Raw genomic sequence first — 144179 nt, 5'->3', positions numbered from 1 at the left:
AGGGGCTCAGAGTGGCAGAGATGCCAACACAGGGCACAGGATTGGCCAGGCAGGCTCACTGAGGAGACTGAAGGGGTGGGCTCCACAGCCAGCAATGGGAGAAGAGGGATCTTGTAGTCCCTTCTTCTGTGGAGAAGCCAATATGCATGAGGGGGGTGCTGACAACTTGGTGGGGCACAGGGAGGGAAACTGAGAGAGATTCAGACCGATGGACCTGATTTCTCAGTGAATTAGAAGACGAAGCCTCCTGAAAGAGAAAAAAAAGTGGGTGGTGGGATTTGAAAGGAGGGGAGGAGAAAACATCTGAACAACTGTGGGAAAATGGGAGGAAGCTGATTTGGGATATGGAGTAGTGTTGGTCACAGGTTGAGAACAGTGAGCTTGTGGTAGCAGCAATCCCCACAGAGAATAATTTTACTCTTGCAGAACTCAGGACTGGGTAGTAGAGGAGAGAAGGGGGCCAAATGGCTGACCCCAGAATTGAGGTTTTGCTTGGTGGGTGGCACTAGGATGTGAAGGTACTGGCTGAAGGACTTTCCTAGGAGTGATAGCCTGTGAGTCTGCACTTAGAACTTGGAGGGCTGGGTGACAGTGAAGGGCTGGTGTGGTTAATATCTTTAATCCATAAAATACATAAAAAGCTCCTACCCTTTAATTAGAACACTGTGAGTAAACCTTCGCCTTCCCTTAAAACAATAGACATAAGTCATGAACAGGAATTACAAATAACCTAATAAATATATGGAGAATGTCTGACCTCATTAGGGGTCAAAGCAATGAGGATTTAAATACAGAAGTATCATTTTTCACCCACATGGTACAAAAAAAAGCCTACTTCCGAAAAACAAAAATTTACTTCATGCTGATGGATGAAAGGAAAACTATAGGGGTATAAATTAATATAAATCTTTAAGAAGATAATTTGGCAACAATTTCTAGAAGGTTTAAAATTTCTCCCCCTTGAATTAGTCATTTTACTCCCTGTAGTTTATACTAAGAAAATAATACAGATGAAGAAGACTTTTACACAGACTATTTTTTGTAAGTTCACCTGGAAGAATATGTTTTGAAAAAGAATAAGAGGGGGGCCCATGGGTGCCTCAGTCAGTTAAGTGTCCAACTCTTGATTTTGGCTCAGGTCATGATCTCCCTGTTCATGAGACAGAGACCCGCATCAGGCTCCACACTGCCAGTACAGAGCCTGCTTTGGATTCTCTCTCTCTCTCTCTCTCTCTCTCTCTCTCACTCTGTGCCCCCCCACCCCCACCCCCCCACCAAATAAATAAATAAACTTTAAAAAAAGAATAAGAAGAGGAACCTAACTTAATAAATATCAAAACTATAAGCTATGGATACTAAAACTACATGATGCTGGCACAGAAATTTCCACATTGCTCTGGAGAACAAAATCAACCCAGAATAGACCCAGATACACATGGAATAGGTAGATTATAAAGGTAGATTATAAATCAGTAAGGAAAATCCTTGCTTTTTAATAAATGGTGTTGATACAATGGACTATACAATTGGGACCAAAACAAATTGGATTCTTAGTTCACATCATAAACAAAAATAATATATTGATATATGATAATTACAATTGTTTTAAACTTATCATTATTAAAAGAGTATATAGGAGAATATTTTTATTATCCTTAAAGTACAGAAAACCCAACCATTACACAAAATCTAAATAGGATAAAGGTAATAAACTATCGATTTGAATAAAAATTAAAACATCTTTATTAACAAACACACTCTCAAAAAAATTAAAAAATGATTCAACAAGATGTCAAGAAAATTCAATGAAGAAAGAATATTCTTTTTACCAAAAAGTGTTGGGACCACGTGTATATACCCTGTATATCTACATGTAAAAGAAGTATTCAAAAAACAAAATGATTAGTTGATAAATGAAAGAGTTATAAAATTAATATGTGTAGTGTATTTACATTTTTTATTTTTAAAATGTATACAAAGGGATCGAAAAGCTAGAAGGATGTGCAACCTATAAGTGGTAGGATTCCTTTTTATTTTAGTTTTGTTCTTTGTGTTAATTTATAGTTTCCATAATTTCTACAATAAATATATATAGCTCTTACAATCAGAAAAAATGATATAGTTTTAGAACACTCAATGTTAGCTCAGAATATACATGCTTTATATTATTGTAGGAAAAAACATACTAAGTACTAGAGATTCGTGTCATATAACTGCCTCTTGAAAGATTTTTTTCCCAACCTGCTCTGAATCTTCTCAGAGTACCAGCTGAGTGGATAGTGGGCCATGTGGTTCCACCCCTTTGACCATAGCTATTCGGACCAGGAGTAAACTTGACCCTGATCAGGCTATGAGATTATCTCCCAGGACTTGTAATTTGGACTCAGAGCCTCTAGTCAATTCTCTCCTGAGTTCTTGGACTAAGAGACCTGGTAGGGATAAGGTAAACATTTTCCACCATATGTATAGAAACAAGGAAGTCAGTCCTCATAGAAAAAAAGATCAATATAGAAGAACAAGCAGCTGGAGAGAACATGAAACATTTAAAGACTGCCAGTATCTTTAGTAAAGGCTACATTGCTTACTAATTCTTTTTTGTGAAAATGAATCTTTCTGGCTGACTTCTATGTCTGAGTTTATGCAAAACACTATGCAGGGAAACTCCAACTGAAGACAGAGGAGACCCTGAGAATACAAATCCCTGAGAATTAGCAAAAATTCCTGAAAGAATTTCAAACTTTTAAAAGTCTTTAAGGGGCATCTGGGTGGTTCAATCGGTTAAGCATCTGACTTCAGCTCAGGTCATGATCTCACAGTTTGTGGGTTCAAGCCCCTCATCAGGCTCTGTGCTGACAGCTCAGAGCCTGGAGCCTGCTTCGGATTCTGTGTCTCCATCTCTCTCTGCCCCTCCCCAGCTCGCTCACTCTCTCTCTCTCAAAAATAAAAATAAACAGAGGGGAGCCAAGATGGAGGAAGAACATGGAAGTTTTTTGTGTGTCTTGTGTCCATGAAATACAGCCAGACCAACACTAAACCATCCCACACACCTAGAAAACCGATTGGAAGATTAACACAACAATCTGCACAACCTGAACCACAGAATTCAGCAGGTACGTGACAGGAAGAGCTGAACTCGGGGAGCAAGAAGCCCCAAAAGGTAGGGAACCCCTTTTGTGGGCAGAGAGAGGACGGAGACTGGGGAGGAGGGGAGCATACGGGAAAAGCACCCCTCCCAGAAGCAGCTGGAGAGAAAGTGGAAAATTGGAAACAGCCGCAGGGACTAAACTAAAAAGGGAGAAAGGAGAAAGGAGAGAGTTTAAATCCCATTAAGACTGTAAATAAGGGGAGCGGAAAATAAGTGGAAAACTTTCCTAATCTGGGGAAAGACACAGACATCAAAATCCAGGAAGCACAGAGGACTCCCATTAGATTCAACAAAAAACTACCATAAACAAGGCATATTATAGTCAAATTCACAAAATACTCAGGCAAGGAGAGAATCATGAAAGCAGCAAGGGAAAAAAAGTCCCTAACCTACAAGGGAAGACAGATCAGGTTTGCAGCAGACCTATCCACAGAAACTTGGCAGGCCAGAAACGAGTGGTGGGATATATTCAATGTGCTGAGTCAGAAAAATATGCAGCCAAGAATTCTTTATCCAGCAAGGCTGTCATTCAAAATAGAATGAGAGATAAAAAGTTTCCCAGACAAACAAAAATTAAAGGAGTTTGTGACCACTAATATATATGTAAAATAAATAAATACCAAAAGCAACAAAATATTAGAAAGGACCAGAGAACACCACCAGAAACTCCAACTCTACAAACATCATAATGGCAATAATTTCATATCTTTCAGTACTCACCCTAAACGTCAATGGACTCAATGCTCCAATAAAAAGACATTGGGTAACAGAATGGATAAGAAAACAAGACCCATCTATATGCTGTTTACAAGAGACCCACTTTAGACCTAAAGACACCTACAGATTGAAAATAAGGGGATAGAGAACCATCTATCTTGCTAATGGTCAACAAAAGAAAGCCAGAGTAGCCATACTTATATCAGGCAATCTAGACTTTAAAATAAAAACTGTATCAAGAGATGCAGAAGGGCATTATATCACAATCAAGGGGTCTATAGACCAAGAAGACCTAACAATTGTAAACATTTATGTGCCAAATGTGGCAGCACCCAAATATATAAATCAATTAATCACAAACATCAAGAAACTCATCGATAGTAATACCATAATAATAGGAGACTTCAACACCCACTCACAGCAATGGACAGATGTAATCAAAATATCAACAAGGAAACAATGTCTTTGAATGACACATTGGACCAGATGGACTTAACAGATATATTCAGAACATTTCGTCCTAAAGCAGCAGAATATACATTCTTCTCCAGTGCACATGGGACATTGTCCAGAATAGACCATATACTGGGACACAAATGCCCTAAGTAAGTACAAAAAGATTGAGATCATACCGTGCATATTTTCAGACCACAATGCTATGAAACTCGAAATCAACCACAAGAAAAAATTTGCAAAGGTAACAAATACATGGAGACTGAAGAACATCCTACTAAAGAATGAATGGGCTAACCAAACAGTAAAGAAGAAATTAAAAAGTATATGGAAGTCAATGAAAATGATACCACCACAACCCAAAACCTCTGGGACGCAGCAAAGGTGGTCATAAGAGAAAAGTATATAGGAATCCAGGCCTTCCTAAAGAAGGAAGAAAGATCTCAGATACACAACCTAACCTTACCCCTTAAGGAGCTGGAAAAAGAATAGCAAATAAAACCCCAAACCAGCAGAAGACAGGAAATAATAAGGATTAGAGCAGAAATTAATGCTATCGAAACCAAAAAAACAGTAGAACAGATCAATGAAACCAGAAGCTGGTTCTTTGAAAGAATTAACAAAATTGATAAACCACTAGCCAGTTTGATCAAGAAGAGAAAGGAAAGGACCCAAATAAGTAAAATCAAGAATGAAAGAGGAGAAATCACAACCAACACAACAGAAATAAAAACAATAATAAGAGAATATTATGAACAATTATATGCCAATATTATATGCCAATAAAATGGGCAATCTGGAACAAATGGACAAATTCCTAGAAACATATACACTACCAAAACTGGTGGGAATGCCAACTCATGTAGCCACTCTGGAAAACAGTATGCAGGTTTCTCAAAAAACTAAAAATAGAACTACCCTACGACCCAGCAATTGCACTACTAGGTATTTATCCAAGGGATACAGGTGTGCTGTTTTGAAGGGACACATGCACCCCCATGTTTATAGCAGCACTATCAACAATAGCCAAAGTATGGAAAGAGCCCAAATGTCCATCGATGGATGAATGGATAAAGAAAATGGATAACAATGGAGTATTACTCAGCAATCAAAAAGAATGAAATCTTGCCATTTGCAACTACGTGGATGGAACTGGAGGGTATTATGCTAAGTGAAATTAGTCAGAGAAAGACAAAAATCATAGGACTTCATTCATATGAGGACTTTAAGAGACAAAACAGATGAACATAAGGGAAGGGAAACAAAAATAATATAAAAACAGGGAGGGGGACAAAACAAAAGAGACTCATAAAAATGGAGAACAAACTGAGGGTTGCTGGAGGGGTTGTGGGAGGGGGGGATGGGCTAAATGGGTAAGGGCATTAAGGAATCTACTGAAATCATTGCTTCACTATACACTAACTAATTTGGATGTAAATTTTAAAAAAGAAAAAGTTAAAAAAAAGATTAAAAAAGAATAAAAATAAACATTAAAACAAAAAAAGACTTCAAAGACTGTGGATTTAGTAGAATCCAAGCTGAGCACTCCTAAAGATAAAGGTTGACCCAACTAATATCTTAGTTAAAGGTGGAGCACAGAAATTGCACTAGGATTTTTCTATGATACAGTGAAAGAGGAGAAATGGAAAAAGGAAGACACAGAGTATAGGGGAGAGACTTACTAGGCCAGATGGTAAGAGAAGGGCTGTGGCTTCACCTTCCTTTTTGTCCCCTCTTTCGCCACCTAAGAACTGTGAAGCAGGCCTGGAATTCTAGTCTAGGATGTACATTTGTAGTTGGCAGAGTCAGACAACCACTGTTACCCCATTTTTCTGAGGAGACACAGTGTCATGGCTGAGCTCAAGCCCATCTCTTTATGGAACTGATTCTACCTTCTAGTTTCTGGGGGGTGGGGGGAGGGTGTCTTATTTCTCTTACTCTACTACCTACGAGGAATCAGTCTTTACCAAACTTGAGGAAACCAGAGACATCAATCGGGTAAGGGATCTGTAGGCCCAGCCCCAAGGATTGACTCCTTTTTCCATTTCTTTCCCATTTCTTTCCTGTTTGTCTTCCTTCTTTTTTTTTTTCAATATATGAAATTTATTGTCAAATTGGTTTCCATACAACACCCAGTGCTCATCCCAAAAGGTGCCCTCCTCAATACCCATCACCCACCCTCCCCTCCCTCCCACCCCCATCAACCCTCAGTTTGTTCTCAGTTTTTAAGAGTCTCTTATGCTTTGGCTCTCTTCCACTCTAACCTCTTTTTTTTTTTTTCCTTCCCCTCCCCCATGGGTTTCTGTTAAGTTTCTCAGGATCCACATAAGAGTGAAAACATATGGTATCTGTCTTTCTCTGTATGGCTTATTTCACTTAGCATCACACTCTCCAGTTCCATCCACGTTGCTACAAAGGGCCATATTTCATTCTTTCTCATTGCCACGTAGTACTCCATTGTGTATATAAACCACAATTTCTTTATCCATTCATCAGTTGATGGACATTTAGGCTCTTTCCATAATTTGGCTACTGTTGAGAGTGCTGCTATAAACATTGGGGTACAAGTGCCCCTATGCATCAGTACTCCTGTATCCCTTGGGTAAATTCCTAGCAGTGCTATTGGTGGATCATAGGGTAGGTCTATTTTTAATTTTCTGAGGAACCTCCACACTGTTTTCCAGAGTGACTGCACCAATTTGCATTCCCACCAACAGTGCAAGAGGGTTCCCGTTTCTCCACATCCTCTCCAGCATCTATAGTCTCCTGATTTGCTCATTTTGGCCACTCTGACTGGTGTGAGGTGATATCTGAGTGTGGTTTTGATTTGTATTTCCCTGATGAGGCGCGACGTTGAGTATCTTTTCATGTGCCTGTTGGCCATCCGGATGTCTTATTTAGAGAAGTCTATTCATATTTTCTATTCATGTTTTCTGCCCATTTCTTCACTGGGTTATTTGTTTTTCGGGTGTGGAGTTTGGTGAGCTCTTTATAGATTTTGGATACTAGCCCTTTGTCCGATATGTCATTTGCAAATATCTTTTCCCATTCCGTTGGTTGCCTTTTAGTTTTGTTGGTTGTTTCCTTTGCTGTACAGAAGCTTTTTATCTTCATAAGGTCCCAGTAATTCATTTTTGCTTTTAATTCCCTTGCCTTTGGGGATGTGTCAAGTAAGAGATTGCTACAGCTGAGGTCAGAGAGGTCTTTTCCTGCTTTCTCCTCTAGGGTTTTGATGGTTTCCTGTCTCACATTCAGGTCCTTTATCCATTTTGAGTTTATTTTTGTGAATAGTGTGAGAAAGTGGTCTAGTTTCAACCTTCTGCATGTTGCTGTCCAGTTCTCCCAGCACCATTTGTTAAAGAGACTGTCTTTTTTCCATTGGATGTTCTTTCCTGCTTTGTCAAAGATTAGTTGGCCATACGTTTGTGGATCTAGTTCTGGGGTTTCTATTCTATTCCATTGGTCTATGTGTCTGTTTTTGTGCCATCTCCCTTCTTTACTGTAGAACACCAACTAATAAGCATAGAAGAAATTATGGCATTAGAAAATCGCCATTTTGCAACTATCATAATTCATTCAAGCAAGAATTGTGAATGGATGGTAAAACTAAGGTGAAAATTTGATGAGAATTCAGGTTTGTACATACTCTCAAATGTTTCCCACAAAATACTTATAAATTACAAAGAGAAAAATAGTAAATTTTACAGTTGAGAAAATGGACAGGCAGAATACCAAGTGATCAAAGTTAGTATCACCAATAATAGTATGAATTCACATTGTGTGCTTCCTGATGATGATGCATTAAGAAGAAGGCAGTATCACTTCTGTGGCATTTCTGCCCAAAATGTCTGCGGTGAACCCAATCACAAAGAAGTATTAGGCAAATATAAATTGAGGAATATTCTGCAAAATAAAAGGATTATACTGTCAACAATAGCCAAAGTATGGAAAGAGCCCAAATGTCCATCGATGGATGAATGGATAAAGAAGATGTGGTATATATACACACACACACACACACACACACACACACACACAATGGAGTACTAGTCAGCAATCAAAAAGAATGAAATCTTGCCATTTGCAACTACGTGGATGGAACTAGAGTGTATTATGCTAAGTGAAATTAGTCAGTCAGAGAAAGACAAAAATCATATGACTTCACTCATATGAGGACTTTAAGACACAGAACAGATGAACACAAGGGAAGGGAAGCAAAAATAATATAAAAAACAGGGAGGGGGACAAAACATAAGAGATCTTAAATATGGAGAACAAACAGGGGGTTACTGGAGGGTTTGTGGGAGGGGGGATGGGCTTAATGGGTAAGGGGCACTAAAGAATCTACTCCTGAAATCATTGTTGCACTATATGCTAATTAATTTGGATGTAAATTTTCAAAATTAAATTAAATTAAAAAATAAATAAGTAAAATAAAATAAAAGGCTTATATTCTCCATAACTGAAAGACATAGAAGCTAAAAGACTCAGAAACTATTACAGATTGAAAGAAACCAAAGAGAAATGACCACAAAGTGCAATATGTGATCCTGGATTGGGTCCTGGAGATAAACGCAACACACATACACAGATATGACTTTGTTAGGACAACTGATAATATTTGAAAGGGAAGCTAGACAGTAGTATTGTCTTTATATCAATTTCCTGAATTAGATGGTTTAACTGTAGGCATGTAGAAGGATTCTTTATCCCTGGAAATGTACCCTAAAGTATTTAGGGGTAAAAGGGCATCATTACCCTCAACTTAGCCTCAAACAGTCAGAGAGAGGAAGATAGAGAGAGAATGATAAATACAGTAAAATATTAAGAACTAGAGAATCTGGATAAAGGGGATACGAGTGTTATTTGTACTATTCTTGCATCTTTTCTGTGGGCTTGAAATTGTTTCAAATATTTTCTTTAAAAAGAGAAGTAATCTGGGGTGCCTGGGTGGCTCAGTCAGTTAAGCATCCAACTTCAGCTCAGGTCTTTATCTTGGGGTTCATGAGTTTGACCCCCGCATTGGGCTCTGTGCGGACAGCTCAGAGCCTGGAGCCTGCTTCGGAATCTGTGACTCCCTCTCTCTCTGCCCCTCCACTACTCATGCTCTGTCTTTCTCTCTCAAAATAATAAAAATAAATGTTAAAAAAAATTTTTTTAGGTATTTTTAAAAAATTTTTTTAATGTTTATTTTGAGAGAGACACAGAGAGACAGAGTGCGAGCAGGGGAGGGGCAGAGAGAGAAAGAGGGAGGGAGACACAGAATCCAAAGCAGGCTCCAGGCTCCGAGCTGTCCGCACAGAGCCCAACACGGGGCTCGAACCCACAAACTGTGAGATCACGACCTGAGCTGAAGTCAGAAGCTCAACCAACTGAGCCACCCAGGCGCCCCTAAGAAAAAATTTTTTAAAGAGAAGTAATCACACAATGTACAGCTTCTCTTTTTTTTTTTAATTTTTCTTTTTACATTTATTTATTTTTGAGAGACAGAGTGAGACAAAGTGAGAGTGGGGGAGGGGCAGAGAGAGAGGGAGACACAGGATGGGAAGCAGGCTCCAGGCTCTGAGCTGTCAGCACAGAGCCCCACGCGGGGCTTGAACTCAGGAAGGGCGAGATCATGACCTGAGCCAAAGTCAGATGCTCAACCGACTGAGCCACCCAGGTGCCCCTACAGCTTCTTTTTTTAAGGTTTATTTATTTATTTTGAGAGAGAGTGTGTGAGTGGGGGAGGAGCAGAGTAAGAGGAAGAGAATCTCAAGCAGCCTCCTCACTGTCAGCACAGAACCAGATGTGGGGCTCCAAGTCATGAACCGTGAGATCATGACCTGAGCCAAGATCAAGAGTGGAACGTTTAACCGACTGAGTCACCCAGGCGCCCCTAAATAAATAAACTTAAAAAAAAAAGAAAAGAAAAAAGAAAATGGCAATTTATTGCATGGAAAACTAGACAATTTGACTTCTGTAGACTTCAAGTTGGGGCTCTTTGTGTTGAGCAATTTCTTCCTGCCTACAACATTACCATTCTTTACATAATCACAAATAATCAGCAGCCAAAAAACCCATCATAGTTAAACCAGATAGACCACAAAATGACATTCTGTGGTCAGTATAATCCAGAAGGAATTAGTTTGCATTCCTGTATTTAAATTAGTCCTCAAAGATTGTAAGATTAGGCAGCGTACATGCACCTCCAGTATTACATGATAGGAATTATTTTGATAGCTGTCACAATAATAGCTGGAAAGTAGAACAGATGACACGTTACATTGCAGGCACCTGCGATTTGGGCCTCTAACTGTGGCAAACCCAAATTCTAACTGGGTGAGTTTAGATTTTCCCTCTGTCTTAAGGCAGAGGAGACCCCGGCCATGTGGTTCGACCTGGCCTCCATGGGCCTGTACCTCCTTCTGCTCTGGTACTAGAAGCAGGTGTGACTTCATCACCAGCTGTGACTTGGGCTTTCAGGAACCTCCTGGCCATGCAGCTGGACCTCTGAGTCTGAATGTTAGACTGAGAAGGGGCCAAACAGCCAGATCTCAGGCAGTCTGGAGATGGGGATGCTGGGAATCACCGAGACAGAGAGCCTCACTGTGGCCACCCACTGGATAAAGGAGCACCCGTGGGAGTCTGTCCATTATACAGGCTGCTTAGTCCTCAATGTTTTCAGAATCACCAGATAACATGCCAGGTGAAAAGTCTCAGAGATCAGGATGGAGATATATTGAAGTTATGTTTTGTTTTGCTTTGTTTTGTTTTGTTTGGTTTTTTACATGAGGACTCACAGATACATTAGTATTTATGAAATAAATATTTATACTTGGGACTTCCCTGAAAAGTGGGAGTTGTGTGGAATATATATGCCTCAGGATGGATGATAGAAGGAAGTTAACTGGCAGTGAGGAAGTAGGTTTAACAGGCAAGAATATGTACCTGGAGAAGGGTTCCTGGGTGGCTCAGTCGGTTGAGCGGCCGACTTCAGCTCAGATCATGATCTCACGGCCCGTGAGTTCGAGCCCTGCGTCGGGCTCTGTGCTGACAGCTCAGAGCCTGGAGCCTGTTTCAGATTCTGTGTCTCCCTCTCTCTAACCTTCCCCCGTTCATGCTCTGTCTCTCTCTGTCTCAAAAATAAATAAACGTTAAAAAAAATTAAAAAATAAAGAAAGAAAACGGGGAATTAATATTCTCCCCCAGACACTGCAGTCCTTTCATCTCTGATAGCCCTGGGCCCCAAGCATGACACAAGAAGTGAACATTTTAGCTCGGGGGCTCTATCTGTTTGAGGAAAGTAAAATATCTTCCTTTGAGACTGGGCAGGCAAAGCCTTTTCAAAGCTGTTGACAGGCTGTCCTACAAAAGCCACCTTCTCCTCTGACACCTGCAGGATGGTTCTAGCCTATGACCCTGCTCAAGACCCTTTCATATTCACTCTCTATCAGTTAACACTTTCTGTACTTGTTTAATATGCCCATTATTTCAGGTAAGTTGTAATCTTTCTGAGAGAAGGAATGTTGCCATAAGTGTGTGTGTATTTAATATGCATAAAAAATCTTTTGGTCTTTCTCAGGAGCCCCTAGTGGTGTCGAGTACAGAAGAATCGGCAAATACCTCCTGCTCAGGTTGGTGCTGGCACAGCACCAAGACAAGACCCCTTGTCCTTTCCCATTTGAGCGAAAAAGTCGGTAATAGGTAGGAGGGTAGGGAGAGTGTTGAACCAAAACCATGTATTGTACAAGATGCTACCTTCTTGGCTTATGAATTCTTAACTCTTAAAAAATGAAAATAGGGAGGGGTAGTTCATTTTAAAATCAAAGCAAGTCTGGGGGTGGCAGTCACCTGAGGGCATCCTCAGCCTGAGAACGAGTGACCATCCTGAAGGGGTACAGGATGAGTCATGCCAAAATGCGCCACTTTGGTATAAAGATCATTTCGAGTTAAAAGTAATAAAAACCCAGCAGATACCAGAAAGGCTTTCTGCCTCCCCCATAACTGCCTAAGTTTACATTGGAAAGGAGAGCTTGCAACAGAAAGAGAAGTACTAACCGAGACCCCTTTTTACCAAGGGAACTCGGCTGCACGATAGAACAATCTTGTTTTTCCAAGCATCTCTTCTCACCTTCTGGGCTAATGACTTTCCTCCCCTTTGTGGCCTCAGGCCCTTAGCTTTGTTCTTAGCTCATGTAGGCTTCATGTTGCTCATTATCTTCAGAATTTCATGTCTGTGTGGATTCCCCGTACATACACGCATTAAATTTGATTTTCTCCTGTTAATCTGTCTCATGTCAATTTGATTCTAAGTCCAGTTAGAAGGACCATAGGACAGAGGAAGGTCTCCCTCCCCAACAATCCCCTACCTTGTCAGTCGTAAGGAGGACAGATGTTATGGGCTAATTGAATGTACATGAGGATAAGGATCGTGACTGATCCCCACTTGTCTCCTTCATTTCCTCTTCCTCCTTCTTTGCCTTCTCTTCCTCCTCTTCTACTTGTTCCTTTCTGCTTCATCTACTTCTTCCTCTTTTTCCTCTCTCTTCTTTCTCCTACATCCTTGTGTAAATCCCAAAGTGTTTCCCAAACTCACTGCCCAACTGCTGTGTCACTAACATCCCCACCCTGTTTCCTGGGAGAGTGACCAGTGATGTGCTCTAACAGGGACCTCGGAAAGCACAGTGTGTGTTGCATCCAGTTGCTGGAGTGTCAAGACATTGGTTAATAAAAAGTAGTTATGGTATCACACTTTCACAAAAGACTTGATCTTTGACCTCTTGGCAATTTTCTTCTTGCCCATGGCAGCTGTCATGTTGCACGGAGAGTGGTCAATTCCAGCCACCAGAGCATGGTTTAAGGATGGTCTGAGGTGCCATCATCAACGTTCTTCATGATGACTACTTTGCATCTGGAGTAACTTATGGCCAGGACCAGGACCACCTTCCCAGGTTTCATGAACTTGCCCATCTCAACAGCAGCCACTTGAGCCTACAGCAGAAAGGAAGAAATGACACTGCTGCTTGGACAATCATTTTAATCACTCCCTCATTTATTCTCAACTCACTTGCCTGTCTTCAGGAAAAGCATCCTCACTCAGCCAAACTACAACTCTGGCTGAATCCACCCTGTGCCTGCTCCACGCGTGGAACATGGCTGAAGAACAGCTAAGCTGATGCATATTTAAATTGACAAACTTCCTAAAAACAACAACAACAACAACTTTCAAAAAAGGGGTGCCTGGGTGGCTCAGTCGATTGAGCATCCCACTTCGGTTCAAGTCATGGTCTCGAGGTTCGTAAGTTCGAGCCCCACATCAGGCTTGCTGCTGTCAGCCTGTCAGCACAGAGCACACTCAGATCCTCTGTACCCCTCTCTCTGCCCCTCCCCCACTTATTTTTCCTCTCCCCAAAATAAATATTTAAAAAAAACACTTTAAATTGACAAACTTCTATTGGGCCCTGAATGCTGCCCAACTAGCATATTATCCTTCCCCTAGCCCATTCTGTCCCACACTCTCAGGCAAATACTTTACCCTTTCTTCTCTTTCCTCAAACTTCCAGTGTGTCCCCCAGCTCACCTTGAGGAAGCAGCCTTGCTTCCTACTTTACAGAGAAAATTGAAGCGTTTTGAGAGAACTTCCACCACTCCCAGTACCTCACACTCTCAGTGTCTTTGAGAACACAGGCTGCCTTCTCACCTATCATCAGAGATGAACTCTCCACGTGCATGTCAGCCAATCCTTCCACCTGTGCACCAGGTCCTCCTGCCTATGACACTCACTTCCTTCTCACCAACTCGGGCAGCCTGTCAGCACACAAACACAGTTATTTCTCTCACCTTAAAAACAAACCAAAACAGGGGCGCCTGGGTGGCTCAGTCGGTTAAGCGTCCGACTTCAGTTCAGGTCACGATCTTGCGGTCCGTGAGTTCGAGCCCCGCGTCGGGCTCTGGGCTGACGGCTCAGAGCCTGGAGCCTGCTTCGGATTCTGTGTCTCCCTGTCTCTCTGCCCCTCCCCCCGTTCATGCTCTGTCTCTCTCTGTCTCAAAAATAAATAAACGTTTAAAAAAAATTTAAAAACAAAACAAAAAACAAGCAAGTAAGAAAACTCGTGCCTCTCCCCCACAGGTACCACCCACTTCCTTGTTCTCTTATAATAATCACTCCTCCAAAGAGTACATGCTGTCTCTGGTTTCTCCTTTTCCCATTCTTTCTAAAAACCCATTCCAACCAGGCTTTGCCTCACAATGCCCCTGTAAGTGCTCGTGTCAAAGCCATCAATAACCATGGATAAATCGAATAGCCCTTTATCAGTCTTCATCTTACTTGACCTATCAGCATTTGACACAGCTGATCATGCCCTGCTTAATATGTTTTGTTTCCTGGGATCCAGGATGCCACACTTCACCTGGTTTTCCTCCTTCTTCCCTGGTCTTTACACTGGTGACTCCTGCCCTTCTGCCCAACTCCCAGTGTTGCCATGCTCCAGAACTCAGTCCTTGGACTTCTCTATCTTCACTCACTCCCTTGGTGAATTGATGCACTGACCATATCTTGACAAATCGCAAATTCATATTGTATCTGTGCCCACAGCTCTCTCCCCAACTCTAATCTCAACTATTTCAACTGTCTCCTCGATCTCTCAGATTTTACATTTCCAAAACCCAACTCTTGATATTCCACCTCAGACCTGAATAAAAGCAAATTTTTTTTTAAAAGGACTTGGGGGAAAAAAAGGGACCTGGTGAACAATGACATGCTTATAGACAAATTTCCAATAATATATGTATATAAATTATAAACAAATACACACACATGGGGGTGCTCAAATGTCAACCTGATTAGTGTCTATAACCAAAAGAATTTGGAGGCCAGTATCTTAAGTCATTAATCTTCACTCAAAGTTTTCACGAAGAAAGAAGCATTATTCCAAGTACTTTCTTTACACCTCACAGCAAGTCAGTGTGTTGTGTGACATTCTTCCCATTCATTCTTGTTCCAATGAACAAGAACTTGAGACATGAGAAACTTTTCTGATAGTGGGGTCATGGAGGTAGCTGTTATGTCCATCACAAACACATGCCTCTCTCTACGAAGAAGAGTAAATTGTGCGACCAATTATCCACAGATGGTATGAACTCCTTCCTGAACATTTCTCTCTCAGATTTTCAGGGAAGCTTTTAATTCATTTACTCAATAATAAGCCAAACTTATAACTGACACTATAATAAAAGGCAAATACCTTACACCGCTCTGGCAACAAATGAGCCAAATGGCATTTTGATCAAAAGCATAAATGGAAGTTGATGATCTAAGGCCTTCATGTGGGGAAATTATTTTTCCAGACATTATCCAGTAGTCTAGACAAAATTCAATTTCCCTGAAAAGTAGTCAGTTTATAAGGTGTCGTTAAAACAGTGATGATTAATATTATTGTTTCTAATTGCCAAGTACATTTGTCCATGTTCCAAATACAGATCTCCATGTTCTCCCAGTTCATTCTTACCCTCCCAACCTCCCCTATCTCATTCAAACAAACAAACAAATTTAAAAGGGTTATGACTTTGCTTTTATTATCTAGGTTAGGCAATTGTTCCCCAATTTTCCATTGTTAAAAAACTAAATTCAACCAAGTAAATTTGAAGATCTAATTGGTTTTATTAAGTGATTCATGTATTGGGCAGCATCCCATCTAGCAAATACAGGGGGCTCCAAGGAACTGTACAAAAATGGAAGATTTTTAAAGACAGAGAAGGGGTGTAAAAAAAAGGAATGTATTATTACCAAGGAATGCATTGCTTTAGGCATGTCACCATCCTAAGGGGAATCAAAGGGGTCTACTAGGAAATGACCTACTAGTGTTGACAGTTTGGGTGGTTAAAGCCTACATTCCTGGGGTGAGTATTGAAACTACGGTTAGTTAGGTATTAAGTATTGGTTTAGTGACATGGGGCATTAACATAAGTGACACCATAGGCCATCTGGTTGGCTCAGTTGGTAGAACATGCGATCTTGATCTCAGAGTTGTAAGTCTGAGCCCCACGCTGGGTGTAGATATTACTTAAAAAATAAAATCTTTTGGGGCACCTAGGTGGCTCAGTCAGTTAAGTGTCCAACTCTTGATTTTGGATCAGGTCATGATCTCCTGGTTCATGAGATTGAGCCCCATGTCAGGCTCTGCACTGACAGCCTGGAGCCTGCTTGGGATTCTCTCTCCCTCTCTCTCTCTCTGCCCCTCCCCTGCTTGCTCTCTCTCTCTCTCTCTCTCTCTCTCTCAAAATAAATGAATAAACTTTAAAATCTTAATTTTTCTTTTTTTTTTCAATATATGAAATTTATTGTCAAATTGGTTTCCGTACAACACCCAGTGCTCATCCCAAATTAATTTTTCTTAAAAAACAATAACTGTTACAATTTTAGGCCTTTGGTTTTATTTTTACACCATCAAGTTTTAATTTTGCCAAAGAAACATAATTACAGTCCTTTTAAAATCCCATCCAAAGTAGTCATTTTTCCATCATGAATTTATTAACCACCCAGTCATCTTAAGGGTTAACCAGCACAAAATTCTTTGACTCATTCGTATTTGCATTTAATGAAAGGTCATGCTGTTCAGTCTCTGAATATTGATATGAGCTGGGACCAGGCTTCACTGAAGATCATAGATGGTGGAACTGGTTGGCCCTGAAAGACCTCTGAGCTCCAATGGGAAGGCATATAAAAGCAGGTACAAGACTAACCCAGAAGAACAGCCTGTGCTTCAGAGCAGATGAGTCAATAGATTGGACATTGATGGTTCTGTGCTAAAGTACAATTGCTTTCCCAAGGGAGATTTTCTTCCTCTGACTCTTTCAGATTAGGTCCTAAAGCTTCAAAGAGAATGTAAGATTTAACAGAACAAAATAGGTCAATCACCACCTGGACTCAAAACCACATAGATTCAAGACAGAAAGGACTTGCCCTTGAAAAACCCAAGCAGAAACAACTGAACATCCAAGATGAGTTTGGCTCATCAAGAGGGGAGAGGTAGAGAGAAAGAGCCCGAGCTGACATGAGGCTCCTGAAGACAACACCACCTTGGCCAAGGCAAGGGTAGAAAAATTAGTGGATAAATTTAATATCCAATCTGTGTTTATGTTATGCTTAATCATGTTGAAGCTTTGGAATATTTCTTCCTTTAATCTATTCCTTTTTTTGTTACTTAAATACATTAAACTGGCATTTTGTGAAAACATTAATTCTGAATGTTAACCTGTCCACCCAAGATAAATATTTTATATTAAAGGAGTCTCTTTAATTCAAATGATGACTGTGATATCTCTGCCCAGAGCAATGTGACCCATGACTAATGCTGTCAAAACCATCTATTTCAATTCATTTGTCAATACATCATGTTTGCAAAAAGATGTCAGTGTTATGTGTTATAAAAGTTGAGCTAGATGTTTTCCTGGCTGGATTTATTGAGTTTTGTCAGATAGTTAACATTTCAGGCCAACCTCAAATTATTTTCTCTTTCAAGAAAAAGAAGCAAAGAAATTGGTTTTCATGTACACACACTAAGCTGTTTACAAAAGTGCAGAATTCATATCTATAAAATGAGAATCATGATGCTGGTAAAAAGAAACACCTTTTAATCAAAAAGCATATATTAGGAGCACCTGGGTGGTTCAGTCTGTTGAGCATCTGACTCTTGATTTCGGCTCAGGTCATGATCTCACGGTTCGTGAAATGGAGCCCTGCATTGGGCAGTGTGGAGCCTGCTTAGAATTCTCTCTCTCCCTCCCTCTCTGCCCCTCCCCCCCCTCTGTCTCTCTCTCTTTCTCTCTCTCTCTCAAAATAAGTAAATAAACTTAAGTGTGTGGTAAACACCTGATTGCTCAAGATAATTGTACTTGATCCATTTTAGATCACTGTAATCTTTCTTTACTACTTTATATAACCAGTCACCAAGTCCCACTCATTCTTTCTTTGCAGTGCCTGTAGGATTCATCCTTTCTCTCCATTTCAAAATAAGACAATGGATTTTTAAATATTTTCTATAAACTGGAAAATACTATACAAATGCAAAATATTACTACTATTTCCACTATGGTCTCCTTCCCCAAGCCATTAACATTGTCGTCTCCTCTTTAGATCCCTTTACCCTTCTGATTCCCCTTTCTCCAGTCTTACCCCTTCTTATTCCCACTAATTTCACATTAAAGACCATAACTATCTTGATCACAATAATGTTTCCTCTCTGGGACATAGAAGCTATAGCAAATATGACAAGCAAACACCTAACAGTGTGTCATACAAATGTCCACATATATGGGTAAACAAAAACCATCAAGACCTCATTAGATAAAAGAGCACAGAATTGGGGTGCCTGGGTGGCTCAGTCGGTTAAGCATCTGGCTTCAGCTCAGGTCACGATCTCACGGTTTGTGAGTTCAAGCCCCCCATCGGGCTCTGTGCTGACAGCTCAGAGCCTGGAGCCTACTTCGGATTCTGTGTCTCCCTCTCTCTCTGCCCCTCCCCTGCTCACACTCTGTGTCTGTCTCTCAATAATAAATAAATGTTTAAAAAATTAAAAAAAAAGAGCACAGAATTATGTACTGTGGGACAGAAAAGAAATGGATCTACAGAGACCTCAGTCACCTTTGCTATAATTTAGAGGAGTTTTTCTATCTTCAAACTACCTCTTGTGGAGCCATGAAAATATTTATGCTCCCTGACCTTCTCCCAAAAATATAATATAGTACAAAACACAGATCTAAAGTCCCAGTGATACAGCAGTATTTACAAACACAAATATTTTTAAACAGAAATATCCAATTACTAGAAGTTACATGAATTATGAATTATAATACAAGTCATTAAAATGTATAATACAATGTCATTAAAATGAGCCACCTGGTTGGCTCAGTCAGTTAAGCATCTGATTTCAGCTCAGGTCATGATCTCGCAGTTTGTGGGTTCAAGCCCCATGTCAGGCTCTGTGCTGACAGCTCAGAGCCTAGAACCTGCTTCAGTTTCTGTGTCTCCCTCTCCCTCTGTTGTTCCCTGACTCATGCTCTGCTCTCTGTCTCTCTCTCAAAAATAAGTAAACATTAAAAAAATTAACTGTATAAAGATTATGTAGAGAGACAGTATATTAAGTGAAAAAAGGACATTGTTTTGACACTATAATTAAAATGTTAAAATCATGTCTGCATAGTGAAATGTGGGAAAAAAATCAGTTTGATTTGATAGGGTGACTGAACTCTGGTGAGTTGGATTATTATCTTTCTTTCATTTTCATTTCCATGAATGCTTTTCATGCAGTTTTTAAAATTGTTTTTTAAAGAATCTAGCTATTGATGATTTAAAAACAAAGTTGTTTGATCTTGCATCCTATTATCCCCTCTGTAATATAGGGATAATAATAATACACTCTTAGAGGGATTTTGGGACTTAATATTAGATGATGTTTTTGCCAGCATTTTGGAAACTGCCCCATATTAGGCAAATGCTAAGTCACATAAAAAGCTAGTGAAAGGGGTGCCTGTGTGGCACAGTCAGTTAAGCATCCAACCCTTGACTTCAGCTCAGGTCATGATCTCATGGTTTGTGAGTTCGAGCCCCACATCGGGCTCTGTGCTGACAGAGTGGAGCCTGCTTGGGATTCTGTCTCCCTCTCATTCTGCCCCTCCCCCACTCACTCTCTTTCTCTCTTTCAAAATAAATAAAAATAAGCTTAAAAAAAAACACTAGTGAGATAGATCAAATCACAAGGATGTACACTTTAAATATCTTACTTTTTTTTAAATATGAAATTTATTGTCAAATTGGTTTCCATACAACAGCCAGTGCTCATCCCAAAAGGTGCCCTCCTCAATACCCATCACCCACCCTCCCCTCCCTCCCACCCCCCATCAACCCTCAGTCTGTTCTCAGTTTTTGAGAGTCTCTTATGCTTTGGCTCTCTCCCTCTCTAACCTCTTTTTTTTTTCTTCCCCTCCCCCATGGACTTCTGTTAAGTTTCTCAGGATCCACATAAGAGTGAAATTATATCAATTATAACTCATAATGGGTGCCTGGGTGGCTCAGTCAGTTGGGCGTCTGACTTCGGCTTAGGTCATAATCTCAGAGTTCACGAGTTCAAGCCCCGCATAGGGCTCTGTGCTGACAGCTGACAGCCTGGAGCCTGCTTCAGATTCTGTGTCTCCCTCTCTCTCTGCTCTTTCCCCACTCACACTCTGTTTCTCTTTCTCAGAAATAAACATTAAAAAAAAAAATTATAACTCAATAAAGCTGAAAAAAAGTTAATGGATTATAAAGTGAGAGAATGAAACTAACATTCATTGAACATCTGCCACTGTACTGAGATTTCTTCATCCATGCACATGTGCACACGTGTGTGCATGCACACACACACACGCATACACATGCAATCTCACTTAATCTTCAAGCAGTTCCTGCCCCCTATAGGCCCCACCTTTTCCATCAACCTGATCTCCCACTAGGGTTCCTCAGCATGAACACTCTTTAAGGAGGGTCCTGCCCACACACACCCCTGCAGGAGGCTGCTCATACACTTTGATTCACATTGTCTAATGTAACACATACTTATTGAAGAGCTACCAAGACAAAGGATATAAATGTATAGAAGGTCGAATCCTTTTATATAAAGAGTTACCTATCTCTAAGTTCCTGGCTGGCTCAGTCCATAGAGCACATGACTCTTGATCCCAAAGTCATAAGTTGAAACTTTGTCCTGGGCAGTAGAACCTCCTTAAAAAATAGAAATAAAGAGTTATCCATCTCATTTGAGAAAACAGGTAGACTCCAAGAAACTAGCTACTTAAGAGAGAAAATCTGCCTATAACTTGGAACACATATAATTTATTGTCCAAACCAAGTCATTTTTGAAAGCGTGAAGAGGGGTATTAATAATTATGCTGAGGGGCGCCTGGGTGGCTCGGTCGGTTAAGCATCCGACTTCGGCTCAGGTCATGATCTCACGTCTGTGAGTTCGAGCCCCGCGTCGGGCTCTGTGCTGACAGCTCATATTCTGTGTCTCCCTCTCTCTCTGCCCCTCCCCTGTTCATGCTCTGTCTCTCTCTGTCTCAAAAATAAATAAACGTTAAAAAAAATTTTTTTAATTCAAAAAAATAATAATAATTATGCTGAGACAATACGAGTAAAAGCTGGGCAAACAGGACATATATACCCCATAAGGAGATTAGATCTGGGTAATCCTTTGTTTGCTGAGCACCAAGAGAGACATGGGTTTGCACACCTGGAACAGGAAGTGGGACCAAGTTAAATCAATCTGCATGACAGAGAATTTGATGTTCCTGGGGGACATGCCCAGAGCAACGGGAAGAAGTCAAGAGGCTGGGTACAGGTGGAAAAGCAGCAGGAAGAGAAGGCCCTGTGATAAAGGTCAGCAAGAAGTTTGGGGGATCAAACCAGTAATGGATTTTAAATTGCTTTCTTCAAGGCATGGGATCACCTTCCAGTTCCTCCCCTACAAAATCTTCAGTAAAAGCTACGCTGCACACCACTACTCTTTTGTAAGTGGATTCTTTGGGGGGAAACTGGAGAGATTCTGTGTTCTGCCTTTGCGTTTATGTGGGGCAAAAACAGACATGGCTATCAGAGCTAGAGCACAACAGACCACCATATCTGGGTTAATCAACAGAACCAACTCGTTTTGAGTATATCCTCTATGCTAAACACTAGAGGATTTATATGCATTTTCAGTCATCTTTAAACAGGTTTCAATCCCTGTGCAATGTGAAAGTGTGTGTGGTATAGACCACGAGTCTCCTTGCCTCCATGACCCCACTGCCTGGCTCAAAGGAGCTCATTTGTGTTAAGTGGGTACAGATTTGAAAAATAAAAGCTGAAGGAATATTTTAAAAGTTAGGGGATACCAGGTTTTTGGGGTCTAAACTAAAGAGACCTCAGCTCTGGGTAACTTTGTTATGCAATCACATCAGTTTTTCGTGGCACTGTTTTCTATTCACTTGCCTCTATGCCCTACGTGTTCCACGTAAAACTGCCATCTTATCACCACTTCCACCCACACCAAAAACCTGCAGCATATCTCAGTGAATAACTCTTCATATCTGTGAAGTTCTGAAGTGTCTGTCTCTGCTTTCTCATTCAATGAATACTTATTAAGCAACTATTATGTTCAAGGAACAATGTCTTTGGACGTCCCCCGCAGCCCTCTTAAGACCTGATGTAAGAAATAAACAAAGGCACTATTATAAATGTACACCCAGACGCTGAATAACAACGGGGGGAGGGTACATCCAGCTTTACTTCTGCAACTTGTACTTTCAAAATGATTACATCCTGTACTTCTTGAGTCCCAGCTTTCCCTGTGCCTTTTCAACTTTTATAACTTGGGCTGTCAGTACAATACAAGCCATCTGGAAACAGCATTTAAAAGTCAGGTTTTTAGGGGCGCCTGGGTGGCTCAGTCGGTTAAGCGGCCGACTTCGGCTCAGGTCATGATCTCGCGGTCCGTGAGTTTGAGCCTCGCGTCGGGCTCTGTGCTGACCGCTCAGAGCCTGGAGCCTGTTTCGGATTCTGTGTCTCCCTCTCTCTCTCTGACCCTCCCCCGTTCATGCTCTCTCTCTCTCTCTCTCTCTCTGTCTCAAAAATAAATAAATGTTAAAAAAAAAATTAAGAAAAAAATAAAAGTCAGGTTTTTAAGTTTAGAAAAACTTTATCGTCCGTGGTATGTTCTCATTTCCGCTTCTATGGCTAATGAGAAGTGACTACAATACCTGGGAAATTAAACGTGTCCTTAGACCAGCAGAACTGAAGAACTTGTCTCCTCTGACAAATGGTATCACTCTTCCCTCCTAAAACCAAATTGCACAGACATAGAAGTACAGTTTCCAACTCAATAAGGAAGTTCACAAAGTTGATTCTATGTAAAGAACAGGGCCGGTATGAGGTGGCGGGGAGGGGGGGGCTGGGGACACACAGAGGATGGAGCCCTCCTCAGAGGAGACTTAGGAAGGTGTGTTAAGGAGAAATCTCAAGAGAGAGGGACCAGACAAGAGGCAAATACCATAGCGAGGTCAGTCAATGTCAGAGCTGACTAGCATCCATTAATTTGTTAATCTGGAGGTTACAGGAACTGGCAAAGAAAAGAGCTAACTTGCACTAAATTGAGGAGAGCACAAGGGTAAAGAAGTGGAGAGGGGGAATATAAACTACTCTTTTTGAAGAATTTGAATTCAAAGGGAAGAGCAAGACAGGGCAATATCTAGAAAGAGATGTCAGGGTGCAGAGGGAGTCTTTTCAAGATGACAGATGCAAATGTGTCTCTAGAGTTGGGGAAAGAGCCTGTGGACAGGAGAGGTTGAGGACCCAGACTAGAACATGAGTAACTGTGGGAGTAAGATGCAGGAAGGGACTGGATTCAGATCAGGGGAAGGAATTCGCCTTACAATAAGAGGAGGGACACTTATTCCATAAAACTACAGGGAGGAAAATTATGTTGGTCAGTGGGAAACACGGGAAATGTAGGGTTTCCTCATTTGGTACCTTCAATTTTCAGTATAACTAGTAGATTGTGGGGTTGGAGTATTGAGAATAATGGTGAATATTTAAATGAACTCCTGGGGAAATGGAAGACAGCTAGCTAGGAATATAGACGATGCTACAGTAGCTCAGTGTAAGACCACAAGCTCAGTATTAGAGTAGCAAGAGATTGACTGCTACAATGGATCATGGGTGGGTCCTCTCCTGGGAAAAAAGTGAAGGCAGGAGCGGCAGTTGGTAGATTGGAGGAAGTGAAGGAAAGGGTCAAGGGACCTGCAGTAAATGAGGCCAAAGATCAGGGATTAGGGAGGACAAAACTGAGACACCTGGAAATATCATACTATGTGAAAGAGAGAAAGAAGCTAAGGCTTCAGAGAAAGAATGCCTCTGAGTGTTAAAAGTCCAGATTGAGGTGACGACCTGTGGCTACCTGAAACAGAAATAGCCACTAAAGTTGGGGAGATCAAGAAAGTGTGAAACTAGGATACTGTATCAATGTCATGGGCACTGAAGACACCAGGACTGATGCAGAACTGTGACAAAGAACACTGTAAGTCAGATGAAAAAAACATAATGGATATGGTGGGCATTTGGGTTTTGACCACCCAACTTCTAATTCTTCTTCTTTAAATATAGCACCTTGTGGGGTGCCTGGGTGGCTCAGTTGGTTGGGCGTCCGACTTCAGCTCAGGTCATGATCTCACAGCTTGTGAGTTCAAGCCCCACGTCAGGCTCTGTGCTGACAGCTCAGAACCTGGAGCCTACTTCAGATTCTGTGTCTCCGTCTCTCTGTGCTCCTTCCCCATTTGCGTGTGCTCTCGCTCTCTCTCTCTGTCTCAAAAATAAATAAAGATTTTTTTAAATTTTAAATATAGCACCTTGAGGGGTGCCCAGATGGCTCAGTGGATAAAACACATGACTCTTGATCTCCAGATTGTGAGTTTGAGCTCCATGTTGTATGTAGAGATTACTTAAAAACAAAATCCTTAAATGGGGTGCTTGGGTTAAGCGTCGGACTTCAGCTTAGCTCAGGTCATGATCTCACAGCTCCTGAATTCAAGCCCCGTGTTGGGCTCTAGACTGACTGCTCAGAGCCTGGAGCTTGCTTCAGATTCCATGTCGCCCTCCTTCTCTGCTCCTCCCCCATTCTCTCTCTCTCTCTCTCTCAAAAACAAATATTTTTAAAAATTTAATAAAATCTTTTTTAAAAAGTTAGTTATTATTTTATGAAGACTGTACCCAAAAGCAAAGACTTAACACCTGCAACTTCAGATGACACATTTACATATCACTTGATGAAGAATCACTTTGCATTTTGAACAAATGACAGTTTTGATTCCAAGTTTTCTTGTGCACATGTGATAAATAAAGCCAAAGCTGTTGATGTGTCAACTCATTAGCAGAAGAATTTCACAAATGGCTAATAATGCCACTTTATGTCAGTATTGTCATGTGATTCAAGTAGAAAATGAATTAATTATAATAATGCTTTGATTTTTTTATCCAACTATTAAAATGAAAGTAAAGTTTTCGAAGTTAATTCTGTCAAAGATTAAAACATGCAACATTGTAAATGTAAAAGAAAACTCAACCTCAAAGTTCAACATTGAAGATAAAGTTATCATTTTGGCAGTGATAATTGCAGGTACAAAAGTTGATAGAGTCCAGTGTCATAATGAGAGAACAATGTTTTCAGTAAGTTAAAATTCTGTGCAGGAGAAATGCACTTGGACTTGGTTGTGGTGCATATAGCATTAATGATTGCGTCCAACCAAGCTGTGATCTTCTACCAATCAAAGCAGAAGTTTTATCTGTCAACTCTTACAAATATTTTAATTTATATTCAGAGTAACTGAACTACAGACTTGTTGTGGGAAAACTGACGTTAAAAGTAAATACTTCAGGGGCGTCTGGGTGGTTCAGTAGGTTGAGCATCCAACTCTTGGTTTTGGCTCAGGTCGTGATCTCACAGTTTCATGGGTTTGAGCCCCATGTTAGGCTCCGTGCTGGCAGCCCAGAGCCTGCTTGGAATTCTCTCTTTCTACCTCTCTCTCTGCCCCTCCCCTGCTTGCACTGTCTCTGTCTCTCTCAAAATAAATAAATAAACTTAAAAAAAAAAATTTTAAGTAAATAGTTTGTTCTAGTAATTCCACTACTATTTTGCCCAAAGAATACAAAACGCTAATTCAAAAAGATATTTGCACCCCTATGCTTATTATAGCATTATTCACAACAGCCAAATTATGGAAGCAGCCCAAATGTCCATCAATAGATGAATGGATAAGGAAGTGGTGTATATATATACAATGGAATGTTCCTTGGCCATAAAAAAGAATGAAATCTTGCCATTTGCAACAACATAGATGGAGCCAGAGAGTATAATGCTGAGTGAAATAGAGAAAGACAAATACCATATGTTATCACTCATGTGGAACTTAAAAAATAAAACAAACGAGGGGCACCTGAGTGGCTCAGGGGGTTAAGCATCCGACTTTGGCTCAGGTCAGCTCACAGTTCGTGAGTTGGAGCCCCGCATAGGGCTCTCTCTGTGCTGACAGCTTGGCCCACTTCCTATTCTGTGTCTCCCTCTCTCTCTGCCCCTCCCCTGCTTGCACTCTGTCTCTCTCTCTCTCTCAAAAATAAATAAACGTTAAAGAAAGAAAGAAAGAAAACAAAGAAAAAAAGACAAACTAAGAAACATACTCAACTATAGAGAACAAACTGATAGTGGGGGGGTTGTTAGGATGGGTGAAATAGGTAAAGGGGATTAGGAGTACACTTATCTCAGGGCGCCTGGGTGGCTTGGTCGGTTAGGCGTCTGACTTCGGCTCAGGTCATGATCTCATGGTCCGTGAGTTCGAGCCCCGCGTCGGGCTCCGTGCTGACAGCTCAGAGCCTGGAGCCTGTTTCAGATTCTGTGTCTCCCTCTCTCTCTGCTCCTTCCCTGTTCATGCTCTGTCTCTCTCTGTCTCAAAAATAAATAAACGTTAAAAAAAAAAATTTAATAAGAGTACACTTATCTCAATGAGCACTGAGTAATGTATAGAATTGTTGAATCACTACATTGTACACCTGAAACTAATATAACACTGTATGTTAACTATACTAGAATTAAAATTTTTTTAATAAAATAATTTTTAAAAGAAGATAAATAAATAAATAAATAAATAAATAAATACTTTGTATAAAACTTAACCTTACAGTAGGCCATAAAACAAGTCAAAACAAATATCAAAACCCTCTGCTGATAAAGTTCTCTCACCAAAAGATAGTTATTCTACACATCTATAACCAAATGTTCTACAGGTCTAACAACCAAGTGGTTGTTAGAAAATCCTCGTGAGTTTGAATACACGATAATGACAATGAACAGACTACTTCCACGTACAACACGACAAGCAAATCTGGTAAGCATAATGCTGATCAAGAGAAGCAAGATATGTAAGAATCTAGATAGGTTAAAACAAGACCATATTTTTTAGGAATATAATCACAGATAGCCCTTTAATATCTCACTTGTGTGTGGAATCTTAAAAACAAAAACAAACACAAAAACTGAGCTCATAGAGAGAGAACAGATTGGCGTTTCAGGGGTGGGAGTTGGGGGGGAGAAGGGAGTGGGATTCCTAGGGAAATGGGTGAAGGGAGTCAAAAGGTAGAAACTTAGTTATAAAATGAATAAGTCCTAGGGATGTAATGTACATCATGGTGACTATAGTTAATCATACTGTATTGCATATTTGAAAGTTGCTAAGAGAGATCATAAAAGTTCTCATCACAAGAAAAAAAAATTGTGTAATTATATATGGTGATGGATGTTAACCAGACTTATTGTGGTGATTATTTCACAATATATACAAATATCAAATCATGTTGTACACCTAAAACTAGTATAATGTTATATGTCAATTCTCTCTCTCTCTCTCTTTTTGAGAGAGAGAGAGAGAGAGAGAAAGAGGGAGGGAGAGGAACAGAGAGAGAGAGAGAGAGAATCTCAAGCAGGCTCCACACTCAGTACAGAGCCAACTCCGGGCTCAATCCCATGACCCTGGGATCATGACCTGAGCTGAAATTAAGAGTCAGGTGCTCAACTGACTGAGCCACCTCGGTCCCCCAATTATATCTTAATTTTTAAAAAGGAAAGAAAATTGTAAGTAGTTAAACTAAAAAGAAAACCACAGAAATTATTTTAACAAAAGTCTGGATATTGTTTACCTCTAGATGGTCAAAAGAGGGTAGTATACATTGGGGTGGCAATGTTTCGTATGTTGACCAGAGTGAGAGTTGCAAGGGTATTCACTTTATGGTTACTTATTAATTTGTATATATATATATATATATATATATATATATATATATATATATATAATGTGTGTGTACATATATATGCATTTCTTTGTATGTACATTATATTTCACAGTAAAAAAAATTAAATTAAAGGAAATAAAGAAATAAATACTTTGAATGGGCATGGGGTTTCCTTTTAGGGTGATGAAAGTGTTCTGAAATACTAAGCACCACTAAACTGTACATTTTAAATGAGTGAATTTTACAGTATATGAATTGTATCTCAATAAAATGATTTTAAAAAAACACTTCAGCACGGTGGGACACCCTTCTTGTCTTTACTGCCTGTCATTAATTAGATTTTAGAAATATGAGAGACTTTGAATCTTGTAAATCTACCTGTGCCTTACATTTGTAGCTTTTTGTAAATGAGTCTTCTAAATTTTTATTGCATTTTCTTCAAAATCAGTTAGAAATGTGGATTCAATATTCAACAAATGAAACACCATTGCTGAAATTTTTAGCAAATTGCAATTATTAAAAACAATGTAAATAGCAAGATATTTAAAATCATCTTCTGCAGAAAGCAACAGAGGAATAGAACAAATTAGTAATGAGAACTCAATTGTGTATGTTTGATTTTGAAATTCTGTATTCCATAATTACATTTTGGACTATGTGGGTTTATGACAAGAACTTAATGGAACTTCTATTTTTAATGGTAAACTTATATTCTATATTGGAATGGAGTAAAATTGAGAAGCTCTCTGACTTTGCATATCTAGATTTAGTGAAACCGTAGAAGCAAGTTTTTTTTGTCAAATTTTATTTTTTGAATGTAGATACATATGCTTTTCAATACAAAAAAAAAAATGAAAATAGGCTCCATTTTGTAGAATTTCCTCTGAAGTTACTAGGTACTCAGCACTTGTAGCAAAAGTATTTTCTCATTTAAAAATATTATGGATGGGGTACCTGGATGGCTCAGTCGGTTGATAGCTGACTTTGGCTCAGGTCATGAACTCACAGGTCATAATTCAAGCCGCGAATGGGGCTCTCAGCTGTCAGTGCAGAGCCCACTTCCGATCCTCTGTCCCACTCTCTCTCTACCCCTCCCCCGTTCATTCCCTCTCTCTCTCTCTCTCAAAAATATCTAAACATTAAAAATATATATATTATGGACTACAGGGGCGCCTGGCTGGCTCAGTCAGAAGAGGGTGCAATGCTTGATCTCAAGGTCATGAGTTCAAGCCCCACGTTGGGTGTAAAGGTTACTAAAATAAATAAATAAATAAACAAACAAACTTTTTAAAGTAAATAAATAAATTATGGAGTACAGAAAAGAGTAAGTTGATGTTTGTCAATAATTTCAAACGTATTAATCAATTTATGTAATTTTGGGGTGCCTGGGTGGCTCAGTCGGTTGAGCGTCTGACTTTGGCTCAGGTCTTGATCTCATGGTTCTTGATTTCGAGCCTCATGTTGGGCTCTGTGCTGACACCTCAGAGCCTGGAGCCTGCTTTTGATTCTGTGTCTCCCTCTTTCTCTTCCCCTGCCCTGCTCATACTCTGTCTCTCTCTCAAAAATAAATAAACATAAAAAAATTATATGTAATTTTATGAAAAGGTAAAAATAAGACCACATTGAAAAAAATACATTGTTCAAAAAAAAAGAAATCCTAGTAACTCGGTAGAGTCAGATACAGCTAGTATACTGATTAAAAGACATAAATAAGTACCAACAATAAGAATTCTGGTTAGGCTAGTTAGATGTTTGATTAATCATTATAAATAAGATTTTGTGTTTTAATATTCACAGATCTATGTTACAATTTTTAGAATTTTATTTTTGAAAATAGATTTGAGTAGATCTATTTATTATACGTATTCTAATAAATTAAAAACTAATTTATCTTTTAATAAATATTTCAAAATGTTAGGGAGCATCATTGAAAAGATGTGACCACCAGTTGACCTGAGAGCTGGCCCTGGGTGATCAGAGGATCCTCACCCCCTGCCCTGTGTTTGGTATGTGGGTTCCACTTGCCTTTCCCACTCCCAGAGACTGTTCCAAGGACATAGCCTTGAGATAGTGACGTGGTGCTGAGAACACCTGAACGGTATATGTGACTAAACCCAATTAGGGCATCTTTATAAACTCTTAAGGTGCACTGGGTGGGTGCAGGGATCCACTCGCCTTGCTGCCTCCCTAGTGTGTGAGTTCCCTTTGCTTATTAAAACTGCCACCTCCCAACCTGGAGTGACTGCCTCTTTCTTCCTCTCTCCCTGCCCTCTGAGTATGGAGCCTTTTTTGAGATTTCACACGGGAAGCTCCTGAGAGGGTTTCAAACCAACAAAAAATATATATAATTTTAAGTATTTCAGCACCAACTTTCATTCCCCGGAACGTCCCAGTTTCAACAATAAATTATTTGGTCACCCTATATTTGGAATCATATACATTTTGCATGTGTTTTCTTTTTCCAACGGACATTTTATGTTTAACATTTTCCCATGTTACAAATCTTCAAAACATCCCATGGAGTTTTCCATTTAAGATGGACCTGTCCATCACTCTGCACTTGTCCCTGTCCTTCCTTAACAAGACTTTAAATAAACAACTCATCTTGAAAGTCAAAGACAAAGATCTAATATGCTTTACCATGTTAAGATTTGTTCTTTTCCATTGATGTATTGGTGCTAGAAAATTGTTTCTATCCACCCCTTCCATGAATATTTTTAAAATGTTTATTTCTTTGGGGGGGAGGGGCAGAAAGAGAGAGGGACAGAGGATCTGAAGCGGGCTCTGTGCTGACAGCAGACAGCCCAATGTGGGGCTTGAACCGCAAGATCATGACCTGAGCTGAAGTCGGTCGCTTAACCGACTGAGCCACCCAGGTGCTCCCTTTACTTGATAATATATTTTAGACAGTTTACTATGTAGATAAAAATTTGGCGATTTAGAGATTTTCCTTAAGCAATCCATTAACAGGAAGAGCAATGTTTTGTTTATCCTATCCAGCACATCTATATGAATGTTTAGAGCCTTCCAGTTGTACAAAATAGTGTAGTCCATGGGGAAAATTCCTAAACACACAGAGAGAGTTCTTACTCTTCTGAGTGTGAGTCAGCAATTTAAATTGATTTTTTTCCCCAAAGTTGCTAACTTCTCAGGAAAATCTTTCCCTCAAAGTTTCAGAAAAACAGGCTTTGCACTTCACATAATTTTATATATCCTGTATTTGCTTCATTCAACAAATATTTATTTAATGACTACTAGATGCAAGGTCCTAGAGATTAAAATCTTACTGACACATTTATTGTTTGATTTCCTCCTCAAGGACTAAGTTATTTTGTAATTCTGGTGCCTGCTAAACATTCTACATTTCACTAAATCAGATGACAGGATAAATAGGACTTCTGGTTAATGATCTATTTGAACACATTTTTTAAAACACATTTTAAAACACATTTTATTGTTCGCCATAAAATTTCCAATAATATCTACTAAAATGAGAACATAGAGAAGTAGACTCCAATTATTACTCCCTATTGGAAAAATGTGGTTTGTTTTTTACATTCAACAAATGCTTTTTGACTGTTTACTATATACAAGGTATAGTAATAGGTGTTTAAAGATGTAGTTCTTTTAGGTTAAGATTATACAGATTATGACTTTTTAAAATTTTATTTTTTGTTACGAAATATTTGTGCCCTACAAGACAGAATGAAGAACATTAATTAACACCTACACTTACATATCTAACACCTAGCTTTAAAAATATAACATCACTTGAATTGACATCTCCAATATACCTTTCCTCAATCCCCAAAGGTAACTACCATCAGCAATTTGGTGTTTATCATTCTCACAAACATGTTAGTATTTCTACTATATACATTTATATCCATAAATAATATATATCCCTTTCTGCAAGTTTTAACACTTTATTTTTTTTAATATAATGTATTGTCAAGTTAGCTAACATACAGTGTATACAGTGTGCTCTTGGCTTCAGGAGTAGATTCCCATGATTCATCTCTTACATACAACACACAGTGCTCATCCCAGCAAGTGCCCTCCTCAATGCCCATCACCCATTTTCCCCTCCCCCACACTCCCCCCATCAACCCTCAGTTTGTTTTCTGTATTCAAGAGTCTCTTATGGTTTGCCTCCATCTCCATTTGAAACTATTTTTCCCCTTCCCTTCCCCTATGGTCTTCTGTTAAGTTTCTCAAATTCCACATATGAGTGAAAACATATGATATCTGTCTTTCTCTGACTGACTTATTTCACTTAGCATAATACCCTCCAGTTCCATCCATGTTGTTGCAAATGACAAGATTTCATTCTTTCTCATTGCCCTCTAGTATTCCATTGAACATATAAACCACGTCCTGTTTATCCAATCATCAGTTGATGGACATTTGGACTCTTACCATAATTTGGCTATTGTTGATAGCACTGCTATAAAAATTGGGGTACATGTGCTTCTATGAATCAGCAATCCTGTATCCTTTGCATAAATTCCTAGTAATGCTATTGCTGGGTCGTAGGATAATTCTATTTTTAATTTTTTGAGGAAACTTCACACTGTTTTCCAGAGTGGCTGCACCAGTTTGCATTCCCACTAATAGTGCAAGAGGGTTCCCATTTCTCCACATCCTTGTCAACATCTGTTGTTTCCCAAGTTACTAATTTTAGCCACTCTGACCAGTGTGAGGTGGTATCTCAGTGTGTTTTTGATTTGTATTTCCCTGATGATGAGCAATGTTGAGCATCTTTTCATGTGTCTGTTAGCCATCTGGATGTCTTCTTTGGGAAGGTGTCTATTCATGTCTTCTGCCAATTTCTTCACTAGATTGTTTGTGTTTTTGGGTGTCGAGTTTGGTAAGTTCTTTGTAGATTTTGGATACTAACCCTTTATCTGATATGTTGTTTGCAAATGTCTTCTCCCATTCCATCGGTTGCCTTTTAGTTTTTTTGATTGTTTCCTTTGAACACTTTTTTTTTTTAGTGTTTATTTATTCTGAGAGAGAGAGAGAGAGGGAGAGAGAGAGCAGGGAAGGGGCCAAGAGAGAGGGAGAGATAGAATCCCAAGCAGGTTCCATGCTATCAGCACAGAGTCCCATGCAGGGCTCGATCTCACAAACTGAGATCATGACTTAAGCTGAAATCAGGAGTCAGTTGTGAAAGAAAGAAAGAAAGAAAGAAAGAAAGAAAGAAAGAAAGAAAGAAAGAAAGAAAGAAAGAAAGAAAGAAAGAAAGAAAGAAAAAGAAAAATGGACAGAGGAAATGAAAATCTGAATGGCTAATAACTATACAAAATATACTCATTTTCACCAGTAACCAGAAAAATGCAAAGTAAAACCACAGAGAGGTACAATTCCACATCCGTAATACTGCCAAAAAGCAACTGACTGAGCCACCCAGGCGCCCCAAGTTTTAACACTTTAAACAAAAGATATCCTGCTGCTCATATCTTCTGCAATGTATTTTTCTCACTCATTATGTTCTTAGATTGTACTCACATTGAAATATATTGATATATATAACTTAATCCTCATGAGGATCCATGTTAACCATCAGGTGGATGGATGGGTAGATAGATGATAGATAGATTAAATCAACCATTGTATGAACATACTACAATTTGTCCATTATCCTCTGAATTGACAGATAAGTTGTTTCCAATTTATCATGATTCAAACACTAGAATAATGAAGATTCTTGTAGAGGTCTTCTTGTGTACATGTATGATATTTATGATCTGTATCTGGGAGTGAAATTGTTGAGTTACAGGGCAAATGCACTTCAACTTTATCAGATATTTCCCAAATTGTTCACCAAAATGGCTCTACACATTTAATCTTGCACAGAAGTGTAGGGTCTCCTACTGATCTACTGATTCCCTCTTGGTATTGGCTGACTTTTAATTTTTGGCAGTATTGTGGATGAGGAATTGTACCCTTTCTGTGGCCTTGCATTTCACTGATTACTAGTGAAAACTAGCACATATTGTATTTTTATTAGCCATTCAGATTTTCATTTCCTCTGTCCATTTTTATTTTCTTTTTTTTTTAGAGAGAGAATTAACAATTATATTGAGTATATATACTATAAACACAGTGTATCTCTCTGTTTATATTTAGGCCTTCTTTATTTTTTTTAATTCCAGTATAATTAACAGTGATATATTAGTTTCAGGCATGTAAGATACTGATTCAACAATTCTATATATTACTCAATGCTTATCAAGATAAATGTACTCTTAATCCCCTTCATCTATTTCACCCATCCACCAACCCACCTCCCCTCTGGTAACCAACCACCTGTTTGTTCTCTATAGTTAAGAGTCTGTTTTTTGGTTTTTCTCTCTTTTTTTCCTTTATCCTCTGTCTATTTTTTTTTTCAGATTTATTTATTTTTGAGAGAGAGAGAACACAAGTGGGGAAAGGGCAGAGAGAGAGGGAGACAGAAGATCCAAAGTGGACTCTGTGCTGAGAGCAGCAAGCCTGATGCAGGGCTCGAACTAACAAACCGTGAGATCATGACCTGAGCTGAAGTTGGTCACTCAACCGACTGAGCCATCCCTGTTCCCCATGTCCATTTTTCTATCATTGCTTCCTTTCTTTTTTTCTTTTTTTAAAGTAATCTCTACACCCAATGTGGGGTTCAAGCTCATGACCCTGAGATCAAGAGTTGCATGCTCTACTGACTGAGCCAGCCAGACGCCCCTGTCATTGTTTCTTTTGCTTATAAATTTTGAGTTCTATTTAACAATAAAACTTTGTGATATTTATGGAACCACAGAAGACCCCAAATAGCCAAAGAAACCTTGAGGAAAAGAAGGGAGGCATCACATTTCCTGATTTTGAGCTGTACTATAAAACTATAGTGACTAAAATAGTATGGTACTGACATAAAACTAGTCAACTAGACCAATGGCAAAGAATCGAGAGCCCAGAGACAAACCTAAGCATATACAGTCAACTTATATTTGACAAGGGAGCCAAGAATAAATCAACAGAGAAAAGACAGTCTCTTCAATAAATGGTGCTAGGAAAATAGGATATTCATACATAAAAGAATGAAGCTTTACCTTTATCTAACACCACCCACAAAAACTAACTTGAAATGGATTAGACTTAAATGTAAGACCTGAAACTATGAAGCTCCTAGAACAAAATACAGGAAAAAGCTTCTTGAAATGGGTCTTAGAAATTATTTTTGTGGGGGTGCCTGGGTGGCTCATTCGGTGAAATGTCTGATTCTTGATTTTGGCTCAGTTCATGATCTCACAGTTCGTGGGTTTGAGTTCCACATCAGGCTCTTCACTGACAGCATGGAGCCAGCTTGGCTCCTCTCCCTCGTGCAAGCACACAAGTACATGTGCTCTCTTTCTCTCTCAAAAATAAACAGTTTTTTAAAAAAGAAATAATTTTTTTTTGGAAATCACACCTATAGCATAAGCAACAGAATAAAAAATAAATAAGTGGGATTACATCAAACTAAAAAGCTTCTGCACAGAAAAAAAAAATCAACTAAGTGAAAAGACAACCTATGAATGGGGGAAAAAACCCACATTGGCAAACTATGTATCTGATAAGGGGTTAATATCCAAAATCTATAAAGAACTCATTCAATTCAATAGCAAATAAATAAATAAATAAACCAAATAATCCAATTTTAAATATGGGCAAAGGACCTGAACAGCCATTTTTCCAAAGAAGATACATGAATGGCCAACAGGTACATGAAAAGATACCCAACATCACTAGTCACTAGGGAAATGCAAATTAAAACCACAATGAGATATCACCTCACACCTATTAGAATGTTCATCATCAAAAAGACAAGACACAAATGCTAGCGTGGATATGTTCAATATCACTAGTCATGAGGGAAATGCAAATTAAAACCACACTGAGATATCACCTCACACCCATTAGAATAGCCATCAACAAAAAGACAAGAGATAAATGCTAGCATGGATGTAGAGAAAAGAGAATCCTTGTGACCTCTTGGTAAGAATGTAAGTTGGTACAGACACCATGAAAAACAGCATGAAACAACCAAGACATGGAAACAACCTAAGTGTCCATCAGTGGATGAATAGATCCAGTTGTGGTACATAGATACAATGGAATATTACCCCGCCATTATGAAAACAAAACAAAGCAAGGAAATCCTCGTTTTGACAAAATGGATGAATCTTGAAGGCAATATTCTAAATGAAATAAGTCAGAGAAAGAAAGACAAATACTGTATGATCTTACTTATATGTGGAACTGGGAAAAAAGAATCCATGAAACTCATAGAAAACTGATCAGATTTATGGTTATCAGAGGCAGGGATGAAGGGTGGGGGAATTGGAGGAAGGTTGTCAAAAGGTACAAACTTCCATCACCCCTATGTTTATTGCAGCTTTATTTACAACAACCAAATTTTGGAAGCAGCCCAAGTATCCACTGATAGATGAATGGATAAAGAAGGTGTGGCCTATATACAATGGAATATTATTCACTCATAAAAAAGAACAAAATCTTGCCATTTGCAGCAACATGGATGGAGCTAGAGAGTATAACAATAAGTGAAATAAGTCAGAGAACGACAAGTACTATATGATTTCACTCATGTGGAATTTAAGGAAAAAATGAACAAAGGGAAAAAAACAGACAAACCAAAAAATGGACTTTCAGCTATAGAGAACAAACTGAAGGTTATCAGAGGAGAGGTAGGTGGGGTATGGGTGAAATAGGTGAAGGGGATTAAGAGTATATTTATCCTGATGAGCACTGAGTAATATATAGAATTGTTGAATCATTATATTGTACACCTAAAACTAATTTAATGCTGCATGTTAACTATAATGGAATTATAATAATTAAAATTTTAAAAATCTCTCTTGGATGAAAAAAAGTTACAAACTTTCAGTTATAAGATAAATAAGTACTAGGAATATAATGTACAACATGATTGCTGTATATTATACATTGCTAACATTGCTAACATTGCTGTGTATTATATGGTAGTCATTAAGAGAGAAGATCCTAAGAGATTTAACCACAAGGAAACTTTTTTTATTTTTATTTTATCTACATGAGACGATGTAACTAAACCTATTGTGGTTAATTATTTCACACTACATGTAAATTAAACCTTCATGCTATATACCTTAAACTTATCCAGTCACATTTGTGAACTATTTCTCAAAAAAAAAATGGAAAAAAAAATAATTTTAAATAATTTGTAGTTATCTATGATGCAAATATACCTCCCAATTGGTAGCTCGTCTTCTGGCTTATGTAAGGTGTATCTGATATAGAGAAGCCCTCCTTAATTTTATTGTAGTCAGACTTAATACTCTTCCTGTATGATTGTGTTTTTGTGTTTCTTGTTTAGTCTTCCCTATCCTAAAGACATAAATACGCTCTCAATGTTTTATTTTGGTAGATTGAAAGTTGTGCTTTTCACATTTAGGTATTTATTCCTCTGGAACTTATTTTTGTGTGTGGTATGGGATAAGTATCTAATTTTATTATTTTCCACAGATAATAATATTAATTCTTCAAGAAAAAACTGTTGTCCTATGCTATTGGATTGTTTCTCCACTACCTTGTTATGATACTGTCATGTCAAGTTTCCACATCTCAACTCTCACTCTGCTCTTTAAATCTATTTGTCTATCTTTGATTTGCATCTAACTGCTCATGTTATTAATATTATAGTAAGTAATGCTCAGGGGAGGCAAGTTTCATTCACTTTGTACTTCAAAATTCTCTGGGTTGTGCTGCTCCCTTGCTCTTACAATTAAATTTGAAAAACAGCTCCTCAGTTTGAATAAAATGCTATTGGGATTTTAATTGGATCAAAATCACATTGAATTTATAAATTATTTGAGGGAAATTGGTATGTCTTTTTCTGATATTAAGAATCCCTATTAATAATAAATATTGTATGCTTTTACATTTACTTAGGCTTTAATTTTTTGCAATAAAATTTTACAATTTCCTATATGAAGGTATTGTACATCTTTTGTTAAGATTAGTAGGTACCAGGAGAGGGGCCAAGATGGCAGAGCAGCATGGAAGCTTTTTTGCTTCTCTTATCCCTGAAATGCATCTAGATCAACACCAAACCATCTTGCACACCTAGAAAATCGATCTGAGGATTAACACAACAATCTGCACAACTTAAACCACAGAACTCAACAGGTACGCAGCGCAGAAAGGTGAACTGGGGGAGAGAGAAGCTGCAGAGGATAGGGAGCCATTTTTGCTTGCAGAGAGAGGACAGAGATGGGGGGAGAGTACAGGAAAAGCACTCCCCCCTAAAAGCAGGTGGAGAGAAAGAGAAAGAGTGGAAACACCCATAAGGGACTTAACAAGAAAGAAAGGAAAGAGATGGTCTAAATACCATAAAGACTCTATAAACAGGAGTGCAGAGTCTGAAACTCCACAGCTCAATACCTGGCGGTGCTCTGGTGGGAAGGGTGGATCCTCAGGAACAGACAGCGAGATCCAAGAGGCCCTTGGGCCACCCGGGGAGAGGCAATTCCCCTGCAGAGAGGACATTTGGTAGAGGCTGTGTGGCCTACCCACAGGCAAAGGTCCCAGTGGACTCCAGAGAACAGCCACATTTGCTGGTGTTGGAAAAAAGGATGTTAAGGGGAGGTGAAGCCTAGCACCAGATGTGTGTTGTAATTTACCATAATCCCTAAAACGCTGCTGCTACACGATCACATGAACTTTTTATGGGGCAGGCTGGCATCGGGCTGCAGTCTCTGGGCATTGGCAGCAGTGCTGTCCCACAAATGTTCCTGAGGGTGGACTGGCACCCAGTCATTGCTCGGGCAAGACCCTCCCCCAGAGGGTCTGAGCAGGTCAAAGCCACAGAGCCCTCAAAAGTAAGGAGTTTGGAAACACAACCAATTCTGAGATAAAACTTGGGAGGGAGATGCCACCTGGCAGGCTGACAGCTTGATTGCCAACAGTGTAGAAGCGGGAAGTGGATGGAAGCTGGAGACAAAGGAGAGGTGCTTGACTGCCAGTTGGCAAAAGCAGAGTTCTGATACCAGAGACTGAGTAGCTAGGTGACGTCATATACACCTCTCCCGCACATGCACATATACACATACACATGCCACAGTGATCCACCCCAGTAAGCTAAGCAGCACCATCTAGTGGAGAACAGAGCCATTACACTAAGCCCCACCCAACTGCACCAACCAAGCTCTAGAGGAACACAAGTCTCTCTGTCTGCTTAGTTTATGGATTGTAAAGTGCTTCATAGTTTGACTTCTAGAGGAAACTTGATATAATTTCAATCATTTTTCATTCTGTTCGCTGGTCCATCTATTCAATTCTTTTTCTTCTTTTCTTATTCTTGAATATAGAAAGAGAAAATTTTATTTTTATTTTCCATTTTAATAAAAAATATTTTTCCTTAAATTTTTCTACTATGGTTTATGTTTTTGTAATTTTCTTCTATTCTATTTTACTTTCATCATTTGATTTTATTCTGTTTTATTGTATTCATTTTTTAAATTTTCAAATGTTTTCCTTTTTTTTCTTTTCTCTTCTTTCCCTTTTCTCTCTGTGCTATCAAGCTTCTTTCAACAACCAAACAAAAACACACCTAAGATATAGCATTCCTTATTTTGTGTTGTTTTTAATTTTTTAATTTTTATTTTATTAATTCTTTTTCTTCCTCCAAAATGATAAAACAAAGGAATTCACCCCAAAAGAAAGAACAGGAAGAAATGACAGCCAGGGACTTAATCAACACAGTTACAGACAAGATGTCTGAACCAAAATTTAGAATCATGATAATACTAGCTGGGGTTGAAAAAAGCATAGAATCCATTTCTGCGAAGATAAAATAAGTAAAATCTAGTCAGGATGAAATTAAAAATGTTGTAACTGAGATGCAATCCAAATGGATGCCACGGTGGCAAGGATGGATGAAGTAGAGCAGCGAATCAGTGATACAGAAGACAAACTTATGGAGAATAAGGAAGCAGAAAAAAAAGAGGGAAACTAGGTAAAAGAGCACAATATAAGAATTAGAGAACTCAGTGACTCATTAAAAAGGAATAACATCAGAATCATAGGGGTCCCAGAAAATGAAGAGAGAGGAAAAGGGGCAGATGGTTTATGTGAGCAAATCATAGCAGAAAACTTCCCTAACCTGGGGGAAGACACAGACATCAAAATTCAGGAAGCACAGAGAACTCCCAGTAGACTTAACAAAAATCGAACATCAATAAGGGATACCATAGTCAAATTCACAAAATACACAGAAAAGAAAAGAATCATGAAACAAGCAAGGGGAAAAAAGTCCTTAACCTACAAGGGAAGACAGATCAGGTTCACAGCAGACCTATCCACAGAAACTTGGCAGGCCAGAAACGAGTGGCAGGATATATTCAATATGCTGAAATCAGAAAAATATGCAACCAAGAATTCTTTATCCAGCAAGGCTGTCATTCAAACTAGAAGGAGGGATAAAAAAGTTTCCCAGACAAACAAAAACTAAAGGAGTTCATGACCACTAAACCAGCCCTGCAAGAAATTTTAAGGGGGACTCTCTGAGGGGAGAAAAGACAAAATAAAACAAAAAAGACCAAAAGCAACAAAGACTAGAAAGGACCAGAGAACACTACCAGAAACTCCAACTCTGCAGGCAACACAATGGCAATAAATTCATAACTTTCAGTACTCACTCTAAATGTCAGTAGACTAAACACTCCAATCAAAAGACATAAGGTAACAGAATGGACAAGAAAACAAGATCCATCTATATGTTGTTTACAAGAGACCCATTTGAGACCTAAAGACACCTTCAGATTGAAAGTAAAGGTATGGAAAAGCATCTATCATGCTAATGGTCACCAAAAGAAAGTCAGAGTAGCCATACTTATACCAGACAATCTAGATTTTAAAATAAAGACTGTAACAAGAGATGAAGAAGGGCATTATATCATAATTAAGGGGTCTATCCACCAAGAAGGTCTAACAATTGTAAACATATATGCTCCAAACATGTGAGCAACCAAATATTTAATCAATTAATCACAAACATACAGAAACTCATTGATAAAGTACCATAATAGTAGGGCACTTCAACATCCCACTTACAACAATGGACAGATCATCTAAACAGAAAATCAACAAGGAAACAATGACTTTGAGTGACACACTGGACGGGATGGACTTAACAGATATATTCAGAATATTTCATCCTAAAGCAGCAGAATACATATTCTTCTCAAGTGCACACGGAACATTCTCCAGAACAGATCACATACTGGGATACAAATCAGCCCTCAATAAGTACAAAAAGATCGAGATCATACCATGCATATTTTCAGACCACAATGCTATGAAACTCAAAATCAACCACAAGAAAGAATTTGGAAAGACAACAAATACCTGGAAACTAAAGAACATCCTACTAAAGAATGAATGGGCTAAACAAAAAGTTAAAGAGGAAATTAAAAAGTACAAGGAGCCAATGAAAATGATAACACCACAGCCCAAAACCTCTGGGATGCAAAGGCAATCATAAAAGGGAAGTATATAGCAATCCAGGCTTTCCTAAAGAAGGAATAAAGGTCTCCTTTCACCTTACACCTTAAAGAGCTGGAAAAAGAACAGCAAATAAAACTCAAAACCAGCAGAAGATGGGATATAATAAAGATTAGAGCAGAATTCAATGCTATCTACAAAAACAAAACAAAACAACAGAACACATCAATGAAAACAAAAGCTGCTTCTTTGAAAGAATTAAGAAAATTGATAAACTCCTAGCCAGTTTGACCAAAAAGAAAAAGGAAGGGACCCAAATAAATAAAATCAAGAATGAAAGAGGAGAGATCACAACCAACACGGCAGAAAAACAAACAATGAGAATATTATGAACAATTATATGCCAATAAATTGGGAAATCTGGAAGAAATGGACAAATTCCTAGAAACAGATGAACTACCAAAACTTAAATAAGAAATAGAAAATTTGAACAGACTCATAACCAGTAAAGAAATTGAATTAGTAATCAAAATTCTTCCAAAATACCAAGAGTCCAGGGTCAGATGGCTTTCCAGGGGAATTCTACCAACCATTTAAAGAAGAGTTAACACATATCCTTTTGAAGCTGTTCCAAAAAATAGAAATGGAAGGAAAACGTCCAAACTCATTCTATGAAGCCAGCCTTACCTTGATTCCCAAACCAAAGATCCCACTAAAAAGGAGAACTACAGACCAATTTCCCTGATGAACATGGATGAAAAATCTTCAACAAGATACTAGCCAACCGGATCCAACAATACATTAAAAGAATTATTCACCACGATCAAGTGGTATTTATACCTGGGATGCAGGGCTGATTCAATATCTGTGAATCAACAAATGTGATACATCACATCAATAAAAGAAAGGACAAGAACCACATGATCCTCTCAATAGATGCAAAGAAAGCACTTGACAAAATACAGCATCCTTTCTTGATAAAAGCCCTCAAGAAAGTAGGGATAGAAGGATCACACCTCAAGAACATAAAAACCATATATGAAAGACCCACCACTAATATCATCCTCAATGGGGAAAAACTCAAGCTTTCCCTCTAAGGTCAGGAACACAACAATGTCCACTCTCACCACTGTTATTCAACATAGGATTGGAAGTCCTAACCTCAGCAATCAGACAACACAAAGGAATAAAAGGCATCTAACTTGACAAGGAGGAAGTCAAACTTTCACTATTCATAGACCAAATGATACTCTATGGAAAACCCAAAAGATTCCACAAAAAAACTGCTAGAACTGATCCATAAAGTCAGCAAAGTCACAGGATAAAAAATCAATGCACAAAAACCAGTTGCATTTCTATACCCCAATAATGAAGAAGCAGAAAGAGAAATCAAGTAATCAATCCCATTTATGATTGCACCAAAACCCATAAAATACCTAGAAATAAACCTAACCAAAGAGGTGAAAAATATATACACTGAAAACTACAGAAAACTTATGAAAGAAATTGAAGAAGACACAAAAAAATGGAAAAATATTCCATGTTCATTTGTCAGAATAAATATTGTCAAAATGTCCCCTGCTAGTGCATGCTCTCTCTCTCTCTTTCAAAAATAAACATTTAAAAAAAAACTTACCTGGAATAAATAAATAAATAAATAAATAAATAAATAAATAAATAAATAAAGGATTCCTAGGTATTTTATATTTTTGTTGTTGCTATTGCAACACAAATGATAACATTTTTAAAAATTACAGTTCCTATATAATGTCTGAGATTTACCTCACTATAAGGTTTGACTTCAGAATCATGTTAATGTTTTATGTATTCAAAAAATAAAATCAATGAGCAAGCAAGGGGAGAAAAGATAAATTAAATACTAACAAGAAAAAAATACACCAAACTATATTTCAAATGAATAATAAACACTGAATGGGGGAAAAAATTAATGTTTGGAAGAAGTACTTTGACTACATATGAAACTACAAACTATATAGTTTAAAGACAAAACAACACAAGTAAATAATCAAACTCCCAACCGGTAGATATTTGTTATCGTTGGATGGGTATAGGAATTCTAAAAATATGAAACAATGACAGAAATGGTTTATAACTAACTGAATAAAATAAGAATCCATGAATCCATTTTTATAATAAAAAATAAAGGAGATGGAAATTTCAACTTGTAAATGTAGATGTAATGAGGGAATTTAAAGTCACCATTCATAATCATCAAAGTAATAACTGATTTTTAAAAGAAACATTAATAATTCTAAAATTAGCCGGTAAAAATTTGATGAGGTATAGGACATTTATATAATCTCAAAACACCCTCACAAATTATTTATTAATTACAAAAAAAATTAACTTTATAGTGGAGAAACTTGGCGGGCTCTATTTTAACCAAGGGTTCAAACTTAACTACAGCACCAATAATGAGATAAACTGACATCTTTGCCCACTGATATGATGCATTGAGAGAGACACAATATTACTTCTGTGGCATTTCTGCCAAAATGTATAAAATGGATTTGATCATGAGGACAGAATATACAATGCAAATGGGGGGATGCTTTAGAAAATACCTAGTACTCTTCAAAAAGGTCAGTATCATAAAAGATTTTTTTAATTAAGAAACTATTATAGATTAAATGAGACTACAAAGACATGATGACTAAATCAAAGGGTGATCCTGTATTGAATCAGTTGAAATGGAATGAATAATTCTATAGTTTAACTATCTAAAAACACTACTGATAGAATTCTGACAACTGAGAGAATAAAAAAAATTAAAATAAATTAAAAACCATGTAAGTAAAAAAGCAGGCAATAATTAACTCTAAGAAAAACAAAAAAAATGGTACTATAAAGGAAAAATACTTGAATAAACAATAAGCAATATTCACTTAACAATGCAAACACTATTAATTTGACTGAAAATGAGATAAAATTATATTTAAAATATGGGGGTGGGGAAATGGCCAATCAAGTGGCCTTTATATAATCTAATGGGAAAATCAACAGGATTTTCCTCAATAGAAAATCAATTGAGAATGTCTAAAATTAATAAATCAAGAAATAACAGTATACAAAAACAAAACTGAAGGCATCATGACTCCAGATTTCAAGCTATATTACAAAGTTGTAGTCATCAAGACAGTATGGTACTGGCACAAAAACAGACATATAGATCAATGGAACAGAAAAGAAAACCCAGAAATGGACCCACAACTATATGGTCAACTAATCTTCAACAAAAGCAGGAAAGAATATCCAATGGAAAAAAAGATAGTCTCTTCAACAAATGGTGCTGGGAAAACTGGTCAGCAACATGCAGAAGAATGAAAGTGGGCCACTTTCTTACACCATACACAAAAATAAATTCAAAATGGGTGAAAGACCTAAATGTGAGACAGGAAACCATCAAAATCCTAGAGAACACAGACAACAACCTCTTTGACCCTGGCCACAGCAACTTCTTACTAGACATATCACCGAAGGCAAGAGAAACAAAAGGAACCATGAACTATTGGGACCTCATCAAGATAAAAAGCTTCTGCACAGCAAAGGAAACAATCAAACTAAAAGGAAGCCTATAGAATGGGACAAGATATTTGCAAATAACATATCTGATAAAGCATCAGTATCCAAAATGTATAAAGAATTTATCAAACTCAACACCCAAAAAACAAACAATCCAGTTAAGAAATGGACAGAAGACATGAATAGATACTTTTCCAAGACATCTGTTCCAAATGACATCCAGATGGCTAACAGACACATGAAAAGTTGTTCAACAGTACTCCTCATCAGGGAAATACAAATCAAAACCACAATGGTTTTTGACCCAAGCCAAAGACGCTTAACTGACTGAGCCACCTAGGCGCCCCTGATTTTTAACTTTTTAAATCAAAATAATATACACATACATACTTAAATGTTCAGTTAATACTCAAAAGCTTAAAAATAAAAAACATCAGTTCTTTACCTGTCACACCTCACACCTGTCAGAATGGCTAAAATTAACAAGAAACAACAGGTGTTGGCGAGGATGTGGAGAAAGGGGAACCCTCTTACTGTTGGTGGGAATGCAAACTGGTGCAGCCACTCTGGAGAACTGTATGGAGGTTCCTCAGAAAACTAAAAATAGAACTACCCTATGATCCAGCAATTGCACTATTAGGTATTTACCCAAAGGATATAAAAATACAGGTTTGAAGGGGTACATGCACCCCAATGTTTATAGTAACATTATCAATAATAGCCAAACTATGGAGAGAGACAACATGTCCATCAATTAATGAATGGACAAAGAAGATGTGATTGATATACACACACACACACACACACACACACACACACGCACGCACACTGGAATATTACTCAGCCATCAAGAAGAATGAAATCTTGCCATTTGCAGCAACATGGATGGAGCTAGAATGTATTATGACAAGTGAAATAATCGGAGAAAGACAAACACCATATGATTTCACTCATATGTGGAATTTAAGAAACAAAACAGATGAACATATGGGAAGGGTGGGGGGGGAGAGAGGGAAACAAACTGCAAGAAACTCTTAATGACAGAATACAAACTAAGGGTTGATGGAGGGAGGTAGGTGGGAGATGGGCTCGATGGGTGATGTGTACTAGGGAGAGCACTTGTGATGAGCACTGGGTGTTGTATGTAAGTGATAAGACATTGAATTCTACTCCTGAAACCAATATTGCACTTTATATTAACTAACTAAAATTTAAATTTAAAAAACGGACACTATATTATTTACAAATATAGAGGTTAATAGCAGAAGAAATAGCTAAAAGTTGAAAGCATTGACCTCTGAGGAGCCGCAATGAAGGGTGGGAAACTGATATTTTTTATTTTTAAGCTTTTGAGTATTAACTGAACATTTAAGTATGTATGTGTATATTATTTTGATTTAAAAAATTGAAAATCAGGGGCACCTAGGTGGCTCAGTCAGTTAAACGTCTGACTTTGGCTTGGGTCATGATCTCATGGTTTGTGAGTTTGAGCCATGTCAGGCTCTCTGCTGTCAGCACAAAGCTTGCTTCGGATCTTCTGTCTCCCTCTCTCTGTCCCTCCCCTCCCTTGCTCTTTTCAAAATAAATAAATAAACTTAAAAAAAAAAAAGTATCATAGTACAAATCAATTTCAAGTAAGGATAAACAGGACCATGTATTTCTCAATAGTCCTTGAGCAATAGTGTACCATGGCATAGAACAAGTATTCATTTACATAAAGAAATAACATCAAGACAAGTTGAATTGTTTTCAGTCTACTCTGTTTAATAAGGTAAAGAAGAATGATGCATTTTGGAAATATCCTCATCAAAAAATGCTTAAAGTAATAAAAATTCATCACCTAAAGGAATAAGCTTTGGATATCTAGAATATAAACATGTTAGTTCCTAATAAGGATTACTGAGACACTAATGATCAATTTCAGACTTTGTCTTCTTCATTTCAAGAGCCATCAAACCAGTTTTCTTTAGACTGCCTGGGCTGGTTTGGGCCAAGATCTAGTCAATATGTAGTCTGCCAGTGACGTAGGTAAATAAGACAGAGGAATGAAGAAAAACTGAGAATCCCAGCCAGCTGAATATCGAGTACGGGGATGCACAGATATCAGAGCGTGTTCCATGCAGTCAGTGACCAGGTTCAGGTTTGTGCTACATCTCAACAGCCCTTGTTTGACGCCATTGTGATCTGTATCCAAAAAGAGAAATGGTGGTCAACAATCTTATTCTTTGGATTTTAATGTTAAGCTCCAGTTATATACAGTCACAGAAGTCTAACTACATTTAATTTCTACAAGGATTAGGCTAATCAGACCTACGCTTCCCAGTGGCAGCCAATAGCCAAATGCAGCTGCTGAGCACTTAAAATATAGCTAGTATGACTAAAAACTGAATTTTTAAATTTTCATTTTCATTTTAAACCTCAATTCCACCATTGGAAAACATTTTAGCATTTTTGGAACAACATAGGTATGTGAATCTACTTTTGCAACTGGAAACATTTTAACAGCTTATTGAGTTATAATTCATAAACCATAAAATTCAGCCATTTAAAGTGTACAAGTTGGGGTGTGTGGGTGGCTCAGTTGGGTAAGCGTCAGACTCTTGATTTTGGCTCACAGTTCGTGAGTTCGATCCCCGTGTTGGATTCTGTGCTGTCAGCTTGAGATTCTCTGTCTCCCTCTCTCTATGCCCCTCCCCTGCTCTCTCTCGCTCTTAAAATAAGTAAGTAAACATTAAATAAATAAATAAATAAATAAAGTGTACAAGTCAATGACTTTTAGTATATTCAGAATTGTGCAACCACCCACCCAATCTAAGTTTAGAACATTCTCATCATCCCTAAAAGAAAACTTGTACCTATTAGCAGTCACTACCATTTTCTGCCAACCCAACCAGTCCTAGGCAACCACCAATCTACCTGTTGTCTCTGGGGATTGCTTTTTCTGGACATTTCATATAAATAGAATTATACTTTGTGATCTTTTGGGACTGGCTTCTTTTCACTAAGCAAAATGTTTTCAAACTTCATCCATGCTGTAGCATGTATGAGTATTTCACTCCTTTTTATTGCCAAATAATATTCAATATTCATTATATATATATATATATATATATATATATATATATATATATATATATGACTATATTCATTATATGACTTTATATTCATTATATGACCTTTTGTTTACCCATTCATTAGTTGGTAGACATTTAAGTTGTTTCCACTTTGGGAATATTATGAATAACGCTGCTGGCAACTATAAATTTTATTAATCTACAGATGAAGTGTTTCCTAGGAAAATTTAGCATCCAAATTGAGATATGCTATAAGTATAAAATACATATTGGGGCACCTGGGTGGCTCAGTTGGTTAAGTATCCAACTCTTGGTTTTCGCTCAGGTCATGATCTCATGGTTTATGAGTTCAAGCCCCAAGTCAGGCTCTGGGCAGGCAGTGCCAAGCCTGTTTTGGATTCTGTCTCCCTCTCTCTCTGCCCTGCCCCGTGTCTGTCTGTCTGTCTGTCTCTCTCTCTCTCTCTCTCTCTCTCTCTCTGTCTCTCTCTCTAAGTAAATAAACTTAAAAAAAAATACATACCAAGTTTCAAAGACTAATAAGAAAAAGAATATAAAATACCTTATTAACAACTTTTCATTGATGATAAATAAATGAATGCCAAAATCATAGTATCTTGGATAGGCAGGATTAAATAAACTGTGCTACTAAAATTAATTTCACCAGTTTCCTTTTTTTTTTTTAATGTGGGAACCAGAAAATTTAAGATTACACTTAAGATTACACAGAAGATTACACTTAAGATTACACAGAATATGAACCAGGCTCCAGGCTCTGAGCTGTCAGCACAAAGCCCAACGTGGGGCTCGAACTCAAGAACCACGAGATTGTGACCTAAGCCAAAGTCGGACGCTCAACCGACTAAACTACCCAGGCACCTCTCAACTCCTTTTAAATCATGAAATACATATATCCTTTTATATCCATATATACTTTACATAATGTCACTACAATAAATTCTGTTTTCCTCTTCATTTCTATTGTCAAACTATTATATATCTACAAGAGAAAAAAATTCCCTAATACACAGTTGAAAACCTTAGGTGGGGAAAAGTTTACAACAGTAGCTGGCCCTCTGGCATGTTAGAAACTGTGGTGCCCTGGCCTGCTATGAATTCTGAGAGGCTCAAGCACTGTTTTGTGCAGCTTTTTCTTGACCCAATTCTCTCCTGTGTTAATGGTCACCCTCTTAGGCCAGAAGACAATGCTGTGTTAATGGTCACCCTCTTAGGCCAGAAGACAATGCTGTGTTAATGGTCACCCTCTTAGGCCAGAAGACAGTGCTGTAGGTTGGGAGTCTTCTGTCTGCCTTCTTTTCTCTGGACTACAATATCACTCAAAGCCAGTGACAGGGCTGCTGCTACCCACCCATCGCAGGATCCTTTCATGAAATGGAAAGGAGAGCTGCTGCCTTGGGCCTTGGCAAGCTGCTGACTTCTTTGAAGAAAAAGCATCGCTTTCCCCAGAAGGTGAAACCCCATATTGATGTGCATGACTTACTTCTACTAAGAAGACTGCCTTGCCTTTACCCCCAAACTGCCTCCTCTTCCAGGTCCTAAGGATGACATTCTTACAAGAAATTGAACCATCTCACTCCCATGAAGCTCCTAAGGCCTGCACATGACTTCTAGTCTCTGGACACCGTCAATAGGGCCCTGCAAAGCTGGCTCTCACCCACTGCCCTCTACTTACACACACACACCCTCCTCCCACAGTAAGAATGGAGTTGTAGCTGGGCCCTTTGTTACCAAAAAGACTGTATTTCAGTTGTGCAGACCTCCCACGCCAGCCTTGCCAAACTACAGAGGGGCACCCCTTTCTCGAGACCCAGAAGTTCCATGTCTCTAACCATGTAATACCTCCCTAGTGGTCAGGTGGCCAGGCCTGTAGGTGACAAGGCAGCACAGGCCTTGCCCCTAAGCTGTCAATATAACCTCTTCCTCATCACCAAGCCAACCATGAGAGCCCTGGGACCTTCTCAAATCCCTCTGGTCCCAGGAAGGCTTTGTTTCCTTAAACAGTTCTTAGTTCTCAGTTCTCAGAGCCTGCCAATCATTCCCCACCAACCCTCTTTCCCCTTTCTCATGCAAGGTTATCAATTATCCTATGAAAAGAAAAGCTCACGGGCATCAAAAAACTTCTGTCCATAGGCCTCCTTAATATGCGCAGGGACTTCTTCCCAGGCTTGCTTTATTCTCCCTAAGGACCACGGCAGATCTGTCATTCCAGTTCTGAAGTAGCCAGGTTCAACGATGCTGATTTTCACCCTAAAATGTTGAAGCTCACGCCTGAAAATAAAAACCCTAGAGTTAACTCTTGATTGAGAGACAGCACATTTCAATGCTCTCAGGGAGGAAACAAAACAAAACAAAACAAAACAAAACGGGTTATAAAAACATCTCTACTGAATATTTTAAAGGATAAAGAAATGGAGAGGAAAAAACCAAAATTTTAAATATCCCTAGGTCCAAAAATTGGGACATGATTATATAAACTGCCATAACCATTCAATTCTACAGCCCCTCTTTTCACAGAGTTATTAAGTACCTACCACATGTTAGACAGTCAAGCCATGCAGAATACAAGGAATAATAAAGAAAATTAGCATTTTTAGAGCAGCTACTGTGCTAAGTATTTTACATGCACAGTCTCAGAAAATTAAGGCTCAGTTGCTTGCCTCAAAAAAGCTCACAGTAAGGGAGTCCAACAAGTAAGCAAATAATTATAACACAACTCAAAAGAATTATAAAGCAGAGGTATTCCAGGGGCTACATGAGCAGAGAGCAGGAGGTATACAGATTTTCTGACGGAGTCAGGGAAGGCTTCAATGAGGAAGAATGTTTCAGGTGAGCCTTGAAGGATAAAGAGATTTCCAAGTAAAGAAAGGGGAAGAGCAGAGTAGCAGGTAATAGGAATTGTACTCACAAAAGCATGGGCCTCTGAAAAATGACCATATGTTCTAAGACTCCAAGAGAACATTAACAGAATATGATATGGGCATTAAAATTGCAACTCATTGGTCATTCCAGAATATTCATGTTAGTTCAAAAACAGTTCCAAAATATTGATCAGGGGCTGAGTATGTAGCAGGCACTGTGCTAAGCACTGCCTTCACCAGAAGTAGGATGGCATTGTGCACCACAGGAGAGGTATACTCTAGGTGTTCAGCAGACAGTGATAAGGGGTGTTCCCTAATCTAGAGGTTCAAGTAGCCTCGCTGGAGCAGATGAAGCCCAAGCTATGTCAAGGAGAAATCTTTGAAATAATGGTCCATAAGAATATAGAACACAAAGCATCATGACCCTCTAAAGCAGAGAGTGGTTCTCAAATTGTGCACCCCAGATAAATGGCAACATCAGCGTCTTGGGAGCCTGTTAGAAATGCAAATTACTGGGCTCCAGTCCAGATTTATTAGGTCAGAAAATCTGGGGGTGAATGTGTTTGAATAAGCCTTCCGGGTGGCTCTGAGGCATCCTAAAGGTTAAAAACCACTATTCTAATGGAAGAGCCTACCTTATCAAAGCAAAATCTAAAACCTTCCATGTGAGAAAGATTCTCCAGGTACCTGTGTGTGCTGGGAAAGAGGGAGGGCTATGCAAGCCACCCTAAAATTTCACTTCCCCTTGTAGCTTCCTCACTGTGATTCCCATCACACCACAACATCTACATTCCCTTTAAAACTCCAACTCATATGTGGGACAAAACTTCCTTTCCCTGTTCAGCCTTAGCACAATTAAGGCATGCTGGAATTTTCTAAAGGAATTCATGATTTGAATATTGGATGGACAGGTCTTTGTTCTTGGTCTGGGAATGAGTCAAGGGGTTTGAGAAACCAGTTGTGAGTGGCGGTATATCAGCAGGCAGCAGCCCCAGGGAGATAAACAAAATGTCAGTTAAACTGGAAGCCAGGCAAAGTGCTCATCACATGGTAACAACTCATGTAACTTCCTCAGTTATTTCCCTATTCCCTTCCTAGGCAGATAATACAATATGTATATTATAAGAGATATCTACCAGTCATGGCATGTGGTAGGCTAAATAACAGCCCCCAAAAGTATCAGGTCCTAATCCCTGGAATCTATAAATGTTACCCTGTGTGGCAAAGACTTTGTGATTGAAATTAAGTTAAGGATCTTGAGATAGGGAGACTATGCTGGATAATCTGGGTTTGCACTAAGTGCAATCACAATTATCCTTATAAGACAGAGGCAGATTTGAAGGCCAACAGAGAAAGAGAAGGTAACATGACCATGGAGGCAGAGACTGGAGTGATGCAGTCACAAGCCAAGGAATGCAGAGAGCCAGCAGAAGTGCAAGAAGCAAGGAACAGATTCTCCCCTAGAGCCTTCAGAAGGAGGCTGGCCCTGTCAACAACTTGATTTTGGTCCAGTAATACTGAGTTCAGATTTTGGCCTCCAGAACTGTGAGGGAATAAATATGTGTTGTTTTCAGACACTGTAAATTACAGCAGTCATGGGGTACCTGGCTGCTTCAGTCAATAGAGTGTGAGACTCTTGATCTTGGTGTTGTGAGTTTGAGCCCTATGTGGGGTGTGGACAATACTTAAAAAAATAGAATTCTGGGGTGACCGGGTAGCTCAGCCGGTTAAGTGTCTGACTTCGGCTTGAGTCATGATCTTGTGGTCCGTGAGTTCGAGCCCCACATCAGACTCTGTGCTGATGACTCAGAGCCTGGAGCCTGCTTCGGATTCCATGTCTCCCTCTCTCTCTGCCCCTCCCATGCTTGTGCTGTCTCTCTCTGTCTCAAGAGTAAATAAACATTAAAAAAAAAACAGAATTCTAAACAAAATTCACAGCAGCCATAGAAATCTAATACATGGTGCCTAAAATATTCACAGCTGGGGTGCCTGGGTGGCTCAGTCGGTTGAGCATCCGACTTTGGCCTAGGTCATGATCTTACTGGTTCCAAGTTCAAAGCCTGGAGACTGCTTCAGATTCTGTGTCTCCCTCTCTCTCTCTCTCTGTTCCTCCCCCACTCACACTCTCTTTCTTTTAAAAATAAATAAACATTAAAAAAAAAAAATAGGGGCGCCTGGGTGGCTTAGTTAGTTAAGTGTCTGACTTCGGCTCAGGTCATGATCTCGCAGTTAGTGAGTTCGAGTCCTGAGTTGGGCTCTGTGCTGATGGCTCAGAGCCTAGAGCCTGCTTCGGAATCTGTGTCTCCCTCTCTCTCACACGTGCTCATTTCCACGTGTGAAACTGTTCTAAAGTTAGCCCCGACAAAGGGGAATCTGAGCAGCAATATTTTTTTTAATTAATTTATTTTGAAAGATAGAGAGCAGGGGAGGGGCAGAGAGAGAGGGAGAGAGAGAATCTGCACTCTGCACTGTCGGTGCAGAGACCTATGTGGGGCTCAATCCCATGAGCTGTGAGATCATGACCCGAGCCAAGATCAAGAGCAGGATGCTTAACCGACCAAGCGACCCAGGCGCCCTGTGCAGCAATATTTTGTGCCACATGATTACACCATCATGTCCACAGCTGACTGGACCAGGGAGGGTACTTGATGAGAGGAAAGGCCACTTAGGACTGGAGAGTGGCTCTGCCTATTACTACCTATGTTATGACCATGGGAAATTATTAACCTCTGTGCCTCAGCTTCCTCATACGTACAATAAGGATAAAAATAATACCTTCCTTGGGGCGCCTGGGTGGCTCAGTAGGTTGAGCGTCCGACTTCGGCTCAGGTCATGATCTCACAGTTTGTGAGTTCGAGCCCCGTGTCGGGCTCTGTGCTGACAGCTCAGAGCGTGGAGCCTGCTTCAGATTCTGTGTCTCCCTCTCTCTCTGCCCCTTCCCTGCTCATACCCTGTCTCTGTCTCTCAAAAATGAATAAATGTTAAAAAAAAATTTTAATAATAATAATAATAATAATAATACCTTCCTCATTGGATTTCAAAGAAGATAAATGACTTATTAGATATAAAGTACTTACAACAGTGCCTGACACATAATAAGTGCACGAAAATGTCATGTAATAGGTCACCTGGCACACACAGAAAATGAACACAGCTAATAGTCCTCTCTCTTAGGAACTAAGATGTACAGGGAATATAAAAAGGAACCAGCTGATAGAGAGGGACTAAGGCTGAAACAATGCCTGAAAAAGAGACAGGAGGTAGAGGCAGGGCCATTAGGGGTTGTGGCAAACTGAAGTTCTAAGAGAAGAAGTTCTTAGATAAAGGAAAGATATACAGAGTAAAACAGATGAGCACCCAGAGAAAAAGAGAGTCACCGTGGAGAAACAATGACAGTCTCACTTTGGGGGGGAAAGAAGATAATTATCTTCTCTTCAGAAATGAAATTTTATTGAGGTGCCTGGGTGGCTCAGTCGGTTAAGCGTCCAACTTCAGCTCAGGTCATGATCTCACGGTTTGTGGGTTCAGGCCCCACATCGGGCTCTGTGCTGACAGCTTGGAGCCTGGAGCCTGCTTCAGATTCTGTGTCTCCCTCTCTCTCTGCCCCTCCCTGGATCACACTCTGTCTCTCTCTCTCTCAAAAATAAATAAACACCAAAAAAAAATTTTTTTAAGAAATGAAATTTTATTAAAGAAAAATCTCGAGAATTAAACTATGATGTGGTGGCAGGACACAAAGACCTAGGGTCAAAACACAGTTCTGCCAAGTGCTGGTTGCGGCAGGTGAACTTTAGGAAAGAGACTTGAATCTGAGCCTCAGTTTCCTATATAAGCCAGATTAGTAATAGTATCTACAAATCAAGATTTGGGGAGTAATGAAATAAGATAACGTAGGTAAAAGCAATTATCACAATGCCTAAGACATATTTAAGGTGCTCAACAGTTGCTTTTGTTTTAACTTAAGAACATTACCTCAGGAAAAAAAGAAAAAAGAAAGAAAGAAAAAGAGAATATTACCTCAGAACATCCGAAAAGGCTTCTACACCATACTTGGAGCTACAGTAAACTCCTCCAAAGAAAGCAACTCTTCCCAGAATGCTGGAGACGTTAACAATCCTCCCCTGTGCTTTCCTCACCAAGGGAAGCATGCTCAAGGTCACCTCCATCAAACCAATGAGGTTCACTTTGAGGACATCCACGTAGGTCTCTATCTTCAGCCACTCAGTGCAGCAAAGTGGGTGAAAAATGCCTGCGTTGTTGACCAGGCCCCAGAGTCCTAAAACGAAGTCAAAGCAGGAATTCAGTTTCAGACAAAATTGGCAGAACTATTTACCTTGATCAATCTTCCTGCTGACAACAACAAAAAATGTTAAATAAAATATATTTTTTAATGTTCTGAAATACATCAGTTAACAAGAAAGTAAAATGGGTCAGGCCAAAAGCTAAGAAAAGGCAGGAATCCAGAAAGAGTAAATAGAATATCGATGCCCACTTTTGATTCGAGGGTATTTGCCAACCAGGGTAAATGTGAATTTCAGTATGGTCTCAAAAAACATACACAATAAGATATGAGGTCCAGGACCCACCTAAGGTAGGAATCCTAATAAAAAACACTTTCTTCGTTAAACTGGGACTTTTAATGGTTATGCTATCAGTATCAGAGTGAGACAGAAAGTCCTTCCAGGGACTGAAAGTAAAACTGTCTTGGGGCACCCGGGTGGCTTAGTTGGTTGAGCACCTGACTCTTGGTTTTAGCTCAGGTCCTGATCTCATGGTTTGGAAGTTCAAACCCCACATCAAGCTCTGTGCTGAAAGTGCAGAGCCTGCCTGGGATTCATTCTCTCTCTCTCTCTCTCTCTCTCTCTCTCTCTCTCTCTCTCTCTCTCCCTCTCCCCCGCTCGCTCTCTCTCTATCAAAATAAACAAATAAACTTTAAATTAAAAAACCTGTCTGTCTTGAACTTTGGTGTTGTGGAGAGGGGGGACAAGAATCAACACTGAAGAATCGTAACCACAAGCCACCCCTCATGAGAGTTTGCAGCCAAATTCCCACTACCTGGGTAGTCCAAAACATCAAGCCAAGATTCAATTCAAGATGGTCATGGCTTCTGAGCGTGCCTGACACCTGATAGAAGGAAACATGGATCCTCTCTGGAGGAATCTTCATGTCAGACTACAGAGAATCACCAGAGAGCTACTAAGAAAAATTGCAGTTCACCGTCACAAATCAAAATACACAAAGAAACAAAGCATTATATGCAAGAGCCAGCAAAATGAATAGACAGCAGAAAAAGACTCACAAAGACATTAGATACCAGAATTATAAGACATATAATATAAAATGTGTATGCTAAATATAAGGGGCACCTGGGGTACTCAGTCAGTTAAGTGTGTGACTCTTGGTTTCAGCTCAGGTCATGATCTCATGGTTTATGAGACTGAGCCCCATGGTGGGCTCCTCACTCACAGCGTGGAGCTTGCTTGGGATTCTCTCTCCCTCTCTCTGCCCCTCCCCTGCTTGTACTCTCTCTCTCTCTCTCTCAAAATAAATAAACTTTTAAAATAAATAAATATGTATATTAAATATAATTTTAAAATAAAAGAAAGATTAAAACGATTAATAAAGGTATTATAAAACTGATCAAGCAGATCTGGAAAAGAACCAAAAAGAACTTCCAGAAATAAAAATCTTAACAAACTGTAATTTGGTAGACAGATTTAATAGCAGATAGACATGGCAGAAAACAGGAAGTATAAGCTGGAATGTAGAAAAAGGAAACTATGCAGAATGCAGCACAAAGCAAAAAAAAAAAAAAAAAAGAGAGATGGAAAATGTGAAAGAAAAGAGACATAAGAACACAGTAAGAACTTCTTTTTCTTTTTTTTTTTTTCCAGAGAGCAAGCCAGGAGAGGAGCCCCGTGCGGGGCTGGATCCTATGTCTCTGGGATCATGACCCAAGCAGAAATCAAGAGACTCAACTGAGCCACCCAGGTGCCTCAAAATAAGAAACTTCTAACACGTATCTATCAGAAAAGAAAAAAGAGGGGAAATGGAACAAGGGCAATATCTGAAGTAACAGTGGCCGAGAATTTTCCAAAATTGTTGAAAGACACTAATCCATAGATTCAAGAAGCCAAACAAGTCCCAAGCAGTATAAATAAAGAAATTCACATCTATATAGCCAAAGTAAAGCTTTAGTAAGATCAAAGAAAGAGGGATGCCTGGCAGGCTCTGTCAGAAGAGCATGCAACTCTTTTTTTTTTATTTTTTTTTTAATGTTTATTTATTTTTGAGAGAGAGAGAGAGCACAAGTGGGAGACAAAGAGGGAGACACAGAATTCAAAGAAGGCTCCAGGCTCTGAGCTGTTGGCACAGAGCCTGATGAGGGGCTTGAACCCACAAACTGTGAGATCATGACCTGAGCCAAAGTTGGATGCTTAACTGACTGAGCCACCCACGTGCCCCCAGAGCATGCAATTCCTGATATCAGAGTCTTGAGTTTGAGCCCCAGGTTGGGTGTAGAGACTATTAAAAAAATAAACAAACTTAAAAAAAATTAAAATAAAATGTTTCCAATGTTTAAAAAAAAAAATCAAAGAAATAGAATATCCTTAAATAGTCAGAAATAAAAGAAAAGATTATTTACAATCTTACAAGGTAACAATTAGGCTGACAACTGACAACAGCAACAACAGAAGCCAGAAGACAATGAAACGATATCTTCAATATGCTGAGAGAAAATAACTGTAAACTTAAAAATGCTTACCTAGCAAAAATATCTTTCCAGAATAAGGGCAAAATAAAGACACTTTAAGAAATGTGAAAAAAGAAGGGTGCCTGGTTGGCTCAGTCTATAGAGCATGCAACTCTTGATCTCACAGTTGTGAGTTCAAGTCCTGCCTTGGGTATAGAGATTACCTAAAATAAATAAATAAATAAATAATATAGAAATGTAAAAAAAAGGAAGAAAAGAAAAACAGGGACACCTGGTTAGCTCAGTGGGTTAAGCATCCAACTTTGGCTCAGATCATAATCTCACAATTCGTGAGAATGAGCCCCAAGTGTGCTGACAGTGTGGAGCCTGCTTGCGATTCTCTCTCCCTCTCTCTCTGCCCCTCCCAACTCATGCTTTCTCTCTCTCTCTCTCTCAAAATAAATAAATAAACTTAAAAAAAAAACAACAGATTTTATCCACAACACTTTCTAAATTCTAAAGAATATATTCAGTCTGGAGGAAAGTAGTTTTATTTTATTTTTTTTAAGATTATGTTTTTAAGTAATATCTCTATCCAGTGTGGGGCTTGAACTCAAAACCCCCAGATCAAGAGTCACTCCCTCCACTGACTGAGCCAGCCAGGGGCCCCTGGAGGAAAGTAATTTTAGATGGAAGATTCTAAAAAGAATGATGAGCAAACAAAATGGTAAACAGGAAATAAATCTAAACAAATATATATATTGTAGGGCCAAAAAAAAAAAAAATAGAAATAAAATATATAACAGCAATGCCATCATGTGGGGGGGGGGGCAGGGGATAGACTTCAAGTGTTCTGAGAGCCTTGGATTCATCAGAAGAAGGCAAAGATGTTAATTTTACACTTGAATGATTAAACATGCAGTTAAAAGTCCTAGAGAAACCACTAACGAAACAGAATATATTACTTTTGGGGCACCTGGGTGGCTCAGTCAGTTAAGCGTCTGACTTCGGCTCAGGTCATGATCTCGCGGTTCGTGGGTTTGAGCCCCAAGTCGGCTCTGTGCTGACAGTTCGGAGTCTGGAGCCTGCTTTGGATTCTGTGTCCCCCTTTCTCTCCACCCCACCCCTGCTTGTGCTCTCTCTTTCAAAAATGAATAAACATTAAAAAAAATTAAGAAACAGAATATATTACTTTCAACTTAGTAATGGAAAAGGTGGAATAAAAATTCAATCAATTCAAAAGTGGGAAAAGAAGCAAGAAAAAAATGGGACATATAAAAAGCATAAAAAGAATGTCATAGAAATAAATCCAAACATATGAACAATTAAGTAAGTGTAGATGAGTGAAATGTCCTAGGTAAAAAAAAAAAAAAAAAAAAAAACTGCATTATTTTTTTACATGTAGCTATATGCTATTTACAAGAGATTCATTTAGAACATGGGGATACTAAAATGTTGAAAGTATAAGGAAGGAAAAAGGCTCTGAGGCAACAAGTGTGTGTAACTGCAGGAATAGTGACATAGTACACAGAGAGAAAGACTGAAACAAACAAAACAACAACAACAACCAGATTTGGTGAGGAAGAGGTAAGGTAAAGAGTCTTCCTTTAGGTTTGGTGAGTTTGAGGCACCAGCAGAAATTCCAGATGAGCAGTCCAGCAAGTAGTTTGAAATTCAGGTGTAAGGAACAAGTGATGATTTTAATATCAAGGGCACCAAAGTAACGAATAAAACTATAAGTAAATGAGATCTATTCAACATTTGTTGAGTCCTTAACAGGTACCTGGGAATATGTCAGAAACTGGAAATACAATAATGGGTAAGGGGGGCCCTCAAGGAGCTCACGCTCTAGCAAAGTGTGAAACAATACCAATAACCATACAACAGAAATAAAGTGCTGTGCAAAGCGCAGAGGCTGTAACTATGTATAATTCCTAGCTCTGCCTGGAGTATACCCAAAAACAGGAAATAATATATTGAAATCAATTTCCAAGTCAATTTTCACATGTAAGGCTGACTGAAGGAATGATTATATTTTAAATGGTAGCCAAGGGGAGAAGACTCAATTTCTTAAGAATACCTTGAAAATTCTTCAAACACAAAGAATTGTGGTTTTAAATATTCCATTGGCAAGGTGAGATAACAGCTTCAAATCTACTGGGCTCATTTTTCAAGGTAAACGTTGTTAAGGAAATGAAACACCACATAAGATCACGACTGTCCTTCAAATGGAAAAGTCAGCCTTTTAAACCCTGCTTTTGAGATCTTATACAGAGAGAGAAAACTTTTAACATCTTGATGCCTAAGTAAATGAAAGGAGAAAATACTTCTCTATACCTCTGTCTCCCACACGCTCCTTCACCCACTCGGTGGCCGCAGAGATGCTCTCTGTCTTGGTGACATCCAGGATCACCGTCTCCAGCCTGTCTGACGTCTGGTCTCTCAGCTGCTCTGCCCCCTTCTCTGTCAGACACGCGGCCAGCACCCTCAAGCCTCGCAGGTCCAGCTGCCTGGCCAGCAGGTTCCCGAAGCCCGAGTCACAGCCCGTGATGAAGACGTACTTGTCTCGGAGGTCGCTCACCACCTGCCTCTCCCGGTACCAGCGCAGGAGGTAGTACAGGCCCACGAGGGCCGCCAGGTACAGCCACATGGTGAGGGGATCTCCTTCCCCTTCAAAAGAAAGAGAAGAGCTTTTATTTTAGTCTGTCCTTTTTCCTTTAACCAGTTATCTATGGAGTATATGCTTTGTGCTAGGCATTCCCCCAGGTGCTGGGGACTCCATCTTCAGTAACACTCAAGGAACGACAGTCTAGAAAGGGAACTGGAGGGAACCAAACAAGTGCAATGCATTGTGGGGGGTGCCATACCAATATACACATAGTCTAATGAGGCTGCAAACCACTGCCCACAAAGTTAGAAATGGCTTCAGAGATGCAGTGATGTTGTAACTACTGCCTATATGATAGCTAAGCATTCAAAAAGTAGACCCAGATGAAAGAACATTCTAGGCAGCAACAGTGTGTACATAAATGAAGTGGTGAGCAGCATAACTTCCTAATACCTATAAGCAGTTCAGCACCATGCAGTACAGAACATACAGAGGTAGCGAAGGCTCAGACTATGGGGTTCCTTGTGGGTCACACTAAGGAATCTGGACGTTGTCTTATAGGTATCCAGAGTGTGCTATTATTGGAAGGTATTAAATAGAGGAGTAAGATTAGCAGATTTAATTTTAGAGAGATCTGTCTCACAATGGGAGTGGAAGGTATATTTAAATGGACTGTGATGAAGGCAAAGAGATCAGTTAAGAGACCCAACTGTGCAGCCAAAGCAGCTTGTAAATAAAGACCAATCAGATGCATTGTTGAAATGATTATGCCTACATTTCTTCATGTAGTTCTAGAGAAACAGCCACCATTTTGGCACAATTTAGTGTTGGGTGAACTAACACATGATTCATAAAGACATAAAACACCATCAAAGATGGGTAAGTCCATTAGGACATCATAAGGCCTGCACCCCAATGCCTGTATAAGGTTGGGTCGACGTAATTCAGACTCCTTGGCTTGGCATTCAGGCCTTGCCCATGTTCTGGCCCTTGACCTACTCCTTAGCCTTCTTTTTTACCACATCTCTCTTATACCTTACTCTTTACTCATAACAAGCAGCTTTCAGTACCCCACAGAGTACAGGCCTTTCACGCCACAGTACACAATTCTCTCAACAATTGCTTCTTTCCCAGACATCATCCACTTGGCAAATAACACTCATCTGTTAGTACTCAGCTGAATTAACATTTTCATTCAGCAGACATCAAGTTAACATCTCCTATGAGTCAGACACAATGTTAGGCACTGATACACAACAATAGACACAACAAGTTTCTATTATTCATTGAATTCACTGTCCAAGTGTGAAGGCCAACAAGAAAACAAAGCAACGGAATAGAAATAAGGACAGGATGCTGTTGGAGCACTCTGGGGAGATCTGAGAAGGTTTCTAGAGAGAGTAAAATAGAAGTTGAGATCTAAAGGATAATACAATAATAATAGCTAACAACAATAATAGCATAACACTTGCTGTGTAACAGGTTCTGTTCTAAGCATTTCACATACATTAACTCTGTTCTCACAACAGCACTGTAAGGCAGGCCCTGTCATATCCCTGTGTTAGGTTCAAATGCCAAAACAGACTTAGACATGCAAGTGATTCCCTGGGGAAAACACCATTAGAGGATAAAGGGGAAAGCGTAGGAGTAGGTGATAATGCAGGTCTGATGCCTCCAAAAGAAGAGAGAGAAGGAAGGAGGAGTTGAGAGTAAGCTCCTTAAACTGCAGAACAGCAGCCAAGCCAATTGGGGATCTTTGATTAAATACTGCCCAGGAGAATCCCACACTGGCCAGTACTGGCTGGGCTCTAGTACTGCCACCATACTCAGTCAACTGGTTGGCAGTGCCCAGAAGTGTGCCTCAGTATACACACCATATCAGATCTAAAGGCAACAGCTGGAGGATGTGAGTAACGGCATTCCTCAAAGCAGATTCTCTTGAAAAGACATTTGAGGAACACACCTCCATGACTGCCACATTATTTTATAGATGAGCACTGAGAGATTAGGTATAGCTCTGGGCAAGTGGGGGAAGAGTGGTCCAGGCAGAAGACTTTCCTGATCCCTCTTAACCTGACCCCTGGCCTAACAAATTAGACCACGCCCTCCCTAGCATCCCACGGCAGCCTGCACTCGAGTGTGTATCCTAACGTCCGCTAACTTGTTGCACTGCTTCTCCCCAGTTGTAAACTATAAAGCCTTTGAGAGGCCGGTCTGTGTATTCATCCGCATCCGGCACAGTGAATGGTACATAACTAGTGCTATGTTGTTAGATAAATGCTGTTAGATAAATAAATTAAATGAAACTATCCGGGGCGGGGGAAACAAAGGAGAAGAAAATAACCGGAATAATGAGTCAGAGAAGTAGGAGAAAGAAAGCCAAAGGAAGCCAAGGGAATAGGGGCTTAATGCAGATCAACTCTGCCACGTGGAGGTCCACGAATATAGCAGGTTACTGGTGATCTAAATAAGGCTCTTAGGGAGTTAACAGTAAAGAAGTCAGACTGCAGTGGGCTGATGGATGGACTGGAGGGCAGGAAGCGGAGCCAAAGAGAGATTCTTTTCAAAAGAGTCTGAGGAAAGAAGGCAGTAGCTACCAGGGGATTGAAGGGTTGTGATACTGTGATTTATAATAAGAAATATATATATGGGTGCTAAGCATCTGACTTCAGCTCAGGTCGTAATCTCGCCGTTCATGAGTTTGAGCCCCGTGTTGGGCTCTGCGCTGACAGCTCTGAGCCTGGAGCCTGCTTCCGACTCTGTGTCTCCCTCGCTTTCTGCCCCTCCCCGCCTTGTGCTCTGTCTTTCTGTCTCTCTCTCAAAATAAGTAAGCATTAAAGGGGCGCCTGGGTGGCTCAGTCGTTGAGCGTCCGGCTTCGGCTCAGGCCATGATCTCACAGTTTGTGAGTTCGAGCCCCGCGTCAGGATCTGTGCTGACAGCTCAGAGCCTGGAGCCTGTTTCAGATTCTGTGTCTCCCTCGCTCTCTGCTCCTCCCCTGATCGTGCTCTGTCTCTCTCTCTCAAAAATAAATAAATAAACATTAAAAAGATAAATTAATAAGCATTAAAAATTTTTTTAAATGGGATAGGTACTGAGGAGAGCACCTGTTGGAATGAGCACTGGGTGTTATATGGAAACCAATTTGACAATAAATTTCATATTTAAAAAAAAAATTTTTTTTAATGCCCATACCAAAAAAAAAAAAATTTTTTTTAAATGGCAATGCAAGCTGGTGCAGCCACTCTGGAAAACAGTATGCAGGTTCCTCAAAAAGCTAAAAATAGAACTACCCTAGACCCAGCAATTGCACTACTAGGCATTTATCTGCGAGATACAGGTGTGCTGTTTTGAAAGGGCACAAGCACCCCAATGTTTATAGTAGCACTATCAACAATAGCCAAAGTACGGAAAGAGCCCAAATGTCCATCCATGGATGAATGGATAAGGAAGATGTGGTATATACATACAATGGAGTATTACTCGGCAATCAAAAACAATGAAACCTTGCCATTTGCAATTACGTGGATGGAACTGGAGGGTATTATGCTAAGTGAAATTAGCCAGTCAGAGAAAGATAAAAATCATATGACTTCACTCATGAGGACTTTAAGAGACAAAACAGACGAACATAAGGGAAGGGAAACAAAAATAATATAAAAACAGGGAGGGGGATAAAACATAAGAGACTCATAAATATGGAGAACAAACAGAGGGTTACTGGAGGGTTTGTGGGAGGGGGGATAGGCTAAATGGGCAAGGGGCATTAAGGAATCTACTCCTGAAATCATTGTTGCACTATATGCTAACTAATTTGGATGTAAATTTTAAAAAAATAAAATTAAGTTAAAAAGAATTAAATAAGTAAAATTCTATAATTGTAAAAAAAAAATTTTTTAAGAAATAATATATATGCAGTCTTTGTCCATTTCTGGCACAGTGTTCCTAAAACACTTGGAATTTCCTAAGTGATGTCTTGTTAGGTTACTTTGGGATCACACCTAAGGATGAGGGAACCAACAATGTGGAGGGTTAGAACGAGTTCCACCCACGCCTCCACCTCTGGGAAGGGGAGAGGGGCTGGAGATTGAGTTCAACCACCAATGGTGGATGATTTAAATCAGTCATGCCTATGTAATGAAGCTTCTATTAAAAAACAGAATAAGGTTCAAAGAACTTCTCATGGACGTTAGGGGAGAGCCACACGCTGGGAGAGGGCATGAAAACTGCATCCTTTCCCCATTACTTGCCCTATGCATCTCTTCCGTCTAGCTGTTCCCAAGTAATATCCTTTTATAATAAACCAGTAACCTAGTACGTAAGATATTGTTGTGAGTTCTTTTTTTTTAATTCCAATAGAGTAAACATAGTTATATTCATTTCAGGTGTACAATATAGTGATTTGACAATTCTCTACATTGCTCAGTGCTCATCACTGTAAGTGTGATTTTTAAAAAATTTTTTTAATGTTTGTTTATTTTTGAAGGAGACAGAGTGAGAGTGGGGGAGGGGCAGAGAGAGAGGGAGACACAGAACCCGAAGCAGGCTCCAGGCTTTCAGCTGTCAGTGTAGAGCCCAAAGGCAGGGCTTGCATTCACGGACTTCAAGATCATGACTACTGACAGAGCCACTGAGGCACCCCAGTGTGCTCTTGATTCCCTTCACCTACTTCACTCATCCCCCCCACCCATCTCCCCTCTGGTAACCAGCAGTTTGTTCTTACAGTTAAGTGTTTCTGTGAGTTCTATGAGGTGCTCTAGCAAATTAATACAACCCAGAAAGGGGGCCACTGGAACTTCGAATGTGTAGCCAGTCAGTTGGAAGCACTGGTGATAATCAGTGGCACCTGAAGGCAACTGGCACCTAAAGTGGGGGTTGGGTAGCAGTCTTGCAGGACTGAATTTTTTTTTTTTTTTTAAGATTAGTTTTCGGGGCACCTGGGTGGCTCAGTCGGTTGAGCATCCGACTTTGGCTCAGGTCATGATCTCAGTTTGTGAGTTCGAGCCCCACGTTGGGCTCTGTGCCGACAGCTCAGAGCCTGGAGCCTGCTTCAGATGCTGTGTCTCCCTCTCTCTGCCCCATCCCTGCTCATGCTTTCTCTCTATCTCTCAAAAATGAATAAACGTTAAAAAAAAATTTTTTTAAAGATGTTTTCTACTCTTTTTTTTTTTTTAATGCTTATTTATTTTTGAGAGAGAGAGAGAGAGAGCAAGGGAGGGGCAGAGAGAAAGGGACAGAGGATCTGAAGCGGGCTGTGCGCTGACAACAGAGAGCCCACAATGCAGGGCTCCAACCCACGAACCATGAAATCATGACCTGAGCTGAAGTTAGACGCTTAACCACTTAACCGACTGAGCCACACAGGCGTCCCCAGGACTGAACTTTTAACCTGTGGAATCTGTGGAATCTGATGCTATCTCCTGGTAGAGAGTGTCAGAACTGAGTTGAATTGGAGGACATCCAGCTGGTGTCACAGAGAATTGCTTGTGGGCAGGGAGAAACCTTCCCCCACTTCCCCACCAACACATTTGTAATTGGGTCCAGAACCACCAAGGGTGTAAGGGAGTAAACATGAAGGAGCTAGTGAGGGAGAGAAAATAGTTGACAGAGATATTTAATGCTCCCTCCCTCTTCCCACGTGTTTTCCCCTTCTCCCGCCACCTCCCCATTCTCTCTCCCACCCCAAGCTTTCAGTCTTTCTCCAATCGGAGAGCCTTATGTTCTGTAGTCAACTGCTTCTGTTCTGCCCAACCGGCATTCTCTGGTGCACTGTAGTAACAGGGCTTCCTCCTGCCTGTTAGTTGACTAAAAGAGTAATTTTCTGATGCTAATCAAAGATGAAAACCCATTTCCCCAATTAGAGGGAAGTTTAGGCCGCACAGCCTCCCTGGGTATTACTATTCAACCATGGCATACTTAGCAGCAAGAAGACTGTATTGGGAGAAGAGATTGGCCAGGCCAGACAGAATCTCCAAACATGGGCCAAACCAGAACACCAATCAAATATCTAAAATATCTAAAGATGCCTTGACTACTTCAAATATGGAACCCACAGTAGCCTGCTTGTTTTTACAACCATTCATCTACAAAAGCTGTGCAATCATTTATGTTTCCGCCTTTGACCCAGGAGATGTATATGTTTTTACTGCTCTTTCTTGATTTATCAATGCTAGACGTTTTCAAGTGACTTCCTGTTACGGTAATAAGAACTTAGCTTTCTGACAACATTGTCAGTCTCTTTCCTTCTCATCCACATGCTGCTGCCTGGTTAATTTTCTTTAAGGAGTTTTGAAGTTGAACTCAGAAATACCTTTATAATCACAATGCATAAATTAATATCTACTATTTACTTCAGGCCTGACCACCTCCCCCACCCCCCACCAACTTCATCTTCATTGTTTGAAGATGCTCCCCCACGAAGAGCCTGAAAGTTGAAACAGCTCTGACTACAGCCCCCTCATCTTTAGGGCTTTTCCCCTCCTTCCCTCACTCCTCCCTGTCTCTTTCCTCCCACTGTGCCCTCTCTTTCTTCAGTCTATTATTACAGTCCTCTTATGGCTTCATTTACCACCTTACACAATCTAGGTCCCACGGCCAGCTACTTGAGGGGTGTTTTCCTGGCACCCCCAAAGCCTTTACCATCCACATTCCCTAGTGCCAAGCGGAACTAGAGAAAGGCCAGAAAACAGACTGGTTATTTCTACAACAAATCAATGATACCCCATCTTGGTTGGACTTTCATTTATACAAGATAAATCCTCTATCTGCCTCTATCTGACCCCTGTCCTGTTTTCCCCTGTTTTCCCAATAACACCTGTTCCAAGTCTTTCCCAACCTTCTCAATTTCCCAACCTCATGATCGTCGGGCTCTCCTTCCACAGATGAGCTCACATCTTGCCTCCCTGCCAAAATCCAGATCAGCTCATCCTCCTCACTTCCAAACCAATGGCCTGCACAATCTAATTCATACCCACATTTTGCCTCACGTTTCAGGGTATGCAACGTCCACTGCGGACATCTCTGTTCTAAATGTCTCTATACTGTCTGTCTTCTGGGCTGCTTCTTTTGTCTTTCCTCCTCCATGCTACCCTCCCACCTCCTAGATAACCATCCTCTTACCCCATATGGTCAAAATATTCAAAGAGCGTAAGTATGGGGTCTCTATTGTCTCATGGCCCATGCATTCCCCAAACCCTTGTACTCCATCATCTATTCCCATCACTCCCTGGAAACTCAGAGCTCACCAAGGACCTAGCAGCCAATTCCCAAGGCCTTTTATCTTTCTTCCTTCTCAGATATCACTGCAATAGTTAGCACTTTCTTTTTTCTAGTGATTTTATCTGATTCTCAGATTCCAACTGGGTCTTGGGTGAAGGAAGTGATTGCTTTCAGATCATGCCATGCGTTTGTTGGGGCCTGTCCATGACTCCCATCACCCACAGGGAAAGTCAAAACTCCTCAGCTTGGCACATAGTAATAATAGTGAACAGTCATTTAGAACTTAACTTGTGCCAGGCACTGTTCAAAGCAACACACACACATACAGATCCTCACATAAAAACCTCATGAGGTCTGTGCAATCATTGTGCCCATTTTTCAGATGTGGAAACTGAGGCACGGATTTAGGCAAAAATTAAGTCAATTGTCCGAAGCCAAACAGACGATGAGTAGTAGAGACAGGATCAAATCACTACACCCTACTATCTCTCCCCTGAACACTTTCCATGGTCTGGCTCTGGCCTACTTTTCACACCTAAGCTCCCTCCTCTCACAGTCAGAAGCCATCACCTGCTCCGCCTTGACTACCCAATTCTGGGAACACGTTCCATCCTCGACTTCCTTTTTTTTTTTTTTTTAACGTTTATTTATTTTTGAGACAGAGAGAGACAGAGCATGAACGGGGGAGGGGCAGAGAGAGAGGGAGACATAGAATCGGAAGCAGGCTCCAGGCTCTGAGCCATCAGCCCAGAGCCCGATGCAGGGCTCGAACTCACGGACCGCGAGATGGTGACCTGAGCTGAAGTCGGACGCTTAACCGACTGAGCCACCCAGGCGCCCCTCCATCCTTGACTTTCAAGATACTCCGCTTGCCTGGTTCTCCTGCTTCCATCACAGCATCCCTTTCCTTCCTCCCCCTCGGCTCCTCCTCTCCTTCCTTACACCCTAAATGCAAAGATTCCCCAATGTTCTGTCCCAGAATCCTTCCCTGCCTGCTCCTCACCCCCTCCTTGGCAATCTCATTCCCTCTTAAGGCTTCAACTCTCCCCTCCACACAGCTATCCAGATCTATAAGCCCGACCTGACCATTTTCTGAGGCTCTGTCCTGCATTTCTAATTTCCTTAAATACCCTCCAGCCAGACGTTTAGCCAGATACTCAATATATCCAAGGCAGAACTCATCATCTTCTCTCCTAAAAATGCTTCTCCTCTAGAATTCCCAATTTCTATCTGTATTACATTTTAGTCTCAAGGCTCTGACAGTTCCTCTCCTTGCCAAATGCATCCCTTGAGGAGATGAGGCTGTCAAGGAGCATCTGTCCCCTCCTCTTCATTCCTATGGCCACATCCATTGTTCAAGCCTTCAACGCTCAGTGCCTCTTGCTTGGCCTATCAAGAAGCCTTAAAAAAAAAAAAAAAAAGGAAGTCGAGGATGGAACGTGTTCCCAGAATTGGGTAGTCAAGGCGGAGCAGGTGATGGCTTCTGACTGTGAGAGGAGGGAGCTTAGGTGTGAAAAGTAGGCCAGAGCCAGACCATGGTAAGTGTTCAGGGGAGAGATAGTAGGGTGTAGTGATTTGATCCTGTCTCTACTACTCATCGTCTGTTTGGCTTCGGACAATTGACTTAATTTTTGCCTAAATCCGTGCCTCAGTTTCCACATCTGAAAAATGGGCACAATGATTGCACAGACCTCATGACTCACTACCCCCACTGCGTCAGTCCCTTCCCGTCTCATCCACACAGTGCTCTCTGGTTAAGTTTTCCAAAGCACAGCTCTGCTGATCTTACTGCCTGAAAAGCACTGAACCTACTAAAAATCATCTAAATCTACGTAAAACCTTTTTTGGGTGTACAAGGCCCACTCACACTGCCTATGTTCCACCCAAACCAAAAAGCTTGTTGTTCTCCATTTTTTTGTGCTCTGTTCTTCCCATTCCTTTTCCATAAATGCCCTTGTTGCTCACCTCTGCATGTCAAATAGTATCTTGTCCTGCAAGATTCAGCAGTTCACACTTCCTCCATACAAAGCTTTCTCAACCAGCAGATAGATCGTCAACCAGCAGATAGATCTGCTCTCCCATAACAATCTATTCATACCTCTCCCATGTAACTCAGCTCTCCACCTGGACTGGTATGCCTGGCGCGGTTCTGTGATTGATTCATCTTTATAACGGACACAGCACCTACACCAAGGCTTCAGTCCAGGATGTAACTGAACTGAATAAACAATTAACCACTTCTGGAAGACCCTGTTTGTTTTTAACAAAACCAAAAAGCAATGCCACTGCACCCAACTGATTGACTACGATTATATGTCACTGTTGTATTCCCTGCATAATTTGTCTTTTTCTTGAAAGTAGTAATTATAATACAATACACAGTACATGTCCCTGCAGGCCTTTTCCTTCTCTGTAGATACTTTTTTTATTTTTAAAATGTTTTTTCTATTTATCTTTGAGAAAGAGAGAGTGGGGGAGGGGCTGAGAGAGAGAGGGAGACACAGAATCTGAATGAAGCAGGCTCCATGCTCTGAGCTGTCAGCACAGAGCCCAACGTGGGGCTCGAACTCATGAACCTCGAGATCATGACCTGAGCGGAAGTCAGATGCTTAACCAACTGAGCCACCCAGATGCCCCTCTCTGTAGATATTTAGAAAGTATCTAATTCCACAAACACACATAGAAGCAAGTGTAAGCCAAGACAGCACTACTCAACCTGACCATTCTGCCTAGCACCTGGCTGCAAAGCCTTGCCCAGTCTTTGGCTCCTCCATCTTTCTCACGTTTCACACTCAGTCCCTTTCCAAACCCTACAGATTTCTTTTTTTTTTTTTTTTTTTTGGCCATTTTATACCTTTATTTGACCATCAGTGACTAGTTCTCATATACATTAACTATAGATTTTTGAAAGTGGTGACAGGTACACAGGTAACCAACATATAGAGCTTGTTTGGTGAATCTTCATCCTCATTATGTTTTCTGGACAACCACACACAGATATGGTATGGAACATCCTGTAAGGGTTAAATTGTAGTGTAGGGCTAACCTGTAGCCTTGGGAAATAACAGCTTTGTTTTGACACTGTAGGTTAAGAGATAACAGCCTTGTCCTATCAATCAAGGGAACAAAAGTTCAAGGGAAATCAACTGGATTGGTGTTTGATTGGATAGGGGCAAGGGCATGTCGAGAACTTTGAGAAGGTGGGCCAGAGGCAGGGTCAAGGAGGTCAACTGGCTGCAGCTTAACCGCAGAAGGTCTGAACTGTTTCCACCCCCATCTGGGGACTATTTCTTTGTTCTGTTCCCAGGTGATGATAAGATGATGTGGTCGGCTATAAAAACTCTGCACCCTGGCTGTTTGAGGCCGCACTCTGGTCAAGAGTGTCGGTCCCGATCGGGTTGGCCTTGCCTCTCATTGCAATAAACTTTGTTGTGACTGTCACTGGTGCCCGAAGCATTCTGTTTCAGGAGTCGTGTGGATGCAACAATTCCTTACTCCTTTAGCCCACATTCCTTAGTCCTTTAGCCCAGAGAGCTTTGTTAAGCCTGGTTGTCAACATGCACATCTGGAGCTCCTATCTCCTCATGGCAAATTTCCAGATATCTTTGAGTGCCTGAGGGGCACACTTCGTGCAATCCATTCCGTAAATGCACTTGTGAATGTGAATGGTGTGTTCTCTGGTCACTGCCTCCTTGATGACAGAACAACCCTCCTTCTTCTCACCACCCTTCTTTGTGGGAGCTATTCTGCTGGACCTTGGTTGGAAAGGAAACCAAACCTTACAGATTCTTTAATACTATTTCTCACTCCTCTGCCCTTTCTTACACCCTACCTGGGATTTTACTTTCACTCTTCTCATCTGGCCTAAAGCCTCCTCTTAAATTTTTTTTTTAATCTTTATTTATTTTTGAGAGAGACAGAGCATGAGTGGGGGAGGGGCAGAGAGAGAGGGAGACACAGAATCCAAAGCAGGCTCCAGGCTCCAAGCTGCCAGCACAGAGCCTGACGCGGGGCTCGAATCCACTAACTGTGAGATCATGACCTGAGCTGAAGTCGGACGCTTAACCGACTGAGCCACCCAGGCACCCCTAAAGCCTCCTCTTAATTTGTCTCCTACTTTCCAGTTCATTCTACACACCACTGCTGGGTTAACTTTTCTCAGGCCCAGTCTTAGCCATGTCATTCCCCTTCAGCATTCCCCAGGGGCCCACCAGAGAAAGTATAATCCCTTCACCAGATGATTTTAGGCCCTGCATCTATAATCCAACTCACAAAGGCCAGTTTGCAGTTGTTAAATAGAAAATCACAAGCCCAAAATGGAGTCACTTACATTAATGCCCCACATCAGTAAACCAAGACTTAATACATCACCTGCAGTTTGAACTCCCCCCACCCCTGCCGGAATGTAATCTTTAACCAGCCAAACTGGATTTCTTGGAAGTAATCCTCTGATAGACGCATTCCTCCTCAGAAGGGCAACCTTGCCTAGACAACGCAATGCCCTCTCTCTGCCTTGTAAAACCTTTCCTTTACTGAAGCTCAGTGAAGCTCCCCTCTACTTGCTAGATGGGATGCTGGTTATTTAAAGGCAGAAAACTTAGGACAAAATCTGAATGTAAAAAAAAAAGAAAACGTCGTAGAACTTTTTTTTTTTTTTAATTTTATAAAAAAGGAAGTGAGAAGGAAAGCTGGTAAAAGCAAGACAAAAGGGGCCAGCCAGATGTCCAAGGCCAGATACGCCCCTTACTTGTTTTTGGCTTCTGTAATCTTGCTTTCTTCCTGCATCCACCAACTGCCCTCACAGCACAACTGGTAATTGGCCCTCCCTTTTTTTCTTTTTTTTTTTCTTTCCTCTTGAGCCCCTGCAATCCCACCCACAAAGAGGCTGACGCCAAGGCTCAGGGCTCAGCCTTTGGAGGCGACTCTGCTAGGCTGGCACCTGTGTGAAATAAACAGTCTTTCCTGATTCCCCAAGTGCATGTCGCTTGTCTCTTCCTGGGCATCGAGTATTTGCTATAACAGAAGTTGTAAAAGGTTTGTGGAAAAGGAATCATTGACAAGGAAGTTTAATGTGTGGTCAAGCTGGCTAAGATTAAAAGAATTTGTTTAAGACTGAGTTTTAATGTCAAGAGTATACTGGTGCAAAATTAGGATTTTGGTTTTCCTCTGTTAAAAGGATGGTTTTCTTAGATTATTGGTCTGTCCTTAATAAAACACTGTAAAAAGGGTTTATCTTTACCTTTAATGTAATTTGCCTAGAGAAACAAAGGTTCTATGTTTTATCTTTATCAGATCTTCATTACTCAGAAGAAAAAAAACTGAGTTTTTTTAATGTTAAAAGAGTTAAGGCTTTTTACAACTATTTAACTTTCTGCATTTGTCCACAAAGTCCTAATGTCACTTTAGTTAAATGGATAACTGAGTATTGTTTCACAATGACCTATGATCCTATTTGACCAAGCGTTTTAAAGTCTCTCTGATATCTTTTGACAAACTTTCTAAAATCAAATTCTAAAGAAGTCTTTTGACGGCAAACATTTAAGTTTTCCTAAAGGTCCCTAGAACATTTTAAAAGATTTGTTCTCCTCATAAAAGAGAAATATGAAACCAATTAGGTTTATTTGGTATGTTAGACTTCACGGGAAGTGTTGTAAAATAAGTGATGCTACTTCCTTGATTATATTTATGTAGATACATGTTATGTAAATAAGTGTTCTACAAATTGTATGAAACCTAGAAATTTGATATGTCCTAGAATATGCTATCACTTGTAATTCTAGTTATTATCTTGAAGTGTTGTGTAACCAAAATAACCAAATTTCATTGTCAGTCACATTGTAATGAACTCTAATCAGACCTTTAACCATGACCTTTTTAAGACATTTACACACAGTTACTGTTTTACTCAGTTGTTTTTACAAACGCTTCCTGCAAATGTGTTTTACCTTCAGAGAAGTTCATGAAAAGGAATCTAACAAGTACTCCAGAATATAGATTTCTGGTAACTTTTAGATCATACAACTGAACTGGGTAAGAATTTCCAAAACTAGTGGAAAAACTGTATTCAAACAGAATAGGAATTAATAACACAGGACTAAATGAACTGAGGAAGAGGATTATAATTTTTATGACTCTTGTTTAAAACGGGGACACCTGGGTGGCCAGTCAGATGAGCATCCTACTCTGGCTCAGGTCATGATCTTATAGTTCACCAGTTCGAGCCCTGCATCTGGCTCTGTGCTGACAGCTCAGAACCTGAAGCCTGTTTTAGATTCTGTATCTCCCTCTCTCTCTGCCCCTTTCCTGCTCTCATTTTCTCTCTCTCTCAAAAATAGATTAAGTAAAATAAAATAAAGTAAAATGAAATAAAGTAAAATGAAATGAAAATACAATACAATACAATACAATAAATAAAACATCACTGGTTCTCTAAAATTTTGCTTTTTAAGGGGCGCCTGGTCACCTGGATGGCTCTGTCAGTTAAGCATCCGACTTCAGCTCAAGTCATGATCTCACGATTCATGGGGTGAGCCCTGCATCGGGCTCTGTGCTGACAGCTCAGAGCCTGGAGCCTGCTTTGGATTCTGTGTCTCCTTCTCCCTCTGCGTGCCCTGCCCCCCCCCCTCAAAAATAAATAAACATTAAAAAAATTTTTTTTTAAGGGGCACCTGGGTGGCTTAGTCAGTTAAGCATCCAGCTCTTGATTTCAGCTCGGGTCACGACCTCAAGTTGTGACTTCGAGCCCTCCATCAGACTCTGCACTGGCAACATGGAGCTAGCTTGGGATTCTCTCTCTCTCTCTCTCTCTCTCTCTCTGCCCCTCCCCTGCTCGTGCTCCTCTCTCTCTCTCTCTCTCTCTCAAAATAAATAAATATTTAAAAATTTGTTTTAAATTTTGCTTTTTCATATTTCATATTTAAACTACCAACAATTTGGTGATATATAACTTTGTGAACAAAGATTAAACATTTACTTTCTCTCCCTGCCCAATCCCTCCAAAAACTCTTGAGTATTCTTGTCATGACAAAATAACTAGCTATTTACATAAATTCAGTGAGAATCTGTTCTCCTTTTAACAGGACATAGTTAGAAACATTGGTTATATTACCAAAGCTTTAACTGGAATGTCATATTTTTTTAACATTTTTTTGATTTTATTTTTTAAGAGACAGAGAGAGACAGAGTGCAAGTAGGAAAAGGGCAGAGAGAGAGGGAGACGCAGAATCTAAAGCAGGCTCCAGGCTCTGAGCTGTCAGCACATAGCCCCATATACGGCTCAAAACCACGAATGTGTGATCAGGACCTGAGCCGAAGTCAGACGCTCAACAGACTGAGCCACTCAGATGCTCCCGGAATGTCGTATTTTAAAGAGATGGGCAAGGACTCCAAAATGACTAGACAGTTTGAAGGAACAAAGGGTAACTTTACAGAGTCAATAAAGACCCTTAAACAAAATCAACGTGGCACCTTGCTTACACGTTTCCAGCAAAGCAATTTTACAAAGAGCCTGTATAGTCACTCACTATTCATTCTTGCTGCACTTACATAAATAATCAGGCAAGGTTTAATGCAAACAAATTATTTTTACTATTTAAAAAATGAGGGTAGTTTTGGAGAGAGGAAATTATGTTTACATCTTTGTCTGTAACCAGATTCTAATCTGGTTAATTGTCTTTGAGGTTCTGTTATAAACCTGTAAATTGGACTGGATCCTAAATTCTTCTAGTCTCCTCAAAAATCTGGCTACAACTCTCCAAATTAATGTTTCCAATTTTCTCCCATCCTTCTGGTTTGGAACAGGTAAGAGAAAAGAGAAAAACAGGTAAAAGAAAAAGAAAAGAGAAAAGTTCAAACTGCCTTTGAACCTCCTTAGAAGTGACTACATCACATCCTCTTTGCTACCCAGATGGCAGCCAAACTTCAGGGAATTAAACATTGGACATGTATCTCATAGCTGAATAAGGTCCCACCTGACATCTGGTCCTACCCAGGGGCTGGAGACTTCCAAATCAAAGTGACTAGGAAGAGAAGTAGCTGACATTGAGGTAGACTGCTTCCTGCCAAGATGCCAGATCAAGACTTCATACTTTAAATACAAAACCCTTTCTTCTTCCCTTTCTTTCCTTTACTCTGGCACTCACCTGGAAAGACAACACTATCATCCACATCTCCTGGGCCATGGCTAGGAGTGAAACCTTTGCCTTTCAGACTACTGGATTTGTCATCAAAATCTCCTACTTGTCCATTTACAGTGCCTCCTTAGTGGAATTGGTTTGTGCCTTGTCAGGGTTTGCCTTTGTCCATGGTAGTTATCATTATCCATGGGGCTACAATGCCTAGATAGCTGGCACACAGCTGGGCAATGCCTCTTAGGTTATCTGTGTCCCTAAATTTTCACAAGTGAAACAAGACATCTCATTGGTCAGTTTCCTTGGACTGTCATTACCAAATTAGAAAAAACCTACCCGGAGGCATTCACGTCTTAGGACTCACTTTTTTTGGAGGGCCATACTTTCCTGTTTAGGAGTAAATATAAATGAGAATATGATCAGAAACTTCTCCCTAACTCTTGAAGATATTGCAGAATTTTGCTAAAACAATAGCTGCCCAACAAGGATCCTTAGACTCTCTAGTCAAAGTTGTTCTTCATAATAGGATAGCCCTTGATATGTTAGCTGAACAAGGTGTCTCTGCTGTGGCCAACACCACGTGCTATACCTGGATTAATACTTCTGGGAAGGTTAAAACTCAGTTACATAAGATCACTGAATAAGCCACTTGGCTCAAAAAGGTGACTCCTTCCATTGGGTCTTTGTTTGATTTATTTGATTTTGATTGGTTTGGATCTTGGGGACCATGGCTTCAAAGTACACTTCAAACACTGGGAATTATAATAATCATAATAATCTCCCCGGTGTGTTGTATTCTCTCAAAAGTTTTAAATGCGGGGCACCTGGGTGGCTCAGTCAGTTAAGCACCGACTTCGGCTCAGGTCATGATCTCACAGTTTGTGAGTTTGAGCCCCACATCGGGCTCTGTGCTGACAGCTCAGAGCCTGGAGCCTGTGTCTCCCTCTCTCTCTGCTCTTCCCCTGCTCATGCTCTGCCTTGCTCTCCTTCAAAAATAAACAAACATTAAAAAAAAAAAAGTTTTAAATGTATGTTCACAGCCACTGACCACCAACCAAATGATCTCCTTAAGACTAGACATCAGAAAAAGAACAAAGAGGATAACTGACTCAAAAATTGTGAACCTGAAGTTGTAACTTGTGAATATCTCAGATTAGGCAAAAACACGTCATGACCTTTGAATAACAAAAGATCAACAAAAGCTGTTTTAAAAAGAAAACGGGGGCACCTGGGTGGCTCAGTTGGTTAGGTATCCAGCTCTTGATTTCAGCTTAGGTCATGATCTCATGGTTCGTGAGTTTGAGCCCATAGGGCTACGCGAGGACAGCTTGGAACTTGCTTGGGAATCTCTCCTCTTTCTCTCTGCCCCTCCCCTACTCATGCATGTGCACAAGGCTTTCTTTCTTTCTCAAAACAAAATAAACATTAACAAAAAAAAAAAAAAAAGAAAGAAAGAAAGAAGGAAAAGAAAAGACAAAACCACAAGGACACCTGGGGTGGCTCAGGGGGGCAACCGACTCTTGATCTCAGCTCAGGTCTTGATCACAGGGTCATGAGTTCAAGCTCCACTTTGTTCCTGAGTTCAAGTACCATGCCCAGCATGGAGCCTAATAAATAGACAGACAGACAGACAGACAGAAAGAAAGAAAGAAAGAAAGAAAGAAAGAAAGAAAGAAAGAAAACCACAGGCCCAAAATGGTGTCGCATAGGTCAAGTCCCCAAACCAGGGCTTAATACTTAATTTAATTGTAATTTCATCCTCCCCGAGAAATACAGGCTCAACCAGTGAGTCAGGAATTTTGCAATCAGCACCTATGAGCCTGCCACTTGGGCCTTTTCCATCCCCCAAAGGAAAATGGGGTAATTTGCATGGTAAGATCCTTTATTCTTCCCCCTAAGGGAAAGCAACCTTGCCTAGAACAATCCTTTTCTTTTACTAACAACTTTCTTGCTTTACTCTCCTTCCTATAAAAACCTCCCATTTTGTATAACTCCTCAGAGCTCCCCTCTACTTGCTAAATGGGATGATGCCTGATTCATGAATCATTTAATAAAGTCAATTAGATCTTCAAATTTACTGGGTTGAATTTTGTTTTTTAAAAGCTATGAAAACTACAGAATGGTAGCTGAGAGTGGTGCTAATTCTTTAAATTTTTATCATATCTCAAAAAAAATTTTTTTATCATGTCTCACTTAAACTGAGAGTCTGATCAAGAGGGGGTAATTTTAAAAAGAAAACCATAGGCCCCAAATGGAGTCACTTATGTTAAGGCCCCATGTCTGTGAAAGGGCGGGCCTACGCCGGCGGACTCCATCTTGTTCTGTGTCCTTCACCTTGACCACACCTCCTCCCCTTGAGTAACCCCCCCCCTCACCTGCCTAACAGGATTCGGACCCTTCCCCAGGACCCTTCCCCAGCCAATCGGCTGAGGCCATAGCCATTACCTCACCAACTGCCCCTAGTCCCCAAAAAAACCTTTGTCCTTTTGAAACTCGCCCTCTCTCCCCTGTATCTCACCGCTGCGTCGGTGCAGGTAGGGGATTGAGCTCGAGCTAGCTCGAATAAAGGCTCTTTTGCTTTTACATCGGACGCGGCTCCCTGGCGGTATTTGGGGATCACGAATTCTGGGCATAACATCTGTATACCAAGATTTAATACCTAAGCTAACTACAGTTTCAACCTCCCTGGGAATGTAACTTTAACCAGCCAAAATTGAATTTCCTGGTCAACATTAGGAGATAATCCCCCATAGACTCTTTCCCCTTAGGAGGGCAATCCTGCCTAAATAATACATTCCTTGCTAATAATTTTTTTTTTAAATGCACTCTCACTGCCTTTAGAAATCTTTCTTTTTCCAAGGAAACAGCTCAGTACAGCTCTCCTCTACTTGCTAAATGGGATACTACCCAATTCATGAATCATTTAATAAAATCAATTAGATCCTCAAATTTACTCAGTTGAATTTTGTTTTTTAACAAATCAAGTTAGAAAACTTATTGTTTCTCAAACTTACCAGTGTATTTCTGCCTCTGGGGTATTGCTCTTGCTATTTCCTCTACTTGTTCATTGAAACAGACATTTATTAAATGTGTGCCATGCCCTGGGTAAGCACTGAGGATACACAGATGAGTAGAAGAGTACCAGAGTGCCAATCCTTAAGAAGCTCGCAGAACTAGTAGGGGATGTAGAAATAGAAACAAATTATTTTTTAAATAAACATGAGGTTGTCTTCAAGATGACATGTTTTTTTTTAATGTTTATTCATTTTTGTGAGAGAGAGAGCGCACACACAACAAAAGAGAGAGCATGAGTGGGGGAGGGGCAGAGAGAGGGGAACAGAGAATCAGAAGCAGGCTCTGCTTTGCCAGCAGCAAGCACGATGTAGGGCTCGAATTCACTAACCATGAGATCATGACCTGAGCCAAAGTCGAATGCTCAACCAACTGAGCCACCCAGGTACCCCAAAATAGAAACAAATTATTAAGAAAATGTGGAGAAGACAACAAGAGAAAGCACCTATTTTTGCCAAAGGATTAAGGGAAGACATATTGTTAGAGGTGAACGGAAGCTCAGCACACAAAGCAGAAGGACAAGAAGGATACCCCAGGCAGCAGGAACAGGATGTAAGAAGGCAAAGAGGTTTATAAGGCTAGAGGCCATGGAATAGCAAGAGACAATGCTGGAAAAAAATAGGTAGGGACCTGATCAGGAAAGCTGTTGGATGGCATGCTAAAAAATGTAGATTGTGTCCTACATTTTCTTATCCATACATTCAATAAGCATTTATTGAGCACCCACTATGTGCCAGGCACTGCATTAAGTGCTCACTCCTCATTCACTGCTGGTGAAAACATAAAATGGTGCAGTTGCTTTGGAACCTTGAAAACATTATGCTCAGTGAAAGAAATCAGCTGCAAAAGACTACATATTGTACAATATGATTCAATTTACATGAAATTTCCAGAAGAGGCAAATCTATAGAGACAAAGAGTAGGTGAGTAGCTGCCTAGGGATGAGTTGAAGGAATTTGGAGGAAATGGTGGGTGAATGCTAGAGTAAGGGAATTCCTTTTAGGATGATAAAAATATTCTAAAATTGATTTTGGTGATGATCACACAACCCTGTGAATATATTAAGAGCAACTGAATTGTATACTTTAAATGTATGAACTATATATGTGAATTATATCTTAATAAAGCTTTTAAATAAGTAAAACAGGGGAGCCTCAGTGGCTCAGTTGGTTAAGTGTCTGACTGTTGATTTTAGCTCAGGTCATGATCTCATGGTGGTGAGATGGGGCCCCACGTTGGACTCCACGCTAAGCATGGAGCCAGCTTGGATTCTCTCTCTCCCTCTGCCCCTCCCCTGCTCGTGTGTGTGCACTCACTGTAAGTAAGTGAGTAAGTAAATAAATAAATAAAATAAACGATAGACATAATAAACATGTTAGAAGAGTGTATGCACTTTGGAAAAAATAGGAAGAGCAGAATAAAGGGCATCAAGAGTACTGGAGGAAGGATAGTTTGTAGCATTAAATACAGTGGTCAGAGTAGGCCTCATGGAGAAAGCAACATCTGAAGGAAGACATGCAGATGAAAGAGTTGGCCATGCAGTGGGTTTGAGGAGGAAGGGAGGACTTAGAATATACAAGAGGCAGATGTCCTAGGACCTAGTGATTAGATGGGGGAGTCCTAGGATGACTTCCAGTTTCAAATCCCTGGAATGCAAGGACGGTTCAACATATACAGCAGATCCTAGACTCCACCAAAAAACTGTTGGAACTAATAAACAAATTCAGTAAAATTGCAGGATAAAAAAAGTCAACATATAAAAATCAGTTGCATTTCTATGCACTAATAATGAACTACCTGAAAAAGAAATAAAGAAAACAAACTCACTTTACAATATCATCAAAAACAATAAAATACTTAGGAATAAATTTAAGCAAAGAGGTAAAAGATCTGTACAATGAAAACCATAAGACTTTGATGAAAGAAATAGAATACACAAATAAATGGACAGACATCCCATGTTCATGGATCAGAAGAATTAATATTGTTGGGGCACCTGGCTGGCTCAGTCAGAAGAGCATGTAACTCTTGGTCTGGGGGTCATGAGTCTGAGCTCCACATTGGGTGTAGAGATTGCTTAAAGCAATAAATTAAAAAAAAAAAAAAAAAAAGAATATTGTTGGAATGCCCATACTACCCAAAGCCATCTACAGATTAAAGGCAATCCCTATCAAAAACAAAAACAAAAAAATAAAAAATAAATAAATAAATGCAATCCCTATCAAAATTCTAATGGCATTTTCACAGTAGAAAAAAGAATCCTAAAATTCTTAGGGAAGCACAAGAGACCCCTAAATAGCCAATGTAATTCTGAGAAAGAAGAACAAAGTTGGAGGCATCACACGTCCTGATTTCAAACTATCCTACAAAGCTATGGTAATCAAAGATGCATGTTACTGGCATAAAAACAGACATATAGATCAATGGAACAGAATCAATGGCCCAGAAACAAAGCCACATACATACAGTCAATATATACATATATATATACAGGAGCCAAAAAGACAAGAAATAACAAGCGTTGGCAAGGATGGGGAACAACCCGAATGAGGCTGAGAGGAGAAAAGGCAAAGTCTTCTCTGGGAGAAGTCTCAAGGAGATGAGCAATACTGAGGGCTGGGTTCTGCTAAGTAAGTGTTTTCACTGAGCTACCTCCTTGGGCTGGAGATGACTGAGTCCAAACATGACTCTATAGGTGTTTCCCCTGAGCCTTTTCTTTACCAACGGTGCAGTCATTGACCCATTCTATCCTGGAGACTTGGTCCTGAGACTATCTACATGAACTATATAGAGGTCAGAGGTCACTCTGGCCACTTCCCAGCCTGAAATTTCCTTCCTCCTCTCCCCATTTAGAGTGAGCTCTTCTCCAAGGGAAGTTATTTATATTTGTGAATGGGGCAATGTAAGTATGAGGAAAAAGGAGAAGCTAGGGGAAGAGGAAACAAAGATGTAAGGAGGGTGTGGGGAAGTAGGCCATGTCCAGGGGCTCCAGGAAAGCAGAGATGGTTTAATCTCTGCCTAAGCACCCACTAGGGTGTCCCTCCTTTGTTCCTCCCTCCCAATTATCAGTCTCCAGATTCCATTCCCCAGCCCAGGTCTTAGTGACAGGGCCCCAAGGAGAAAGCAGGAGGGTTTGGAGCCCAAGAATTGACCTTTCTGGTTGCCTGGGGATCTGGGTAAATATAGGGTCCCTAACCACTGGCATGGATATTAGAAATGTAAATATCAACTACTGCCCCTGATTGGTTTCTCTGCAACCCAGAAACCCAAAAGCAACTAGCCATGATACTCTGTCATCTATCCCTCAGTAGAGCAACCATAAAAACCTGATACAGGTGTGAAAAGGAGGGAAGATTATCAATCCTCAGTGTTAGGCTGTCTGCTAAACTGGGCTTCCCTAACCAGCCATTGTGTTTGTTGTGTGCCAAAGACTCTCACATATAAATCTGGAGATGTTTCAGACTTCCGTGATTTTCCTCTTTAGCAACAGTGCAGAATGTATTTCATTTGTCAGAACACTAGTTGATATCAATGAGACTACCTGGCTAATTCCCTGCCTACTTTTCCTTTTCTTCCTTTCCAAGAATCTCTCTGCATGAGCTCCTCTGCCCCCAACCCTAATTTTGTGGACACCATAAAATCATGAGCATGGATTCTGAGGCCAGATTACCTCGGTTCAAATCCAGACTTTATTATTTACTTGTTGTGTGGCTTGGGGCAAGTGGATTAACCTCTCTGTACCTGGCTGCACATCTTCAAAATGGGAAAAGTACAGCTCAGTGATTTGTTGAAAGAGTTAAATGAGTTAACACAAAAAAACACTGTATTATTGTTAGATATTATTAGTATTATTTTGGTTGCTGCTGCTTTATCAGTGCCATTCTAGGCCTTTCTCTATAAGCCCTACCTCTTCCTCCAGAATTCAAAAGAAGATTTCACCATGGGAACTCAAACTGTCTGGTGCATTCAGCCACCACTTTTTCATAGTATGTGAAACTCCATGTATTGCAACGTCCTTAATCATTTCTATCAGCTCTTTATCACCATACTGGACCATGCTAGTTCACCCTGACTTTCTTCAATCTCAAGCAGAGGATCTATCTCTCTGCAATATAGTGCACGGCAAAATAAGAGGCAGCCTTTATTCCCTCCTTTCAAATCTTCAGACCTGGGTTTGTCTATAAACTCCAATCAGTCTAGTCATTGATCCTAAGAGCAAGTCTATAATCAGTACATGGATTCACGGACTGATCCACCACAACATTCTTTCTTCCCCTATTGGACATACGGACTAGATGTCAGTCAAGCCAATAAATGTTTATCATTATAGATGCCACTATGCACCCACCATAATGTTTTAACTGAAAAAAAGTTGACAATGTCAAGTGTTGGCAAGAATATAGACAAGCAAGCATTCCCAGTGAAAGAGTAAATTGATTCAATCAATTGAAAAAAAATGGTTTGCCCTTATCTACCCAAGATAAAGATCCACCTTCTTATACTAAAAGATTCCACTTTTAGGTACATAATAACGATGGCCACAAAATATGTGCATATGTGCATCATAAGATGTGTTCATAGCAGCATTATGCGTAATAGCCAAAAGCTGAAAACAACCCAAATATGCACCAACAATAGAATGGATAAATAAGTTGAAATATGTTCACACAACAGAATGCTATACAGTGACAAAAATGAACAAACTACAGTTATACACAATTAGATGAACGAATCTCACAAATATAATATTGTGTGTGACACAAAAGAAATTCGTGTAGATTCCACCTACCCAAAGTTATAAATAGGAAAAGTAATCTATGTTGCTACCCATCAGATTCATGGTTACCCTTGGGGAAGAGAGTGGGGTCAGAGATTGAGGGAGGTATTAGGGGGTTGTCTGCAGTGCTGGTTAATGTTCTATTGCTTGACCTGCGTGGCTGTAACTTAAGTATTAATTTTGTGAAAATTCACTGAACCATCCACTTTTGATCTGCATGTTGACTCAAATTAGAAAAATAAAAATACTTCTAAAAAAAAGAACAAAGAAAAAGAAAAATACTTCTTTTTTTTTTTAATTTTTTTTTAACGTCTTATTTATTTTTGAGACAGAGAGAGACAGAGCATGAACGGGGGAGGGGCAGAGAGAGAGGGAGACACAGAATCGGAAGCAGGCTCCAGGCTCTGAGCCATCAGCCCAGAGCCCGACGCGGGGCTCGAACCCACAGACCGTGAGATCGTGACCTGAGCTGAAGTCGGACACTTAACCGACTGAGCCACCCAGGCGCCCCAAAAAAATACTTCTTTAATCAAAAGAAAAGAAAAGAAAAGAAAAAAAAAAAAGATGGGTGCCTGGGTGGCTCAGTCTGTTGAACACCTGACTTCATCTCAGGTCATAATCTCACAGTTCATGAGTTCAAGCTCCACATAGGGCTCTCTGCTGTCAGGGAGGAGCCTGGTTGGGATTCTCTGTCTCCCTCTCCCTCTTTGTGCTCTCTCTCTCTCTGTCAAAAATAAATAAACATTAAAAAAAAGAAAGAAAGAAAAAAGTCTGAGGCAAATCACTTCTGCATTTGCTTGCAAAATTTTTAACAAGAGCAACGTGCATCTGTACAGTGTGCAAGACCCCACATAATAAATCCTGTCATGCATTTAGTACTAGTAGAGACTTTGTCTTTTCTAAGTAAATAGTATGCTACTGATTATTTTTAAATTACCTAGTTCTTGGTATTATCTTAGAAGTTCAAAGCCAAATTTAATGTTCATAGTTAATTCTCTTAGTCTTTTTTAAATTCATTTTTAATTAATTAATTTTTTAGAGACGGACAAAGAGTGCAAGCGGGGCAGGGGAAGCAGGAGGGGGAAGGTTAGGGAGGGAGGGAGAGGGAGAGAGAGAGAAAGAGAGAGAGAGAGAGAGAGAGAGAGAGAGAATTCCAAACAGGCTCCACACCCAGCATGGAGCCCAACAGGGGGCTCAATCCCACCACCTTGGGATCATGACCTGAGCCAAAATCAAGAGTCAGATGCTCAACCGACTGAGCTGATCAGAAGCCCCTCTCTTAGCCTCTGTAGACAGCATTTTTTCTTCTCTCTTCTATCACTTTGATTTTCTATTTCTTTTTGTACTCCTATTTGCATTTTTTTTTTTTTTTAATACGGAACCCTTCACAAATTTGCGTTTCATCCTTGTGCAGGGGCCATGTTAATCCTCTCCGTATCATTCCAATTTTAGTATATGTGCTGCCAAGCGAGCACTCAATTTCCATTTTAATATCCTTAGTGTATATGTGTCTTTTACTTTAGGTTACCTCTAACTCTTTTTGAAGATGTTCCATATGTCCAAGAATAAATTTTAACATTCTCCAATCTCAGCCTCATTCCAAAAAGTGACTTAAGTTCTGCCAAATGGGAAAAAATTAGCAAATACTCCAGCAAAAGGCATTTTTTTTTAATATCACACTTCATTTCATATCATTATATAAGATCCCACAAAGAGAAGGAAAAATGTTACCTGAGGAATTCTTGTTTGGGATTGTACGTCAGATTTCAAACACTTCTTGTTTAACAGCCTTTGGAATTTTCCTTCTTCTCTGCTCTCCACAGAACAAGTGGGAAGTAATAATGTAACTATTAAACCCTGTTTACTGGCCAAGTGAGGGAGGGAGGGAGAGAGAGAGGGGGTGAGAAAAAGAGAGACAGAGGGAGAAAGAGAAAAGAAAAAGAAAGAAAAAGAAAGAAAGAAAGAAAGAAAGAAAGAAAAGAAAGAAAGAAAGAAAATTTCACCACTCCCCACTGCTAAGAGCTTGCTTGCAATGGGAAATGGGGTGGGGTTGTTGGGGGTGGGGTTAGGGCAGGACCCAAACTAGACTACCAAACTTTAGCAACACAATTCTCACGATTTAATTAGAGAAGGCCCCTTTTGCTTACCCACAGTTTCACAAACTTACCCCACAGCTACCACGTTAACTATGAAAGAGTTGATTTTCACCAGTGTCAAGAAACCCAGTTTATGGAGCATACCCAGAGGTTCCTATTTGCAAGTATAAAACCATCCTCAACTTTTAAATAATACTTTCCCAAACAACAAAGAAATGAAGATTTAAAAGCAGAAACAAAAAGGTGATGACATTTTCTTCAGGAATCAAAGCTGAAAGATCTTTTAAGAAAATGAAAAATTGGGGGGCACTTGGGTGGCTCAGGCAGTTAAGCATCCTACTTCTTGATTTGGGTTCAGGTCATGATCTCATGGTTTGTAAAATCTAGCCCCAGGTCAGAATTCTCTTTCTTCCTCTCTCTGTGCTCCTCCCCAGCTCTCATTTTCTCCCTCTCTCAAAAATAAATAAATAGGGGCGCCTGGGTGGCGCAGTCGGTTAAGCGTCCGACTTCAGCCAGGTCACGATCTCGCGGTCTGTGAGTTCGAGCCCCGCGTCAGGCTCTGGGCTGGTGGCTCCGAGCCTGGAGCCTGTTTCCGATTCTGTGTCTCCCTCTCTCTCTGCCTCTCCCCCGTTCATGCTCTCTCTCTGTCCCAAAAATAAATAAAAAACGTTGAAAAAAAAAAATAAATAAATAAATAAACTTTTTTTTTTTTTTTTTTTTTTTTTTTTTTTTTTTTTAATAAAAGGAGGGGTGCCTGGGTGGCTCAGTCAGTTAGGCGTCCAACTACGACTCAAGTCATGTCCTGCAGTTCATGAGTTCAAGCCCCATATGGGGCTCTGTGCTGACAGCTCAGAATCTGAAGCCCGCTTTGGATTCTATGTCTCCCTCTCTCTCTGCCCCTCCCTCCTTGCACTCTGTCTCTCTCTCTCTCTCTCTCAAAAATAAATAAACATGAAAAAAAATTAAAATAAATAAATAAAAGGATGTAGCAGGATTCTCGCACAGAGTTGTGACACCGAGGCTTTTCTTTCCAGGAAGCAACTTTATTCCTGCCGGCACCACTCAGTCGGGTTCATACCTGAAGAACTGGGCCCCGAAAGTCCCGTGGCATAGTTTTTTTATACATTTTCTGTTTCTTTGTCTCCCATATATGGTAACACACACAAACATGTAGTCTGATTAAGTAGTCTCAGTTTACAAGGTCATGAGGGATGTTGTCACATAGATGCATAGCCATGTTACCTTCAAGTTTTGGGGGGGGTTCCCCCTCTTTTCTCTTTTGTTTTCTCTCCTTAGGGAAGGAACCCTACCACAAGGAAAGAAAAAATTGGGACACCTGGCTGGCTCTGATGATAGAGTGTATGACTCTTAATCTTGGGGTTGTGAGTTCCAGCCCCACATTGGGTATAGGGATTACTTAAAATTTTTTAAAAATCTTTAAAAGAAAATTTTGAAAAAATCATTACCAAGACCTCTCCCCACACAGACCCCCTCCCCAACCCAACACACACACATCACTGACTCAGGAGTCTAGTACTGGAGACTTGAAAGGACTTCATGAATCCCACTGGGCAGTGGCCCCTTCCACTCCCCCATGCTGCCCACCCTCCACCTTCTGCCCTGCTTTCAAAACATCTCCCTCTTGTGGTAAGAGCCCGGGCCACTCTACTCCCTTGGGCCAAGCTGGCAGTTCTCACCAGTGTCATCCTTGCTCAGCTGGAGAATCAGATCTGTTATAACCAAAATGAAAAGCAGAAAGAAAAGAGCTGCCCTGGCCAGCCAGAGTTTCCTGATCCCTTCAGCCCCCACCCTCTGATCTAAGTTGGAATACTAAGATGTAAAAGTCTGCTGGAGTAAGGAAGAGGGGAACCTGACTAATTTAGGCAGAGCCCACTCAGATTGCCCATCTGAGATCAGCTGCTTGAAACCTGGGGTCTCGGCCTTCATACAGTCACACACCCTGCCAAAGAGCTGCAACTGCTTAGTCTTGGGGCCTGCAGCCAGGGTGTGTGTCTGTGTGTGTTAATAACCCCCCTTTTTTTTTTTTAATGATTTCTTTTTTCCTTTTTTTAGAGACAGTATGTGTGCAAGTGGGGGCGGCAGAGACGGGGGGGAGAGAGAGAGAGAGAGAGAGACAGAGAGAGAGAGAGAGAGAGAGACAGAGAGAGAGAGAGAATCCCAAGCAAGCTCCACGCTCAGCACAGAGCCAGATGCAGGCCTCGACCCCATGACCCTGGGATCATGACCTGATCTGAAATCAAGAATGGGACGCTCAACCGACTGAACCACCCAGATGCCCCTGTTAATAACAGCTTTATTGAGATAAAATTCACATACCATACAATTCACCCTTTCAAAGTGTATGGCTCAGTGAGTTTTGGTATATTCACAGGGTATCTAGCTTCAGAACACTCTTCACCCTAAAAAGAAGCCCTGTACTCTTTAGTAGTCACTCACCATTCTTCCCCTCCCTAGCCCCAGGCAACCATTAATCTAATCTCCAGATCTATAGATTTGCCTATTCTGGATATTTCACATAAATGGAATCACACACTATGTGGCCTTTTGTAACTGGCTCCTTTCATTGAACATAATGTTTTCAAGGTTCATCCATATTGTAACATATATCAGTATGCAATACTGTGATTTATAAGAAATATTTTTCACATATGTTTGGTCTTCATCATGTTTCTGGCACACAGCTCCCAAAGCCCTTGAGATTTCCTGAGGGATAAAGAGCAATGGGTACATCTTTCCTTATAATGTTTGACCTTTTGTCCTCAGTCTCTGAAATCACTTCAGAGCCCTGAAAGTAAAAGGGGTGACTTATTATTCCTAACAAGCCCCTTTCCACCACAACTGGGTTTATGTTAATGAGATGACTTGGCAAGCACTTCCTTGGTTGCCTCAGAAATCAACCAGGAATAGAAGGCTGGAATTTTTAGGGGCGCCTGGGTGGCTGTACTGACAGCTCAGAGCCTAGAGCTTGCTTTGGATTCTGTGTCTCCCTCTCTCTCTGCCCCTCCCCCAATTTCTCTCTCTCTCTCTCTCTCTCTCTCTCTCAAAATAACTAAACATTAAAAAAAAAAAAAAAAAAAAAAAAAAAAAAAGGTTGGAATTTTTAGTCCCACCTTCAGACCTCCAGGGAGGAGCAAGGGGTTAGAGATAGAGTATAATCACCAACAGCCAATGATTTAATCAACTATGCCTACATAATGAAGCCACCGTAAAACCCAAAGGGGCAGGGTTCAGAGAGCTTCCAGGTTGGTGGACACGTGTAAACTAGATTCAGGAAGATCTGGAGATGGCATGGAAGTTCCATGCCCCTTCCCACATACCTTGTCCTGTGTATCTCTTCTTCTGGTTGTTGATTCATATCCTTTGCAATAAATTGGTAATCTAGTGAGTAAATGGGTTTCCTGGGGTCTGTGAGCAGCTACAGAAAATTAATCAAACCCAAGGAGGGGTTTGGGGGACCCTCTGATTTATAGCCAGTTGGTCAGAAGCACAGGTGATTACCTGGGCTTACGGTTGGCATCTGAAGTGGGGCAGTCTTATGGGATTGAACCCTTAACCCATGGAATCTGATGCTATCTCCAGGTCAATAGTGTCAGAATCGAGCTGAATTGTAGGACATCCAGCTGGTGTCTGAAGAATTGGTTTGGATATGTGGGAACACCCCCCACCCAGATTGGAATTGGTATTAGCACCCTGTCATAACTCTTCCCTCTTGGTTCTTAAGAAATCATGCTCTCCCAGCTCTCCTACTCATTCACATTGTCTTTTACTGGCTTCTCTTCCTCTACCCACTTTTTTTTTTTTTTTTAAGATTTTATTTTTAAATAATCTGTACACCCAACGTGGGGCTTAAATTCACAACCCCGGGATCAAGAGCCACATGCTCTACTGACTGAACCAGCCAAGCACCCCCTCCTCTACCCAGTTTTTAAAGTCAATGTCTTTAAGAGTTCTATCGTGGCCTTTCTTCTCTTCTCACTATACACATCCTCAGTCATCACCAGCTTCAACCCTGATCTGAGTGCTAATGACTTGCAAATCTCTGCCTTCAGTCCAGATCACTCCTGAGATCTAGCTCCTCATATCCAAGTGCCTGCTGAACATCTTCCACCTGGGTTCACCCATTCATTTCATAAACAGAATCCCTACTATGTGCTAGGTCCTACCAAATTACCGGAGATAGTAGAGGTGAGTAAAATAGACTTGATATTTGAAGTTTTAGGACTTACAGTCTTAGTAGGAAAAATAGACATTAAATATCTATTCCCACAAATAAATATATAATTACATACTAATGGGGACTATGAAAGAAAAGCATAAGGTGCTTAGGGGGTATCACAGCGGTAACTCAAATTCAACTTTTCAAAACTGAAATAATGACGCCTCACCGCAATCAGATCCTCCTCATTTTCATGTTATTTCCTATCCTAAATGTATTCAACAAGCACTCAAAGAATGCAGTAAGTGCCCGCTAGGTGCCAGACAATCCCCTTCTCTCCAGTTGCCCAAGCCGGAAACCTGAGAAATCAACCTAGACCACTTCCTCATTCCCCACATCCGTTCAATATTAATTCTACCTCCTTAAATCGGTTGTCCACCCAAATTCCTCCATCTCCACTTTACTGCCTTAGTTCAGGCCATAGGTATTCATCACCTAGATTCTAGCAACAGTTTCTGGGGTTGCTCTGCCTGCGGTTGCTCTCTTCCCTCTGATCTGCCCTCCACAAAAACACAACTTTGATTATGCTTCTCCCTGGCTTAAAAGCCTTCCATGGCTCCCCACTGTCTTCTGACCAATCCAAATTCCTATGGGGGAACAAGGCTTGATGTGTTTTCATTTGAATACGCTATTCTTTATTTTCAGCAGTCTGCAAGAAGAAAGCTAGACCCAAAGAATATGTAGTTTTATGACTAATAAGAAAACCCATATAAGACATATATGGGCAGGTTACTTATCAAAAAACTGATGGGTTCACTTACAGTTTAGGTGGAAAAAAATTTAATTTTATCTATGATATCAAATATATAGATTAAAAAACAATTGCAATGTCCCATAACATGTTTTATCAGCTTTGTGGCCATCATTTGCTTTGTGGTTCAAAGAATCACCTCTATAAGATTAAACTAAAACTTTGCCATTAAACAAATATAGTGGTGCTCTTTATTACTTTTCAGTAGTTTATGATAACAAGAGATTGAACCTATCATAATTCAACTTAAATATGACCTTGGCCCCAACTAGATAGTCTCTCTTTACTATGCTCTTGCATCATCCGAACATATTCTCTAATATTCTCTTTCTTACCTTATTAAAGAGGAAGATAACTAGCACAGGAGTGCTTCAAATTTTCAACTTACTTATTTCAACAAGATGATTTACTCCCAAGACTTCTCATCAAATACTGATATGACCAATATTTTATTTTAATTTTAACCAAAGCTGAACAAAAATGGAAGATAAATAATTTTTATTTCCACACTCCCTCACTTGGCATGCAATGCTTTAGCCATGGCTTGCCTCTCAGCCCCATCTCTCACCAGGCCTTCCCTTCAAGTCTGAGCTCTGTCCATATGGAACCACCGGCAGTTTCCTAAAAGTGCCATTCCATTTACAATTTTGTGCCTGTGCTCCCCGTACCAATCTTACCCAAGTCTTAAGGAAAATGCTGATGCCAATAAGACAGCTGGTTTACAAATGTATCTCTAACACTTGATTACACTTTTTGATTTGTGTCTCTGGCCCCTACTAGGCTGTAACTTTCTCAGAAACAGAAACCATGCCATTAATTTTCCCCCCAGGACTAGCTAAGTGCCCAGTACAAATGTTCATTAACTGTGCATCTATCTACCAAATAAATCATCTTTTTTTACATGCTAAAAACACCCAGAATAACAATAGGAGTAGAACTGGAAGGAAAATCCAGGAGGTAAGTGTCAAAGTCTGCAAATAACTTGGGGAGACCTGGGACTGATGGGTTACCCAAAGAGGATGACAGTAGATGTAAGTAGTAAAAGTAAACAGGATGGTACCTAGTGTAAGACTTGAAGGACAAAGGGGTTTTGCACCTCTGTGGATGAAAGCACAAGGGGAAACCAACTGAATGGCAATACTGCCTCCCAGTGGCAACTGGGATAAAAACCTCCATACCAGAGCACTTGCACCCAATAGCTTTCTCACACTGAGTGGTTCTGGCCTATGAAGTGTGCCAGGAACCTCTCACTTTATCTCATTTCATTCTCACGACAACCCCTTGTAGAGACACAGCATGTAGCTTAGGGGTTAAAAGCACAGACTGTGGATCCAGGCTATCTGGCTTTCCCACTTACGAGCTAGTGTGAACTTGGACGAAGTATTTAAATTCTCTGCGTATTTCTCAATCTATAAAATAGGGATAATATTAGTATCTACCATATAGGGTTCTTAACGAGGGATAACATTTTTTAAATTTTTTTAATGTTTATTTTTGAGAGAGAGATAGAGCACAAGCAGGGCGTGGCGGGCAGAGAGAGAATGGCAGACACAATCCAAAGCAGGTTCCAGGTTTTAAGCTGTCAGCACAGAGCCTGACACGGGGCTCAAACCCACAAACTGTGAGATCATGACCTAAGCCGAAGTCGGATGCTTAACCGACCGAGCCACCCAGGCGCCCCACAAAGGATAAAAGTTTTTTAACAATTCTATACATTACTCAGTGTTTACCACGATAAGTGTAGTTACCATCTGTCACCAACAGTGTTATTACAATCTTATAGACTATATCCCCTATGCTGTGACTATTTCTGTGACTGAGAATAACTGAGTATAACTGAGAGTTAATACTTCTTAATCCCCTTTATCTATTCCACCCATCCCCTACCCACCTCCTCTCTAGCAACCACCAGTTTGTTCTCTGTGTCTAAGAGTCTGTTTCTTTGTCTTTTTGTTTCTTAGATTCCACATGAGTGAAATCATAAGGTATTTGTCTTTCTGTCTCACTTATCTCACTTAGCGTTATATTCTCTAGGTCCATTCGTGTTGTTGCAAATGGCAAGATCTCATTCTCTTTTATGGCTAATTGCTATTCCATTGTATGGGTCTATAAATATATCACATCTTTACCCATTCATCTATTGGTGGATACTTGGGTTGCCTCCATAACTTTGCTACTGTAAATAATGCTGCAATAAATATAGTGGTGCATATATCTTTTCTAATTAGTGCTTTCATTTTCTTTGGGTAGATACCAAGTAGTGGAATTAACGGATCATGGTATTTCTATTTTTAATTTTTTGAGGAAGTTCCATACTGTTTTCCATAGTAGCTGCATCAATTTACATTTCCACCAGCAATTCACAAAGGTTCTTTTTTCTCTACATCCTTGCCAACACCTATTTTTTCTTCTCTTCTTTATTTTAGCCATTCTTTTTTTTAATACTTTTTTTTAATATTTATCTATTTTTGAGAGAGAGAGGGAGAGAGAGAGAGAGAGAGAGAGAGAGAGAGAGCAGGGGAGGGGCAGAGAGAGAGGGAGACAGAATCCCAAGCAGGCTCTGTGGCATCAGCACAGAGCCCAATGCGGGGCCCGGACCTATGACCCATGAGATCATGACCTGAGCCGAAACCAAGAGTCAGACGCCCAACCGACTGAGCCACCCAGGTGCCCCTATTTTAGCCATTCTGACAGGTGTAAAGTAGAGGGGAAATTCTCAAAAGGGTACTTCACAGCACAGCAAATGTTATATAAATATTAGCTATTATTATTATTCCCTTTTTCCTGATGAGAAAACTAACGTTAAATAAATTGAGCATACAGTAGGAACTCAATAAATATAACTTCCTTTGCTTTTTTTCCCCTTATATCTTGGCCCCTTCAAGTGTTGCATGCCTTAGTGGTCCTGAAATTCAAATAGGGTACCCTCAAATATCCCAAAGAAGTCAATTCCTAAAAGTTAAGTGTTTAAGTGTTGGACTCCATTTCGGCTCAGGTCATGATCTTACAGTGGTGAGATCGAGCCCCATGTCAGGCTCCATGCTGAGCATTGAGCCTGCTTGAGATTCTCTCTCTTCCTCTGCCCCTCTCCCCACCTGCACTGTCTCTCAAAATAAATACACACTAAAAAAAAAAAAAAAAAAAAAAAAAAAATTCCAGACACAAGTGGTTCTGGAAAAAAGCACTTTTCACTCTGGAAAAGAGTGAAGACTTTCCCAATAACAAAATTCACCCAAAACAAAATGCATAGGGATTGTAAAAATCAACTAAGATTTGTGCAGGAAACCAGGTTTTAAGGAATATTCAAATAAGTATAGTCTGCCCAGAGCCTGCTTTTGACCACTTTGTCCACAGGAGCTGAGAGACCAGTGATCATTTTCAAGATTAGGCTAATAATAACTTACTAGAGATTCTATTTTCTCCTTTCTCTTCTATCGGTATTGGAAACATAAAATTCATGAAAATAATGGCTTTATAGACTGCCCACCCCAGTCCACATTTGCAATGAGGTGTATCTTTACTAGGTACAACTGATTGGCAGATTTGCACATTAGCAGCAAACAGGCTCCTTTCCTACTCGGAAAGCTCTCCATGATATTGCAAGATCCCTGGGGTGTTCTATTTGAGAGACTGAATATACAAAGAGTAGCCAGATAATATATAAAAACAACAGAATTCTGAGGGTACCCGGCTGGCTCAGTCAGTAGAGCATGCAACTCAGGGTCATGAGTTCTAGCCCAATTTTGGGCACAGAGTTTACTTAAAAACCAAAAAACAGAACTCTGACCCACAACCTGAACAAGCCTACCCAGGAAACCAATCCCCTTATCTATAATAAACAGCTCAGGAAGCCAGCCTGCTATAAGTCAGACTTACAGAAGTCAGACTGCTGCCTCTAGTGATAGTTTAGGAAGCCAAACCAAAAGCCCTGTAGCAACTGGCCCAAAATGGCCAGGACTTGATTAATAAATGACAGCCTCCCTAGATTTTGTGGCCACTTCCAATTTAGGACCAACCAGAGGAAGCCAAATATGAGCCCCGAATCAGTCACATAGAATGCCCCTACTCCTAGTTAGTCCAACTACAGCTTTTCCATGCAAACAAGCCTGAAACCTTCTCCCCTCCCCCTCCACTATAAAGCTTTTCCACTCTTCTGCCTGCCTTTGACTCTGCCAAAACTCAAGTGTCTGCAGCTGACCTCCTTGCTATATAGCAAGCTCCGAATAGTCTTTGATTTTCTCATTAGGTTGGTCTTCGTTTATTTCCACATATCGTACCTAATAATTCTATGAAGAATTAATTTTCAAACCCTCTTAAAAAAGATATTGGCTTACATTGTTCAAATGCGTTATTTCTAAGACATTCATACAGTTAGCGGAGAACGTCATTTTCTCCTTCATCTTAAGAACCTAGGCTCAAGCGCTCACCTTTCTGCACAGCTTCCGGGAAAGGGGGCAGCTTCCTTCTACCCACAGGGACGGTGGACCTAGCGTCGGTGCTGATAGGCAGAGACTGCGCCACGCCCAGGCCAACCCCCAAGAGAGAACTACAATTCCCAGCAGCCGGCGCAGACGCCCGGCCACGGCCACTGCGCGCCTGCGTAGTGACAGAAGCTCCGGCTGTGTGATTCCCGCCAATTCTTGTCGTAGTCCTGCAGACAGTGAGCCCCGCGCTCCATGGAGACGTTTGACCCCGCCGAGCTGCCGGAGCTTCTTAAACTTTATTACCGGAGGCTTTTTCCCTACGCCCAATACTATCGCTGGCTCAACTATGGTGGAGGTGATGGAAGCCGGGAGCGGAGTGGGTAGTGGCTCGGAAGGGACGGTGAGGAGGTTCTGGGAGGGTACCTTAGAATGACAATAGAAGTGCCTCCTATGCACTAGGCTTTGTGCCAGGCGCCTTCGCGCATTATCTCGAGACCTCGCCACCACCTCTGAGGTGTAAATGGGCCAAGAGAGGTTAGGGTAACCAGCCTCCGGCCACAGAGAAAGGCCGAGCCGCTGCTCCTTCCTCTACCTGGTCAGACTGACATTCGGTGCCCCGTTTACCGGCCGCGGCGCCTGAACCAGGGAGATTACCGGGTCATAGCTTTAACTACAGAGGCCTGTTGTGTATCAGGGACAAGCGGAGCATCTCCCGGGAGAGGAGAGGTACTGACCTCTTCGCAGTTGAATTTATTAGTGCCCACCGAAGAGAGACAGATGGCATTACATATTTAAAACACTTAATGCATCTTTTTCTTCATTTTTACTTTTTCCTATCAGATGCAGGATAGTAAGCCCCTTCAAATTAGGAAGTCTTTTTTTTTAGCATGTAGCACAGTGTTGAGCACACAGGCTTATTCAAAATATCTTCTCATTGGTTGATGTTATAGTGCCCTGTGCTAAATAAAATACCAAATTAACTTTAAAATTGTATATTTATTTTGCAGTGACAAAGAATTACTTTCAACACCGTGAATTTTCATTCACATTGAAAGATGATATTTACATTCGCTACCAATCCTTCAACAACCAGAGTGATCTGGAAAAGGAGATGCAGAAAATGAATCCATACAAGATTGATATAGGCGCAGTATACTCCCACAGAGTAAGAAATCAATTTTTTATGTATTATGTTTCATTTTTTAAACCAAGAATGGGTTGGAGCCCCCCATTGTTTTGAGATTACATTCTTAGAGTTAATTCTAGTTGAAGAGCCACACTTTATTTATCTTTTTGCAAGTAGATTGTAATATTTTTTTTTGCTGTTGTTCTTGATACTCTACATTACTGGTTGGAAATCATTTGGAAATGAATTGGTTGTATTCTCACTAGGACAAAAAAATTGAGTATTGGGCAAAAAAACTAAATGAGGGGCGCCTGGGTGGCTCAGTAGGTTAAGCATCTGACTTCGGTTCAGGTCATAATCTCATGGTTAGTGGGTTCGAGCCGGCGTCAGCCACTGTCCTGACAGCTCAGAGCCTGGAGCCTGCTTCGGATTCTAAGTCTCTCCTTCTCTCTCTGCCCCTCCCCTGCTTGTGCTCTGTCTCTGTCTCTCAAAAATAAATAAATGTTAAAAAAAATAATAATAAAATTTTTTTAACAATTTTTTTTAATGTTTATTATTTTTGAGAGAGAGAGCACAACCAGGGGCCGGGCAGAGACAGAGAGGGAGACACAGTTTGAAACAGGCTCCAGGGTCTAAGCCGTCAGCACAGAGCCTGACACGGGGCTCCAACTCGGGAATGGTGAGATCATGACCTGAGCTGAAGTCAAACAGTTAACTGACTGAGCCACCCAGACGCCTCCCCTGAACTTTATTTTTTAAAAAGACTAAATGAGGATGTCAGCGTGGTTTAAATGAGGGAATTTTAAAAGAATTACATATTCTCTTCCAGCTTTGGAGTTTTTTGTTTTTTGGTATTTTTTTTAATAATGTCTATATTCAACATGACACTGAGATCTGGAGTCACATGCTATACCCAATGAGCCAGCCAAGCATCCCATGAAGTTAGTCTTGATTCCTCTCTTTCTCTCATACTCCTATATCTGTTTCCATTAGGAAATCTCTTTAGGTCTACCAAAATAATATCTGAAATCCAACGACTGGTACCAGTGCCACTACCACTGTCATCATCTCTCATCTGAATTACTGTAAAAACTTCCTAACAATTTGCTCCTATAGACTCTAGAGTCTATTCTCAACACAGCAGCCAATGATCCTTTTAAAACAAGCCAGATTCTGGGGCGCCTGGATGGCTCAGTCGGTTAGGCGTCTGACTTTGGCTCAGGTCATGATCTCGCGGTCCGTGGGTTCGAGCCCCGCGTCGGGCTCTGTGCTGACAGTCAGAGCCTGGAGCCTGTTCCAGATTCCGTGTCTCCCTCTTTCTCTGACCCTCCCCTGTTTATGCTCTCTGTCTCAAAAATAAATAAATGTTAAAAAAAAATTAAAAAAGAAACAAGTCAGATTCTGTGATTCCTCTGCTCAAAACCATTCTCTTACGGCTTCTCATTTCACTCAGAGTAAAAGCCCCTCTCTCTGCCTTACTCACTCCACTCCTGCCACACTGGCCTTTGCTCGAGCACTTTCCACCGCCCAGAACCCATTTACCAGATACCTTCTCGGTTCCTTCCTTCACCTCCTCACGTCTTCATTCAGTGAGGCCTACTGCAACTTGCCCCACTCCTCCTACCCATTGTCACTGATACAGTCTAAATGCCTAGAATAGTGGCTGGCAGAGAGAGTACACTGTAAATACTTGTTGAATGAATGAACATACCAAAATTGCCCTTCTTTCTCTCCTTAAAAATACACACATGGGGGTGGGGGGCGCTTGGATGGCTCAGTCGATTGAGCTCCCGACTTCGGCTCAGGTCATGGTCTCACAGTTCGTGGGTTCAGGCCCTGCATCGGGCTCTGCTAACAGCTCAGAGCCTGGAGCATGCTTTAGATTATGTCTCTCTCTCTCTCTCTCTCTCTCTCTGCCTCTTCCCTGCTCATGCTCTCTCTCTCTCTCTCAAAGAATAAATAAACATTTTTAAAAAATAAATAAAAATAAAAGTACACACATGGGGGGAAGCGCCTGGGTGGCTCAGTTGGTTAAAGCATCTGACTTCAGCCCAAGTCGTGATTTCACAGTTTGTGAGTTCGAGCCCTGCATCTGGCTGTCTGCTGTCAGCAAAGAGCCTGTTTCAAATCCTCTGTTCCCCTCTTTCTCTCTGCACTCCACTGCTTGTGCTCTCTCTCAAAAGTAAATGAAACATTTAAAGAAAAAAAAATACACACATGGGGGGAGAAATACATTCATGTGATAGTAGCTTTTGTATGGAGCTTTTCCATGTCTCGTATAACTTATTTTTCATATCAATCCTCATTATATTTTTACAAGGAGAAAACAGGCTGAGAGAACTTAAATAATTTGTCCCAGGAGACACAGTTTCCAAATTGTAGACCTGAGACCTGAACCCAGGTTTTCTGATATAAATCCCAAGGGAAGGGGAGAAGACATTTTAAAAAGGCAGGCAAGAAAAATGCTTTGGAGCAGTTTACTTCTCTTTATTTTTTTTTTAAGCTAGTTTATTTTTTACTTACTTTTTTTTATTTAGATTTTTTTTTTCTAATTTTAGAGAGAGATGAAGTGCAAGCCGGGGAAGGGGCAGAGAGAGAGAGAGAGAAAGAATCTCAAGCAGGCTCCATGCTCAGTGCGGAGGCCTGATGCTGGACTCCATGCCACGACCCTGGGATCATGACCTGAGCCAAAATCAAGAGTTGGATACTCGGGGCGCCTGGGTGGCGCAGTTGGTTAAGCGTCCGACTTCAGCCAGGTCACGATCTCGCGGTCCGTGAGTTCGAGCCCCGCGTCAGGCTCTGGGATGATGGCTCGGAGCCTGGAGCCTGTTTCCGATTCTGGGTCTCCCTCTCTCTGCCCCTCCCCCGTTCATGCTCTGTCTCTCTCTGTCCCAAAAATAAATAAAAAACGTTGGGAAAAAAATTTTTTTAAAAAAGAGTTGGACACTCAACCAACTGAGCCACCCAGGCACCCCAATTTTTTTTTTTTTTTTTTTTTAGTAATCTCTGTGCCCAATATGGGGCTTGAACTCGTGAGTCACATGCTCTACCACTAAGCCAGCCAGGCATCCCTACTTCTCTTTAGGGATAGAGATTAAAACAGAAATCTCTAGGGGTCCCTGAGTGGCTCAGTCGGTTGAGCGTCCAACTTGGGCTCAGGTCATGATCTCACGGTTCGTGGGTTTGAGCCCCACGTGGGGCTCTGTGCTGACAGCTTGCTCAGAGCCTGGAGCCTGCTTCGGATTCTGTCTCCTCTCTCTACCCCTGCCCAACTCGTGCACCATCTCACTCTGTCTCTCAAAAATAAATAAATGTAAAAAAAGATTTTTTTTTTTAAACAAAAAACTGAAATCTCTATAGAAGGGCCAAAGTGTCGCTCTGTTCCTTCTCTTTAAGGAGAATAAATGAAGGAGAATAAATCTCATTTTTTTTAATTTTATTTAAATCCAAGTTAGTTAACATAGTGTAATAATGATTTCAGGAATAGAATTTAGTGATTCATCACTTAAATATAACACTCAGTGCTCATCCTAATAAGTGCCCTCCTTAATGCCCATCATCCATTTAGCCCATCTGCCCAACCAGCACCCCTCCAGCAGCCCTCAGTTTGTTCTCTGTATTTAAGAGTCTCATGGTTTGCCTCCCTCTCTGTTTTTATTTTTCCTTCCCTTCCCCTATGTTCATCTGTTTTGTCTCTTAAATTCCACGAGTCAAATCATATGATATTTGTCATTCTCTGACTTACTTCGCTTAACATAATACATTCTAGTTCCATTCACGTTGTGAATGGCAAGATTTCATTCTTTTTGATCCCCAAGTAATATTCTATTGTGTGTATATACCACATCTTCATCCATTCATCAGTCGATGGACATTTGGGCTCTTTCCATAATTTGGCTATTACTAATATATTGTGCTATCAACATTGGGGTGCATGTGCCCCTTCAAATCAGCATTTTTGTATCCTTTGGATAAATACCTAGTAGTGCAATTACTGGGTTGTAGGGTAGCTCTATTTTTAATTTTTTGAGGAACCTCCATACTATTCTCCAGAGTGGCTGCACCAGTTTGCATTCCCACCAACAGTGCAAGAGGGTTCTCCTTTCTCCACATCCTTACCAACATCTGTTGTTTCCTGAGTTGTTAATTTTAGCCATTCTGACAGCTGGGAGGTGGTATCTCATTGTGATTTTGAAATGTATTTCCCTGATGATGGGTGATGTTGAGCATCTTTTCATGTGTCTGTTAGCCATCTGGATGTCTTCTTTGGAAAAGTCTGTTCATGTGTTCTGCCCATTTCTTAACTGGTTGTTTTTTGGGTGTTGAGTTTGATGCCCTTTATCAGATATGTCATTTGCAAATAGTTACCTTTTAGTTTGGTTGATTGTTTCCTTGCTGTGCAGAAGCTTTTTATCTTGATGAGGTCCCAGTGGTTCATTTTTGCTTTTGTTTCCCTTGCTTCCGGAAACATGTCTAGTAAGAAGTTGCTGCGGCAAAGATCAGAGAGGTTGTTGCCTATTTTCTCCTCTAGTATTTTGATGGTTTCCTGTCTTACATTTAGGTCTTTCATCCATTTTGGGTTTATTTTTGTGTATGGTGTAAAAAAGTGGTCCTGGTTCATTCTTCTGCATGTTGCTCTCCAGTCTTCCCAACACCATTTGCTAAAGAGGCTGCCTTTTTTCCATCGGACATTCTTTCTTGCTTTGTCAAAGATTAGTTGGCCATACATTTCTGGGTTCTTTATTCTGTTCCATTGATCCATGTGTCTGCTTTTGTGCCAGTATCATACTGTCTTGATGATTATAGCTTTGTAATACAGCTTGAAGTCTGGAATTGTGATGCCTCCAGCTTTGGTTCTCTTTTTCAACATTACTTTGGCTATTTAGGGTCTTTTCTGGTTCCATACAAATTTTAGAGTTGTTTGTTCTAGCTCTGGGAAGAATGCTGGTGTTATTTTGATAGGGATTACATTGAATGTATAGATTGCTTTGGGTAGTATAGACATTTTAATAATATTTCTTCTTCCAATCCATGAGCATGGGTTAATTAGGCTTTTTTTTTTTTTAAGGATCTCTTTCTCTTTCCATTATTTTCTGCTCCCCAGAGGCAACCACTTTCTTTTAGCTGATTCTTAAGGTATTTGCCGCCTTGTCTGTAAGTAACATTTTTATATTTCTCCCATTTTTCTATTTTAAGCATTATCTACTGACTTTCCAATCGCAGATGAGAGTTTAGCTTTCTTTTACCTCACTGCCTACCCTCACCTCACCTTCCCATTTCCACATGCTTCTAATATATTTGTTAGATTAAAAATCAGGGGTCAATCACTAAGTCAACCCCAAACTCCTTGCCAATTGTCTGAATATCCCAATGTGTTCAGACCTAACAGGTAGTTTGTCAATTTCACCCTGAAAAAATTTCCCTGGCAGACTTCTGACCCCCAAGCTGGACTGATTGCCCTCTAAGCCTGTTGGATAAATATGATCTTGTAATCACCCCAATGTCCTTCCACCTCTCTCCTATTTTGGATCCTGTGTTACCCAAATCCTTTGTTCTCTTTTTGGTTTACTTCCTTGTTCTGGTAGAGCACATCCTCCCTGAGCTTCCTGAGAAAAGATGCATGGAAGACAAAACATTTGATACCTTCTGTATCTGGAAAATACCTTCATTCTACATTTATGCTTAACTAATGGTTGAGTTTCTAAATCATTTTCCCTTAGAATTTTGCATTACCTACTTGTTTCCAGTGTTGCTATTAAGACCCCCATTCTGATTCTTGTCCCACTGTGTTGGATCTGAAAGCTCTTAGGATTTTCTGCTCCCCTCTGTCCCTAATGTTCTAAAATTTCACTTGACATGCATCTTTTTGTACCTATTGTGCTAAATACTTGATGGACTCATGATCATGAACTCATGTCCTTCAATTCTAGGAAATTTCCCTTTTACTTTTTTTTTTTTTTAGATTTTATTTTTGAGTTAAAAAAAGATTTTATTTTATTTTTTTATGTTTGTTTATTTTTGAGAGCAAGAGAGACCGACTGTGAGCCAGGGAGGGGCAGAGAGAGAGGGAGACACAGAATCCGAAGTAGGCTCCAGGCTCTGAGCTGTCAACACAAAGCCTGATGCAGGGCTTGCAAACTGTGAGATCATGACCTGAGCTGAAATCAGATGCTCAACCAACTGAGCCACCCAGGCTCCTCCGTGATTTTATTTTTAAGTAATCTCTACACCCAACATGGAGCTCAAACTTACAACCCAGAGGTCAAGAGTCTGGTCTTGATCTGAGCCGGCCAGGCGCCCCTACCTTTTTCTTTTTTTTAATACAATTTGTCCTATCTATAATTTTTCTCTGGTCTCTCCAGAAATCCTATAGTCAGATATTACGTGTCTTAAACTGATTCCCTAATTTTTTTTTCCTCCTGTTTTCTATTTTTTTGTCCTTTGGCCCTACTTTCTGGGGAATTTCCTCAGAGGTTTTCACTTCTGCTATTATATTTTAATTTCCAAGAACTTTTTTTTTCATTGATATGTCTTATCTGAGGATATCAATGATAGTTTTGTTTTTTTTTTTAATTCTGTTGTACAGTCTTGTTTTCTCAAGGTTGCTTTTTTTCCTGTTTTTTCCCCTCTTTGATATTAGAGGCTTGCCTCATAAGTCTGATAATGTCTTGCATGTTGCTTATATTTAAAAATAGAGTACTCTTGGGGTGCCTGGGTGGCTCAGTCGGCTAAGCATCCGACTTCAGCTCAGGTCATGATCTCAGTTTGTGGGTTCGAGCCCCGCGTCGGGCTCTGTGCTGACAGCTCAGAGCCTGGAGCCTGTTTCAGATTCTGTGTCTCCCTCTCTCTCTGACCCTCCCCCGTTCATGCTCTATCTCTCTCTGTCTCAAAAATAAATAAACGTTAAAAAAAAAATTTTTTTTTTTAAAGAAAAAAAAATAAAAATAGAGTACTCTTATGTGGATCCTGAGAAACTTAACAGAAACCCATGGGGGAGGGGAAGGAAAAAAAAAAAAAAAAAAAGAGGTTAGAGTGGGAGAAAGCCAAAGCATAAGAGACTCTTAAAAACTGAGAACAAACTGAGGGTTGATGGGGGGTGGGAGGGAGGGGAGAGTGGGTGATGGGTATTGAGGAGGGCACCTTTGGGGATGGGCACTGGGTGTTGTATGGAAACCAATTTGACAATAAATTTCATATATTGAAAAAAATAAAAATAGAGTACTAAAAAAGCTGATTGGAAGTTCTGTATACATGACTTAGATTTCTTTATTACAAGGTGATCTGGCTTGGTCATCTTTTTGGGAAGAAGCTCTGTTGTCAGTTTCTCTAGCTCTTTGCTTGAATGAAAACTCCACTAGCACAGAGATCTGTTTTGATCACTGATCTATATTCCTAGAGCCTTTAACAGTGCCTGACACTCCTGATCAGATTCGTCAGACAGGAATCTTCTGGTCTCCTCCCCGGGTGGCAGCGATAGGGTACAGATGTAGGGGAAGAGGGCAGGGTCTCAACTTTCCACATGTAAATGTCCACTTAATCCCCTGTATATCAGTACAACACATCTTTCTTCAGCTGTACCTGTTGTTCCTGCCCCTCATCCCAGTCCAAAGACCCACTGTTTGAGGTTCTCCAGATAATAATTCAGGTGTCTTTGCACAGTCACCTAGCTCTGCAGAGTAAATGGAAGAATCTGGGGAACTGCTTCATAAAAAGATTTTTAACTTAGCTTTACCAACACCACACACACGCACGCACGCACGCACGTGCACATTCTTACTCCAGAGATACCAATTGTGACCAGAGTTTTTTAGGGATGCTGAGGTGTAAATTGGGTTGCTTCTTATCTTTCCTTACTGAGAGCTTAAGATTCAGCTTTTATGGGTATCTTATAAAAATCGTGGTGGTATCTTCTCTTCTTTGGCTCTTTCTTAAAAGACATGCTTTTTTTTTTTTTTTTTTTTTAATGTTTATTTTTGAGAGAGAGAGCGCACAAGTGGGAGAGGAGCAGGGGGCCGGGGGATAGAGGATCCAAAGTAGGCTCCGTGCTGACAGCAGCAAGCCCAATGTGGGGCTCAAACTCACAAACTGTGGGATCATGACCTGAGCCAAAGTTGAACGTTCAACTAACTAAGCCACCCAGGCTCAGGAATGCCCCAAGACATGCCTTTCTTAAGAAAATCTTTACTATCCAAAAAAAAAAAATCTTTACTATCATTTTTGTGCAAGTTTAGGAGAGCAAGATAAGTATCTGTATTCGGTCTGCCTTCTATGCCTGGTGATCCATAACCTCAAAGGAGGCTACTTACAGCTTAAGCCAAAGGCTCAGTTTGAACTAATTGAGATATTTTGGATTATTGAAATATTTTATTTATTTTTTAAAGATTTTATTTTTAAGTAATCTCTACACCCAGTGAGGGACTTGAACTCACAACCCTGAGATAGCGTCGCATGCTCTACTGACTGAACCAGCCAGGCACCCCTATTGAAAAATTTTAAATACATTTTTGTTACTTATATGTCCAGTAACAGTTAAAGTTCCTTAAAACAGCTTACAATAGGGCATTAATTATTTGTATGTACTTTCTTCCTTATCAGAAACCTAAAAATAACAAATATTTATTATTCAATGTTACATGTCAATTATATCTCAGTAGAACTGAAAAAAAAATATTTATGGCAATATAGATTTATCAAAACCTGTTTTAAGTAAATGTATACTATCATCAATTCTGGATGCACAGAATCCAAATTAATGAACTTTGAAATAGAATTGGCATTGTATTATGGTTTCTTCATTTCTCTTTGGCCACTTTTTTTGTGTGGGTGGAAAACAGCATAATTGGCAACATGACAGCTCTTATAGAAACTGATTGAGGGGCACCTGGGTGGCTCAGTCGGTTAGGCATCCAACATCGGCTCAGGTCATGATCTCGCGGTCCATGAGTTTGAGCCCCGCGTCTGGCTCTGTGCTGACAGCTCAGAGCCTGGAGCCTGTTTCAGATTCTGTGTCTCCCTCTCTTTCTCTGACCCTCCCCCATTCATGCTCTGTCTCTCTCTGTCTCAAAAATAAATAAACGTTAAAAAAATTTTTTAAATAAAAAAAAAAGAAACTGAATTTTTTGTTTGGTTTTTTTGTTTGTTTTGGGTTATATATGTGTGTGTGTGTGTGTGTGTGTGTGTGTGTGTGTGTGTGTGTGTGTATGTATATATATTTAAAATATTTAAATATTTTCCCCCTATCTGTAGCCCAATCAACACAATACAGTGAAGCTGGGGGCTTTCCAGGCTCAGGAAAAAGAATTGGTGTTTGACATTGACATGACAGACTATGACGATGTGAGGAGATGTTGTAGGTAAGTGCTGCATGCCTTGCTGGTAGGGTGAGTGATGTCACTAACAGTGAGTAATGATGCCTCTGCTCCAGTTCTGCAGACATATGTTCTAAGTGCTGGACCCTCATGACGATGGCCATACGCATAATCGACCGAGCACTGAAGGGCAAGTATTGGTAGTGTCTGAGGGGGTCAAATGCAAGAATCTGTTTTCCTCTGAATATTTGTCTGTCTGTACCATTTAAAAATATTTTTAATGTTTATTTATTTTTGAGACAGAGAGAGAGACAGAGTGTGAGTGGGGGAAGGGCAGAGAGAGAAGGAGACAGAATTCGAAGCAGGCTCCAGGCTCTAAGCTATCAGCTCAGAGACCAACATGGGGCTCGAACTCATGAACTGTGAGATCATGACCTGAGCCAAAGTTGGACGCTCAACTGACTGAGCCACCCAGGCACCCCTATCTATACCATTTTATAGTCAACTCTCATAAATTTTGAACATGTTTCCTTGAAACATATGGCCAGAAAATAAAAGATTAGAATAAAGTTGTAGTTCAAATTCTAATAAAGCTGTTGATCAAACCAGTGAGTTTTTTCCCAGTTCAGTCATCTGTCGAGCAGCTCTTTGTGCTACATACTGTCCTAGGTGAGGGAAAGAAATATGAAAGATAATGATTACCTCAAGTATGTTATGCAGTCTAAGAAGAAGACGAATAAAATTGAAGATTATACTTATGTTGAGTAATATGCCCAGCATTCCCTGGAGATCTAGAACAGCAGGAGTGCATACAGGAATGGGAAAAGACTGGATTAGAAAAGGCTTTCTGGAAAAGATAATGATAAAGATGATAATGATATTAAAAATAGCTAACTCTTGTGATCACTTCAGCAGCACATGTACTAAAAATAGCTAACTCTTATCTAGGGTGCTTATTATGTGCCAAGCACTGTTCTAAACACTTTAAATTTATTAACTTTTTTTAATATCCCTAGACTGGGTCTTTAATGATAAATGGCAATTGGTCAGGGAGAGAAATGGAAATACCGGGGCATGAAGAAATTCTTGGCAGAGAGACCAGAATAGGTATTGACATAAAGGCAAAAGCATGGAGGACACAGAAAACTAAAAATAATTCAGTAGAGTTAACATGAGTACATGTGGATAAGAGGTAAAATTGAAGCTAAGGAAGTAAGCAAGAACCAGGAGTTTATAAATTTATTTCTAGATTTTAAAACCTATTATTTCTCCCCTCCTCAGAGGACTTTGGATTTAAGCATCGTCTCTGGGTATATTCTGGAAGGAGAGGTGTTCATTGTTGGGTCTGTGATGAATCAGTTAGAAAATTGTCCTCTGCAGTACGTTCTGGGATAGTTGAGTATTTGAGTCTTGTAAAGGTAAGATCTTAATGATAATTTACATTTCTTTGTTTGCTAGATGTTACCAAGCCTGAAATGTTTAGTGACAAAATTAAACTTTTAGAGCATCCACATTCCAGAGTAGATGATCTTACCAGCAGATCAAATAATCATAGTAGCTACATTTTTTAAGATCTTTGTTTGTGACAAAAGGAAAATTACTTTTCTGGTTCAATTATGTTAAGTAAAGGTAACCCAGAAAGTTACAAGTATTGAGACTATAAAATAGCATCTAAACTTCTATATGTTGACAGTTTTCTTTTAATCAGTATCTTTAGAACACATTAAAGGAATTTTTAAGTTATTTCATTTATTTCATATACATGAAGTTCTTTTTTGATGGTTTATTTTTCAGGGTGGTCAAGACGTTAAAAAGAAAGTCCACCTAAGCGAAAAAATTCACCCTTTTGTCAGGTCTGTTGGAAAAGACTCTATGCAGTTTAAGTTGTGTCTGATTTACCTTTAGAATTGCCTTGTTATCAGTTTTCCCTACTGGGATAGCACTTTACAATGATAATAAGTAGAGTTCATTGAATGACTACTTCATGCTGCAGTATTCATGACAGATGTTTTACAAATGTTCTCATTGGTTTTAACAATAACTTCATGACGGTCATGATGGTATCTCCATTTACAGATGAAGAAAGTGAGATTTGAAAAGATTGTATAAGTTTCGTGGCACCACACAAATAATTGTTAAATTCAGCATTCATGTCCTGGTCTGCCTAATTTCAAAACCCATACTCTTCCCACTGAACTCACTACTTCTCTGGGTGAAAAGAGCTTTGCATTAAGAGTTAGAATCTCTAGGGGCGCCCGGGTGGCTCAGTCGGTTAAGCATCTGACTTTGGTTCAAGTTATGATCTTGCAGTTCGTGGGTTTGAGTCCCACATCGGGCTCTGTGCTGACAGCTCAGAGCCTGGAGCCTGCTTCAAATTCTATGTCCCCCTCTCTCTCTGCCCCTACCCCGTTTGCGCTCTCTCTCTCTCTCTCTCTGAAAAATAAATAAACATAAAGAGTTAGAATCTCTATTCTGCAACTTATTAAGACCTTAATAAAAATATTAGAGCCTCTATTTCCTTAACTATATGACGGGAAAAACATCTCCTTCTATCTGAGAGTTGTGGCAAAGATTAAATGAAACAGATGTGAAGTCTGCAAAATGCTAAGCACTATATAATTGTCGAGATGTAAAGCAAGTAATTCACAGTAGAAACTATAGACTCTATCCCACATTCTACTACTGATGTATTATTATGTTGTCCTGGCTTGGTTGCTTTCTTGTTACATATTTATGATGCTATTAACCTAAGTTGTAGAGCTTAAGAAGTAAACATTTCTTGGGGCACTTGGGTGGCTCAGTCGGTTAAGCATCTGATTCTTGATCTCAGTTCAGATATTGATCTCAGGGTCGTAAATTTAAGCCTGTGGAGCCTACTTTAAAAAAAAAAAAAAAAAAAGTAAACATTTCTTGAATATCTGTTCTAAGCCAGGTACTATCTACAGTAGGTTCTTCCCCTTAGAATGTCTTAGTTAACTCTCATAACCCTGCAAAGGGGTATTATTCCCATTTTACATAGCTAAACTCTATTTGTATTTTTCTTATTAGACTAATACATGCTCATTAAGAAAAATTCAGTAGAAGTAAGCACTAGCCACCCAAATAGCAACAAAAGTTATGCAGTGTATATATTACAAATAGTATTAGGACTTTGTTATTGTTATTCCTACAGAAAATCTATAAACATAATAAAAAAATACTTTGAAGACTATGCCTTAGTTGATCAAGATATTCTTGAAAATAAAGAAAGCTGGGATAAGATCTTAGCCCTTGTTCCTGAAAATATCCTTTCCCAAGACCATTTTTATGTGAGCTACATGTATTTATCTATGATATTATAAATGTGTTCTGCCTGCATATTCTCATATACGTACTCTTACAAATTTAGTCTTTTTACACAAAACATCTTTTTCTGCATTTTAGTATCTCTAGTTTGGAATATAGTAAAAAATGAAGCCTTTTCAGAAAGACATTTCCTCATTTTGGAGTTTGATCCTCATAGAATTAATGGATACTTAAAGAATACTGAATCATATAGTCAAAATTTGTACAGACCAGGGAAAGCTTTACATTAAACCAAATATTTATTTTGGCATTTTTTCTGTCATATCAGTATCATATTTTTACAGGAGATTTTTTAAGGATATGTGTTCAATTAATATTTGCATTTTAGAGGAGCACCTGGGTGGCTCAGTCATTTAAGCGTCCGACTATCAATTTTGGCTCAGGTCATGATCTCATGGTTTTGTGCATTCAAGCCCCACATCAGGCTCTGTGCTCACAGTGCAGAGCCTGCTTGGGATTCTCTCTTTCTACCTCTCCCCTGCTCATGCTGTCTCTGTCTCTCTCAAGATAAATAAACTTAAAAATATACATATTTGCATTTTAGAAAACAATAATTTCTAGTAAACTTTCAGCTATCCTTGTTGTAACACATACTGGAAATAAGTTGTTCATTAATGTGTCATAAATGAGTGTGTTCCTTAATGACTCGTCACCAATTCATGAGAAACTTCAACAAAACTTCCAAAAGCATCACAATTCACTTCAGCGTTGGGAGTATTTGAAGAAAACCATCAGCTCTCAGGTATATCCCATCGAAATCTCTATTATAAATATAATAATGTAATTCTTAATTAAATTCTGATTGTTTTGCTTATTAGTAAGTTAAAGATTATTGAAAATAATTTTTAACCACTTTTAAAGAAATCCTCAAAAGTTCCTACTGATCCTCATGCTGGACTTGCATCTGTTTTTAGGATAATACCAAAAACGACAAATGTGGACCCTGGCTTGAATGGGAGATCATGCTCCAGTACTGTTTTCCACGGCTGGATATCAATGTTAGCAAAGGAATCAATCATTTACTGAAGAGCCCTTTTAGTGTTCATCCTAAAACAGGTACAATGTAAAGAAAGTAAAACTAGAAGGAAAATGAAAGTTTTAGTTGTTGATTAGTAGCTACCAGATGAGTTTCCACTACATAAATAATTTTCATCTGGGTTTTTGAGGTTCAGTGTTAGAATTGTAGAGGTACTTAGAACTCACACGATGGTAGTTCTCACTGTACAAATGAGAAAACAGTGGTCCAAGAGGTTAATGGGACTTGTCCACAGTCATAAAACAAATTGCAACAGAGCTAGAAACAGAATTCAGTTCTTAAACCACAGAGTTCTGTGCTGTTCCCACTATGCTTCCTCCCTCAGTTCTTTTTCCATACTTTTAGCTTTCCTCCTTCACATTTTTCTTAGGTGTTTTGAAGGAATGAAACTGACTTTAAAATAGATATAAAGGTGGCTATATTGACCTAAACTTTGCTTCATCCAACCGGGAGACATATGCAGTTGTATATAGTTGTCCTTTTTAGGACAACTAATATCCAATAAGTAGTCAATAATCCAACTCTGCCACTTGCTGTGGGATGTTAGGCAAACTACTCTCTGTACCTTGGTTTTCTCATCTGTGAAATGGAGATAATAATAGTACTTACTTCAGTGGGTTATTGTGAAAATCTAAAATGTAAAGTGCCTAGAAATTGTCACACATTCAGTCCTCCCAAATTGCCTAGTTTCCTTTAATAATCTATAATGATTCTCTAGTCCATATATTTGGATAGCTCCTTTTCAAACCTGCCAACTGTGTGTTTTCAGCTTCTTTTGGTAATAATCTTAATATTTCTTAATATTTTTTTAACTTAATTCTAAAACTTTAGTGGTTATTCCCTTATTCTAAAATTCAGTTTCAGTAAATAATTATATTCATAGGTGTATACATTTTGATTATATCTTTTCCCCATTAAGTAGCTGCAGTTTTTACTCTGTCTTCAATCAGCAACTCCCAATTCTCTTGATTATCTTAACTTGTTATTTACCTGGCATTCTTGAGATTCATTATCTCATTTTTGAGATGTGATGAACTTTATGTGGTATCCCAGGTGTAGATATTGTAAAAAGGTAGTATAATGCTATTTTATTCCCAAAATGCTTTCTAAAGATTTCCAACATACAGGTGTCTGTTCCGATCTCAGCAAATCAAGATAATGAAAGGAACTATTTTTATCTATGTTGTTTCATTTTCAGAACTCACTAAATTTGATATCATTCTGTACTTCTGTATAAAAGGATATTAGGAAGAAGGAGATAGAAATAATAGTAGAGATAAGAGCACTATGTAGTAGCTCAACAGTCTTTCATACTTATTTTTTGGTTTTTTTTTTTTAAGAGAAATAAAAGATGCAGCTAGTGTGGAAGTAATTTCCAACTACTGGTTTCAACAGATAAGTCTAACCCTTTTTCTAAGCCTTAGATTAAAATTTAGCCAAAATAACACATAGGAGACAGCCCATAATGATCTGTATTTCACAGTCATCAGTTTATAACTTTTGGTCCTTACAGGTCGCATTTCTGTGCCTATCGATGTACAGAAAGTGGACCAGTTTGATCCATTTACTGTTCCAACCATAAGGTATGTTCCAGATCATTGATCATTCCTTTTTTGTTTGTGATTGGTTCCTGAATTTGAAGTAGATTGGACTAGATCCTTTCCAGAGAAGCAGCTGCTCTGAGGCTATATGATGATGCCCTAGTAGAGCAACATTTCCTAGTGAGTTACGCAGAACACAAGTTGCTGTTCTCTAATAAAAAGATTATAAGTTCTGGGGCACCTGGGTGGCTCAGTTGGTTAGGCATCAAACTCTTGGTTTCAGTTCAGGTCATGATTTCGTGGTTCATGAGTTCAAGCCCTATGTTGGGCTCTGCTCTGGCAGTGCAGAATCTGCTTGGAATACTCTCTCTCCCTCCCTCTCTCTCTCTGCCTCTCCCCTGCTCACACACTCTCTCTCTCTCTCAAAATAAACATTAAGAAAAAAAAAGATTATAAGTTCAAATAAGTTTGGGAAATAACCACTTTTAAATAAAAAGTTCTCCACTGTAAGATTTCCCAGTTTTTATTATGCTAACATACATGGAAAACTCCATGCATATTAGAAAATTATCTATCCATATTAGAGATTGTGATTTTTAGACTATCCCAAATTTAGTTGGTCACATAATTTTTTCACCAAAAATCTTGTAGGATTCACGTGGCTGTCATACACTAGGTAATGTTGACCAAGAAACAACTTTAAAATTCTCTTATTCTAGGGTAACTGCCTGACTCAGTCAGTAGAGCATATGACTCTTGATCTTGGGCTTATGAGTTCAAGCCTGATATTGAGCATAGAGTTAAATAAAAAAGGAGGAAAATTCTCTTATTCTGTTATTTGTAGCTCCATCTGCCGTGAACTGGATACCATTTCCACTAATGAGGGAAAGAGAAATGAAGCTGAATCTGATATCAAACATAGAACCAGAGGTATGTCAATATACTAAAATCTCACTTTAACCTAAGTTTTTTATATAGACATCCTTCTGTCAGTCCAGTAATTCATTCTCCTTGGATTCAGCCTAGAATGGATTGTTTATCCTGAAACCAGCTCAGTAACCAATAATATCATAACAATGTTTTTGTCCTTTTTTAATCAGTTGCTCAAATGGTGATGTTGAATCCAATTTGAGTCCACAGATATTTCTAAGCATCATCTAAATGCCAGGATCTATACTTACAAGATTAAATTGTCAATTGGTGTGAATCATTGTTTGTCACAGTCTTAGTTTCAACAGCTATTGATTTAACAACCACTATGTATATAGTACTTTTGCTCTTTATTTTTGATGTATCCAGATGAGTGTTATGGTAAATATAGATCTAAACTGTGGTTGAACTGTATATTCAAGAATATGAAGGAACTAGAGAATTTATAAATCTTCCTTCTCATAGAGGTCAAATCTTTTTTTTTTTTTTTTTTTTAATGTTTATTTATTTTTGAGACAGAGAGAGACAGAGCATGAACGGGGGAGGGGCAGAGAGAGAGGGAGACACAGAATCAGAAGCAGGCTCCAGGCTCTGAGCCATCAGCCCAGAGCCTGACGCGGGGCTCGAACTCACGAACCGTGAGATCGTGACCTGAGCTGAAGTCGGACGCTCAACCGACTGAGCCACCCAGGCGCCCCGGTCAAATCTTTATATACCAACACCCAAGAGACATCCTACAGCAACAGAGCCAATAGAACTTTCTGTGATAATAGAAATGTAATGCACTTCCCAGTGTGGTACTCACTATCCACATGTGGCATAATCCACTTGAATTATCAGAAACTGGATTTTCAATTTCTTTGTTTGCTTGTTTGTTTTTTAAGTAAGCTTCACACCCAGTGGAGAGTTTGAACTCACAACCATAAGATCAAGACCTGAGCTGAGATCAAAAGCTGAATGCTTAGGGCGCCTGGATGGCTCAGTTGGTTGAGTGTCCGACTTAAGCTCGGTTCATGATCTCACAGTTTGTGAGTTCAATCCCCACATCAGACTCTCTGTTGTCAACACAGAGCCAGCTTCAGATCCTCTGTACCCCCTCTTTCTCTGCCCTTGCCCCACTTGCGTCCTCTCTCTCTCTCAAAAATAAATATTAAAAAAAAAAAAAAAAAAGAGTTGGATGCTTACTGACTGAGCCACCCAGATGCCCCTTAAATTCATTTATTAGCCATTTTTCATTTATATAGCCATATGTGTCTAGTAACTATTATAATGGACAGGGCAGATCTGTGATCTCTGATTGGCCTTTCTTGGTCAAATGTTGCTACACTACTTTCAAAACCCAAGCTCAAGGGGCGCCTGGGTGGCTCAGTCGGTTAAGTGTCTGACTTCGGCTCAGGTCATGATCTAGTGGTTCGTGAGTTCGAGCCCTATGTCGGGCTCTGTGCTGACAGCTCAGAGCCTGGAGCCTGCTTCAGATTCTGTGTCTCCCTCTCTCTCTCCCCCTCCCCCACTCACACTGTGTCTCTCTCTCTCTCTCAAAAATGAATAAACATTAAAAAAATGCAAAAAAAACCACAAGCTCAAATATCAATTCATAAAAAAAAAAACAAAAAAAACCTTCATCTATTCCAGCTCTAACATAATACCTAACATTGTACATTCCACTATTAATGTTTGTAGAATGATTATAGACATTTGATTTAAAGTATTTGAGGGGCACCTGGGTGGCTCAGTCGGTTGAGAGTTTCACTCTTGATTTCAGCCCAGTGCATGATCTCAGTTCGTGGATTCAAGTCCCACATTGGGCTCCACACTGGCAGTGTAGAGCCTGATTGGGATTCTCTCTTTCTGTCCCTCCCGTGTACTCTCACTGAAAAATAAATAAACTTTTTAAAAAATAATAAAAATAAATCAAGTATTTAAAAAACATCTCCAGGGGCGCCTGGGTGGCTCAGTCAGTTAAGTGTCCGACTTCGTCTCAGATCATGATCTCACGGTTTGTGAGTTCAAGCCCCATGTCGGGCTCTGTGCTAACAGCTCAGAGCCTGGAGCCTGCTTCGGATTCTGTGTCTCCCTCTCTCTCTGCTCCTCCCCTGTTCATGCTGTCTCTCTCTCTCCTTCAAAAATAAATAAAAACATTAAAATAATAATAATAATAATAAATTAAATTAATAAAAAATAAAACACATCTCCAACATGAAAAATCAGAATAAACTGGAAAAAGGAACTCAGAGAAAACAGACAACGCAAAGAACAAAGAAAACCTTTCTTTCTTTCTTTCTTTCTTTCTTTCTTTCTTTCTTTCTTTCTTTCCTTCTTTCTTTCTTTCTTTCTTTCTTTCTTTCTTTCTTTCTTTCTTTCTTTCTTTCTTTTTTAAAGTAATCTCTGCACCCAACATGGGGCTCAAACTCACAACCCAGAGATCAAGAATTGCATGCTCTACTAATTGAGCCATCCAGGTGCCTTGAAAACTTTTTTTTAAAAAACTAATATCCTCAGAGAATAAGAAAATAGTGGAACCATGAAGCAAGATTAGATTGCTATGAAAAGAGACACTTAGAGAACAAGAAAGAGGACTTAGAAATCGAGAACATAATCATTAGAATAAAAAATTCAATGGAAGGGCTGGTAAAAAAAAAAGTTAAGATTTTCCAGAAAGTACTACAAAAAAGGCAAGTTTTTGTTATTATTGTTTTAAGGAGGAAAAAGATAAGAATGGTTCAGGAAGTCTAATACCTGACTATGGGAGTTTCAGAAAAAGAACAACCAGGGAGGGAAAAAATATCAAAACTGTATAGGAAACCATCCCAGAAATGAGCCCTTTATTGAAAAGGCTCAGAATAATAAGACAGACCTACCTACACCAAGGCACATTATTTTGAAATTTCAGAACACTGAGAATGAAAAGATCTTAAGAGCTTTCTCACCCCTTCCTATTCCTCTCTCCCAAAAAGCCACAGACCTAGGAAGAATAGCCTTGGATTTCTAAACAATGGAAGTGTTCATTTGTTAGAAATAAGTTATAGAAAAGAAAAGTGGTTGCCATTCAAGAGGATTGAGAGGTCAGAATAAAGGTAGAGAGGGGCACCTGGGTGGCTCAGTCGGTTAAGCGTCCGACTTCAGCTCGGGTCACGATCTCGCGGTCCATGAGTTCGAGCCCCGCGTCGGGCTCTGGGCTGATGGCTCAGAGCCTGGAGCCTGCTTCTGATGCTGTGTCTCCCTCTCTCTCTGCCCCTCCCCCGTTCATGCTCTGTCTCTCTCTGTCTCAAAAATAAATAAACGTTAAAAAAAAAATTTTTTTTTAAATAAAAAAAAAAAGAATAAAGGTAGAGAGCTGCTATTTTTTCTAACATGTTAGTAGTATTTTACTCCTTTTAACAACATGTATATATTACTTTAGCACAATTTTTTAAACTTAATATTGTCTCTTGATGACATCTTTTTCTTTTGTTCAGAGATTTTAAAGAGAAATTTTCTAATAACTATAACTTCAAAATTTATACAATATTTACTTTCAAAAGTAAATTAAACTGCCTATCATTTCAAGTATTCATAAATAGCCTAATAGCCATCAGTCAGGGGTGCTTCAGAGATGGTGGGAGGTTGGAACAGGTGAAATGTAAGTTCCTTATTATTTCTTTAGTTTCTGCAATTTTAAGCCTTAGTCCTTTTTCACACTAGTACTATTTATTCCTGCCCTTCTTCCCAAATCCTGGAATGATCTCCACTGTCCTCTCTATCTAATTATGTCTTTTTTCTAAGACCCACTTCATAGCCACCTCAGTCAATCTTGATTGGTGAATTCTTTGGACTTACAATTATCCATATGCCTGTTTGGCCTTTAATTATATATTGTTTTCTATTACTACATATAGGACCTGTTTTTCCTGTTCATTTAAAAACTTCTTGAAACCAAAGAGTTTGGCTTATACTATTTTAGAATTTAGCATAGTACTTGATACATAATGGGCAGTAAATATTTAAGTAATTATTGAGTGCCTGTTATATATTCTACTATGGTGAAATAAGCATATAGACCTATATCCAAGGAGCTTAGAATCCTGAATTAAAGGTTCAAAGTACTATGTGGTTGGGGCGCCTGGGTGGCCCAGTTGGTTAAGCATCTGACTTCAGCTCAGGTCATGATCTCACGGTTCGTGGGTTCAAGCCCTGGGTTGGGCTGTGTGCTGACAGCTTGGAGCCTAGAGCCTGGAGCCTGCTTCTGATTCTGTGTCTCCCTCTCTCTCTGCCCCTCCCCTGCTCATACTCTGTCTCTCTCTCTCTCTCAAAAATAAATAAGTGTAAAAAAATTTTTTTTCAAAGTGCTATGTGGTTGATCCCAAACTAAACTGCTTCTTTGGTTTACATTTATTGTTATAAGAAAATTCATATATAAACATGTAGGACAAAATATATTTTCATAATTGCCACAGTTTAGATATTCATCCTTAATACCCTCGTCAAGATTTCCTTGTCTAGTTCCAAGTACATCAGACACGTTTACTAAAAAACTTTTTAAGTATAGTTTCTTTTTTTTACTCTTTTCAGTGAACTATTATGAGGACTATTCCATGCAGACATGGCATGCTACCAAAATCCAAATCTCATCTTGTGCTCAATCAGATTTTCTCCCCTATTGGGTATTATAGATTATATAATTAAATAATCAGATTAAGATTCTGTATTCAAAATTTTATTGTGTAAATTCTTTTTAATTTTTATAAATCAAAAAATAAATAAAATTTTAAAATTGTTTTTTATTGTTTATTTTTGAGAGAGAGAGAGACAGAGCATGAGCAGGGGAGGGGCAGAGAGAGAGGGACACACAGAATCTGAAGCAGACTCCAGGCTCTGAGCTGTCAGCACAGAGCCCAACATGGGGCTCGAACCCGCGAACCATGAGATCATGACCTGAGCCAAAGTTTGGTGCTTAACCGACTGAGCCACCCAGATGTCCCATAAAAAATAAAGTTTTTATAAGTCAAAAAATACTGTACTTAAGGCATATGACTATAAATTTCTGATTGTCTCCAGGTAGAATGACCCTGACTTCACATTCTTAATGTTTGTTCTGTTAGTAAAACTATTTATTACTGAAGCCACAATTTCTTTTTTTTTTTTTTTCTTAAATATTTGAGACAGAGAGAGAGTAAGCAGGGGAGGATAGAGAGAGGGGGACAGAAGATCCAAAGTGGGCTCTGTGCTGATAGCAGAGAAGCAGATGCAGGGCTTGAACTCATGAACCATGAGATCATGACCTGAGCCAAAGTCGGAGGCTTAACTGACTGAGCCACCCAGGCGCCCCAGTGAAGCCATAATTTCTAAAGAAAGGAATGTTGTATGGGACTTAACACAGACTCACTAGATTATGTTGGTCTAATATTAGAAAGCCTGACTACAAAAGTGGATGTGTATGGGTAGTTTGGATATTTTAGAGCAGCACTGTCTTAATACAGTAGCCACATACGGCTATTAAGCACTTGAAATATGGCTAGTATAGAGGTGCCTGGGTGGCTCAGCTGGACTTGATTTTGACTCCTATCATGATCTCACAGTTCATGAGGCTGAGCCCCTCGTCAGTCTACATGTTGACATCTCAGAGTCTGCTTGAGATTCTATCTCTCCACCTCTCTGCCCCCACTTGTGTTCTGTCTCTTAAAATAAATAAATAAATTTAAAGGGGTGCCTGGGTGGCTCAGTTGATTAAGTATCCAACTTTGTCTCAGGTCATGATCTTGCTGTTTAAGAGTTGGAGCCCCACATTGGACTCTGCTGACAGCTCAGAACCTGGAGCCTGCTTCAGATTCTGTGTCTCCCTCTCTCTCTGCCCCTTCCCTGCTCACACCCTGCCTCTCTATCTCTCAAAAATAAACATTAATTTTTTTTAATTTAAAAACAAATAAACTTAAAAAAAGAAATGTGACTAGTATAAACAAGGAACTGATTTTTTAAATTTAACTTTAATTAATTTAAATTTCAAAACTGATAGGGATGCCTGGCTGACTCAGTTAGTGGAACATGTGACTCTTGATCTCAAGGTTGTGAGCTTGAGCATCACATTGGATGTAGAAATTACTTAAAAATAAAATCTTAAAAAAAAAAAGTGTTTTAAATAAGTTTTAAAAACTGATATTTGATTCAATTATTGGAAAACTTTTAAGTATGTTTGGGAAATTTGGGTATATGAGCCTACTTTTCAACTGTATATTTTATAATTTAAATCTAAATATAGATCAAGTATTTCTCATGATAATACATCATCTACATTGAGATGCATTTTAAATACAAAACACTAGAGTTCAAAGACTTAGTATGAAAGAATGTAAAATATTTCAATTTTTATTATGTTAAAATAATAATATTTTAGATATACTGGATTAAATGTTAAAATTATTTTACTTTTTTTTTTTTTTTTAATTTTTTTTTTTTTTTTTTCCAACATTTATTTATTTTTGGGACAGAGAGAGACAGAGCATGAACGGGGGAGGGGCAGAGAGAGAGGGAGACACAGAATCGGAAACAGGCTCCAGGCTCTGAGCCATCAGCCCAGAGCCTGACGCGGGGCTCGAACTCACAGAGTGCGAGATCGTGACCTGGCTGAAGTCGGACGCCCAACCGACTGCGCCACCCAGGTGCCCCTATTTTACCTTTTTAATGTGACTACTAGAGTATTTAAACTACACATTTCTTATTATATTGGACAACACTATTTTAAAGAACTCTTGAAAACAAAACTTAAAGTTATACTTTCGTGTAATTCTCACTTCCAAAATGCTAATTATAATGCATGGCCTTCATAATTTAGATTATAAGAAGACCAGTCTAGCTCCTTACATAAAAGTTTTTGAACAGTTTCTTGAAAACCTGGATAAATCCCGAAAAGGAGAACTTCTCAAGAAGAGTGGTAAGACTATACTTTTCCCTTTTAGCTATTTAGATATTAGTACAGGAAGTTTAAAGTATCCAGCAAGTGATTAATTTTAGAGCTCTAGCCTTTGCCCTCCTAAAACAAGTTATAGATTTAGCTTACTATCCTTAGTGTTTTAAAAATTGGTCACTTAATTCAATAGATATTCTATCAGGTATGATGTATCAGGTATCATGAGGGAAACAAAAATTAGTTATACAAAGATGAATTCCACACCATGCCTCCTGCCCTTAGGAAGTACTAACTGATACAAAACAAAGAAGTATAAAATGCCAAGAGATCTCATCTGATTCTGAGAACCTGAGATTTCATATGAAAAGAGTGATATTTGAACTCTTCAGTGAGTTGCTATACAGATTCTAATCCCCAATGCCTATATACCATGCCTTAAGGTTTGAGTATGATTTCCACAAGCAGAGATATGATGGGATAAGGGTACAGGAGTGGAAAAAGGTGACAGGTTGTTCATGCTTAAAGGAACAGCAAGGGCAAAAACATTAGAGACAAAAGCATCAGGTCACTCTGGAGGCCATCTAGTACAGCTAATCTTAAAAAAGATGTGTCAGGAAGTGATTGGATAGAAAACTGGAGAAGCAGACTGAAGCCAGGGTATAGATGGCCTTGAATTCCAGTCTTGAGAGTTTGGACTTAATTCAGTAGAGACAAGGAATCTATTAAAGGTTTTGCCATGATTTATAGTTTAATCTAGCCAGATAAAACTAGCAACAAAAATCTGGGGGGATATAGGGGATATAATAGAGCCCAAGAGGCCAACTGGGCTATTACCATTTAGGAGAATAGCACTGGAGATCTCTAAAAGGTACAAATACTATAGCCATCCTTGAGAGGTGGTAATGATTTGGAAGCAGAGAGATGAAAGAGGAAAGTTAAGTGTTACAGAAGCAGCCAGGGGAAAGTTTCAAGGAAATTATAGAGTGTCAAATGCAGTAGACAAGTGATAAAATCCTGTTGGATATTGGAACCCAAAGGAGATACCAAGAGGACAGCAGTGTCAAAGGAAAAGTTATTTGAATAGAAGAGACCCAAGCATATGTGTAAGCCAAAATGAAAAAAATCAGCAGTGAATATTATTCAGGAGATTGATGGATACCATAGAAAACTGTGGCCATGTTACAGAAATACAAACTCCCTTTCCACTTCATTTCTTAATAAAATTCATGATGGTTAAAAAGTAGTGCCCAAGATAATGCTGAACTCATAGTAGCCACTCAGATATGTGCTTGTTGAATGAACAATGATGACACTGAACTTGGAAAGCCTCAGTGAACCTGCCATTCCAACTGGCCATATTAAGTCCTTTGTACTCTTGTTCTGTACTAGCTCAGCCTGTAATGTGGGCTTCAGCAAGTGTGAAAGCAAATCTTTATGCATGATGTGAATTTAATGGAAGCATTAACCAAATCAGAGTGTGAAAATAAATGGGATTTGTTTTGTTTTACTTTACTGTCCTTTGATAAGAATCTATTCTATTTCAGATTTACAGAAAGACTTCTGAAGATAACAATTCTCCTCAAACCATTGTAGATATCTTCTACCTTCAACCAATAACCAAATACTTCAACAGCATTTAATTAATATGGTGGAACCATATATGTGTTTTAGTGCTCAAAGCAAAATGTCCTTTTCTTGAAAAATAATTATGTTGAAAAGATTCCTGAAACCACCAAAGGAGAGTGTCCAGGTTTCTCGAAGAAGCAGTAATGAGAGGAGCAAGTGGATTGCAAATATTTGTAAAAGTTAGTATCATACAAAGATAATTCTAAGATTTTTGATATACCTTTTACCAGTTGCCATATGTATTTTGATCTACTTCTACCAGCTGCCGTATGTAGAGGCAAGTGAGCAGTAATATGCCGAAGACTTTAATCTCAGCTCAGATACAGCCTCCATATTTCTGGACTGAATATTCTAGGTACATGAGAGCTTTGTCTTTAAGTCCTAGACCTTAAGTTAAATTAATTATACCTAGAGTATGTATTAGGTCACTTCTAATTTTGCTTACTGGTATTTTTATTACCCAGGCCACACCCCACTGCTCATCTTTTAAAAATCATTTTAAATTGGGCATCTAAACATATGAGTTACTAGATTACAATATTAGGGCATAGTAGAGTGTTGTTTTTTTTTTACAACTGTTGCATTTGTAGCTCCTAACTTCTTTCCTCAGAAAATAACTGGATTAGTCAACACCATAGAGCAGCAGCTTAGAATAACCAATTTCACCAACATAAAGCCTATTTTACTTGTCGAGACACTTCCCTTTCTACATATCCAAATACTTAACTTTAAAGGTTTTGTTTCTTCCATATTTGAATTTTTGCAATAGATTCTGAAAGTCAGATTTCTTTTGCCTAGTTTTACAACCAAGCTAAACAAAACAGTCATTCTGGTTTACAGTCCATCTTCTGAGAAACACTGAGAAGTCAAGCTATCAGGCTGGTGCTTTCTATGATTTATGAAAAATTTCCTTCCTTTATATTTCCTTTAACATTGTTTTCTCTGTAGCAACACATTCTTTTTTTTATCTTTTGGTGTATATGTATAAAACAGACTTTGCAGTCAGTACACCGAAATGCCTTGCATTTCCTTCTCTTTTCTAATCTTTTAAGAAAAAACATTAAAGACCACTGTGCAAAATTCCTTGTTATTTGAGCTTCTATTTACTATGTATTGTTCAGTTTTTAGGTTTGGAAACCAGTGGGTCGGTTAAAAATTCCTGAATACAAAATTACTAAAGACTCATCAGTCCATCTTAACTCAGAATGGGAGTGTAAAGGCTGGTGTTATGCTTTCAACAAGAGATATTTCAAGCTTCCAGTATGCCTACCATTATTTTAATGCTTTAATATTAAAGCCCTTGGATAAAGCTGCTGTACTAGCCCATAAAAGTAGTTTCAGAACATATTGTACTCATTGAAAAGAATAAATGTTTTTACACTGTATGTTAATTAACTGGAATTTATTTTTTAATTTTTTTAAACATTTATTCATTTTTGAGAGACAGAGAATAAGTGGGAGAGGGGCAGAGAGAGAGGGAGACACAGAATCCGAAGCAGGCTCCAGGCTCTGAGCTGTCAGCACAGAGCCTGACGTGGGGCTTGAAGTCACGGATCGCGAGATCATGACCTGAGCCGAAGTCAGACACTTAACCAACTGAGCCACCCAGCCGCCCCTAACTAACTGGAATTTAAATGAAAACTTAAAAAAAATTTTTTTTTAAATAATAAAGTCCTTTTTTTTTTCAAAATAAATAAATAGTTTTGTTCATTAAAGATAGCAGAAACATGCTCAAAGACTATTGACTCCTCTATTCTCTGATTTTGCCAACTCATCCATATATAAGAATTGCAGAAACAAAGGGCACAGAACTGGTTTCCATCTCCATACTTGCCCAATTCATAAAGAAACCCAAAGAAAGAAAATACATCTTTCCTTAGCTAGTCATTAACAACAGAGAGAAAAGTCAGTGAGCTGGATGGGAAAGAAAGGGGAGTGGTCAAAATAGCTTTACTTATCATCTAAGGAGATGATTGGCTATTACCCTTTCTTCTGAAGGTAAATGGACTGTGCTAACAAATCTTCCAGGTCACATATTTATTTAGAAAAAGTAACAGCACTTTTTAAGTAATGTACATATATTACCTAATTTAATCTTCCTAATAATTCTATGAAGTAGCTACTATTTGCCCCATTTTATAGGTGAGGAAACTGAGGCACAAGCAGGCTAATTAAATCACCCAAGGTTACTACAAGGTGTCCAAGCTGTGATTCAGACAGAGTATGGCTACAGAGTCCATGTTCTTTATATCAGTAATCTCTACACCCAACATGGGGCTTGAACTCATGAACCTGAGAATAAGAGTCCCATGCTCTTCCAACTGATCTATCCAGGCACCCCTACGGAGTTCATGTTCTTAATTAATCACTCCACAATATTGCTTCCCCTATCTGAAAAGAATCTCAGAATTTCTCAATTCTGGTAAACCCCACTATCTCATTTAATCCTTATTAATGCTCACTTCACAAGTAGTTTTCAGAGCATAATGTCACTGCTTCCCTTAAAAGACAGCCACAATTGTCTTAAAGCCATTAGCTCAAATAGTGTTAGCTGGTTTTAAAGTAATATATTTGTAGGGCTGAGAGAGATGGTATGAAGGGTCAGGGCCCATGGCCTTTTCGTGATCAAAACGCTGAATTACATTCTCTTTTCAGGAGTCATTTTGTTTTCATTTTTTTAATGTTTATTTTTGAAAAAGGGCGGGGGGGGGGGGGGGAGACATAATCCAAAGCAGACTCCAGGCTCTAAACTGTGAGCTCTGAGGAGAGGGGCTTTAACTCAGGAACAGTGCGATCATGACATGAGCTGAAACCCACTGAGCTACCCAGGTGCCCCATCAACTTTTCAGAAATCTTACTATATAAAGCATGAGTTTTTAACGTGGGGTCTTGGGACTACTAGAATGGATGAGTTTCAGGATATCTATTTGCCCAAAATACAGGAAAAAGAATCGCCTATGTGCCTACGTTTTTTCTGAGAGGGTAATTATATATAATAGTTTCAACACCTGTCAAAATTGTGTATTCCAAAAATAAAATAGGGTTAACCTATGTCACTGCTACCTTACAATGATGTGAATACAATCCGTGGCATTCAGTATTATTTAGTATCTCCTATGTCCCCTCATTAGTTCTAAAGAGGAAATTAAAAAGTCACTGCAATACCGCTGTGGCTAAGTTACTGACCAGAGGGCAGAGGGTGCCTGTTTCACGACAATTTCCCTTTGGGTATCAAAATGCCTCGACTTAGGGGATGGGAAGAGGTCGGCTATCTAAGGGCTGCCCAGCTATCTAAGGACTGCACAGAGCTGAAGTTCCTGCCAGGCCAGGGCGTTCTGTTCTGAATTCTTACCCTTATTTAGACCTCGTCACCACCCCCGTCAGGGAACAACCGGAGGGGTCACTCTTTAAAGGAAGTGACTGGCGGCCGCTCCTGACCCGGAATCGGATCCTGGTCCCGCCCCCTCCACCAGGCTTCCTTCTGCAACAGGCGTGGGTCACGCTCTCGCTCGCTCTCTTTCTGCCGCCATCTTGGTTCCGCGTTCCCCGCACAGTAAGTCCTGTCTTCGTCGCTACTCTGTATCCGCAGCCATCCGCCTTTTTGCGGACTGAGCCGCCCTGGGGACTGAGAGCTAAGGGGAGTTGGAGGCTTTGTGGGACCACCGGGTTCCTACTCGCCTCTGGGAAGTGTGGCCTTGGGGCCTCCGGACAAAATGGGGTCTGTGGTTGATAGCCTAGCAAAAGCAGGGCAGAAGGGCCGCGGGCCGGGCATGGAGGCCAGTGCTGGGGAGATGAGAGCCGTTGCGGTGTTGGGGGCCGAAGCGGAGTGCGTCTGCTGTTAGGAAAGGTTTCATAAGAACCCGGAGGAGGTTAAGGGGGTCACAGCCTTGGAAACCACCCGCCCCCCCGACACACACACAGGCCGTTCTTAATTGTGACAAGCGAGTGCTGGGACTTAAGGCGCTTTCTTTCCCCCTCCTGGTTTCCGAAAGTCGACAAACGGGAGTCCTGGAGGTCCCAGCCCAGGCAGAGTGAGTGTAGGAGGGGAGGTTGTGCAGTGTAGCGTCTGAAGTCTCCCGTGGTCGGGAGCCAGACCAGGATGCTCTCCCTCGGGTCGAGAACGCAGTGATGATTGTTGCCCTTGGGGGCTTCGGTGTGTGGAGTAAAAGGAACCCGTGAGCACTAGAAGTCTCTTTACTCTGCGGAGTAAAGAGAGGTAGAAGGTGATTTGCTTGATCAGAGATCGGAGGGTCACGTCTTACTTCTTACCTATTCTCAGCAGCTTTGGGGAGGGTTGTCCCGACACCTTCATGATTTTTTGCTTAACAGCCCTTCGCAGAGTTTTTAAGAATATTTGACTCTGGGTTGGGCAGCAGAACGGATCCCAGTCAATTCAGGCCTCCTTTTTATTCCCTTCAGAAATGCCTGGTGAAGCCACAGAAACCGTCCCTGCTACAGAGCAGGAGTTGCCACAGCCCCAGGCTGAGACAGGTAGGTTCCCCTAGCCCCTTGCTGTTCATTCAAACTGTAAGAATGACCCTAAGACCATTTGGTGGGTAAAATGACAAAGGGAATACACTTCTGTTTTTCAGAATTAAGTCATTAAAGATGGGCTATAGCTTTACCAGGGAGGAGAGTCGCTGATACTAACTGCTGTCCTGGAGGGACTTCATTAGGGAATGGAATGTAAACAGTATATTTAAGTATTAAAATCTCCCTGGCCCACTTTGTGGGTTATGGTAACTGCCTCAAAGAGCATTCTGTGGAACCCTCACCTCACATAGAACTGAGCTGGGAAGGGGCTCGGTGATTCTTACCTATTGGAACTGGATGACACACTTGCAGGCCAAGGAGACCTGAGCTTTTGTGAAGTTCTAGCCAGCAAGTTGCACCAAGGTTTTAGGTGGCAGAGCTTGGCATTGTGCCTTCATCACATGTCTGGATGAGATGTGTCCTACTGGGCCCCAGGGCACTCATATGTGGGTTAACTTATTTTATGAGTTGGTGTGGAGATTTCTGGTGTGCTGAAATAATGCCTGCATCAGTAGCTTGCCAGAACCCAATATTGAAATAAACGTTTCTTTAACTACTTCTTCATCTTTGACTACTTCTTCATCTTTGAAATTAATGGATGTAAACATAATATAAAGGCAAGTTTTGAATAGTGGTTAAAATGTACCTCTAGAAAACTTAAGGGATAGTGAAAAAATATTTAATGATATTCTTGCTGCGTCAGTTGTGCTGAAATAAAGAAAGGGAATCTTCGGGCTGCAACTTACATTCTCACTGTCTTTTATTGTAATTATTTTTTTTTTTTTAACTTCACCTGTCACTTAAGGGCAGTTTCTTTCTCTTTCTGGAATTAAAATAGAGTTGTTTATAGTTAAAAGCATTGAGGTTCTCTCCCCCCACCTGTCTGATTTTAGCAGCTGAAGGGATTAATACAGCTGCTAGAAAAGAAAAAGGAGGGGGCCTCTGAGCTAGTGAACAAGCTGTATGAAATCCTTGAAGTACAAGGAATTTAATGGAGGGAGAAAATAAAGGACTGGTCTCAAACAATCCTGTAATTCAATGCTAACCGAAACCTTACTCAACAATTTGATATTACAAATGTAGAGACTGAAATTTAGATGAATTTCGAATAATCTGTTTCAAGCCTCAAAACTAATGCCATTTGCTTCTGAAGCAATCTTTAATGCTGGTAAGCTTATTTCTGAATGGTTTGAGCTTGTACAGTTGGTTTAATAATAAGAGAGTGCCAGTGATAAAACACTCTGAATTTTTTTCTGTAACTATAATTAAGTGATTACTATAATGAAAAAACTAGCCCAAAGAATTGGTTATAGTGTCTAAAGCAGGTAACTTGGGCCTTACCCCATCTTGAAATCCAGTCAGAGGAAAACATTCTAAGTTTCAAATTCTGAGTAATGTATTAGGAAACCTTTACACTGTAATCATAAGACTTTGAACTACCAACTCTCCAGGAAAAACTGGTTGAGCCGCCTGTCTTTTCTATAGTTGGATACTGGTTGAATAAATTGTGAGTTTGGATGCTGTGGGTTGTTTTGTTTTCATTTTTTAATTTCCTTCTAGGTATTGAGCATTTGTTGGTCTAATCCTATGCTCCAAATAGTAAGCATGGTAGTTTTTCATCATTCAGAAAATCTTTTGCTGAGCTTTACTCTAGTAAAGCTAGAACATTGGTCTATTTTGGCAGAATGACATACTTATCCAAATTAAGGGGTAGAAAACCAGTGTATTCCCCACTCCAGTTTCCTTCTTCCAAAATAGAACCACAGTCTGGTTTAACAAGTTGGTCTACAGTTTCATAATACAATCCCTACCCTTGTGACTAAGCTCTCTCCCTGGCAGTCTGGTTCATCTTAGATTGATGTCTGAAGGGCTAACATTACCTAGGAAGGTCTGTAGAAACTATGAAGTACAACCCATTTGTGGTTGGCTTTTTGTTTGTTTGGGGTGAGTGGGTAAATGGAGGCATAGAGAGGCAGAGTGACTTAGTTCTTAATACTTCATATTGAATTGTGTGCCAGATACCACCTTCCTAAAACTTTATTCTAAGAGTCAGATTTTTTTCTTACCTTAGTGGAAGCCTGAGCATATAAAGACTTGTTTTTTTCTCATTTAGCTCCGACTCCTGGTCGTTATCACCACTCACTGCCTTCCTTGTTCTGATTCTCAGTGTCTGTTTCACTGAAACAGACTAATCCTTGGGAGACAGAGTAGAACAGCTATTCTTCTAGTGGTATTCTATGGCCTATAAGAAAAACTTAGGGTTTGTTTGAGGAAGGAAGGGAGGAGGGCACATCTGGGAAAGGATGGAAAGCATGCTATTCCCAACCCCACTCTTAGGCCTGTGCTCCCCATTTAGAGACTAATAGGCTGCTTAGACTGTTCTTTTCACCTTAAAATTGTTTTTTGTAGGTTTTGTTGGTTTGGTCTGGTTTGGTTTGGTTTTGGTAGGACATGGGAGATGGGGAGAGGGATGTGTTCTTACTGGACCACTGAAATATGTTTGGGGAAGGTTGCTGTTGCCTGTCACCTTTGTCTAATCCTGTGTGGTGACTTTCATTCTCAGATTAAAAAATTCTGTGTTTCCTGTGAGGCATGTTGTACCAAGTTGGGCTGCATAACTCACCTTTGTTTTTTTCCTTCCCTTTCCTTCTTTATTCCCCTTTTTTGCTTTTCTCCTCCAGCTATGCTTCCTGTGTCTTCAGCCTTGAATGTCACTGCTGCCTTAGGGCAGCCTGAATCTACCCTTCCCCCTTCTTGTTCCCTGGCTCCCCAACAATGCCCTCTGGCAACCCCTAACCAGCCTTCCCCATCCCTTTCTCCCTCTAGTGTTGCTTCAACCCCTTTTGAAGCTCCTTTTCCCCAGTCATCCTCTGGGACAGCCCTGCCTTTGGGAGTTGTCCCTTCCCCCACTGACACCCCAGCTTTCCTGCCAAACCTACTAGGGCCTCCCATCTCCCCAGCTGCCTTAGCTCTGGCCTCTCCCATGATAACTCCAACTCTGAAAGGCGCCCATTCTTCTTCAGCTCCCTTGGCTCTGGTGGCCTTGGCTCCCCACTCAGTTCAGAAGAACTCTGCTCATCCACTTAACCCTCTTAGTTCACCTCCTTCGATTGCTGTGACTAAGTCAGGGTCGGTGACCTCCCTGTCATCTCCCATTGCTTCCTCAGAACCAAAGACCTCTCCTATTCAAGACCCCTTACAAGTAGACCCTCGAAAAATTACCCCCATCCCTCCAAGTATAGTCAGTGCTGTTCCTGCCCATGTTGGAACTCCCTTGGCCTCTGTTCAGTCTGGAGTAGCCTCATGTCCTCAGATGCCACCCACCACTCCCCTAGCCATCACTCCCCCTCAGTTCAGAGACATCCCTGTTTCCTCAGCTCTGACTTCTCAACAAAACAAGGAAAGCCTCAGCCTAAAGGGACCCCATAGTTCGCCTGCTGCCTTATCTGTTTCAACCCAGTCTATTTCTGTGTCTCCCAACATCTCTCCAGTTTTTCTCCCTTCTCTAGGCTCTCACCCTGCACCTTTACATCAGACTTCTCTTGGTTCTCCTATTCAGCCCTTAGGTCAAACAGGCCATAATGTTCTGTCAGATGCTATACTAGATGCCACTTCTGCAGATCATTCTTCCACAGGGACCTCTTACCCTTCTCAGAGATCTGTAATTCCTCCCCCTCCTTCCAAAAATGAGGTGACTTCTGCTGCTGTGGCTGCTTTTCCAGCAGGGACTCGAGATTCCCCTCTGACTCTTTCTGTTGACAAAGATCCCTCTGCTGCCACTGGCATAGCCTCCTACAACCCCTCTGGTTCATTAAATGTAGCTACCTCTTCTCCATTATCTCCTACAGACTCTCTCATTCTCAAAGGTTCTCCTGATGCCACTCATCATCAGCCTTTGGTGGCCCAAATTCCTGCTTCTCCAGAGAGTCCAAGCTTGAAAGAAGCTCCTGTTTGTTCTGTTGGAACCACCCCATTTGTTATGGCTAACCCCTCTACAGTTTCTGCAGCACCTACTACCTTTGAGATAGCTACTTGTGTCTCTCCTCCAGTTTCATCAGGTCCCATAAGTAGTAAGGACTCCACTTCCCATACTGCCCTTGTTATGACTCCTGTGGCTCCCAAAGAGCTTCCTGCTCCTCAAGTAACAACCCCTCTGGGAATACCAGTCTCTCCTTCTCTGCCAGCCCCTGAGAACCCCAAAAGTCTCCCTGCATCAGTATTGGTAAAGTTACCAACACAGAAAGATCTCCAGACTTCACCTGCCTCTGTTGCTGGAGCCCCTGTTTCACCGGTCCAGGCAGGACTCCCTATCAAGAAAGACCCTACTCTAATACCATTGGCCCTGGCAGCCCCTAAAAATCCCCCCTCTTCCCAAAGTACATCATCATCATTGGAGATCCCTCTTTCCCCTGAAACCACCTTAGCAAAGAAAAGCCTTGTAGAGCCTCTCCCTCTAGTTATGCCAGTCAATACTGCTCCCTCTCCTCTGGGTGTTAACTCTCCAACCTCTGTAATCAAGACAGATCCTTATGCAAGCCCAGACCCCACGAGTAGTCTGCTTCCCAGAAGTTCTCTCCCTACCCCAACCATGGCTACATTTTCTGCTGCCACTGCTGGGGTGGCTCCTACCACTATAGCCAGCCCTTTCCTAGGAGCTGTCTCTTTGACTCATGAAAGCCACCCAGACAAGGAGGTTAGTTCCACTCTCACTATTTTACCTTTGGTTCCACCAGCCTCCGAAAGTTGCCCTGTGGCTCCAACTGTGGCTTTACCCCCCCAGAATGTTTCTGCTTTTCCAGCTGCCATGGCACTGGCCCCCGAAATTCCCAAGTCTGAGCCCTTTCCCTCTCTTCCTCCTCAAGGTGCAAAGAAAGTTCATGGTATTTCTCATACCTCGGCATTGGAACCTGTGGCTTCCTCTCCTGAAGGGCACCCAACCAAGGACTCTGGTTCTTCTGTTAATACATCTTCTCAAGGAACTTCCCTAGCTGACTCCACATCTCGTTTAGGGACTAGTATGTCTCCCCAAACTAAAAGACGTCCAACCAAGAAGGGTTCAACTACTTCTACCTTAACTCTTTCTAAAAGTGTACCTGCTGTCCCTGATACTCCTCCTGGAAATCACTCATCCCCTGTTTCTCCAGTTGAAGCTTCCTTTCTTCCAGAGGCCAATCTTTCTTTTCAAGTCCCTAAAGGGTCACTGGCCAAGAAGCATTCCCCTACTCCATCCCCCAAAGAGGCCCCAGATACCCCATCGCCCAAAGAGGCCTCCACTCCCCCAGCTGTGGCTCCTCCCTCCCCCAAAAAGTCCCAAGCAGCTCCATCCCCCAAGAGAGCCCCAGCTACTCCATCTCCCAAAGGAACCTCCACTGCCCCAGCTGTGGCTCCCCCCGCCCCCAAAGGGGGCCCAACAACTCTATCCCCTAAAGAGACATCCACTCCAGCAGTGAATCCTTCCTGCCCCAAAGGGGCTCCCAGCCCCCAGGCCATAGCTCCTCCCTCCCCCAAAGGGGGCCCAGCAACCCCATCCCCTAAAGAGCCTTCCACTCCTCCATCTATGACTCCTTCCTCCCCCAAAGAGTCCCCAGCTACCCAACTTCCCAGAGGGGCCCCTACCCCAGAAGCTGTGGCTCCTGCCTCTTCCAAAGAGTCCCAAGCAACTCCAGCCCCCAAAAGAGCCCCAGCTGTGGCTCCTCCAGCCCCCAAAAAGTCCCAAGCAACTCCAGCCCCCAAAAGAACCCCAGCTACTCCATCTCCCAAAGGGGCCTCCACTGCCCCAGCTGTGGCTCCCCCCTCCCCCAAAGGGGGCCCAGCAATTCCATCCCCTAAAGAAACCTCCACTCCCCCAGCTATGACTCCTTCCTCCCCCAGAGAATCCCCAGCTACCCAACCTCCCAACGGAGCTCCCACTACCCCAGCTGTGGCTCCTGCCTCTCCCAAAGAGTCCCAAGCAACTCCAGCCCCCAAAGGGGGCCCAGCAACCCCATCCTCTAAAGAGACTTCCACTCCACCAGCTAGGACTCCTCCCTCCCCCAAAGGGGGCCCAGCAACCCCATCCTCTAAAGAGACCTCCACTCCACCAGCTAGGACTCCTCCCTCCCCCAAAGGGGGCCCAGCAACCCCATCCTCTAAAGAGACCTCCACTCCACCAGCTAGGACTCCTCCCTCCCCCAAAGGGGGCCCAGCAACCCCATCCTCTAAAGAGACCTCCACTCCACCAGCTAGGACTCCTCCCTCCCCCAAAGGGGGCCCAGTAACCCCATCCTCTAAAGAGACCTCCACTCCACCAGCTAGGACTCCTTCCTCCCCCAAAACTGCCCAACCTCCCAGAGAGGCCCCCACCCCTCAAGCTGTGGCTCCTGCCTCTTCCAAAGAGTCCCAAGCAACTCCAGCCCCCAAAAGAGCCCCAGCTTCCCCACTTCCTAAAGGGACCCCCTTTGTCCCAGCTGTGGCTCCTCCCTCCCCCAAAAAGTCCCAAGCAACTCCAGCCCCCAAAAAAGCCCCAGCAACTTCGTCTCCCAAAGGGTCCCCTAATGCCCCAGCTGTAGCTCTTCCCTCCCCAAAAGAGTCCTCAGCTACCCAACCTCCCAAAGGAGCCCCCAATCCCCCAACTGTGGCTCCTCCCTCCCCGAAAGGAGGACCAGCAATTGTATCCCCTAAAGAGACCCCCACTTCCCCAATAATGACTCCTCCCTCCCCCAAAGGGGCCTCAGCTGTGACTCCTTCTTCCCACAAAGAGTCTCCAGAAACTCCAGCCCCCAAGGGGGCCCCAACAACCCCACCTCCCAAGCGGGCCTCCACTCCCCCAGCTCTGACTCCTTCCTCCCCCAAAGAGTCTCTAGCTACCCCATCCTCCAGAGGGACCTCAGCAACTCCATCTCCCAAAAGAGCCCCAGGGACTCCATCCTCCAAAGGAACCTCAGCAGCTTCATCCCCCAAAAGAGCACCAGCTACCCCATCCTCCACAGGTGCCCCCACTCCCTCATCTGAGATTTCTCCCTCACCCAAAGAGGCCCCTATATCTCCAGTTTCAGTTACTTGTCCCTTGGGGTCCATTGCCCCTCAGGCATCTAAAGGCCTACCGATAATGAAAGGTCCCACAGCTCTTAAACCAGTACTTGTTGCCCCAGCTCCAGAAAGTGCACCAGTTGTCACAGTTCCCTCTGAGAAAGATCCACTGGCCAAGAAGAGTTCTGCTACTCCACCTCCTGTGTGCCCCGATCCCTCAGCCAAGAATGGTACTAAAGGACCTCTTTCTACAATGGCTCCAGCCCCTCTACTGACAGTCTCTGCTCAGAAAGCCTCTTCTCCAAAGACTCCCAAAACCCTTCCTGTTTCTCCGTTAAAAGGCAAAGATTCTTTTCATTCCCCAAAGAGCCCCTTGGCTCTTGCTCCTGAGTCTGTGACATCTACCCCTCTGGCAACAGCTTCCTCTGAGAAGGTCCTTCCTAATGCTGGATCAGCATCTGTCTCTCCAGCACCCACCCCACCAGTCTCTCTGCCTCTCCCTCCCTCCCCAGTTCCCCCTCTGCTTCCTAAACAGCAATTTCTGCCGTCCTCACCTGGGCTGGTGCTGGAATCACCCTGTAAGCCCTCAGCCCCTGCTGATGAGGATGAGCTGCCGCCTCTGATTCCCCCGGAACCAATCTCGGGGGGAGTGCCTTTCCAGTCGGTCCTCGTCAACATGCCCACCCCTAAACCTGCTGGGATCCCTGCCCCAACCCCCTCTGCCAAGCAGCCTGTTCTGAAGAACAACAAGGGTATTTGCCTTGGTTTGCTGTGTGCATGGTGTGTCGCCCACACCCCTCCTGGGGCTACCCACCGATACTAACCCTAGGATGCGCCGCTTTCTCCAGTATATCTGCTTGTGTTTGGACATAGAACATAGAATTATACCATTTTAAATGTAAAAGCTCTAGGTATATGAAACAATCTTGGTTTTCATCACCTCAGTCTGTTTTGTATTATCTTGTGTAATGTGGTCCAGGCTAACCCTGGATCTGCCATCTTTTTTACCTGAATGATCTGACATTGAAAACCAAGACCTATTAGACCTTTAATTTGCTCTAATCTCTGCCACATGACTAACTTTGTCCCTGGGCCTGGGATTTGCTAAAATACTGGGAAATATGGAACTATTTGAGTTTCTTTTCACTTCTTAGATTTAGTAATGACCAGTGCCCAAGGGACTCCCTTTCCAAGACCTTTTCCTAGCCTGAGAATGGTGCAGGTGTATGCTTTTTTTCCTCTCAGTAGTCTTTATTGATGCTTGGCCTTTTGATTGAGGTAAACTTAAAATGTGTGAATTATATTTGGAAGATGGGAGAGAGAGGTCACAGGACAGAATCTAACAGAGGTGAGTGTTAGGACTACAGGTGGGCAATCATTGAGAATCTTCAAGCTAAGTTCATTAGACCAAATTGCTAGAGTAAGTGGTTTGAAAATAAGGCTAAATGTGTGTACACAACTGTTTCTGGCCTTCCCCAACCCAATATAAAGAATAAGGGGAAAATGTCCTCTCTGGCCTGCCTCCACAATGTGAACTTACTGCCTTTTCACCTAAATATAACTGGAGATACCTTGTCTGCCAGAACCTCTTTGGGATGGTTGGGCAATTGGGTAGAATTTGGAGTTAGGTAGGTCATTGGTATTTGCCTGTGCCAGTGGGTAAACACCTTGAGAGAAAGGAAGCAGTTACAGTTTATAAACTGCTTGGCCTGTAACTAGTAATTACCTCATTTCTGGGGCCGGGTCTTTAATGGATGTGTACACACTAGTTTGTGACTAAGTTGGAGGCTATCAAGCTGGCTTCACACAAGTCAGTTGGTTTACACTTAACTTTGTGAGGTCTAGCATAAGCCAGTGACCTCTAGTCCAGGCAAGCTATGGTGAGGTGCCTCCTCCTCATAATGTACTTTAAAATAGTAAAAGTTATTTGTCATCTCAGGGTCTGGAACAGAATCGGACAGTGATGAATCAGTACCAGAGCTTGAGGAACAGGATTCCACACAGGCAACCACCCAACAAGCCCAGGTCGGTATTCTCTTATGCGCTGGTCAGAAGACTTGTGCCAAGGAAGCATTGGAGAACGAGAATTGACCAGAGGAGCTGACTTAAGTATTTGGAGAAGTGTAGCTTCATAAAGGGAAAACCTCCTAGGGATTTTGGTATCTAGGCTTTATTTACATTCCAGTTTACTCATAGCTGTTTTATCTTCTTAGCTGGCAGCAGCAGCTGAAATCGATGAAGAACCAGTCAGTAAAGCAAAACAGAGCCGGAGTGAAAAGAAGGCACGGAAGGTGAGATTTTAAGTCATAAACCAAGAATTAAAGCTTCTGATGAAGCAGCTTTAGAGAGGGGAAACTGTAGTGTTAGTATCATATTTATATATTTATTTTTTTGTTAGTATTATATTTAAAGTGACAGAAATTACTATGGTAGAAAACCCAGGAGCCCGGGAAGCCAATTCTGTATTATATAAACTTAGCCTAGGAAAAGGCTTTGTTGTGGTTGTAGTTACTACTGTGTTCTTTACTTCCTGAAGCTGCTTCTAAAGAAATTAAAAACCTGATGTTTTCTATTTCTTAGGCTATGTCCAAACTAGGTCTTCGACAGGTTACAGGGGTTACAAGAGTCACTATCCGGAAATCTAAGAATATCCTCTTTGTCATCACAAAACCAGATGTCTACAAGAGCCCAGCTTCAGATACCTACATAGTTTTTGGGGAAGCCAAGGTAAAGAAAGTTTTCTTGGATGCACTATAGACCAGGGTTTCTCAGCCTCAGCACTAGTAATAGAGTTAGATAGTTCTTTGGTGTGGAATTTGTGGCTGTAATTTTGGGTCAGATAATTCTTTGTTGTAGAGGAACTTTCCTGTGTGTTACAGATGTTTAGTAGCATCATACCCAGGTGTAGTAAAAAAACATCTCCAGACATTTGACATGTTCCTGGGTCAAAATCCCCTCCCAGTTGAGAACCACTGTTCTAGAGCTAAGCTACTACTCTTTCCACAGTGATGTATAATCTTAGTGAGGGCAAGCAATTTAAAGCTATCTAGTAAGTTAACCTGAAGTGGTTTTAGATTGAGAATTTGGAAAAGATATAAATGATTTATTTCATTTACTGCAGACTGATCTATTCACATAAGTCTGTATTTTCTGCCCTTTAGATCGAGGATTTATCTCAGCAGGCACAACTAGCAGCTGCTGAGAAATTCAAAGTTCAAGGTGAAGCTGTCTCAAACATTCAAGAAAATACACAGACTCCAACTGTACAAGAAGAGAGTGAAGAGGAAGAGGTACGTAGGAAAATATTTTATACTTTTAATTCTCTCCAGTTTATATTGGTGGAAGGATTCTGTATTGCTTTAAGCTCTCGAACTGCATTGAGTTAAATAGTTTCTGAGTTATATTAAGAACTAGATTCGGTGCGGGGCTCCTGGGTGGCTCAGTCACTTAGCATCCGAATTTGGCTCAGGTTGTGATCTCGTGGTTTGTGAGTTTGAGCCCTGTGTCAGGCTCTGTACTGATAGCTCAGAGCCTAGAGCCTGCTTCGGATTCTATGTCTCCCTCTCTCTGCCCCTCCCCTGTTTGTGCACTCTCCGTCTCTCTCAAAGAATAAATAAACGTTTAAAAAAAAAAAAACAGATTCGACACACTTGGGTGGCTCAGTCAGTTAAGTGTCTGACTTTTGATTTTGGCTTAGGTCGTTATCTCACGGTTCATGGGATGGAGCCCCATGTCAGGCTCTGTGCTGATAACCAATTCTCTCTCTCCCTCTCTTTCTGCCCCTCCATCTCTCATGTGTTCTCTCTGTCCCTCTCAAAATAAACATTAAAAAAAATAAAAAATAGATTCAAGAGACTCCTAACTCGCAAAGAACTGCTAGAGTTGTTCTCCCCTTTAGTTTATTGTTTTTGTTTTCTCTGTCTGTCTCTCTCTCTCTCTCAGGTTGATGAAACAGGTGTAGAGGTTAAGGACATAGAACTGGTCATGTCACAAGCAAATGTATCAAGAGCAAAGGCAGTTCGAGCCCTGAAGAACAACAGTAATGATATTGTAAATGCTATTATGGTGAGTGTCCAAGCCTTTATCCTTTATTCCTTAACTCTCTCTTCCCTGACCAATTATGGATGACTTTATTTTCTGTGGCTTAATATCAATCAGCCAGTTAGGAAGCTTCAGAACAAAATCTATTCTGTATTATCTCATATTTTAGTGGCCTGAATTCTTAATCTGCCTATAACTACTTCTAATGATTTTTTTCTTTTACAGGAATTAACAATGTAACCGTCTGAAAACGAGGACCCTTTTTTGGTGTTTCAAAAGAATAACTGCAGCTTGGTTTGAAATTTGTACTGTTTCTATCATTAATAAAGTTATGGCTTCTTGTTGGATGAACCCAGTAGGTGCTTAGTCTCTTCCCCCTCCCTTCCCCCCACCCCCAAAAATGAAGCCTTTAGAAATGAAAACACATTAATTACTCTTAAGACTTCAACTTCAGTTGAAAAGATTTAGTACAAGGTTGGAGAGGGTACATACATAATGGATGTGGATGAAAAGATTGCACTTTGTAGAAAATGAAGAAGTAACTCACGAAGGGAGTTTTTGACTTCTATACAGAGCACAAACACTGCTCCTAAACAACACTACAGACATTTTAGTGTACAAAATAAATTATGATTAGGGTAGACATAATTATTCTAGGAAAATAAGTAAAAACTAGGCAAATTGATACATAATGATTAGCCAGTGTGTGATAAATATATATAACTCCAGGGGCACCTGGGTGGCTCAGTTGGTTAAGTGTCCAGTTCTTGATTTTGACTCAGGTCATGACCTCATCACAGTCGTGAGTTTGAGCCGTGTCACATTCTGCAACGTGGAGCCTGCTTGGGATTCTGTCTCCCTGTCTCTGCCCTCTCCTGCGCGCTCTCACTCACTCACTTGCTCTCTCGCTCTCTCTCAAAAATAAATATTTAAAAATATATATATACATACACATAACTCCATATAAGTCCTATGAAGAGTAAAGTTTCCGAGTTTTGGTTGTTAGGAAATGGTTTGGGGGGAAAGCAGAGAACTAAAATTTGGAAATAGGAAGACTACAAGTAAATAGGCAAGAATCCTAAAACAAAGAAGTGATAATACACCTAGAAGGAATGTTAGAACGGGAATATATCGGATGAACTTGGAGGGCTTTAGAGACTAAAGTTTAGACACTTCTTTGTTTTCTTTCTTTTTCTTTTAATGTTTATTTATTTTTATTATTTTTTTTTTAATGTTTATTTTTGAGACAGAGCATGAACGGGGGAGGGGCAGAGAGGGAGACCCAGAATCGGAAGCAGGCTCCAGGCTCTGAGCCATCAGCCCAGAGCCCGACGCGGGGCTCAAACTCACAGACTACGAGATTGTGACCTGAGCTGAAGTCGGACCCTTAACCGACTGAGCCACCCAGGCGCCCCTAATGTTTATTTTTGAGAGAGAGTGCAAGCAGCCGAGGAGGCAGAGAAAGAGGATGACAAAATCTCAGGCAGGCTCTGCACTGTCAATGCAGAGTCCAATGCAGGGCTTAAACTCCCAAACCATTAGATCATGACCTGAGCCTAAGTCAGGAGTCGATACTTAACTGACTAAGCCACCCAGATGCCCCTAGACATTTCTGTTACTGAATTCAGTTTGTCTTAGTAATCTCTATACCCAATGTGGGGCTTGAACCCACAACCCTGAGATTGAGTATAATATGCTCTTCTCAACTGAGCTAGCCAGGTATCCCTTGAATTTGGTCTCCTTGATTCCTGTGAGAGTAGGTATTATTTTAACACGTGAGTGGAAGCTGAGGACCAAAGAGATGAAATGACTTCCCCAAGAACAGCTACGGAAGAGCAGGGCCTTTTCATTGCGGTAGGCTCCGTTGATAGAAAGTGGTAGGCTCCTGGAGAAACACAAGTTGCCATTGGGCTGAGAATGATGACTCGTTTCCATTTTACTGGGGTATAATCATTTGCTGAACAAAAGTCTCATGAAAATAATGATCGGTGCCTTGGCTGCCAAATCTGAGCCTAATTCTTTTTTAAATTTTTTTAATGTTTATTTTTGAGAGAGAGACCGCACAAGCAGGGGAGGGGCCGAGAGAGACAGGGAGACAGAATCTGAAGCAGGCTCCAGGCTCTGAGCTTTCAGCACAGAACCCTATGCAGGGCTCGAACTCACAAACCATGAGATCATGGCCTGAGCCGAAGTCAGACACTTAACTGAGCCATGCAGGGGCCCCATAAGCCCAGTAATTCTTATTTAGGGAAGAAATCTAGGGATGTTAACTACTACTAACCTTACCCTTCACTCCTGCGGAGTTAAACTGCCAATTCTTGGTTACTTTTTTTAATTTTTTTTTTTTTATATTTATTTTTGAGCGTGAGGGAGACAGAATCCCAAGCAGGCTGCATGCCATCAGCACAGAGCCTGATGCTGGACTCAGAACTTAGGAATGAACCGTGAGGTTATGACCTGAGCCCAAATTGAGTTGATATTTAACCAAATGAGACACCCAGACACCCTCTTGGTTACTTTTTTGGGGAGGTATCTTGTTCAAGGCTATTACTGCTACCAATGCTATAGTTCTATTTCTTCCCACCTCAAGGACTCTTCTTCAGCCATTCATTAATCCCCCAAAAGCATTTCTTTTCACCACACTTGAAATGTACAACTAACTTTCTCTGTCACAGAATGATCTCAAATAATTTTGGCTCTCAAATTAAGGAATGTATATAACTGGAGCAAAAACAAAAATTTTGAAGAATTACTCTCCTGGTTCTTAAAATGATTAAGTCTCTATTCAAATACTCAATAGTCCATTTAACAATGATATTTTAAGTAACCTCTGACTTCATCTTTTAAAAAACAAGAAGCACCTAGATGGCTCAGTCTGTTGAGCATCCAACTCTTGATTTAGGTGAGGTAATGATCCCGGGGTCTTAGAATTGAGCCCTACATACAAGCTCCATGCTCAGTGTGGAGTCTACATGAGATTCTCTCTCTCTGCCTCTACCCCCTCTCCCATGCTTCCCCTCTCTTTTTCTCTCTCCCTCTGTCTCTCAAATCAAAAAACCAGGCGCCAGGATTGCTCAGTTAAGCATGTGACTTAAGGTCATGATCTTAAGGTTTGTGAGTTCGGCCCCACATCAGGCTCTTTGCTGTCAGTGCAGAGCCTACTTTGGATCCTCTTTCTCCCTCGCTCCCTGCCCCTGCCCCACTAGCTCTTGCTCACGCACACTCTCCTCTCTCAAAAATAAACATTAAAAATTTTAAATTGAAAAAAACCCCGATACTCCAAAACATGTATAGGATTGAAGAATCTGTGAAATTCACAGGTTATTTACTGAATGACCCTTCTGATTTCTAAAGGGAAAAAAAAAAAAAAGGCCAGTTTAGTTAGCTATGCTCTCACCATGTTTCTCCATTAGATTTTCCTTTTATTTGGGAAATACTTCAAACATGCAGGTAAAGGACTGTATGAACTTGTTACCCAGCTGTTTTGTTTTTTAAAAATTAAATCCTACAGATACATATGGAGACCCCTGTATACCCTTCCTCATTCCTATTTTCCCTCCCTCAGAGATCCAGCTATCCTGAATTAGTGTTTTAGAACTAATTCCTATAAGTGAGTTGGTACTCTCTCAATCCATATTTATGTACCCAAAGAAGTTAGTGATCTGCAGGTTTTATTTTTTCTTCTGCAAGTTTTGAAACTTTAAACAAAATTGTACATTACATATCTTGCAAATTTCTTTCTTTTTTTTTAACGTTTATTTATTTTCGAGAGAGCACAAGGAAGAGAGGGAGACACAGAATCTGAAGCAGGCTCCAGCTCCGAGCTGTCAGCACAGAGCACGACGCGGGGCTTGAACTCACAGATTGAGAGATCGTGACCTGAGTGAGCCAAAGTCAGTTGCTTAACCGTCTGAGCCACCTGGGTGCCCCACATATCTTGCAAATTTCTTTTCACTTCAACTTTGTTTCCATGATTTCTCTGTGGTAATTGATGTAGTTCTATTCATTCCCTTTCTAGTCCACTGTAGTCTGGCTTTTATCTGTACCTTTACCTGAATAGCTCTCAAGTTCATCTAGTTCCTATTTCCAATGGACACTCTTCATGCATGGCTACATGTGTATTTTCCTCAAATTAGTCTCCTTGACATCTCAATTTCTCTTAAATCTGTTTATCTTCAGTTTCAAGATACCCAAAATTTGTTACATTACCTATCTACCTTGTCAAAATATTGCTATATGTATTCCCAAAGAAACTTGGTTTTTGCAACAAGTGGTGGTGGGAAAATCAGACACCCACATAGAAAAGAAGGAAGTTGGATTCTTATACCATATACAAAAACTAACTACAAATGGATCAAAGACTGAAATGTTAAGACTCAAAACCATAAAACTAAGAAGAAAACATAGGAGGAAAGGCTTCATTCCATTGATTTGGCAACGATTTATAGGATACCAAAAGCACAAGCAACAATAAGGGAAAAAGGTAGGGGCACCTGGCTGGCTCAGTCAATAGAGCATATGACTCCATCTCAGGGTCGTGAGTTCAAGCCCCATGTTGGGCATAGAGATAACTTTTAAAAAAACAAGTAAATTGGATTTCACCAAAATTTAAAATTTCTCTGCAACAAAGGACATAAATCAACAATAGAAAAGGCAGGGGCGCCTGGGTGGCTCAGTCGGTTAAGCGGCCGACTTCAGCTCAGGTCACGATCTTGCGGTCCGTGAGTTCGAGCCCCGCGTCGGGCTCTGGGCTGATGGCTCAGAGCCTGGAGCCTGCTTCCGATTCTGTGTCTCCCTCTCTCTCTGCCCCTCCCCCGTTCATGCTCTGTCTCTCTCTGTCTCAAAAATAAATAAAACGTTATAAAAAAATTAAAAAAAAAAAAAAAGAAAAGAAAAGGCAAACCACAAGATCATGAGAAGATATTTGTAAATGACCTATCTAATAAGGGGTTACTATCCAGAATATATAAAGAACTACAAGATTAAGAAAATGGGCAAAGGGCTTGAACAGATATTTTCCCAAAGATGGTACAAATGGGCGATAAGTGCATGAACAGATACTCAACATCACTAATCATTAGGGAAATGCAAGTCAAAACTACAGTGAGACAGCACCTCACACACACATTAGTGTTGACAAGGATGTGACAAAATCAACCCCTGTGCACTCTTAATGGGAAAGTAAAATGGTATAGCCACTATGGAAGACGGTATGGTAGTTCTCAAAAGATTAAAGATAGAATTACCATTCCACTTCCGGGTATATACTCTATACTCCAATTGAAATCAGGGCCTTAGAGATATTTGTATATCTATACAGCATTCACAATAGGAAAAGGTGGAAGCAACCTAAGTGACCCTCACAGATAAGCAAAATGCAGTATATGCATACTGCATACAATATATACTGCATACTGTATATACATACAATAGAATAGTATTCAGCCTTAAAAGGGAGGAAATTCTGGCACATGCTACATCATGCTACAACTTTGAAGGCGTTAACTCTGAAATGAGCCAGTCACAAAAAGGCAGACTTGTATGATTACATTTATATAAGGTAACTAGATTAGTCAAATCATAAAGACAGAAAATAGAAGGGTGTTTGCAAGGTGAGAGGAAGAATTATTTTGTTTGTTTACATTTTATTTTTGAGAGAGAGAAAGAGCACAAGCAGGGGAGGGGCAGAGAGAGAGGGAGACACAGAATCTGAAGCAGGCTCCAGGCTCTGAGCTTCAGCACAGAGCCCCATACAGGGCTCAAACTTACAAACCGTGAGATCATGACCTGAGCTGAAGTCAGATGCTCAACCAACTGAGTCACCCAGGTGCCCCAAGAATTACTGTTTAATGGGTACAGAATTTCAGTTAGGGAAGATGAAAAAATCCTGGTGATGGGTGGTGAGGTTGTACAACAATGCAAATATACTTAATCCCACTGAACTATACACTTAAAAAAGTGGTTATGATGGTAACCATTTATGTTTTTTTTTTAAGATCTTTTATTCTTAAGTAATCTCTACACCCAACATGGGGCTAGAACTCACAACCCTGAGATCAAGAGTCACATACTCTACTGACTGAGCCAGCCATGTTATGTAAGTGTATTTTTTTTAATTATTTTAAGGAGGGGTCCCTTGCTGGCACAGTCAGTTAAGCTTCCGACTTTTGATTTCGCCAAAGATCGTGAACTCACAGTTCATGAGATGAAGCCCCACATCAGACTCTGCACTGACAGCACAGAACCTGCTTGAGCTTCTCTCCCTCTCTCACTGTACCTCCCCCACTTGATCTGTCTCTCACACTCTCTGTCAAAATAAACATTTTTTAAAATTATTTTAAGGAAAGAAAAGAAACCTCAGTGTCAACCTAATCCAGTCACAGACTTCTTCATAGCCATTCCCTACTATATTTACTTTCTAAATATTTTCTGTTTATCCGCCCCCCCCCCCCCCGCCCCTTTGCTTCATTCCTAATGCCACTGCCTTAACTGAGAACCACCTGAACAGGCTATTGCTATCATTTCCTAATAGTTCTTCTACCCTCGGCTAAGAATCCCTCTACACTTGCCTCCATACGGTGGGTAGATTTCTAAAATCCTCTTCCACTTGGGGTGCCTGGGTGGCTCAGTCAGTTGAGCGATCAACTTTGGCTCAGGTCACAATCTCATGGTTTGTGAGTCTGAGCCCTGCGTCAGGGTCCGCGCTGACAGCTCAGAGCCTGGAGCCTGCTTCAGATCCTGCGTGTCCCCCTCTCTCTCTGCCCCTACCATGCTCATGCTCTGTCTCTCTTGCTCTCTCTCAAAAATAAAAAATAAACATAAAAAAAATTTTTTTAATAAGTCTCTTTTTTAAAAAGTTTATTTATTTACTTTGAGAGAAAGAAGGAGAGAGAGAGAGAATCCCAAGCAGGTTCCACACTGTCAGTGCAGAGCCCAATGTGGGACTCAAACTCATAAACCATGAGATCATGACCTGAGCCAAATCCAGAGTCGGACACTTAACCTAATGAGCCATCCGTGCATCCCTATTCCTGTTCAATATAAGTCTTAATTAAAATTCTAACAGACTCTGACTGAAGAATCTAGGTCTGGAGACTTGCCTACTCAGCCTTACATATCCCTCTTATTATAGAATAGAGTTCAAAGGGGTGTCTTGGTGGCTCAGTCACTTAAGCAGTCAACTTTTGATTTCAGTTCAGGTCATGATCTGGTTCATGAGTTCGAGCCCCACACTGAGCTCTGCACTGACAGTGTGGAGACTGCTTGGGATTCTCTCTCTCTCTCTCTCTCTCTCTCTCTCTCTCTGCCCCTCCCCCACTCATGCTCTCTCTATCTCTGCAAGTAAATGAATAAACTTAAAAAAAAGAGTAGAGTTTGAAAACAATGGGAATCAGTATTCATTCAATAAATTCCTCAATTTCTACTATTTGCTAAGCAGTGAGAATCCAACAGAATAAGATACGATATCTGCCCTTGTGGAAATTACAGGCTAATGGGAAAGGCAAATAGGACATTTTAAATTCCTTAGCTTAGTCTCCATATATGTCTCTACACAACTCTGAGCCTATTCATTTAAGGAATATTTATTCAGCATTGGAATAGGCTCTAATTATTGTTTTATTATTGTTGGGGTAGTGAAAGAGACAAATAGCTTTTC

The 144179-nt window shown here is 40.4% G+C and overlaps 4 protein-coding genes and 1 non-coding gene across 12 annotated transcripts; 3 read left to right on the top strand and 2 right to left on the bottom strand.

Moving 5' to 3' along the window:
• Positions 1-46943: 46943 nt before the first annotated feature.
• On the bottom strand, positions 46944-95219 carry HSD17B6 (hydroxysteroid 17-beta dehydrogenase 6). Of its 3 annotated transcripts, XM_042992561.1 has the most exons (6): positions 85372-85529; positions 78806-78964; positions 60176-60508; positions 55162-55420; positions 50391-50554; positions 46944-47378 (listed from the first exon to the last, which is right to left on the bottom strand). In XM_042992561.1, exons 3-6 carry the CDS (start codon positions 60486-60488, stop codon positions 47161-47163), a joined length of 954 nt encoding a protein of 317 aa, XP_042848495.1. In that variant the 5' UTR covers positions 60489-60508; positions 78806-78964; positions 85372-85529; the 3' UTR covers positions 46944-47160. The 3 variants fall into 3 exon arrangements, with proteins under 3 accessions (XP_042848495.1, XP_007081579.2, XP_015392774.2); XM_007081517.3 differs by lacking the exons at positions 78806-78964; positions 85372-85529 and adding an exon at positions 95152-95219; XM_015537288.2 differs by lacking the exon at positions 78806-78964.
• Positions 85010-85115, bottom strand: LOC122240615. The gene has a single exon (XR_006220394.1). It is a non-coding gene; the product is annotated as a U6 spliceosomal RNA (small nuclear RNA).
• A 91-nt stretch (positions 95220-95310) lies between the features above and the next one.
• On the top strand, positions 95311-122325 carry PRIM1 (DNA primase subunit 1). 4 transcript variants are annotated; one of them, XR_006219999.1, is made up of 14 exons: positions 95311-95524; positions 96156-96313; positions 105521-105627; positions 105699-105772; positions 106864-107000; positions 107377-107435; positions 108755-108864; positions 109581-109669; positions 109842-109983; positions 111477-111546; positions 112349-112434; positions 119240-119338; positions 120859-121119; positions 122062-122325. XR_006219999.1 is itself a non-coding variant. In XM_007081516.2 (13 exons), exons 1-13 carry the CDS (start codon positions 95401-95403, stop codon positions 120876-120878), a joined length of 1254 nt encoding a protein of 417 aa, XP_007081578.2. In that variant the 5' UTR covers positions 95311-95400; the 3' UTR covers positions 120879-122325. The 4 variants fall into 4 exon arrangements, 3 of the variants coding, with proteins under 3 accessions (XP_007081578.2, XP_042848493.1, XP_042848494.1); XM_007081516.2 differs by having other exon boundaries at positions 95311-95503; positions 120859-122325; XM_042992559.1 differs by having other exon boundaries at positions 120859-122325.
• A 2060-nt stretch (positions 122326-124385) lies between these two features.
• LOC102970993 (nascent polypeptide associated complex subunit alpha) lies at positions 124386-136873 on the top strand. 3 transcript variants are annotated; one of them, XM_007081515.3, is made up of 8 exons: positions 124386-124493; positions 125360-125431; positions 134421-134506; positions 134695-134772; positions 135062-135208; positions 135643-135771; positions 136424-136546; positions 136748-136873. In XM_007081515.3, exons 2-8 carry the CDS (start codon positions 125362-125364, stop codon positions 136760-136762), a joined length of 648 nt encoding a protein of 215 aa, XP_007081577.2. In that variant the 5' UTR covers positions 124386-124493; positions 125360-125361; the 3' UTR covers positions 136763-136873. The 3 variants fall into 3 exon arrangements, with proteins under 3 accessions (XP_007081577.2, XP_042848496.1, XP_042848497.1); XM_042992562.1 differs by lacking the exon at positions 124386-124493 and adding an exon at positions 124522-124577; XM_042992563.1 differs by lacking the exon at positions 124386-124493 and adding an exon at positions 124953-124971.
• LOC122240372 (nascent polypeptide-associated complex subunit alpha, muscle-specific form-like) lies at positions 125438-134412 on the top strand. The gene has a single exon (XM_042992558.1). It carries the CDS (start codon positions 127932-127934, stop codon positions 133302-133304), a length of 5373 nt encoding a protein of 1790 aa, XP_042848492.1. The 5' UTR covers positions 125438-127931; the 3' UTR covers positions 133305-134412.
• Positions 136874-144179: the final 7306 nt, after the last annotated feature.

The sequence above is a fragment of the Panthera tigris genome, chromosome B4 (genome assembly GCF_018350195.1).
Source record: "Panthera tigris isolate Pti1 chromosome B4, P.tigris_Pti1_mat1.1, whole genome shotgun sequence".
NCBI classification, from domain to species: Eukaryota; Metazoa; Chordata; class Mammalia; order Carnivora; family Felidae; genus Panthera; species Panthera tigris.
The sequence above is the reverse complement of the archived record's forward strand: the minus strand, read 5'-3'. Positions and strand labels throughout refer to the sequence as shown.

Bases quoted from the DNA above. Each gene is read 5' to 3' on its own strand.
- LOC102970993 (XM_007081515.3), top strand. From the start codon at position 125,362: ATGCCTGGTGAAGCCACAGAAACCGTCCCTGCTACAGAGCAGGAGTTG. The intron at 125,432-134,420 runs GTAGGTTCCCCT...TTGTCATCTCAG, and splicing joins ACAGCCCCAGGCTGAGACAG to GGTCTGGAACAGAATCGGAC. The intron at 134,507-134,694 runs GTCGGTATTCTC...TTATCTTCTTAG, and splicing joins CAACCACCCAACAAGCCCAG to CTGGCAGCAGCAGCTGAAAT.
- PRIM1 (XM_042992559.1), top strand. From the start codon at position 95,401: ATGGAGACGTTTGACCCCGCCGAGCTGCCGGAGCTTCTTAAACTTTAT. The intron at 107,436-108,754 runs GTCTGTTGGAAA...TTATTCCTACAG, and splicing joins AAAATTCACCCTTTTGTCAG to AAAATCTATAAACATAATAA. The intron at 108,865-109,580 runs ATATCCTTTCCC...ATGACTCGTCAC, and splicing joins CTTAGCCCTTGTTCCTGAAA to CAATTCATGAGAAACTTCAA.
- LOC122240372 (XM_042992558.1), top strand. From the start codon at position 127,932: ATGGGGAGAGGGATGTGTTCTTACTGGACCACTGAAATATGTTTGGGG.
- HSD17B6 (XM_007081517.3), bottom strand. From the start codon at position 60,488: ATGTGGCTGTACCTGGCGGCCCTCGTGGGCCTGTACTACCTCCTGCGC. The intron at 50,555-55,161 runs GTAATATTCTCT...TTTTATTTTCAG, and splicing joins GCCTTTTCGGATGTTCTGAG to GCGTGAGCTTCAACATTTTA. The intron at 47,379-50,390 runs GTGAGCTTTTCT...TTTTGGATACAG, and splicing joins ACAGAAGTTTTTTGATGCCC to ATCACAATGGCGTCAAACAA.